Genomic DNA, 144,179 nt, shown 5'->3' on the forward strand with positions numbered 1-144,179 from the left:
GTTAAGACTGCAGGTGGAATTAAGGTTGCCAACCAGCTAACTCTAAAATATGGAGGTGTGGGGCGCCTGGGTGGCTCATTTGGTTAAGCGACTGCCTTCGGCTCAGGTCATGATCCTGGAGTCCCCGGATCGAGTCCCGCATCGGGCTCCCTGCTCGGCAGAGAGTCTGCTTCTCCCTCTGACCCTCCCCCCTCTCATGTGCTCTCTCTCTTTCTCATTCTCGCTCTCTCAAATGAATAAATAAATAAAATCTTTAAAAAATAAAATAAAATACGGAGGTGATTGGATTTTCCAGGTGGGCCCAGTGTGATCACCAGGGCACCTCCAAGCGGAAGAGGGGGCAGAGTGGTGGTCAGAGAGAGATCTGAAGATGGAGGATAAGGCCACCGGCCAAGGAATGCAGGAGGCATTAAGAAGCTGGAAAAGGGGGCGCCTGGGAGGCTCAGTCTGTTAAGCGTCTGCCTTTGGCTCAGGTCATGATATCCGGGGTCCTGGGATCAGCTCTGCACCTAAGACCTGCATCAGGCTCCCTGCTCACCAGGGAGTCTGCTTCTACCTCTCTCTCTCTGCCCCTCCCCACCTGCTCTCTCTCTTGCTCTCTCAAATAAATAAAACCTTAAAAAAAAAAAAAAACTGGTAAAGGCCAAGAAACAAATTGCCCTCTTGAACTTCCAGAAGAAACACAATCCTGCTTATATCTTGATTTTAGTCCAGTGAGATCTAATCCAGACTTCTGACTTGCAGAAGAGAGTACATTTGTGTTGTTTTCAGCCACTGAGTTTGTGGTGATTTGTTACAGCAGCAAATCTAGGAAACTCATACAGCAAGGCTTGGCACCTACCTCCTAGGAGTATTGTGAAAGTCAAAATGGATATATTAGAATATATTTTGAAACAACTTCTGGTTGTACTTTAAGCGCTGAACGCGTCCGCCATAAAATGGTAGAGTTAATAGGTGATTATTCTGTAAGTGTAGTGATAAGAGCAGGGTCTCTGAAGTATCATCTTCTTTCTGAATGGTCAACATTTGCAACATCTGCTCTGCTTGGTTTCAGTTAAAGAAACAAAAACAAAACTATACATGCCTATGCCCAGAATGCTGCTACAAGCTTAAGTTTCCATGAAATAACGCTCCTGCTGATTAGCCACAGGCACAGACTCCAACCGCTTTATATTCATGACAGCATTGCAGCAAAAGTCATAAAAACACCCAACTCTTTTTTTTCCCCCGCCCAATGTCCATAGTCATGAAAAGGACTTTTTATCTTGTTCCATGAGTGTATTAGTTTGCTAGGGCTACCCTAACGAAGTATCACAAACTGAGTGGCTTTAACAACAGAAACATATCATCTCATGGTTCTAGAGGCTAGAAGTTCAAAATAAGGGTGTCAGCAGGGTTCTTGCTAAGGACTGAGAGGGAGCTGTTCTGGGCCTCTCTCTTGGGCTTGTAGAATGCCATCTCCTCCCTGTCTCTTCACATCGTCTTCCCCATTATATTGGATTAGGAACCAACCCTAGATCAGTCTGGCTTCATCTTAATTAATTGCACCTGCAATGACCTTATTTCCAAATAAGGTCACATTCTGAAGTACCGGGGCTTAGGACTCCAACATCTTTTTTGGGGTGACACAATTCAGCCTATTAAGGATCAGCAAGCACAGACCAGTGAGTATAGAGGAAGAAATAGTGAGAACAGATCTGACCCCTTTTCTCTCCAGCAGTTGCCAAGGTGTGGATCCCAGTCAGGGGAGCTTCTGAACTGGGCAGTGATTGGAAATTAAATATTACCATAGATAACATATACAAGGTACTAGGCACTGTTTTAAGTCAGTCAATACATGTGAAGTGCTGCTTAGAGTAGGACTGGATAAATGTTAGCTATCAACTCATTTTAATCTCCAAAACAACCCCAAAGGTACAATTATCTCTGAGGCACAAGAGGCTATTTGCCTCAGGTCTCACAGCTAGTAAGTGGTAGAACTGGTATTAGAACCCAGGTGGCATGACTCAAGTCTGATTCTTAACCGCTATCCTGCTGTGTTAGATGTTGCCTGCAGTGGTAAACAGTGTGAAAAGCTAGACCAAGTTAAAAAGTTCCCATGTAGTCTTAATGTGACATTGATCTAGGTCAATGAAAAGTTCATTAGCTTAGGAAACTAGAAAAAAGACAAGTTGTAGAACCATACATGAAGTATGGTGCCATTTACGACCAACAAAGCAAAACAAAACCTACAAAATCCACACATACACACTTTATATGTGTGTAAGTCTATGTATGTTAAATACACAGGAAAAAAAAATTGGGGAGGTTACTATAATTATTAGTAACATTTAAAAAGGGTGGTGTGGTTGGAGTAGAAAAATTGTGCTTTCCCTGTATGCGGGTTGAACAAGAACATATCTGGATACACAGTGAGGAGCTATAGAAAACATCAGGCAGAAGTCTCCTTGCTTTTGCCTGGGTAGTCACTTCATCATTCGGTTTACTGGTGACCTTTACTCTGCAACCTTCATATGGTCACCCAGTACCTTGTGTTTTAGGTCTAACTACATAGAAAAGACTCAGTTGATTCCCAAATACCTATGGAAAGGACTCTGACAGTCCAGATTGGGTCAGGTGCCCATTCTGGCCAATCAACCAGAGGGACAGCCAGAAATTATGACACAAAAATAACAGAGGGGATCATCTCCACTTTACCCCTCGGAAAGATGAGGTTCAACTAACTTCTCCACAGTCACAAAACTTTTAAGGGAAGGTAGGAGCTGAGATTTTGAATGTAGATCTGCTGAACTTCAAAGCTCATGTACCATATATTATGTGCTTGGAGATATTTAGCTTGGAACAAACCTAGGTCAGACACGTGATAACTGTTCTTAAGCACCTGAAAGGGAGTGAGACCCATGTCTATAAAAGTTAGCACTAGGATTATTTAAGGAGACAGATTTTTCCCACAGCTGAGGGAGGTGGGGGGGGAACAAAGCACTCTGTGAAACTTTTCCAAACAGAATGGTTTATCTCAAGTTCCCTCTCACTGAGACATTCCAAGCTACTCTATATGGCCAAATGAACCACATGGTATGCTTATTATAAAGCTGAGAGTATAGGCCAACTTGAAGTTCATTTCAAAATGGCACATTTTGCACCATTCATACAAAGTATAAAAAAAAATTAAGGTAAACTTTTCGATAAATTTATAAATTTTTCAAAAGGAAATATACCATTAAGCACATATTTAAGTATTAAAAACCCCAAGTTAAATCCAACCATAATGTATTTCAAAAGCAAGGTTCAAATTTCACTGTAACCAGCATTTCATATTTGTTGAAATAAATGTCACTGAAACATCATTATACAGATATATTTATTTATAAATATTAGGAACACAGTTTATAAAAGAATAAAACTCCTCTCTAGAGCATAAGACAACAGAACAAAGATAGGTGCTATTATACAAACGGAATGAGTGAACATAAGACTGTGATTTTCAAGCACACTTATATTACACACAATTTTAAAACTATCGAAGCTTTGAAACTGTAGAATTGGTAGAGGATGTATTTAGGTATTAGTTCAGAGACTTATAAAACAATTTTAGGGGTGATATTTAATATGTGGGGAGAAGAAACTGTTTACTGTATATAACTATCATGTTTCAAGGGACATGACTTAACAGTAAAGTTTTTATTATATTTTATATTAGTTATATTTTATATTAGTTATTCTAGAAATACTACCTAAATTAGAATGACATTATATATTCCTTCTCTAATTCCATTCTAATAGTCTACAACTATATCAAATGAAATGAGGAAAGTTAAAGTTTTAACATTTTAGATAGCCAAGTTACAAAAGGAACTAAAGAAAGAAACTCAGATTTAAAGTTTCAAATACCCACTGCATTTGGCACCTTTTCTTTTTTACTACAAAGTATTTCCTCTTAGAAATGGGGCATTTAGTTAATTATTGTTTGTGGTGACCTCAGCTACAATAAAAAAGAAGCCAACAGAGACCACAGACTCACTAGCATTGATGGAAAGTGATAGTGAAGAGCCAAAGCACAAGAGACCACAGCAGCCCGGGTAACAAGAATTGGGTGGAAAAGCAAGCTAAATCTTCCATGTCTTCACCTTTCAAAAAAGTCACATTAAATTATTGACTTTCCTACTGATCCAAAATTAAGAAAAGGCAAAAAAAGTCAGTATTCTGTCTGCCGCATTACTTATATTTAATGACTAACAATTTAAGACTATTAAAAGTGAACAAGCCAACGTGATGATCAAACCTGTTTATATTTAAGGAACATAGTGAACTACTTGACAAAATTCATCTTTCTTAGGAACTCCCTCTGCTGCACAGAAGGCATTCCTGCTATAACGTGAACATCAGTAGAAGAGCTCACTGCCATGAATACTTAGGTACTTGCCCAACTCCTAAGAGACATACCAAGCTACAACAAGCAAACAAAAGCCCCCAGGAACAACAGAAGCCCCGTTCCTTATCATCACTTTATTTGTCCTGTGCTGTTCCAGCCTCTGAGTACATGGGGCATAGTGCTGCATTCGGACGGCATACAAAAGCATCGGTTTCACCTCCTAACTCTGTTAACTGCTCCAGTGATGACACGCATGGATAATGGTCTTTTAACATATCTGGCAATTTAGAAGTCTTCTCTTGAATACGTCGAGAACGTCTAACTGGTGTTAGAAACTTTAGCTCTTTAAATGTAGTATCTGTGTTGTCAAACTGGATCTTCTTTTTTACACTAAAAAGACACAAAATTATTCCCAGAGTTAAAAAACATTAACGTTTTTACTTTGTTCTTTTATGCCATTTATCATCCTCTAACTTGTAAGTTACAACCACGTGATTACCTGTCTTATAGAAAAACAGGTACTGAAAGCTCCTTGTGGTTAGGAACTTATTCTTTTCTCTATTTGTTGTCACAGTTTGTACACAGTAGATTCTTGAATATCTGTACAATTGGCTAATTGCTCAATTCCAAAACCTGCTATTATCAGTAACAGACAGACATGAAAGAAAAATGTTGTCAAAGTTTGCTTTTACAAAATGGCAATACTTAGGGTAAGAGCAAAGCAAATACACTAATTTTCTTTTAAGATTTTATTTATTTGAGAGAGATGGAGGTAGCGTCAGAGGTAGTGAGAGAGAGAGCATGAGTGGGAAGGAGAGGGAGAAGCAGGCTTCCCGCCGAGCAGGGAGCCCGACAAGGGGCTTGATCCGAGTGCCTGGGATCATGACCCAAGCCCAAGGCAGGTGCTTAACCGACTGAGCCACCCAGGCACCTCCAAATACAGTATTTAAAAGGTGAAGTGTCCAGGGGTACCTGGGTGGCTCAGTCGGTTAAGTGTCCAACTCTTGATTTCGGCTCAGGTCACGATACCAGGGTTGTCAGATCAAGCCCTGCGACAGAGCTCCACACTGAGTGTGGAGCCTGCTTAAGACCTCTCTTCCCCCCCAAGCCCCCTCTCCCCAACTTGTACATGCTCTCTCTCTCACCCACACACACGCAAAACGTGAAGTGTCTCAATGATACTGATTTGTTTTAAACCTTTCTAACTGGAAGCTAAAGATTTTTAGATACCATATTTATTATTTCTAAACATAAAAACAAATCACAGCACATTACATTTTGAAAGTTTACCTTTGTAGGTATGGTGTAGTAGACACATTATATTTAATTAAGCAACTGCCCCTGGTTTCTGTACTGGGGGTTTTAACATCACTGGTTGGATCTTTTGTTTTGTCATCTTCCTCTTTTTCACCATCTTGAAATACCACATTTCTAGGTTTCTTTTCCATTTCTGGTCTTCCTGACTCTAGATTAACACCTATAATATCTTCACTGTCGACTTCTTGGATGTATTCCTTAGTTGCACAAGCCTCAATATTTTCTCCTATAGAAATACATTTATAGATTAAGCTTTCGGTCAAAGTTAAAGAGCAAAATCAGAAGACATTAAAGTAATTCATAGTTGGTCAGATTTTCAAAATAGAAGAACCAAACTGCCATCTCCTACCTATTACTTTTCCTAAGCCAATACCGCTGACAACTATTAACAAATATTCACTGTCATCTATGGGTTGGGATTATAGATACAGATATAACAATGAAACCAGCCCTGTCCTTCAAGTTCACATTCCACGGAAGAGACGTGCTTGAAAATAATTAAAATGAGAAAAATTCTATATAGTTGAGGTAAGAACAAAGGGTTATGGGAACCCATAAAAATGGGAAAACTACCTTTGCTTGAGGGACAGGGAGAAATCTTCATAAATGACATTTAGGCTTGGGTCTTGAGAAACGAATACTTGACAAGACCAAGGAAGACAATCTTAGTTATGAAGCGTAAAAGGAAATGACCTATTAAGACAAAACTAACAGGCCAGCGTGCTGAGGATATAGGGTGAGGAGCAAGGTGGGAACGTGGGGAGGAGGGGATGATAGGTAGGAAGGGCTGGATTATAATGAATTTTACATGCAAGAAGTTTGGTAAAAAAAAAAAAACAAACAAAAAACCAACCTTCACTGGAGAAACAGAGATACGATCAGATTTGATCACTACGAAGGATGGTTTAGAATGGCAAGAATGAAAAAGAATGATCTGTGATGATAAGACAAACGAGGCTGCGATTGCCTCTAAGCAAGGTGGCAGAGAGGTAGGCATCAGTGAAAAGGAAGGGCCTGATTTACAAGTTATTTCTAAGTTAGGGCTTAACAAATGAACGCATGTGCACATCTGAATGAGTGTGCAGGTGTACTGAGGGCATCTCTTACCACATTTCTTGCTGAGGCATCTTCAATGACAGAGGAGTTTCTTTTTTCCCTTTTCTTTTTTGGGAGGAAGAGATGATGGTTTGCGGAAGCAATGAGGGAAGACGAGTTCAAAATAAAGCATGCTTGGTGGGAAATACTTGAGACATCTTGATAAACCCAGCAAGGTGAAAAGACCTCTAGATTTGACTACTAGGCAACTATTAGAGATTTGTACCAAGAGATGTTTCAGTTATAGGATATATCTGAATCTAGAAAATGTTTACATTTCATATACCTGACAGCTAATGAATCTCTTCCCTCCATCTACTATTCCTAGCAAAGAGAATTCTTGAATAAGCTTCTCTAGAGCATAGAACAGATGATAGAATTTAAGAGATAAAAATTTAGAGATCATCTAATTAAACTGCCTCATTTTTAACACAGGGAATTAAGGCCTAGAGAGGTAAGCTAACTTTCACAAACACTCAATGATAAATTTGGGTTTTGAACCAGAGATCCTAATTAAAAATTCTTACACTACATAAGGCCACTGAATCTCAGGGGTTATGCCCACAGACGTAAGAGGAGAAAAACATCCTACAAATTTAAAAAGTTTAAAAAGATAAAAGAAAAATAATTCAAGGAAATTTAATAAAATCACAATTCACTTGAAGAAAATTAAAAACTTACCATATTTCACTTTTTCTTGACTCTTCATTGTTAGAATATCTGCAATTGCATGTCGCATCTCTTCAATAGGCTTAATTTTTTTTAATGAAGAAAATACAAGTTTTATATTCTCAGACATTAACTAGGTTGTTCAAGTCAAAAATATTTAAAACAGTGACTATACTTCAAACTTCAAAACAAGGCAGTGGTTCTTAGATCATGTTTCTTTTCTCAGAATACTTATTTTGACACTCGAACTTTTGAAAATGACTCTCCGACTTATAGAATAAAAATGAAGAGAAGGGTAGAATTATCAGATTAAAATTTTTCTCCACAATTTTTCTTAAGCCTCTGGTAACTCTTAACTGCTTGTCTGATATAAACAAAATTAACGGACAAAAAGCAAGTTAACATTAATATCTACTAAAGAGCTGATAATATAAATTTAAAGTAAATTTAACATAAAGTTTACTCCTTTTCTCCTACATTCAAGTCCATGGTTATGTATTTATGTATTTTTTTCACATGCTATTAAATGCATCTTTGAACAACTAAAGATTGACCAGCCTAACATTTCACTCATTCAAATTCAACAGTTTTACTGACTGTCCATTATATGCCAGAACATGTAAGCACTTACTATGTTCCTTTGTACTACTATGATTGCTAATGCAACATATTCAAGATATTATATATAAGGGAAGTTCTGGCTCATATTCTTAGTTCTAGAACATATTCCTGAACTACTCACTCATCCTGCTTTCAATTTTCTTGGCTAATTTTAATCCTTGTTTTCCACTTTCTGCTCCTGAGGCACATCTCTCTCTCTTTACACCCTGCCTTCTATGTGAGTCCTTGGCTCTGGTTATGCATCCTAGCTATTCTGCCTGAAGCCACCTTAAGTAATGTCCCTTCTGGTTCATGTAGTAGGAACCTCACACCCTCTTCCAGGTGGGATTCTGTCAAATACAATTACCCTTCAGCAAAATGTTTTATACATAATAGTCTTTGAGAGAATATCTGCTGAATATTTGATTTAGGATTCAAGTGCAAGATCAAATAGCATCTGTTGGCTTTGCAGAGACTAAAGTGAGTAGACCTTTCTTAAAGAAAGGCTAAAGAAAGGAATTTTTAAAAACTCTCTCTGTAAGTAATCTCCAAAATGCATTTTTGAGAAACTTGGTCAAAAGGAAATGCATTTTAGAAACATTTGCCCATAAAAACAAAAAACCCAGCCAAACCGAAAAATCTAGAATACAATTTATTCTATACCCAGAGCCTCTTGCAGCAATAGACTACGAAGAGGGGAGAGGTGTGGTATCAAACCACTATGGCGCTAATATGTCAGCGAAACTAGTTTACTGCCATTTTCCATGTGTGGGCAGGACCAAACATATGGCATAAAAATGTGAGAACATTTAAGAAGTATTCTTCAAGTGAAAGACTTCTCTCACAAAGCCACAGAACCTACTAACATTTTAAAAGTTAGTTTAATTCCACTTGGCTTTATATTCATTACATAAATTTTAATATTAAAAATTCAATTTCCCAGATTTCTTAATTAGGAAATTAATGTGCAAAATGACATGTTGTGCTAAAATATTTCTCACAGCCAGTTTCATTAAATGTACATTACAGTGTATATCCATCTTCTAAGGTCTGATTATCACTAGTTCATAAGCAAGTTTTAGAAGGTTGAGAAACAGCTTTTATAATATGTGATCATTTTGGCCTTTAAATATTCATTACTACTACATATGTAACCATAATTTTATCAAGTTATGTTTGATGTACTCCAAAATAACTCTGAATCCTTTACAGTGTAGTAATAAGGATCAGTAAGTTTTAATCTTACCTGAGCCCCTGCCAAAATAGCTTTCTCATAGATTGTGATAATATTTTCAATAGGACTTGTGAGCGGTTCAATACGTGCAAGGCATATCCAATATTTAACAAGTTTTTTGGCATCTGGAATATTTTTAATCAGGTCATTCAGTATGACCAATATTTCTTCTTTTGGGCACCCCTAAAATAGCAAGAAGTAAAGTGAGTGATATCCTTTAGCCTCTAAACTATGAACAGTTAATTAATTGTACTATAATCAAGATTAATGATAACGAGAGAAAAAGTTGATAGAAAATTATTCATAAAAATATCCAGTGTTCTCTTCCTCACCCCAAACTTATTCTGAATGGCTAGCAAGAAGCCTATTAGTCATGAGTACAAAGCATGAAAACAATATACTAGTTGAGAAAAATAATAGTCAAAAATGACTAACACTGGGGTGCCTGGGTGGCTCAGTGGGTTAAGCGCCTGCCTTCGACTTGGGTCATGATCCCAGGGTCCTGGGATTGAGTCCCATGTCAGGTTCTCTGCCAGCGGAGAGTCTGCTTCTCCTCTCCCTCTCCTTCCCCGCCACCCCCGCTCATGCTCTCTCTCTCACTCAAATAAAATCTTTAAAAAAAAAAATAACTAACACTTTACTTGGTCTTGATGATTATCCTTTATATATTGTGAGATTCCATTTAATACTTGATTTAGAATTTTTGCAACTACCAAATGTTTATGAGGGGCAATAGCTTGCAGGTGTTTAAAAATGGTCTTTGTCAGGTCTTGATATTAAGGTTAAAATGAATCTGTAATGGTTGATTTAAGTAAGAGCTATATATAGTTAGAGGGTAGGGAAGAGAACTTCCACAGTATCAATGACAAACCCCAGCTGAGCAGAAATAAGAATATAATAGGGAAACTCCAATCCTAATTTTCACTGGTCTTCAAAAAGCTTAAAGACACTCATGAAGACCAGAGTAAGGTTTGAAATCATACTCTATATATTCATTCTTGCTATGGATCTTAGACACCATGGGTGACCAAATCAAAATTAAAAAATAGCCAGGGCACCTGGGTGGCTCAGATGGTTAAGCGTCTGCCTTCGGCTCAGGTCATGATCCCAGGGTCCTGGGATCGAGTCTCGCATCAGGCTCCCTGCTCCTTGGGAACCTGCTTCTCCCTCTGCTTCTCTCTCTCCCCCTCTGTCTCTCATGAATAAATAAATAAAATATTAAAAAAAAAGAATTAAAAAAAAATAGCCAGGAAATAAAGGAAACATTCTGGAGTTATTATACTCTGTAGGATTTTGGCCCAAATAGTGAAACTCTACAGTAAGTTTAAGACCATGATGATGTTGGTTTTGATTAATGGAATTTTGTTTGCAAATATTTTAGTTAACTTGAATTTAATCTGTGATAATGACTCACTAATTTATGTTGCTAGTCTTTGGTAAAATATGTAATGAGTAGAAAAAATAATATGTAAATATCCTGAAGGAATGTAAAAAATATCCACCCCCAGCCCATTCTATATTAACATCTTAGAGGAATACAATATTTATAAGTTAAAAAAAAAAATCAAGTTAAAAAACCTAATTATCCCTTTGATATATGTATATGTCCTCAATGAAAATGTGGTCCATTAAAGGCTAAAGAGAATCTCACAATTAACATTAAGTCTACATAACACCACTAACACGTTACATGGTCAAAAGAGTGACAAGGTAATTTAGTAAGAGAACTTTTATAAGATAATTTGCAAACTATAAACTATTACACAAATATAAGGACTGTACCTCATTAATCAGGTTTAGGCATTCCGAAAATGTCTTGTTTACTTTTTCAGTAAATAATCTTTGTTCATCTTCTTCTACCATGGTCGTCCAAAAGGACCCAACTGAGTTTTCGTTTTGCCCTTCAGGCTCAGGCTGGGTAACCAATGAGCTAGGAGGCCTTTTCAGCACTTTTCTCTTACCAGCTTTCCACTCACTCAGACGAGTTCTAGAGTTAGAAGCAGGACATAAGCATTACTGTGATACTGATGAGAGAATTCTGTCAAACAGAGAAGTTAAAAAATAACTCAGGTCTTTAAGTAGTTCCACATGTAGGCCACACGTAAGTTCACAAGTTTGAACAAAAAGAAATACTGAACATTATCAATGTTCGTTTCATGCTCAAACACCCCAAGAATGTGTTTTTAAATGGAGAGGTTATAAAATATTTCCCAATTGTATTAAGCTTTGTAACGCAGATTACATTACAACAACCTAATGAAACAGACTCAAGCACAGTAACTTAGGTCACACTGTTCCACCACATAAATTTGCTTCAGCTGGTCTGCTTACGACAGAGGAGATTCCACACCCACACAAATTCTAATATTCAAGGAGATTATAAGCCAAATTCACAAGTGGTACTCTATTGAAAACTAAGCCAAAAAAATGACATCTACTTACTTTCTCTCTTCTGCTGTTTCTTTGGGCTGAGCCAATCTATCAAGAGTTGCTTTTGCTATAGTGTGTCTGCGAGGGTCAATGCTGTTTGATTTCTGTATCAGTTTGGTGTTAGAAGACGAAGCAGGCCTGGCTACAATTTCAGAAGTCAGGCTTCTTGACAGTGTCTTCTTTCTCTCTACATCCTGAGAACTGGTTTTGGCACTAGATGAAACCGTGTTTGATTGCAGTAATTCTTTCTCCCGAGGCCCTTTCCGGATTGTAACATTGGCAGTGGCTTGCCTGATGCCCCGTTTCACAGCGTCCTGAGCACTGTCGCGGTGACTTCTGATAGGAGGCCGTACCAGCTGTCTGTCCTGAGATGCAGTGCTCCCAAATTTAGTGGTGGTCACCACGTTTGGGGCTCTATCACTTTTCACTGTTGCACTTCGAGTGTCTGTGGGTGGAGGCTCTGGGTCTTTAGGGACAGCAGCTGAAGGCTTCTTCGTTGTTGCAGAACTCTCATCTCTGACTGGTAGGGGTTTTCTAAATGAATTAATCTTAGACTGAACAATTTGGCCACGGTAAGACCCAAGCACAAGCTTCTTGGACATGTTAGCATTTTGTTTTGGTTTTTCTATGGATATTTGTTTCTTTTTGTTGTTGTTTTTAAGATGAAACACTTGGCTTAATGTCATGTGTTGACTTTGAGGGTCATCTTTAATTGGTACAGACTGTCCCATTTGATTATTATCCTCAAAATTATGTGTGTCAACTGCTATTGTTGAACTGGTTAATTCATTAGAAGGTCTTAAAGGAATACAATTTTTTCCCATTGTTATATGATTTTTGTTCCCAGGAGGTCTACTGACATTTTCTTTACCAGCCTAAAAGAATGATTTAAGACAAATCAGCATTTCAGAACAAACTTTAAGAGTTTAGGAAGGGAAAAGGGGGGGAGGGACAGTTTAGGAGGGCTATGTGCATATCTTACCATTTTTGTTTTAAGTTTCAGAACTTTTGTCTCTTCGTGGACTTGGCCCTCAGAGTTCATCACTTTCTGGTCTCTACTACTTTAAAAAATAAAAAATGAAAAAAAGTTTAACCATGTACTAAGGAAATTTTCTCTTTGGAGGGAGGAATGAGAGAATATTAACAGTCATCTGACTTTGTAATTTTAAATTGAGGCAAGAATGGAACTGAGATTTATTTGTCCTTTTTCTTTATTACAGAGTGACTTAATAGTGTAAACAAGATAGCTGAGAAATTTAAAGGTATTTTCTTAAAAGTCTTAACACCCTCCCTACACAAAATGTGTAAACACTTGATAATCCCATTCCAAGCCATTCTTCCTAGTCACTCAAACAAGTCCTCAAAACCTAAGCAACATTTTCTTTGGTTAGTTTTAAGTACTTAGTAACAGACTTACATTGAAAAAAACTTAAATACAGCCCCTCCTCAAATAAATGGTTTGGGGAAAACTGGACAGCCTCATGCAAAAGAATGAAACTGGACTAATTTCTTACACCATACACAAAAATAAACTCAAAATGCATTAAAGACCTAAATATAAGACCTGAAACCATAAAGCTCCTAAAAGGAAACAGAGGCAGTAAACTCCTGGACATCAGCCTTAGCCATATTTTGCTGGATGTGTCTCCTCAGGCAAGGGAAACAAAAGTAAAAATAACGAAGACTACATCAAATTAAAAAGCCTTTGCACAGCCAAGGAAACCGTCAACAAATGAAAAGGTGGGGCACCTGGGTGGCTCAGTCGGTTAAGCATCCCACTCTTGATTTTGGCTCAGGCCATGATTTGGGGGTCGTGGGATGAAGCCCCGCCTTGAGCCCTGCGTTGGGTGTGGAGCCTGCATAAGATTCTCTCCCCCGTCCCCTCACCCCCACACCTCCGCTCACACACTCTCTCTCTCAAGGGGGTAGGGTGGGGGGTGGGGAGGGAGGCAATCTACTAAGTGAGAGAAGTTATTTACAAAGGATATATCTGATAAGGGGTTAATTTCCAAAATTTATAAAGAACTCCTACAACTCAACATGAAGAAAACCCAATTAAAAAGTGGGCAGAGGATCTGTACAGACATTTTTCCAAAGACATACATGGTCAACAAACCCATGAAAAGATGCTCAACATCACTAATCATCAGGGAAACGCAAATCAAAACCACAATAAGATATCACCTCACAACAGTCAGAATGGCTATTTTTTTTTTTTTTAATTTTGAGAGAGAGAGAGCGCGTGCACATGCATAAGCACAGGGAGAGGATCTCAAGCAGACTCCATGCTGAGCACGGAGACGATGTAAGGCTTGATCTCATCACCCTGAGATCATGACCTGAGCTGAAATCAAGTTGGATGATTAACCGACTGAGCCACCCAGGCACCCCCAGAATGGCTAGTATTTAAGAAACAAAAAATAACAAATGTTGGCGAGGATACAGAGAAAAGGGAGCCCCTGTACACTGAAAATATAAATTGGTACAGCCAGTGGAAAACAGTATGGAGGTTCCTCAAAAAATTAAAAATAGGAATACCAGATGATCCAGTAATTTCACTCCTGGGTATTTACCTGAAGAAAATGAAAACACTAATTCAAAAAGATATATCCACCCCTATGTTTACTGCAGAATTATTTACAATAGCCAAGATATAGAAGTAACCTAAGTGTCCACTGATAAATGAATGAAGATGTGGTAATATATATATATATATATATACACACATATATATATATACACACACATATATATACACACACACACACACACAATGGAGTATTAGCCATAAAAAAGAACGAAATCTTGCCATTTGTGACAACATGGATGGACCTTGAGGGTATTCTGCCAAGTGAAATAAGACAGTTGGGGAAAGACAAACATATGATTTCACTTCTATGTGAAATCTAAAAAAAACAAAACTAAACTAAAGAAAAAAACAACAAATAAAAAAATAGAGACTCAAATACAGAGAATTGCAGGTTGCCTGAGAGGAAGGCAACGGGGGGGTGGATGAAATAGGTGGAGTTAAGAGGCACAAACTTCTAGTTATAAAATAAGTCAGCCATAGGGATGAAAAGTACAGCATAGAGAATATAGTCACTAATATTAGAGTAACTTGATATGGTGACAGAAAGTGACTATGCTTGCAATGATAAGCATTTAATGTGTACAAATGTCAAATCACTATGATGTATACCTAAAACTAATATAATATTATATGTCAACTGTACTTTGATTAAAAAGAATAAAAGAAAAAAATAGCTCTCCCAAAAGAAATCCAAAATTTTCCATACCCACTGACAGCCTGATTTATTACAAATGTGGACTTTAATTTTTAGGTGACAATGCATTTAGAATATATATTCAAAACAAATGCTTTCTCAAGAATTTGACCTACATTCCTTTGAACAAATATAGACTGGTTTGTACAGGCCATGAGATTCTTTTAACAAGTCATTATAACAATGTGCATTCCATTAAGAAAAGAAAAAACATGCTCAATTAGACCTGCCATTGATTCTAAGATCCCCAGTTCAGAGATGTTAGAATGTAAAAAGTGTGTATTTTAGCATGAACAAAACTTATCTCCATGACAATCTGGGTTACATTGCTTTTCACATCTGTTTGCTCAGTCTGTTTGGACAAGGGGCAGAACTCTGACAGCTTCTATTACACATTTTGGATGATGGCAGAGAAGAGTCAATATATGTCACTGAACAGAGCAATGTCTTCCCAGTTTAAGCTCCTGCATTCACTACCTGATGGCAAATACTCCTTTTGTTATTCACTGGTCTGTAGCCTGGTGTGGGGTGGGAGATGATGCTCAGGGTCCACCTGTCAGGTACTCCCAGTGTGGTACCTTAACTAATCAGACACCCTATTACTTCTGGACTTACAGTATACTGTGATGTTATCTCACTGAGAAAATGAGACGCAGTCTTAACAAGAATTAGCCCTTCTTTCCTCCACCGAAGACTGCCAGCCTATCTGCCTCTGTACCCACATATTCTGCTTTCCCTCCTGTCTACGGATGAACTGACACCATGCTGACCCAAGGTCAAACTCAATATTTGTGTTCTCCTGCTTGCCTACTCAGGATCTTTGTTCCTGTGATGATTTGCTCATTCTTCTCAATCATTAACTTGCCCCTCTACTACATCACTCCCATCAGCATATAAACACTATCTATTATATCTCATCTTAAAAGCCTTAAACTCCACATTCCCTTTCAGTTCCAGCCTCATTTCTCTTTGCTTTATAGCAAAACTCCTCAAAAGCATGTATCTATACACACTGTCCCCATGTTGTCACATTCCATTCTCTCCCCAGCCCACATCTATTGGGAGCGTGTCCTCGGCACTCTACAGCAGACTCCCAATGTCATCTGCTTCCATGTTTCTACAACTCATGGGTCAATTCCGTTTTCACCTTACTGAACCTTTATGCAGCACTTGACACAGGCGGCCACTCTTCTTTCAATACTTTCTTCACTTTGCTACCAATCACCAGCTCTTCTCCTTTTCCTCCTACCTCATGGTCTACTTCTATTAAGTCTGTCTCTCTTCTTCCTAAATTTTTGGGGGCGCCTGGGTGGCTCAGTCACTAAGCATCTGCCTTCGGCTCAGGTCATGATCCCAGGGTCCCGGGATTGAGCCCGCATAGGGCTCCCTGCTCAGTGGGGAGTCTGCTTCTCCCTCTGCCTCTCCCCCCTTCCAGCTTGTGCGCTCGCTCTCTCTCTCAAATAAATAAATAAAATCTTTTAAAAAAATAAATTTAAAATTTTTCTTCTGCATTTTTTTGTTTTATACTTCTCAGGGACTCCTTTTCTGTCTGTGCTAACAGAATCCTAGTACTTGGTCTTGATATTGCTGGCCTTTTTAACTGCTAACTAAAAAAATTTCAGGATAAGGAGAATCCACCTTATTCACCTGTCCAGTATGGAGAGTTATATTGAAATATGTTCTGTCCCATTCTGTCTTGTTATGATAAAATTGCCCTCACCAGAGTTATCTAAACATAGGATTCTTAAAATACCCACATTAGAGATTGTAAAATAGAATGATTTAATTTTGAAAAGCTGCAAATCTGATTGATCGTCTATTTAACAATTTGTTGCTCAAGTAACAATATTTAAGTTGACATCTGTTTTCTAAAAGGAATAAATATAGTACTTGTAAGATTTCTTGGTAAAGCCAGAAGAATCTTCCCATTGTGTTTAAGAGTACTATAAACTGCACAGCCCAGTTGAGTTCCTTATTTAAATAGTAGTTGAGAGTCATGCTCTTACTTGAATTAATATTCTCTTTACGCACTCTCTAGTAATCTTATCCCACCTCAAAGTTTTAAATAAACATCATCTACAAACTGATAATTTCCAAGTTTAAATCTCTGGTCCCAATCTCAATCCAGCCCTTCAGACACGTAACTATTCGGCATTTCCACTTGGATGTCCTGTTGGTACCTCAAACTTAGCATGGCCAGATCAAAGCTCCAGATTCCCCCATTCCTCCCTCAGTCTTCCCCATCTTGATATATGGTATCACTAGCCACTCAATTATTCAAATAAAAAAATCTAGGATCGTATTTCTGTTTTAAATGAAGAAATGCAGGATTTATAAATGAAAATTTAAAGCATTTAAAGTAACCTATTAATGTAAAGTTAAAAAGAATTTTTAAAATTTGGAAATAATGCCAAACTTACATAAAGTTGCAAAATTATAAATAGTTCAAAGAATATTCATATACTGTTTACCCAGATCTGCACAGTGTTAACCTTTTATTCCATTTGCGTTATTATTTGCACTGTTTCTGAACATGTGTCTGTTTGGAGTACATGCAACTTTTTCTACCTGAATCTTTCAAGTTAAGATACATACTTTATTACCTTTAAACCCTTAATGCTTCAGTGTTTATTTCCTAAAAATAGGGACTTTCTCTTACATAACCATAGTGGTTATCAAATCTATAAATTCAACTTAATATAACCTTTCATCTGTTTATATTCTAGTTGAAAACTGACCTAATAATGTCTTTACTAATATTTCACCCTCCACAGCAGGATATAGTATAAGAGTCAGGTATTGGATCGAGTGGTAGCTCTTAATCTGGAATATTCAGGGTCATCTTAAAGGCCATTATTCTTTCTTTCACGTCCCATCCATACCTAATCCATCACCAAGTCCTGTCATCTGTACCTCCTAAATATAAGCACCATATGACCACTTTCAACCATGAGGAAGGGTATGAAGAATTTACAAAACCAAAATATAGCAATAACTGTTTGGAGAAACTAAAGAAACCAGGAGAATAGAGTAACTCAAGAACCAGTGCTCTGTGCGTAAAGCCACTGAGAAATCGTGAAACAATATCTACCACTTATTGGGCTCTCTCTATATACCAGGCATAGCACAATGCATTCACTATCTTACTTGATCCCCAAGAAACACACGTTACTATCCCATTTAATATAAGTAAATGGACTCAGAGAAGCCACATAACTCCCCTGAGGTTACACAGTTGTAGTGGCAGACTTATGGACTCCAGTCCTTATCACTCTACAGCCAATGCTCTTAGAAGGCCAGAAAGAGCCTAAAGGATGTTACTAACAGTTATCTCTAGAGGGGGCATTTGATCTGCTTTATATACTTTCATGGGGCTTTGTTTCAGCCACAACCATGTACTATTTTTTAAATTTTAACAAAATAACACCAAGATATTCCTATGGAGGGTTGAGACTAAAACAAATGATCTCTAAACATTTGGGGAGAGCCACCTCCTGAAGAATAACCATTTACGCCCCCCCCACCACACACAGTAAAAACCTTACTAAATCAAGACTGACCTTTGTAGCACTGCATAAACCATAAGTCAGTATTTTGATATATACAAACACTTTGCTTTAAAATTAATTGTTTCATCTTAGAGTGTGAATTAATTTACACAGGAAGAAATACTGTGCTACCCAAGAAGGTATGGCTACTGAGCACTTGAAATGTGCCTAGTCCAAATTGATGTGTGAAAGTGTGAAATACATACCAAGATTTTGAAAACTCAGTACCTAAAAAGGATGTAAAATATCTCAATAACTTTTAAGAATTACATGTTGAAATTATAACATGGTATATATTCAATTAAATGTTACTACAATTCATCTTTTAAAAAGACTTTTCAGAGGGGCACCTGGGTGGCTCAGTTGGTTAAGCTCAGGTCATTATCTCAGGGTCCTGGGATTGAGCCCCACCACAGGCTCCAAGCTCGGCAGGGAGTTTGCTTGTCCCTCTCCCTCTGCCCATCCCATGCTCATGCTCTCTCTCAAATAAATATTTTTTAAAAAATATAAATAATTACCAAAAACTAATGATTGGACATAATAAAAAATATATATATAAAGACTTCTCAAATGTGGCTACTAGAAAAATTTTTTTTAAGATTTATTTATTTAAGAGAGAGAAAGAGCCAGCTGGGGGAAGGGCACAGGTAGAGGGAGACAAGCAGACTCCCCGTTGAGAGGGGAGCCAGAAGTGGGGATCAATCCCAGGACCCTGAGATCTGACCTGAGCCAAAATCAAGAATGGGATGCTTAACCCACTGAGCCACCCAGACACCCTGAAAATTTTAAATTACAGTACAATTGTGGCTCCCATTACATTTTTATTAGACAGCTCTAATTTTACAGATCTGAAACGAGAAAATTTGACCTCACCTGGGTATGTGATTTTCCTGTTTGTATGCAAAAAAAGTTTTTCTTTTTAACATATGTTCCTTGAGTTTTTGTCTTCTTTGTTCTAAACAACAAAAAAGCAACAAGTCAACATTTGTTACAACAATAACAGCAAATAAATATTCACTAAATGAACACCTTACTTTGAAAAATGTTCTACTAGAGATCACATCTTATATACAACAGAAAACTTCCCAGTTCAGTATTGCCTTTGAAAAATAATCCCATTTTTAAGAGATTGTTACCATAAAAGGTCCCCACAACCACTGCACAAGAATTACATTCTCTCGTTTGAAAGTGAAAAATCTGGAGAATGTCATTTTCAACATAGGGTTACTGAAAGCCAAGCTTTACAGAAACTAAATGGCAGAGTCGAGACACTAGACTCCAAGTTCTAATTTACCAGAGCTGGGTTGGGAAGGAGTTTCTTTCCTCTGTGTTCCCATGCACAGGACAAAGAACTAACATTATTTCTGAAGACCCAGCCAACCCTGGATTTACATAAAGTCGATTGTGTTAAATTTGAAGCATCAGATGAGACAACCCCGACTCTCCCAAAAACTTGCTCTCCCAAAAAACAAATAGTCAAGTCAAAAAATGGGCAGAAGACATGAACAGACACTTCTAGGAAGAAGACACACAAATGGCTAACAGACACATGAAAAAATGTTCATCATCATTAGCCATCAGGGAAATTCGAATCAAAACCACAGTGAGATACCACCTTACACCAGTTAGAATGGCAAAAATTGACAGGGCAAGAAACAACAAATGTTGGAGAGGTTGTGGAGAAAGGGGAACCCTCTTACACTGTTGGTGGGAATGCAAGTTGGTACAGCCACTTTGGAAAACAGTGTGGAGGTGCCTCAAAAAATTAAAAATAGAGCTACCCTATGAGCCAGCTATTGCACTACTAGGTATTTACCCCAAAGACACAGATGTAGTGAAAAGAAGGGCCTTATGCACCCCAATGTTCATAGCAGCAATGTCTGCAATAGCCAAACTGTGGAAAGAGCTGAGATGTCCTTCAACAGATGAATGGATCAAGAAGATGTGGTCCACATATAAAATGGAATATTACTCAGCCATCAGAAAGGATGAATCCCCAACTTTTACATCAACATGGATGGGACTGGAGGAGATTATGCTAAGTGAAATAAGTCAAGCAGAGAAAGTCAATTATCATATGGTTTCACTAATTTGTGGAACATAAGGAATACCACGGAGGACATTAGGAGAAGGAAGGGAAAAATGACGGGGGTGGAATCAGAGGGAGAGACGAACCATGAGAGACTATGGACTCTGAGAAACAAACTGAGGGTGTTAGAGGGGAGGGGCGTGAGGGGATGGGGTTAACCCAGTGATGGGTATTAAGGAGGGCATGTACTGCATGGAGCACTGGGTGTTATACGAAAACAATGAATCGTGGGTCACTACATCAAAAACTAATGATGTACTGTATGGTGACTAACATAACATAATAAAATTAAATTAAAAAAACAAACAAACTTGCTCTCCACTCAGAAGGCGGGAGCGCCCTGCGCAAGCGCAGTTGGCACTCCACCCAGGCGCGGCCCCGCCCCCCCCGGCAGGTCCCCAGTCCCCAACCCGGGGGGCAGGCAGGCGTGCCGCGCACCCTCCCTCGCCAAACGGACTCCTCCACCGCAGGCCCGTCTCCGCCACCAGTGGGTCACGCCCGGCCAGTAACGACCGCACATGAGGCGCTCCGCCCCGCACACTAGCACCACGAACCCGGCACCGCTCTGGTTGTCCATTTCGCAAATGCGGAGATTGCGGCTGTGAGAGGCCGAGCGATCTGCCCACGGTTCTCACACAACTGGTCATGCCCGAAGCTGGTCGGCGGACTCGAGGCCCCGGCTGCTGAGTCCGAACCACCCCCTCCCCACGGTCGCCCCGGTGCCCCGCTCCCGCCACCGCGGCCCTCACCTCTGAACGCGGGCTGAGCCCTCTGGCTCGGGGGCAGCTGCAGGTCCTGGGGCACGGCTGGGGTGCTCATGGCTGCTACCCGACGGGGATGCGCCTCGGCTCCCGCAGGCCCGCACCGCGCGAGCCGAGACCCCGGCACACACAACACGCCGCCGGCCGGGCTGTAGAAGGCGCGGCGTGAATTGAATGAGCCAATGGGCGCCGAGGGGCGGAGCCTGGGCTGCGGTTGCGGGGGTGGGTTGTCCGTCTGCCCCTTTCAGTTAGGGCTGCTCAGCTGAGTCCCCAGGCTGGCCAACTTGGTCAGCTGTTTCCGTGTTGAGCTTGCGCCTTGGGGTGGGGGTGGGGACCTGCCAAGTGCCTACTGTGTGGCAGATAGGACTAGTCTTTGGACGCTCACAGGGCGTGGAGGAAGGCCGACTAGAAAAGTGTCATTTGGCTGCGCTTGTTAAACCAGAGCGTGTTCGCTGAGGAGGCAGTAAGCACCCACCGACTGCTGTACCGAGAGCAGGTGTAGTTCCATTTCCCCAAAATGACTTCATGGCCATATGACAGCTAGGAAGAGGGACTGTAGGACTGCTGACAACACTGACTCCTCCTTTGGCAGTCCATCCTGTTTACGCCCACGCAATGACTTCCCTCCGGATTCGTGTTCCAGGCCCCCTGGAGGTTAATGTTTGCGCTGACCGGAATGCAGGAAGGTTTGTTCTGATCGTCCCCAAGGTGGCACACAGAAGAAGTCACTTTAGGTCACTAGTATTGCTGACGGACCCACAAAAGGTGCCACGTTAGCACTGTTTGAGCCGGGTTTTAAGCATGGAGACAGAGACAGAAAGATACAATTTTTGTATCTCAGGCACAGGTCTGAGAGCCTCCAGGGCTGGCTCTCAACGGTCAGTTCTCCTGTCTTTCTCTGCTAGTTTCCTAAACGCATCGTATGGTAGCATCTTGCTAATGAGGAAGTTAGTTTGGGATGTTCTGTTGTTTTTTTCTTGATGAAATGTCAAGTGTAACGTTGTGTAATTTTGCCTGCACTCGAGGCCAATTCTGGGAGAACTAAGAGCCAAACAGCACCGATCACCATCCCTAAGACAACATTGCTGTTTGCATATTACTGTTAATTTAATATTGTCGATTATCTACTACAGTTTCATCAGACAGGCTGGGTAACCACGGATTCCCATTAAGTGACAGAGAACAGTTTAACAAAATAGAATGTAAAAAAAAAGTGACTCAAGAACCTCCAAACCATTATGTTAGGTGAAAGACAGCCAGAAAAGGTCACACATATGGTATAATTCCATATGAAATATCCATAATAGATAAATCTACAGAGAAATGACACAGATTGGTGGTTGCCAGGGGCTATGGGGGGGGGAATGGAGAGAGACCACAGAGCTGTTCACTTTAAAAGGATTAATTTTATGTTATGTAAATTTCAGTATTTTTTTAAAATGGGCATCGTTACAAATAGTGATTCAAAGAAAACCATGGAGAGCTCAATAGGCTGAGATGGTGGATAGAAAATCCTGCAAAACTGCTAGGTTTTCTAGCATGGCAATTTCCCCCCCATCTCCGGACTCACCCCCCCTCCAAGAATGGTATCTTTTTAAAAGACACTTTTTAAAAATATCATCATCCCACAATTGTTGGAGGGAAGGCAGACTGTTCTCTAAAAGATCCAAAAGAAGACTTCCTTTCCGAACAGATCTTCGCCAACACAGCTGACCATTTAACTGCAGCCACCTGCAGTATAGCTGGTCCGCTTCTTGTGAAACAGGGAGAGCACCTGTGGGAGAATAGGTTGGGACTATCCAAAGAATAGAAGGAAGACAAAAACAGGGTCAGGACAGAAAGTCTGCGGAGGCAAGAAAGAGGTAATGGTCCAATGTTGGGCCCCGAAGAGGTCTCGTAAGATTGGGATTGAAAGCAACCGTTGGATTCAGAAGCTAGGAGGTTCCGGCAAAAACACTCTGCGGACAAGTACAAAATATTGCTGAGTGAAATTAAAGAAACCCTAAATAAATGGAGAGAGAAGAGATGCTTATGGATAAGAAGACCCTGTGTTGTTAAGATGTCCATTCTCTCCAAGTTGAACTATTCAATCCCATCCCAATCAAAATCCCAGGAGGCTTTTCTATAGAAATTGACAGATTCTAAAATTTAAATGGAAATGCAAAGGATCTAAAGAGGCAAAACAATTTTGAAACAGAACAAAGTTGGAGAACTAACACGACCTGATTTCAAGATGTATTATAAAGCCACAGTAATCAAGACAGTGTAGCTGGCATTGCTGTAAAAAAAAAAAAAAAAAAGAAATCAATGGAATATAGTAGAGATGCCAGAAATATACTCGGGCCTCTATGGTCACTTGATTTTCCACAGAGTTTCCAAGACAACTCAGTGGAGGAGAAGGATAATCTTTCCAACTAATGCAAGTACAGAGACAACTGGATGTCCACATAGAAAATGTTAACCATGACCCTTAACTCACCCCTTGTACAAACAAAATAAACCTCAAAATGGAATGTAGACCTAAATGTAAGAACCCAAACTATAGAACCTCTAGAAGAAAACATAGAAGAAAAATCTTAGTGACTTTGTCAGGCAAAAAGCTTTCTTAAAGAGGAGATAGCACGAACTATAAAACAGTACACTGGATTTCATCAAAATTATAACCTTTTGCTCTTCAAAAGTCATTTAGAAAACTAAAAAGCAAACTACCGAGCAGGAGAAAATACTTGCAAAGCATATTTAATAAAGGACTTTCACCCGAACATGTGAGCACTCTTACAACTCAATTTTTTCAATGTGCAAAAAAAGAAAAATTGCACTTCACCAAAGAAGATACAGGAAACCAAAAATAAGCACAAGGAAGATACCTAACATCCTTAGTCATCAGGAAAATGCAATTAAAATCACAATGAAATACCACTCATCATGTACTCACTAAAATGGCTAATATTTAAAAGACAATACTAAGCTTTGGCAAGGAACTGGAACTCTCATATACCACTGGTAGTAATACAAAATAATATAGCTATTTAAGAAAACAGTTTGGCAGGTTTTTTTTTTTCAGTTTGGCAGTTTCTTATAAAGTTAAACATGCACGTACTATATGACCCAGCAATTACTCTCTAGGTATTTACCCAAGAGAAATGAAAGCATGTACACAAATGTTTATAGCATCTTGACTCAACGTTAGCCCTAAGCAGAAAATAACGTAAATCTCCAACTGATGAGTGGATAAACAAATTGTGACATATTTGTACAATGGACCACTCCTCAGTAATAAGAAGGAACAAAATACTGAATAATGCCACACGGATAAAATGAAAAAACATAGTTTCTTCCTTTCTGTGCCGGGAAACACCCAGCTTCCCCTTACTGTGTTTCTTTCCAGTGTGTCTTCTTTACTTTTACACAGAGCACTTCACTTCTGACATCTCTGGTCACCAAAGGTGTGGAGGTTTTTTTCTCCACAACAAGCAATTCAATGTGACACCAGCTGAGTGTCCCACAATTGAACTCAATTCTAACACAACCTGGAGAGAATGTCAGCTACTACAGACTAAGGACTCAATCCCTCAATCCCCCAAAACTCCTTCCCTTCAACTTCAGGTGCCTGTGGAAACCGAGATTATCACTTATGCTTCTCACTGAATGCTTCCTTGGGTTTGAATAATTGGCTAGAGCAGCTCACAAAACTCAAGTATTTACATGTGTTTACCAGTTTTTAAAAAAGATAGCAGGATACAGGATACAGATGAACTGCCAGGTGAAGAGATGCATAGAGCAAGGTCTGTAAGGGTCCAGAGCGTTGGAGCTTCTGTCCTTGTGGAGTTGGGGTGTACTACTCTCCTGGTGTGGATGAGTTCACCCACCTGGGAGCTCTCTAAACCCCCAACTATTGGGATTTCATGGAGGCTTTCTCATGTAAGCATGATCAATTATTAACTCCATTTCCAGTTTCTCTCCCTTCTCTGGAGAAGTGGGGGACCAGATGAAACCTGAAAATTCCAAGCTTCTTATTAGGAATTTCTGGTGACCAGGCCCCATCCAGAAGCCCACCAAGAGTTGCCTCAATAAAACAAAAGATTCTCCTTGTGTGCTTATCACTTTGGAAATTACAAGGGGTTTGGGTGCTCCTATGCCAGGAACCAGGGGCAGAGACCAATAAATATTTTCTATGATCTCACCATGAGTGAGTCTCAAAAACATGGCATTACATTTCAGAAGCCAGAGACAAAGGACTACCTACCTTATGATTCCATTTACGTGAAATTCTAGAAAAGACATAGATTCCACATGAATGAAATCATACGGTATTTGTCTTTCCCTGTCTCACTGATCTCACTTAGCATAATGTCTTCTATGTCCATCTGTGTTGTCACGAAGGGAACGATCTCATCCTTTTCTCATGGCTGAGTAATACTCCATATATATATATATGGGGTAATAATATACAAATATTATATATATGATATATATATATATGCCACCTCTTCTTTATCCACTCATCTATTGGTGAATACTTTGGTTGCCTCCAACCTTGGCTGTTATAATTAATGCTGCAATAAACATAGAGGTGCATATATCTTTTTGAATTAGTGTTTTCATTTTCCATGGGCAAATACCCAGTAGTAGAATTACCAGATCATATGGTATTTCAATATTTAGTTTTTTGAGGAACCTCCGTAATGTTTTCCATAACAGCTATACCAATTTACATTCCCACCAACAGTGCACAGAGTTCCTTTGATATCTCATTGTGGTTTTGATTTGAATTTCCCTGGTAATTAGAGATGAGCATCTTTTCATGGGTCTCTTGGCCATTGGTATATCTTCTTTAGAAAATGTCTATTTAGGTCCTCTGTCCATTTTTTAATGGGATTGTTTGGGTTTTGGGTGGAAAGTTATATAAGTTCTTTATATAACCCTTTATCAGATATATCATTTGCAAATATCTTCTTTCATTCAATAGGTTGCCTTTTTGTGTTGTTTATGGTTTCCTTTGCCATGCAAAAGCATTTTATTTGGTGTAGTCCTAATAATTTATTTTTGCTTTTGTTTTTCCTACCTGAAGAAACATATCTAGAAAAATGTTGCTATGCCCAATATCAAAGATATTACTTCCTATGTTTTCTCCTAGGAGTTTTATTGTTTCAGGTCTCACATCTAGGCCTTTAATCCACTTTGATTTTATTTTTGTGTATGGTGTAAGAAAGTGGTCCAGTTTCATTCTTTTGCATATAGCTGTCCAGTTTTTCCCAACACCATTTATTGAAGAGACTGTCTTCCCCATTGTATATTCTTCCCTCCTTTGTCACAGATTAGTTGACCATTTAATCATGGGTTTATTTCTGGGCTCTCTATTCTGTGCCATTTGTCTATGTGTCTATTTTGTGCCAGTACCATACTGTTTTTGATTACAGCTTTGTAGTATATCTTGAAATCTGGGATTGTGATACCTCCAGCTTTGTTTCTCTTTCTCAAGATTGCTTTGACTATTTGAAGTCTTTGTGGTTCCATACAAATTTTAGTATTCTAGTTCTCTGAAAAATGCTATTGGTATTTTGATAGAGATTGCATTGCATCTGTATACTGCTTTGAGTAGAATGGATATTCCAACAAGATTAATTCCTCCAATCCATGAGCATGGAATGTTTTTCCATTTGTTTGCGCCATTCTCAATTTCTCTCATCAATGTTTTATAGTTTTCAGAGTGCAGGTCTTTCACCTCTTTGTTAAGTTTATTCCTAGGTATTTTATTCTGTTTGGTGCAATTCTAAATGGAATTTTTTTTTAAATTTCTCTTTCTGCTACTTCATTATTAGTATATAGAAATGCAACTGATTTCTGTGCATTAATTTTGTATCCTGCAACTTTACTGAATTCATTTATTCTAATAGTTTTGGGGTGGAGTCTTTACGGTTTTCATGTATAGTATCATGTCATCTGCAAATTGTTTTATTTTTTTAAAGATTTTATTTATTTATTTGACAGAGAGAGACACAGTGAGAGAGGGAACACAAGCAGGGGGAGTGGGAGAGGGAGAAGCAGGCTTCCTGCTGAGCAGGGAGCCCGATGCGGGGCTCGATCCCAGGACCCTGGGATCACGACCCAAGCCGAAGGCAGACGCTTAACAACTGAGCCACTCAGGCGCCCCTGCAAATTGTTTTTGATCCCCCAAACTACTCAAATAAAACTTTTATCTGAGAGTAGTTTGTTCTATTAGTCTCGTTGTATAGCTATCAAGATGAGCAATTTCTCACTTTTCACTTTTCATTATCTCTTCTCTTAGGAAAAGAAAATTAGCGATGTTGAGACTCCTTTCTTTTTGAATGAGGATGGCAGTGTTCCCTGGAGGCAAAAACACATCATGCTTGTTCAGCATCACTATTTATTAGGGAAATGCAAATGAAAACTACAGTGAGCTATCACCTCACACTGGTTAGATTGGCTATTATTATTATACTGACCCATGGGAATCCTGACAGCCCTGTCTTTTGGATTTCAACATCTTCCTGCTTTCAGTTTGATGCTGTGATGGTTAATTTTATATGTCAACTTGGCTGGGCCCCAGGATGCCCAGATATTTGGTCAAATATTATTCAGGGTGTTTCTGTGAGGGTGTTTTTGGGTGAGATTGACATTTAAATTGGTAGACTCTGTGTAAAGTAGATTGCCCTTCATAATGTGGGTGGGCCTCATCCAATCAGTTGAAGGCCTGAACAGAACAAAAGGCTGACTCTCCCCACTCCCTGCAAGAAAAACTCTGCAACAGGTGACTTTCAGACTCAAACTGGAACATCGACTCCTCTTAGTTCTTCAGATCAATGGCACTGATCGCCTTTGGATTTGAACTATAACCTTAGCTCTCCTGGATCTCCAGCCTGCTTGCCAATCCTGCAGATTTTGGACCTGCCAGCATCCATAACAGCACAAGCTAATTCTTTATTCCATCTTTTTCTCTGGAGAACTCTGACTAATACAGATGCCCTGTTCTCATTCTTGGATGAATTATCGGGCAGGTTATCCCTACTCCATTCTCATTTCTTGACGTGTCTGCAACACATGGCATTTCTACTTGCCCCAACCTGGAAAGAAAACCCTCATACACGTGTCTATCCTAGCAGCTGTCATATGTCAGCCTTCCTATTTGTTTACTGCAAACTGTGTGCCCCTCAAGGGCAAAAAGCATACTTTGTTTTCATGTCCACACTGCCCAACATTTTGATCATTGCAAAGTCCAGGAAAAACTGCACAATTCCAAATCAGACCAGGACAATTAGCTTACATGATGTACTTTTAATAGAAAAGATTTTTAAAAATTATAAATAATCTAAGGCTTAAAAATCAGGAAATGACAGTAAATGATCACATGTAATGATGGTATATTACCATGAATAAAATGTCAAATATGTTTAGTGCTTTGGGATATTTTCATGAAATAAAACAAAAAATACAAAAAACAAACAAACAAACCCAGAAAGGAAGGGTCAGAAGTAGACCAGAATACATACAGGATTTTAGAACACGATAAAGGTTGCAATTTAATTCAGTGGAGAAATGACGGTTTCTGTTCATTAGAAAGAATCTTACCTTTCTTATAGAACCTGTGCAGATCAGTGACTCTATGATTAGGGGAAATGCAGAGCCCTGGAAACAAAGGGAGATGTCCCTCCACCCTTCTGCCACATGGCAGGCATGCAGCTTTGGGACCTGAGAGACTGGGACCAAGGTGAGGTAGGTGGCCTCACGTGCAAGGCCTGACCATACTCTCCTTGCCCTAATCCTGGCCTGTTGATCTTGCCTTTATTTAAAATTAAGAATAAAATTTATTTTATTTATCATGGATTTTCTAAATTAATTTTGATTTTTTTAAAGATTTTATTTATTTATTTGACAAAGAGAGACACAGTGAGAGAGGGAACACAAGCAGGGGCAGTGGGAGAGGGAGAAGCAGGCTCCCCGCTGAGCAGGGAGCCCAATGTGGGGCTCGATCCCAGGACCCTGGGATCATGACCTGAGCCGAAGGCAGACGCTTAACAACTGAGCCACCCAGGCGCCCCTAATTTTGATTTTTTAAAAAACATACTGCTTTACTACAGCAAAATAAGTTTTCGGCAGCAAAGTAAACCGTCAACAACACAAAAAGGCAACCTACTGATTGGGAGAAGATATTTGCAAATGATACATCCAATAAGGGGTTAATATCCAAAATATGTGAAGAAAATATACAACTCAACCCCTCAAAAACAATCCAGTTGAAATGGGCAGAGGACCTAAAATAGACATCTTTCCAAAGAAGACATATGGATGGCCAACAGACACACGAAAAAATGCTCAACATTACTAACCATCAGGGAAATGCAAATTAAAACCACAATGAGATATCACTTTACACCTTTCAGAATGGCTAAATTCAAAAAGACTAGAAATAACAGGTGTTCATGAGGATGTGGAGAAAAAGGAACCCTTGTGCCCTTTGGTGGGAATGCAAACTCATGCAGCCACTATGGAAAACAGTATGGAGGTTCCTCAAAAAATTAAAAATAGAGCTACCCTATGACCCTATGACCCAGTAATTCCACTACTGGGTATTTACCCAAAGAAAGTGAAAACACTCATTCAAAAAGATATATGCACCTTTACGTTTATTGCAATATTAATTACAATAGCCAAGATATGGAGGCAACCCAAGTGTCCATTGATAGACAAATGGAAGAAGTGGTATATATATATATATATATATATATATATATATATATATATACACATATACACAAGGAGTATTACTCAGCCATAGAAAGGATGAGATCTTGCCATTTGTGACAACATGGATGGACATAGAAGGTATTATGCTAAGTGAGATACAGAGAAAGACAAGTACCATATGATTTCACTTATATGTGGAATCTAAAAAACAAAACAAATGAATAAACAAAAAGCAGAAAGAGACACATAAATACGGAGAACAGGCTGATGGTTGCCAGAGAGGTAAGGGATGGGGGGAGATGGGCAAAATGGGTGAAGGAGAATGGGAGATACAGGCTTCTAGTTATGGAATGAATAAGGCATGGGGAATATAAGGTACAGAATGGGGAATATAGTCAATTAAGAAAAAGGAACAAAAAAACCCCCCAAAGATATTGCTTTAACATATCATTCATATGGATCACTGAATTTTCTGATACCCCCTTAAGTTTTGTACCTGAGAAGAGTGCCTCCCTCCCCTTGCCTGAGTGCCAATCCTGCCTAGCTTGGGAGGAACCAGCAGCTTCTGGAGCATTGGAGAGGAGTTGAGCAGTGCCTGACACAGTGGTATTCAATAAATGTTTTTTGAATAATTGTTGAATGAGTGAGTAGGCTGAGAACCAAGAGACCTGTCTTGAAGTGACTCAGAAGAGATGTTCTCAACTTACTGACCTACTTGCCTATGGTCCCCTGGGAAAAACCACCTGTCAGTCCTTGTCATGTGAGATCTTAATAGGCTGCCTTGCATAGGCACTCCGAGATCTCACATATAAAGTGATTATAAGACACTTAAGGAAACATCGGCGTAGAGGAGAAGGAACAAGATGGATTAGAACAGGACGCCACTGCGGAGTGTGAACTCAGGGATGTCATAGAAGAAAACTTTATTAACAAATAATAGAGGAACACCTTTCTGAAGAAGACAGAAACTTGAGTCTTTAGATTGAAAAGCATCATCTCACAGGCAGGAAAATGAGGAGGGATACAGACCCAGAATCTTTGACCTGGTGGAATTTCTGAACCTCAAGGATAATGAGAAAATCTTCCAGGTTCCAGGCAGACAGAACAGATCACTTACAAAGGCTGAAGTAGTCCAGCGCTGGGCTTACCCTTCCGCTGCGTCTTTCGATCCATGGCTCTGCAAAATCACATACCTAATTAAATCCTTATCTTTCCTACTCTCCCACGCGGTTTTGCCCCTGAATGGGGCTGGAGTATTGCTTCTCTGGCTTTACTTTAATTGCCTGTTAGGGAACTTCATGTGCGTGGGCCGGGCAATCCTAGTATCCTTCCCGAGTGCGTTCATACCTCCTCACACCTCTCTCCCCTCTTCTAGTCTTGCTCCTCCTCTGAGAAACCAAACCAGTCCAGAGAATTGTTGCAGATTCCCAACACAAAAATCTGTCTGCCTCACTACCCAGCTCTCCTCTGATGATAGCAACATCTCTGACCCTCTCTTGTGCATTCTCTCTTATCTTCTCAAGGATGTCACTCAAGCAGGTCTCCCCTCTCTCTCTCATGGCTATCAGCACTCAAAAATACTATTATTTTTTTCCACCTGGAAAACGAACAAACAATCCAAACTCCCTCTCAACCTCACTTCCCCTTCCGGTTACCAACCCATTTCTTTGCTCTCCTTTGCAGCAAAGCCCTCAAAGGAGTTGTCTATGTTCCCTACCTACGATTCTTCTCTTCTCTTTCTTTTTTAAATTCTTTTTTAAAACCGCTCCATTAAGACTTGTTCTTCTGCCCCCTCCCCGCCCCCCATCGCACTCACTCTTGTCAAGGACGCCAGTAACTCTACTGAGCAATCCTCAGTCCCATGGACTTGACCCGTCAGCAGAATTGTACACAGGCTCTTTCCTTCTCCCTGATACACCATCTTTACTTGGCTTCCAGGACACCACCCTCTCCTGGTTGTCCTATCTCCCTAGCAGCTCCTTTGCTCTCTCCTTTTCTGTGCCTCTTCTTCTCCTGACCTGTGTTAATTTGGTCTACATTAATAATCCTATCCTTTTAGGTGGAGGCTGTCCAACTCCACATGGTGTTAGCCATTACTCCAGGCAAGATTTTCTTTTGACTGGGGCACCTCTGTCACTGGAGCACGTGACTCTTAATCTCAGGGTCCTGAGTTCAAGCCCCACCTTGGGCATGGAGCCTATTTAAAGAAACGTTTTTCTTTTGATTAAAAGGTACTGAGAAATAGCCTCATCAGTAAACAAATTAAAAAAAAGAATAAAATCACTGCCAAGCAGCAAATATAACAAAACTGATAATGTCTAATGTAGACAGAACTACTTGGTCTGGGGAAAAAGACCAATTTTCAGATGCATCCTTGTTAAATAAGTTCCCAGTCTGTAGCAAGCTGTCTAAAATGTGTGCACTCTTTAAAGCAGTAATTCTATTTTGGGAAGACACTCTAAGAAAATAATCCTAAAGCCCCAAAAATATACTAGTTGTAGAAGTACAAATATAGGTGCTCCATTTACAATGTAAAGATGTAAATAAAACGAAAGGGGCAGCTATAGAAGCCCAGCAGTTTCGATCGGCAACTATGGGCTGATTTGTGGGGACCAACACACAGGTCAATTATGGAATAGTCATATATTAAAATACGTTCTGGAGTAAATGCATGAGATTCGTGTTGACATAGAAAATGTTTAAATGAAAGTGATCTTGATGGGGAAGAAAGAGGGGCACAAAATAGTACTTTCATACTGATTGTGGCTGTCTAAAAAACAGTTCAGGCCATAAATATTTGAAAAGTTACAGTATAATTATCTACAACCTTTTATGAACGTGGCAACACGCTGGGCACTGACAAGGAAACGGCACAAATATGGAGGAGTAATGCACAATAAGGAAGTCCAGGCTGTGGTCTGGCCTTCCTCAAAGTCCCAGGAAAGCCCCGGGTCTGCGCGCGAGCTGGACCAAGGATGGGGTGTACGTTCCCGCCGGGCCACAGGCGGACCGACAGCCAGGGGGCGCCCCACGCACGACCCCAAGGTCCCGGGCGCCCTCCCCGCCCAGCCTCCGCCCCGCCCGCCGCCAGGGGGCGCCGCAGGCTGCCCAGCGCTCGGCTCGCCGCCCCCGAGCGCCGGCGCGGGCGAGCGGCGGAGGCCGGCCTGGCGGCGGCCATGGACCGCTTCGTGTGGACCAGCGGCCTCCTGGAGATCAACGAGACCCTGGTGATCCAGCAGCGCGGGGTGCGCATCTACGACGGCGAGGAGAAGGTAGGAGCGGCCTCCGGGACGACGCGCGGGCTGGCTGGCCTGCGGGGCCTCCCCGCCCGGGCGCCCGGTCCCCACCCCGCGGCGCTCGGGCGGCCGGGCTCAGGGAGCGGCGGGGACGGCCGACGTGCAGCCGGGTGCCTGCGCCTCCGGCCCCGGATCGGGGGTGGTGACGGCGGGGCGCGGCGGGCGGGTGCCGCGTTTGCCGGGCCCCCTGACCCGGGGTGCTTCCATGACCGGGGTGCGGCCGGAGCGCGTGGGGTCTGTCCCACCGAGCGGGCCGGAGTGCCCTGCAGGGGTTTCCGAGAAGCGTGTCCGGGTCTCACCGGGACGCCTTTCTCAAGGTTCTTCCCCCCCACCCTCCCCGCTTTTTTTTGGAAAGGAGTCTAGAGCGTTTGTTTGGTAAAGTGATGTGGTAGGCCGGGCCTTGTCATCCTTAGGAGATGCGCTTGTGTATGGAGAGAAGTGTTCCCAGCGTGAGCGTTCGGTGCAGACTTCGTCCAACTGTTACCGCGGGGAGAGCCGGTTCCGCCTTGGCTGGGGCTGCGCCCCGCGGGAAGATCCGTACTCCAGAGACGAATGCTGGGGGGGAAGGAAAGGCTGCTTTATTCAGGAAGCGGGCGGCCTGGGAAGACGGTGGACTAAGGTCCCAAGGACCATCCTCCCCGTCCAGGCGAAGCCGGAAGGGCTTAAAGGGGAAGGCGGGGCGGGGGGAGCGGAGGGGGAAGGGGTGGGGTTCGGTGCTTGAGAAGCAGGTGCCCTGGCGGTTAGTCCGAGGTGGACATGACCATGAACAGACTTGCTGGCATCAGCCGCAGCTGTTTTCCAATGCAGTCAGGCCTTATCTTCTGGGAAAGTCTGGTCCACCCCTCAAGGCCAGCGGTCTGCAAAAGTCTGGTCCACCCCTCAAGGCCAGCGGTCTGCAAGTCTCACGGGAAGTAGGTTAGCTCTGCTGCACACCAAGGGACTTCGGTCAGCCAGCGAGGCGTGCATAAGCTTGAGGCAAGTTAGCCCTTGAGACCGGTTGGAGGGCTGTTGCAAAACTCCTAACTCCTTCTGGATGAAATGTATAAGCTGGAATTAGAAAAATGTTAAAAACCTGTTTATTCACCAGCATTTTTATTTTCCAGAAGTTTCACTTGCTGTCTCTTCTTTTTTGTGGTTTTATTAATGTAACTTCCTTCTGTACTTTTGCGTTTGTTCCTTGACCCATAGCTTTTCCTGGTCGGTGCCTGCAGAAGCTTGAGACTTCCTTCCTCCTAGGTCATGGAGGGCAGGGGTTACACAGCTATCTAGGGAGCACAGTCGACATGGCATAGAACCCAGGTGTTCTGCCTCCCTGAGGGTATTTTCCGTGTACTGTGTTGCCTCCATTATCAAGTCAGTGTCTTTTCCTTAAAATAACTTGCTTGGATTTACTTGATTTCCTGCCTTAGCACTTTTATTAACTTGATCTCAAATTGAGTTTGCATCTTTTGGTTGGAGTGACAAGCTAAATGTTTTTTGCGCCAAGGTTACAACCTCTGGAACTATTTTAAATGGGGAGCATAGTCAAAATTCCCCTCCCTCAGCCCGTTTGATTATGCCTCTCTCTCAGAACTGAATGCTCACAATCATAGATTGGTGTTCAGAGACTCCACTAAAGACAGTCCCTGCAGGAAGTCACACTTTTGCAGGGCACCACACTCTGTTGTTCTGTGTAACTCCAATATACAATTTAGGAACATCTTGGCTGGCACATAATATAACTACGATTTATTTAAGACAATAAAAAGACAAAACCATGAGTACCTGTATATGAAAAACCATTGCTAGACCAGTGTATTCTAGTGTTTCCTTTTAAGTTTTTTGCTTCTTTTAGCGGACAAGTAGATAGAGTTATCAGAGGACCAATAACAAGGTTTTGGGAAAAATTTAGTTAAGACCCTTTAATCTACTGAGGAATTCTTAACTGTTCTAAAAGCTGAGGGTAGTGAGGAGGGATGTAGGTGTCCTGAAATTGAAGCAGTTTTAAGACAAGCCTGCTCACTGCTGCAGTCCCTGAGCTGCATCTGTCTAATGAGTCACTGGCTAGTTGTGTGGCTCAGCTGTGTGGCTGAGGGCTAGACTGATTCCTGGGGGAAAGTCCCACGTCCTGGCTTCCTCCATCTGCTGGAAGGCTTCCAGACCTCACATAGTCTGAAGACTCTAGGAAGCTCCATATCAGCCTCCAGATCTGGTCAAGTTCCCTTTCACTATCTTTCAGTGGCTTCCTTGGTCTAGGGCACTCCAGTCCAAGTCTACTTAGCCTCCATAGCTTTGATCCTAACACATTCCTGAGGCAAGCGTGCACATGGCTGTCTACTAGATCAGGTGGTCGCTCCTGGAGGGCAGAAAGTGTGCCTTACTCATCCTTGTATCTTTTGGCTCATCGTGGGTGTGAAATACATGAAAAAAAAAAAAAAGACCTGGATAATTAGAGCACCTACTATGTGCCGGGAGCTTTACACACAATCTCATTTAATCCTCTCCGTGGGCATATGAGGTGAGTATTTTATGGATGAGAAAATAACTCTTAGAAAGTGACTTGCCCGCAGAGAGTTAGTTAGCGGGAGAGACAGGAGTTAAATCTCTATTGATCAGACTCCCAAAGCCTGCATTTTGTTCGCTGGGCTGCGGTGCTTCACGAATATAGCAGTCACCGGTGTCAGACTCTTTATGTAATGTTTAGTATAGTGGATACGCCCAAAGATGAGGACACAGAGGCTCTTAGTTGGTAGTTGAGGAAACTGTGACCGTCTGAGGTCACATACTTAGTATTTGGTGGAGCCACAGTAGACTGCTTTTCCCACCGCCCAAGCACCCAAGCGGCTCTTGTGAATAAATGTGTCCCTGCTTGTTTCTACAGGCATAGTTCTCATGGGCCCATTATGACTGGATAGTATGTTGTTTTCCTAAGCAGCGTAGACACGTCATTTGTTTAAATTCACAGAAGCTTCTATAGCCTCAGCTAATTCAAAAATATAATGAAAGCAGGTTAGTAGTGTATAAAGTGGCAAGTTGGCAGCATTTACTGGGAGACTTGGAAAACGTTTATTTTCTTTCAGCTAGGTGTTTCGCTTTTAGGAATTTACCCCTGGGAAATAATCAGTGACGCATAAAAATATAATGAATGAGGATGCTTATCTCAGCATTGTTATATGTATTCTATATTATCACATATAGCGAAAATTGGAAGCAATAGGTTTTTGTTAATTAAATAGGACAAGTCTTAATCACATGAGGAATTGCTGATGACAGGCCACCAGTTGAAAAAAGCAAGTTATAAAACTATAAATATAATGGCTTCATTTTATTTTATTTAAAGATTATTCACACATGCACACACACATATATACACATACACATATGTATACGTGTGTGTATACACACATACACTCTGCCTGGTATGATTACGTAATTTCATTTTCTTTTTTAGACTTAAATTTTTTTTCCAGATTTTCAGCAGTGTATTACTTTTATAACAGAAAAATGTTAAATACTAAAAAAAAAAAACAGGGTAAGAGCTTATCCAGCAAATGCCTAAGTTCCATCAACCTTTAAGTAGTTAAAATTATTCTGGCTCTGAGTGGCAGGAGCAAACCAGCCTAAACTTGTCTATCAGGTTTAGCTCATAATCCCTTGGAATCCCTGAAGGGAAGTATTACACAACTTCTTCTCTTAGAGCGGCTGCGTTTTACGTTTGCACATTGTAATTGACATAGCAACGGAATACACTCTGCCTTCAGCTTTTAAATTCACATCCTTAATGCTTGAATTTCAGTAAGAGAAAGTACATTTTCTTAATCAGAACTGTTAGGCTGTAATGTAGCATCGTGTACTCTGAAGTTGATAAAATACTTGTTTTTGGAAAAGGGAAATCTTACTCATTCACAAAAAAGAGGTTTTTGAAATCTCTTAAACTGAATTATTTGGTTTTGCCCAAACATTTGAAGCCAGACTGAATTAAGTGCCAGGAGTATGTATGTTTTACTTCTGATTCAGTAGAAAACATGGAACTCATCAAGTCTTTTCTCTGAGGGGTTGAAGTACTTTTGTGGAATGATCTCTCACAGAGCGTATTTAAACTAGATGACTCAGTAGGTCTCTTACCATTAAAGCTTTTAACCATATTGATAATGACTAACATATTAGTAATAAAGTTATACCTTACTCTTAGAAAATAATTTTTAAAAATTCATGTTAAAAAGGGGTTGGTTATTTATTATACAAGGAGTTTTTTGACAGAAAAAGTGTTTGTGTATGTTTGATTTAACAAATAATATGCACATTTCAGACTACACGAAGTTAAATATGGTTGTAACAAATTTTTTATTTTTTTCATTAGACAAATTATAAAGTTGTTAAATATAGGTAAGCAAAAGAAGAAACTTGAAATAATCAGTAATCCTACTACCCATAAACAGTTAGTTTTGGCACATTCTCTGTTTGTGGCTGTGTGTGTGTGTGTGTAATCATGCTATGTGTACTACTTTGAAACCTACTTTTTTCTTTGTTAATATCATGAGTATCTTGTAATAAATGTCGATTTGCATATATAATTAAATTTATGATTATTTTTACTTAATGATATATAACAGTGTCCTAATCGGTTATTCACTTGACAGACATTTTTAACCACATTATTTTAAATTCAGAAGGATTATTTGTAATAAACTGGACCCTATGAAAATGCTTTCGAGTTTTTTTTTATTAAACAATTTTTTTTATTTGAATATAGTTGACACACAATGTTACATTAGTTCAGGGTGTACAACATACATAGTGATTTGACAGGTTTATACATTATGCCGTGTTTACCACAAGTGTAGCCACCATCTGTCCCAGTGCGATATCATTGGTTATATTCCTTTTATTCCCATGACATTCATTCCATAACCGGAAGCTTGTATCTCCCACTCCCCTTCACTCATTTTGCCCACACCCTCCCTCCCCCTCTGAGTTTGTCTTGTAAGGTGGCCTTAAAATGGGACCAGCCTTATAACTTTAGAAATAACTAATTACTCCTCAAAAGGATACAAGCAAGTCCTACCTTATGACAAATTCTACTTCCTAGTGGTTAGAGTTAATAGAGGCTTCCAGTATATTTCTTAATTTTAACAGAAATGAAGGGATTTGATATATTATCTCCTGGATTCCAACTCTAAAGCTTATTTATATACTTTTCAATGCATAATAGCAAAGGATGAGGATTAAGGATTTGGTCCTAAAGATATAGCTGGCATATCTTTTTGTGTGTGTGTGATTGTATTATAGTTTTTAAAAATATTTTTTACATTTATATTTTGAGTAGGTGACCCAATCCCATGACAAAAATCCAAAAATCACAAAAAGTATAAAGTTAAAAGTCTCCTTTCACCTTTGTCTCTTTGTCACTCAGTCCCCCTCAGAGGCCACCAGTGTATCATTCTAGAGAGCTGTGCGTATGTATCATGGATAGGTATTTGTATAAAGTAAATTGTGTTTCCTTTTTTAAAATGTAAATTTGTAATATGCTATGCATACAAAGTTCTGAATCTTGCTTTTTTTTTTCCACTTAATCTATGTGGAGAATTTACCATATTTCATCAATTCTAAATGCCCATTCCCCCCCCACACACACACACATTTTAACAACTGGAATCAGGATGCATTTCATAATCAATAGCATCTTAGATTTTTTCAAATGTAATATGTAGATGAAGAGTCTCCTCATTCTTTTTAACGACTGAGTAGCAGTTCGTTGTGTGAGTGTACATTTCTCGATGGACATTTAACTTGTTTAATATATTTTGCTTTTTGCAAACAGCAATGAATAACTTAATAGTGTATCATAATGCACATGTACAAATTCATCTGTAGGATAAATTCCTAAAAGTGAAATCACTGGATCAAAGGATATGTGTGTTTGTATTTTTGATAGATATTAATACATTGCCCTCCATGGAGGTTGTCCCTCCAGCAATGTGTGCAAATGCTTATTTCCCCCATACTTCACTGGCACAGTGTTATCAAGCTTTTCAGGACCTCTACCCATCTCCTGGATGAAGGGGTGTCCTCATGTTCTCTTAATTTACCTTTTTCTTGTTATCTGTGAGGTTGGGCACCTATTAATGTGTTTAAGAATCATTTGTAGTTCCTTTCATGTGAACTTTCTGTTAATAGTCTTTGCCCATTTCTCTAATCGATTACAAGCTATTTTTTTAAAATTGATTGGTAAGAGTACTTTATATTTTAAGGAAATTAACCCTTTGTCTCTGATGTGAGTTACAGTTATTTTTCCCAGTCTGCCATCTTTGTTCTTGGTGGTTTTTGCCATGAGGGATTTGTGTGCATGTGTGTGGAGTTCAGTTTATAAATCTTTGCCTCTAATGCTAATGGGCTTAGTGTTTTCCTTGAAAGACCTTCTCTACTCTTAGATTATTTAAAAAATTCTCTCGTGATTTCTTTCTATACTTTTATACTTTTCTGACTCTAATATTTGATCTAGACTTTATTTTGGTGTGGTGTATTAGGTATAAATCCAACATTATTACTATTATTATTATTATTCTCTACTGGGCAACCCAGTTGTCCTAGTGCCATTGATTGAATCTCTAGCCACACTTACTTTTGTATGTGTTTGTGTCTATTTTCTTATTATTTAAAAATTATTTTAAAAAATTATATGAGTGCTATACACAAATTCAATCTTATGGTAAAAAATTCAATCAATAGTGAAGTGGATAGTTTTAAAAGGGTGCCCATGCTTTCCTTCTTCCCATTTCCTCACATTTTTTCTGAGATAATCGTTGTTAACAGATCAGTGAGTATTCCATTTATATCTTTTCCTACTAATGTGTGTATGTGTATATGTATACACATGCATATATCTCACAATGTAGTTTAGGGGATATGGAGATTATCTCTTTCTTCTATTTGATTACCTTATATGTGATATGCTGTAAGTTGCTTTCTATCCCCCCTAACTCTGTCACAGAATTCTGTGAAAGTCCATGCAGCTCTACCTCATTCTTTTTAACCTCTGTATGGATTCCATGGTATGAATGTATCATACTAGACTTAACTACTACCCTGTTGTTACACATCTAGGTTGTTTGCGATTTTTTCCCAATTTTATTTATATATATACACACACACACATATATATAGCTTATGAAGTGTGTAGTATTGCTTCTCTTTAATTTATGGTAAGCCTAATTCTCTAATGTTTATATGATTAATTTACTATTGTATAATTTGTGAGGAGGAAAATTTGACCACATTGAGTGATACATTAATGTTTTGTGACGATCTTATCTTTGTAGATAAAATTTGATGCTGGGACCCTCCTTCTTAGTACACATCGACTAATTTGGAGAGATCAGAAAAATCATGTAAGATAAAGGGTTTTTTAAAAATCTGTTCTGGGTTTTATTTTTTTATTTTATTTTTTAAAATTTTATTTTATTATGTTATGTTAGTCACCATACAATACATCATTAGTTTTTGATGTAGTGATCCATGCTTCATTGTTTCCATATAACACCCAGTGCTCCATGCAGTACGTGCCCTCCTTAATACCCATCACCAGGCTAACCCATCCCCCCACCCCCCTCCCCTCTAACACCCTCAGTATGTTTCTCGGAGTCCATAGTCTCTCATGGTTCGTCTCTCCCTCCGATTTCCCCCCCTTCATTCTTCCCTTCCTTCTCCTGATGTCCTCCATGGTATTCCTTATGTTCCACAAATAAGTGAAACCATATGATAATTGACTTTCTCTGCTTGACATATTTCACTTAGCACAATCTCCTCCAGTCCCATCCATGGTGATGTAAAAGTTGGGTGTTCATCCTTTCTGATGGCTGAGTAATATTCCATTGTATATATGGACCACATCTTCTTTATCCATTCATCTGTTGAAGGGCATCTCAGCTCTTTCCACAGTTTGGCTGTTGCGGACATTGCTGCTATGAACATTGGGGTGTATATGGCCTTTCTTTTCACTACATCTGTGTCTTTGGGATAAATACCCAGAAGTGCAATTGCTGGGTCATAGGGTAGCTCTATTTTTACTTTTTGAGGCACCTCCACACTGTTTTCCAGTGACACTACAGATAAAGGGCTGGTATCCAAGATCTATAAAGAACTTCTCAACTCAACACCCCCAAAACAAATAAGAAAAAATGGGCAGAAGACATGAACAGACACTTCTCCAAAGAAGACATACAAATGGCTAACAGACACATGAAAAATGTTCTAGGTTTTAAATTACTGAAGTCTTTTTTCTTTCTTTCTTTCTTTCTTTCTTTCTTTCTTTCTTTCTTTCTTTCTTTCTTTCTTTCTTTCTTTCCTTCCTTCCTTCCTTCCTTCCTTCCTCCCTCCCTCCCTCCCTCCCTCCCTCCTTTCCTTTCCTTTCCTTTCCTTTCCTTTCCTTTCCTTTCCTTTCCTTTCCTTTCCTTCAAAACTAAAAAATGCAATAAATTTCCATTTTCACAGTGTTAAAAGAGTGTGTCCCATATGATCTCTCTGAATGGAGTGCAGATAGAGGAGTTAGGGGTTGTCCCTCATTCAGCTCCAGAGAAGTCTGTAGTTGCTGAATAGAGAAAGAATCATGGTCACTTCTCTTTTTAAACACCAGTCAGAACCTACCACATACCTGAATGTTCTGTATGTAATGGGAATATTTCTCCCAATTGTTGTCAGGGGTCCTCAGAACAACCTGTTCCTGAGACTCTGGGAAGATGGGTCTGCCAGGAAGTACATGCTTTTACCTAGATATTGAGAAGAATGGCTTCTAAGTCACTCAGCAAGAGGAGAAACCTCCCTGTTTTTTTATTTCTAGGAAGAGAGAACAAGTTATGTGTATAAAGCTATTTTAATTCCAAAGAGCTTTAATGTGAAATGTATGTGTGTATAAATTTCAGTGTTGCCAGTAAAATAACCACTCTCTGTTATTTTCATAATTGCTGCCCCCTCCACCATGAAATTTTAATTTAATTAATTAATTATTTTTTAAAGATTTTATTTATTTATTTGAGAGAGAGAATGAGATAGAGCATGAGAGGGGGGAGGGTCAGAGGGAGAAGCAGACTCTCCGCCGAGCAGGGAGCCCGATGCTGGACTCGATCCCGGGACTCCAGGATCATGACCTGAGCTGAAGGCAGTCGCCTAACCAACTGAGCCACCCAGGCGCCCGAAATTTTAATTTTACAGGCAAACTATCTACTGTACTGAGGCCCTTTGAAAGGCCACTAACTATTGTAAAATCTGACTCTTTTTGGCCCCCAAGAATCAGTCTTTGCTCCCTTATTGGTGATATTGCCCTTATTGGTAATGCATACCTTACAGCTGTTAATGGTGTCTAATTCTTTTAAAAGAAGTATATATTTAGGAAAAAGTCTTTTTTGGAAGGATAGGTGTCCTTAAAACATATGTTTATAAATTAATCTTAGCATCATTTTTTGATTATCATATAAAGAGGCTAATTTAGAAACCCTTAGACTTATTAAATGCCAGTCATTTATAATAACTTAAAGTTAAATGTGCTAATAAAGGGAACCTACATCAGTATTTACTGTTAAAAATGGTGAGTGAAGTGTAGAAAACTAAAAAGAAAAAAAAGATCACCTGTATAGCACACTCCTTAAAGTTGTTTTGATTTACCTGTTCTGGTTTTTTTTTTTTTTCCATATAAGGATGTCTTACATATAAAAAGTTTTCATATAAATACTGCTTTTAAAAAGATGTACCTACTGTAAAAACAAAAGTAGTTACAGCGGCTTTTAAACCTCTTACATTCTTCCATGTGGCAAAATGCCACCACAGTACTGTTTTCATCCCATTTTTCCTTTAGTTTATTTAAGGAATAAAATCATTTTACAATTTTTTATATTGTTTTTATTATTAAGTAAAGGTGCATGACACTCTTAAATACTATAAAACAAGGATTTCTGACAAGGAATCTGATGAATCATGTTTTGTATTGATTTCCTTCTAGGAGTGCTGCATGGCCATTCCTCTTTCCCATATTGTGTTCATTGAAGAACAGGCAGCTGGAATTGGGAAAAGGTGAGGTGTCTCTAGTGCAGTCTTTTTTCACAAAAATGTTCCAGTCAAGCTGTTACTATCAACTTAGTAGATTTATTATTGTGCCATGACTGCATATGTGGGAATGAATCTAATGATTGTGTTTTGGGGCTTTATAAAGAATAGTCGTTGGTCAGGAGCCCCCTAAGAAGATGTTTCCTACATTAAACTCATGGATAAATGGAAGTCATTTCTAAAGCACAAATCAAGTCCTAAGGTTTGCTATAATATCCTTGGATCAAAATAAATAAGTGTCGGCCAGCTTGTCATTGCATGTGTTTCCACAAACATTCGCTTTGACATGTCTTTGTATCTAGTACTTAAAATCAGGAGTGACTTACCTGAGAAAAATGACTGATTTTACTCCTATTTCTAGTTGATCATTAAGTTTCTTCACCTTGACCTTTTCGGATATCAGTGTTAAATATTTCACATTTATTCATGTATCTAATATATTTCATAATATTTATTGTCCAAATTGGGACATTTATAAAAGTAATAGGGGGTGCTATTTATTTTATTTCATTATTTTTTAAAGATTTACTTATTTATTTGAGATAGAGAGAGTGACCCTGCGTGCGCAGTGAGCACATTGTGGGGAGGGGCAGAGGGACTCTCTCAAGCAGACTCCCCACTGAGCACGGAGCCCAGTGAGGAGCCTGGATGCGGAGCTTGATCCCACGACCCATGAGATCATGACCTAAGCTGAAACCAAGAGTTTTATGTTTAACTGATTGAGCCGCCCAGGCGCCCTGGGGGTCCTGTTTATAATTGGACCACGGAAGCATAAAGTGGGACAGTTTTAGGCAAACCAGGACTTGTGATCACCCTGGTTTAAAGCCACACGTTAAAATGTTTCTTTTTAATCAGGTACATAAAATCCTGGCTTTTAAGTGAATGTAATTGAGGGCAACTTATGAACAAGTATTGCTGATAAGAATTTTTTTTTCCTTGTGGGCCCATTTTGAGCTTTAGTATAGCTACTTCAGTAGAGGTGAAACAAATATTGAACTTCACTGGAAATGCAATGCATGCCTTAATTATAAAGTTGTAGCTAGGATGCAAGATTGTATATTTGACATAAAAGAAACTGACGTTTTAAAAAGATTAATAAAAGCACAGACTTTTAGAGTAGGCTATTTCTCTAATTTCTATTTTTCCCCTTGTCACTTTTTTCCACCTTACTAAGTTTTTTTTTTTAATGAAGGTACAATTACATATAACATTGTATGAGTTCCAGGTGCACAACATAATGATTCGATATTTGTGTATATTGCTTTTCTTAAGTTCTACAAAGTAAAACTTGAAGGTGTTGCAGATCATTTGAATTTTCCTCTGCTGTGTTCCAAGGAAATTTAAACTGTATAACAAAAATTGTTTAAAATATTTACCTTCCCATTAGTGTCTTATTTTTAAACATCTCCAGTGAGGAAGAATTTAATAATACGTCAGGTTAACGTTTCTCAAATATTCTCTTTAGTTCTCAGCTCCCTTGCCCCAAGCAATTACCATATTTCATTGATTCAAAATTGTATATATAGTTTCACCTTTTAACATGTCTCATCCCAAGATGCATCTTTGATTGGGTGGTTTTTAAACTTGAAATATGGTAATTGAATGACCTGCGAAATGAATATATTTGAAAACTGGCCTAGATCTTTTTAGCTGACTTTGAGATTTTTAAACTTCATTTTGTCCTGTAATCTTTAATTCTTCATTGAGTTTCCTTTGACAAAATCTGATAGTGGGGCTCAGATTTTTCAGTTTTAAAGATTGTGTAATGCTCTGCTCAGTCACCTTAACCTAATTGCCGTATTTTGTTGCTCTACCTGACTGCTCATTTCAGACAGTCCTGTTACTGTGATTGCGTAGTTTATTTGCTCACCTGACTTAAGTTCACCACAAAGGAATAGGTTTGGAAGAGTCCTTACAAGTCTGGCCCTAGTTTACTAACCAAACCGTTTACTACACTGAGGAAGCCCCACACATGGTGTTTCAATTTAGTAGCGATATTTAGGCAATCAGATGGACCTAAACAAGATAGAATAATAAATAGGTGAATCTATAATGTGGTCGTGAAGAAAAAGCCCTAAGCTGCGTATCCAAAGTATTTTGACTGAGTTTTCTGGTTTTGCTCATTTATGGAAGGAGATTGTTTATTGAGCAGACTGGAGGGAAAGGCGTATAAAGCTGAACCAATACAATGGTATTTTTAGTAGCACAGAAGATAATGGTAGTCATCAAGATTATGGTAGTTTGTGCTCCTAGCACAGCGGCATTTTGAGATTTGTTTTTGCTGTTGGATTATCTTCTAGAGCGTGCTGTTGATTGAGTGGCATTTTCCAAAAATGATACCGTAGAATGTTAGTTTTGGATGGAGATGGAATAAAATGTCAGCTGGCCAGTTTTATACAGATAAGTTTTCACATTTTGTTTTCAAATGAGTAGGGTAGGATGCTTTGGCAGAAATTATAGACCCCCTGGTAACCTCTGGGGATGACTCTACATGGAAAACCCTAATCATAAACCAAAATAGTGAACTGTCCCAAATTTCGCAAACTTATTTTGAACTTACTTGTTTGAAACCACATTTTTAATTAATCTATAGAGCTAGTAACTTGAACTTCTTGGTTCAGAGCTTATAAGCTGTAAGTAGAGGTATTTTTGAAAGGTTCATTAATGCTGAATTAATACAAAGTTTAAAAGGATTCCTTTCAGGATGTCCTTTGTTTCTACATGAATTTTAAAAGTGAACTAAAATATATTAAAAATTATGAAAATAGAATTAGGCATTCTTAAAAGGTAATTAAATTCATTACATTTATTCTTTAGTGCCAAAATAGTGGTTCATCTTCACCCAGCTCCACCCAACAAAGAACCTGGTCCGTTCCAGAGTAGTAAGAACTCCTACATCAAACTCTCCTTCAAAGAACATGGCCAGATTGAGGTAGGTTTTTATATGCGTAAAAGTGGACTAGAAGCGTGTGCTTGTGTGTGTTTTTTGTTGTTGTTTGTTAATATGATGTAAATCAATATTGTTCAACATACCAGGTTTCACCATATTTTTACAATAAAATTTTTATATCTTAAGCCTTATCAGTAGAAAATACAAAGTTTAGGTTTTGGTGGGAACGGGAAACAGGAGGGTGTGGTCCCAAGGAAAAAGCAGAAGCTGTAAAAATGCTAAGTCATGCCATTAGGCTACTAGTAAAGTTTTCAGTAGCTTGGTTAAAGAGGCAGAGGATAATGCAGTGAAATGTTAAACCATCTCAGTATCTGGTAGCTCACACCAGCCTTAAGTCAGGAAGTCTTTCTTGACTCCACACAAATCTCATCACTCAAGTACTTACTCCATGGTATGATAGTTTACATGTTCCAAGTAGTAAGTCACTGTGTAAGTATTCTTCAGACATTTACAAGTGTGTGTTTATCTCATTGATACCCTAAATTATTTATGTGTTTTTTCTATGGCACTTCACTCAGCACTCCTCACATGGTAGGCACTAAGAAAAGATAAGCGACTAACTGAAATCATTCTCACTGTAGTTAAACAATATAGTTGATTTTTTTGTGAGTGTAGGGATGTTTTGGCCCTAATTTCTGGCTTCACATTTTAACTAGACAAATTATTCTCTGCTTCCTTCATGGATAATGGTTGTATATTTTTCTTGGCATTATATCTGTTTCGCTATAGATTGAAAACAATCCACATATGTGAGATTGTTTAAAGTAGGTCTATTTATTCATTGTCACTCATCTCTTTGTTGAGAATAGCTCACTTTATATAGAAGGTCAGTTTCTTTCTTTTTTTTCTTTTCCTTTGTGCTTTATGAAGCTGATCCAAGAAAAGAACTTCCTTTCATTTCTTTTGATGTTTCTGAGAGTTCTAGGCTTGTTGCAAATGACTGAACAGGCCTTTCAACTAGAGAAATGTTAATGATTTGTATGAGGATACTATAACCTGACTGACTCATTTAAAGTGTATGTATATGTACAACAGTTTTACAGGCGTTTATCCGAGGAAATGACACAGAGAAGATGGGAGAATATGCCAGTTTCCCAGTCATTACAAACAAATAGAGGACCCCAGGTATTGTTGAAACTGTTTCTGAATCCAGTATTTTTTGCTAGAACTTGCTAGAACAAAATAATGATATTCTGATTAAACATTTATTTTCACAGAACCTAATTTAGTGCTCTGCAGACAGTAGACACTTAGCAAAAATAAATAACTACTTAACAGAGTGATTCTTGGGGTGGTAGAAGTTCCATTCCATTCACTACATTCTGTTCTTCATAATCAGTTTGGCATCTGAGAGAACAGACAATGCCTCTGGGTGATGTTTTTCAGGCCAGTCTAAAGTAACCACCAACCGTGCACAGATACTCAAATGTGTGAAAAATGCAGTTTGTATAATAATAGTCAAATACCAAAATTTTAACTATAATTTCTTGCATATTTGAGACCCTCTTAAATATCTGATACGTATATAGCTTGCCAAAGAACAAACATGAATTTGATTTATATCTAAAATACAGAGTAAAATATGCCACTTATTGTATGTTTAGTTTTTTTAATAATGATTTGAAGATCGTTATGTATGACAAGAAACTGACAAATGTTTTGAAAGGAAACTAGATGTAATCATGTGCTGGTTTTCTTTGGTTCTTTGTGGGTCCCTTCCCACCATTGAAAACATGTTGTGGTGGGTTGCAAAATAGTGTGTCCTTCCTATTTTGTATGTTTTATTTTCTACTTTTGTTTTTCAGCCAGGAAGAATAAGGGCTGTAGGAATTGTAGGCATTGAAAGGAAATTGGAAGAAAAAAGGAAAGAAACGGACAAAAACATTTCTGAGGTAACTCATACATAAAGTTCCGGTCAGCTGTCTTTCTTGGCCATTTGTGTTTATTCTTTTGGATGTAGCTGTGACTAATTCCATTCTGTGTTTTGGAATATACTTAGTTTGCCCGAAGCCACAGTCTCTTATTCCAGGCCTTCTTCAGGTTGGCATAATTTAGCCAAAACATGTTTTAAAAACGTTTTCCAAAAAGAAATGAAAATGAAACTCAAATTTGTTTTCTGTGATGTTCACAACATTGTGGGTTGCTGTATGTAAATTTTAAAGCCTAGATGGAATTAATTGGAGAATACTAATGAATTCCAGGTCCTCTGTATAATTATTTGGAGGTTTGGTTAACTTAGTTGAGGGAAGAATGCTATTCTGAGGCTGTTAACCTGGCCAGACACCACACAGTTTTATGCCACTGATGCTCAGGGACCAGACACGGACACAGTAAGAAAGGTGCAGACCAGCCCATCCCTTCCACCAGGAGAACAACCCTGAGCATGTGCTTCGCAGTGTGTCTGCAACTTCATCATATCTGAGGAAATGCAAGTGAAAGGGAAAGAAGTCTAGTTAAGAAAAGCAGTTAGTCATGTTAGATTCTGCAGTCAGCTACTACATTGGAACATGTCATTAGTCTTCCTGTGTTTATATAAAAATGGTCTTGGATTTTTTATGAAATGACTATGAAGTAATTCTTTAGTTTTTAATACTAGTTTATAAGTAAAATTCCATTGACTAGTGCTGTTCATAGAATTTCAAAGATGTATATCAATCGAATAAAGTCTAAGCTGCAAATAGTTATGGGATACCTGTATTAATCCAGATTTTCCAGAGAAACAATCAGTAGGAGACCTATAGATACCAATACACAAATGTAGTTATCAATATATCCCCTCTCTATATATACACACACAATGCCATTTAATATAAGGAATTGACTCGTGATTGTGGGGACTGAAAAGTCCCACTATCTGCCACCTGCAAGCTGGTGACCCAGGAAAGCTGGTGATAGAAATCCTAAACTAAGTCCGAAGGCCTGAGAACCAGGAGCGCTGATGGTTTAGGTCCAGTCCAAGGGCAGGGTAAGACTGCTGTCTTGGCTTAACCAGTCAGGCAGAGAAAGCGTGAGTTCTCCCTTCCTCCAGCCTTTTGTTCTGGCCCTCCGAGGATTGGATGATGCCCACCTGCAGTGAGGAGGGCAGTTCTGCTTCTGGCTACCAATTCAAACGCTAACCTCACATGGAAATACCCTCACAGACCCATCAATCATGTTTGATCAAGAACCTGGGCACCTCATGATCTAGCCAAGTCCACGTATAAAATTAATCACCGTATTACCAAGTATGGGCCCACTAGATTGAAAATATAGATCATTGAGAAACCAAGGTCATTTGACCTATTAAGTGCCCAGGGTCTAGGTTTTGCTGATCTCATATTTATGGTAAAGTTTTATACGTTCCTCAGCTCTAAGTATTTCCTGCAAAATGGCAGTTGGATCTAGAGGCCTGATCAGACTCGTGTTTGATCTCTTTGCTGAGACTAGCGGTGATGCTGTATTTTTTCCTAAGGAGGCACATCCTGTCTTTGTTGATGATGGCAGCAGCTGTTCATGTTCATTGCATAGATCTGCTGGTTCACTGGTGGTTACAAATGGTGATATTCTAGGATTTATTTTTTATTAGTTGGAATACCTTTTGAAGAGATGCTTCCCTTCATCTACTATTTGACTACTCAGTGATACAGGTCATACAGCGAAGGCAGAATAAGTGCCTTTTTCTTTATCATCAGGATAATTAATTGGTTCCCTGTCATCCTTCAGTGGCAACTCATTTGAGGTTTTTTACATATGAGTATGAATTCACAATCTTAACCTATTTGATGGGTTTCAATCAGTTGCAATTATTATCGTTTAAAGCTCACATTGTCCCATCTTTGGCCCATGGGAGCCTCTTCAAGTTGGCTCCTAAGTGCTTTTGATGTGACCTGGTGGATTTTGATAGCTTCCTTGCTATTTACTATGACAAAAGTTCCAGGACCAGCTTGTACATTTCCTGCCCCAGATCTGGAATCAGCCATTACCTGAGAAGTCCCTGTTTTTCCTAGATGCCCAAAGGCTTTTTCCCCTCCTCTTTTTCATAAAGCCCAGTAATTTTACTAGAATGTGTTGGTTGATGTGTTAGTCATTCTGGGTTGTTATTCTCAGGTACGCAATATGCTCTTAGTATTTGGTTCTAAAAATTGCTTTTAATTTCAGGGAATTTTTTCAATTTTATGTTTTAATAATTGCTTTATTTTTTTCCCTCTGAAACCATTAGCTGTGTGTTGAAGCTCTACTGCCTAGCTTTACCCTTGGCGACTTTCCTTTTTTTTTTTTTTTTTTTTTTTAGATTTCATTTATTTGTCAGAGAGAGAGAGCGCGCACAAGCAGGGGGAGCGGCAGGCAGAGGGAGAGGGAGAAGCAGGCTCCCTGTTGAGCAAGGAGCCCGACTCAGGACTCGATCCCAGGACCCTGGGATCATGACCTGAGCCGAAGGCAGACGCTTTACTGACTGAGCCACCCAGGCGTCCCCCCCTTTGCGACTTTCAAACCCTTTTTATCTCTTTAATTTCTTTTTTATTAGGAAATCTTCCTCTTTCTAGCCTGTTTCTCTTAAGGCACTATCTGTTGTGTTTATTCATTCTTGTGTTCTAATATAGTCTTTATTTCTGAAATGATTTTTTCAAAAATTCTTTCCTGAATCATGTCACTTCATTTCTGATTTATTTTGTCCATTCATGGCTTGTGTCATTTTATTAACATCTTTTAGCTCTTGTTGAAAGAAAAGGTTAAATTTTGATCTGATCTGTGAACATGTCTTTCCAGCTTGCTTTTGTTATCTGTAACGTTACTTTACTCCTTATTTTCTTTTTTCTCATAATAACTTTGTGTGGCATTTGACCTTGATACTTTGCCGTTGCTATTTTTCATATGGAATTAGTTTTCCTGAACTTTGAGAGGAAGGCCTAGTGTAGGGTAGCTTGTCTTACTCCACAGAACTCACTCTTCCGCTGTGTTCATGCAGCGTTAAAAAAGGTGGTGGCTTGCTTTCTGATTTCCTGGCCCTATATTCCCTTCCCCTGTTTTTATCTGGACCTTTTTTTTGCCCTTCCTCTATTCTTATTCTTCTCTTGCTCAGTTTTTGAGTTCTCTGTTTGCGGTTTCTCCCTGGTGTGGGATCCCCTGCTGGAAGCAAAACCTGGAGGGCCAGCCCTTCCTGAGGACCCCTCATACCCACCCATTACTGAAGTGGGCAGAACCCATTACTGAAGTGAGCAAAACCCTCCCAGTTTTAGTTCCTGTCCTCGTATTGGCTAGACTCTCTTTCCAGTGACTACCTATGGGCTCCTTTGGGGTTCTCTTGTCGAATCCATCACTTGCCCTGTTGCTTCCCTTTTCTTTCTCCTGCCTAGATGCTGAGAGCATGCAGATCTTGTGGCTCTTGGTGGTTTGTCCTTACCTGCTTGTAGCTTGAGGTTTTTTTATAGCTGTCTTGTCACTTAGTTCTATAGTATATGCTGCCTGTGGATTTTTGGTTTTGAGATCTAGTTGCCCTCTTTTTATGTTGGGATTTGGAGAGATTCAGAAACTTTGCCATCGCCACCATCTTCCCAGAATCTTTAAATTCACAAAGTTCCAGCATTTTGGCATTACAGGGGTTCTTACTCTCCAGAGAAGTAATCATCTAGTGACTGGATTTGGAAGCAGGGTTATGAGAACTCAGGTCTCCTGATGTGCTGACAAGTGTGGTCCTCCTACGTCGTGGCCACTCTCTGTGCCATTTGGAAGGTACTATCACTGTCCTCTTTCGGCAACATTTGTTGTCATCTTTTTGTGTGACACCTTTAGAGATGGCATGGAGCAGTGAACTAATTTTGAATTATTAATATTTTTTCTGAGTGGTGCCATACTAATTTGGTGTTCCAAATCATGTTTTTCTTAATTTATGAAATGCTGTTCAGTTTCAATCTAATTTTCATGGAGTTGCATAGCTCCGAGGGTTTAACACAGTCATCGTGCTGTCTCACACAGGTCAGTGATTTATTCAGCAGGTGGTCCTTGCTCTCTACTCTGTGGAAGTCCTGCATCAGGTAGATGTTTTAGATACGACAGTGCACCAGACAGGCAGGCAGACAGGCATTCCCTACAGTGGGAGAGATGCCGTGTTAGAGAAAACAGTGGCTGCAGCAGGAACACATTACATGGCCTCTAACTTCTCTGGGGGTCAGGGAGGCCTTGTTAGCACTTGTAATGGAAGTCAAGGCCTGGAAGTTTAGCAGGCACTGGCAGATGACTAGTAGGGTTAAGAGGACCCAGGTAGAGGGAACAGTATGTAGAGAATCAAGAAAACTGAAACGGGGTGCCTGGGTGGCTCAGTTTAGTGTCTGACTCTTGATTTTGGCTCAGGTCATGATCTCAGGGTCTGGGATTGAGCCCTGCATCAGGCTCAGGTTGAGCATGGAGTCTGCCTAGGATTCTCTCTCTCCCTCTCCCTCCGCCCGCCCGCCCCCCCACGTGTACATGCACACACTCTCTTAAAAAAACAACATACACAAACAGAAAATTCAGGAATATATTAATAGTTACTGAAGCTAATAACCAAAATAATGACTGAAAGCAAGAAATAATGCTATAAATCAACTCACAAGCATACTTTTAAAGCAGTTGCCTTTTTTTCTTTTAAATTAGAGTGGAAATTTGACTGTGGATATGGTAGAGGGGTAGATGGTTCTGTAAAGTGGCAGGTAAAATAATAGAATGGGCAAAGGCATCTCTTTTGCATTTGTACATATGTTGCTTTAATTTTATTATAGGTAGTTTCTCTATTTTTTAGATAATTGGCTAATTCTAAATTTTAGAATAATAACGTAGATAGAAGTGAGGAAGCTTTTGTGTTTTATGATTACTTAAAATATAGGTATTTCTTCTAAGACACTAGAATATTTGTATTTATTTTTTACGGACCGTAAGCTATAGGGCTAATTTATGTATTCTGTATTCAGTGTGGACTCACTATTACTTTTAGCATATTTTTTATATGAAAATGTAACACAGTAAATAAAGGGATTTACCATAAAATTTTAAAAAGTGTTGTCTTACTAGTTTTCTTTACACAGGCAAGAGAAATCTATCAATATTTTGTATATCCGAAGTAAGAATCTAAGTGTGTAAAGTGTTTGTGTGTTTTATTTTTGAAAACTAGGTTGGTGTGTGATTTGCCTTCCATTTAAACGTTAGAATTGACTTAGTTTCAGAGCTGGTGCCCAGAGTTTCCCACAAAAGGTTTCCTGCATCTGCTGACTGTTGCTGATAAGAGTCCAGTGTTTAAGCCTTTTGTTTATCTGAGGAAATTCCTGTTAGGTGTGTGCACATTCCCCTTTGTTTTCAGTATTAGCCTTAGTAAGTCTGGCCATAAGAATCTTACACAACACTCTATTCTTTCAGCAAAATCCTTTTGCACATGGGGGATACTTTTCTGCGTGTAAGTAAGATGGGCATGAGCTAATCAGAATCTGTTGACCACTACTCTGTATGAACCAAAAGATTTTTCATTTAATGATAAGCTGCTTAATTGGTTTAAAAAATAACATCCGTGCACATCATTTGGAAGATGTTCTTCACTGCAAGTACTGTTTTGGCAGTATGAAATAAATTTATTGTAAATATGTCTGATTAAGTTTGAAGAAGACTTTGAAGTGGATATTTGATGAGTTTTATTTAAGTATGTTTTGGTGGTATTTGAATGTTTTTCTTTCTGATATCCACTGTATCCAAAGCTACAAGTATAATCTGTTCAGTATTTAGAGGCTGAGGTTTTCAGTTTCAGTTAAATCACACCTGCTATTACAGCCAAAACTGTTGTGCCCAAGGAAGTATTCCGGCAGCTGTGCATTGCCATTTTCCACCAGGAAAGCTTTACACAGCCTTTGATTCTTGACCTCCCATCAGGAAATGGTTTTGGGAAAAACCAGTGACAAATTTTCTTGCTAGTGTGAAAGAACAGTAAATAATATTTTCTGAACAATTTACTACTTATGTCACCTTTTGTTTAATCAGACAGACATCAATGATAACTGTTTTCTCTTTGAAAATGTAAAAAGTCATTTTTCACCGTTTGTTTTGGAAAATTTATGGTTGCTTAGCTAAACTGAATTCTTAGAATAAGATAGGTTTATTACTTATGTAAATATTTACATAGATTGATATTTGTAAGAAATTTTCAAAAATTTTTGTATAAGGGAAGAAAATAGAGAAACTAAGCTTCTTTGCTTTAAAACATTTTAATTCTTTAGATAGATTCCACCAAAAACTCATCTCTCATTTCAGGCCTTTGAAGACCTCAGCAAGCTAATGATCAAGGTATGTGTAATTTACACCTATTGAATTCCTCCCAGTTATGATATGAGTTTTGTTAGCAGACACTTTAGGGACATGATTTCTTTCAGTCTTTTACTGTTCTCTTGACAGGCTAAGGAAATGGTGGAGTTATCAAAATCAATTGCTAATAAGATTAAAGACAAGCAAGGTGACATCACAGAAGATGAGGTAAATAGGTTGCCTTTTTAAGGCATTAGAAACGAGATTAGACAAATAATGCAGTGATGTTTTGGTGGATTAGGAGTTTCTTTCTTAATGTAGTGATTTCTGTTAGGGCTTGTGGATAGATGAGAGTATTAAAGAAAAAGTCAACCAGTAGGATTAGAAGATACTTGAATACCTTCTTTGGGAGTGTGGAAAAGAGAGATACTGAAATGTGTAAGGAGTGGTTGTTTTATACATACCCATATGTTTGATACTTGTTTCATTAAATTTGTCTACACTCTGGTCACAGCCATGTTCCTTTCTAAGTTTTTGGCTTTATCATTTGGTTGGCCTTAAATACAGCATAGTTGCTACCTAAACCTCTTCTCACACCGAACTTGTGAGGTCAGTGGAGTATGAAATATCAAGATAAGGAAGAATTAATTAGCTTTATGCGGGGAACTACTAGAAATCCACTTTCTTAGAGTTTATGCTATAGAAACAAGGTAGAAGAAATGGGTGGATATAGAAATAATTGAGTAGAATTGAGTTTATGATAGAAAGATTTCAAATGTTGGGGTGGAGAGACTAATGCTGTTTATTTGTCCTTTTGTGCATTTTCTCCTCTGATTATAGACCATCAGGTTTAAGTCCTATTTGCTGAGCATGGGCATCGCTAACCCAGTTACCAGGGAAACCTGTGGCTCTGGCACACAGTACCACATGCAGCTGGCCAGACAGCTGGCTGGAATACTGCAGGCGCCGCTAGAGGTAAAAGCAAAACCTAAGTGGTCTCTCGGTTTTGTTAAATAATTGCCAAGTCTTCAGAAATCTTAATGTGAGTTTAACTCCTTTCACAGTGTGGCTACTATTCAACCAACATGTTATTTTTTTCTTTCAGGAATATTAAATCATTTTGGTGTACTTATTAGTGGATTTGTTGGCAAAATCTAGATTGTTTTCAATTTCCATTTCAGATATCTGTAACTCCTTAAATCTATTTGATAGGAAGTTTTTCTTATCTCTTGTTTTCAAAAGGAAATACATGATCTCTAGATGTTTATATATATTCCTATATATCGAATCTTAATATAAGTGTACTGTTAATCATTTCGTAATACAGATTTATCTTTTGACATTACTCAGGCAATCAAAACTTCATTTATTAAAAAAACTTCTATTAAGAAGTATTTCCATCATGACAAAATAGAATAGTATAATGAATCCCTCCGTGCCTATATCCAGGTTCGTGTGTAAGCAGCCTTCACTCAAAATTACTTTAAGGCAATCCCAGACATCACATTACTTTGTAAATTTTTCAGTATGTAATTACAATGATAAAGATGCCTCTAAATGTAATTATAATCCCATTTCACACAGGAAAAGTTAAAAATAGTTTTTTAGTATTATCAAATATATTGTTAGTAGTCACATTTTCTCTTACAGTTGCTTTGTTCAAATCAGGATACCTTGCAATTGGTTGATTTGTCTCAAAGTTTTTTGTGTTTTTTTTTAATTCCATAGGTTTCCCCTTCTCCTATCTCTTTTTTCTCTCCCATACAACTTATTTATTGAAGAAACTAGTGGTTTATTATAGAGTGTCTCAGAGTCTGGATTTTATTGATTTGTGTTTTAACATACTTCCCTGCTCCATGTATTCCATGGAAGTTATATATATTCCAGACTGGAAGTTATATCTAGAAGTTCTTCTTTTCCTTTTTTCTGATGCACGTTTCATAGAGGGTGCTGTGCATTTCCATCAGGAGGTACATAATGTCTGTCTTTTTGGTGATGTAGCAGCAGCTACTAACAGTCAGTATCTAGATCTGTTATTCATTTGGGGTTACAATGGTGATATTCCTATTTAATTCCATGATTTATTCATTTATTAGTTGTAATAACTTAAAACATTTAAATACACTTTTTGAAACATGGTGTAGAGGCCCTCATCTCATTTAAGTAAATGTTAAAACAGTAATGATGTTAAAGTCCAAATACTGAATTTGAAATGCTTCATGTATCTGACTAGGTTTTCCTCTGTATAAATTTAGTTTTTAAAGACTTCTTAGGAAGTTTTATGATTCCTGATTTCACTCTGCTTATGATCTCTGTTAAGAAATGCCAACTGGTGCTCATTATAACATAATACTTTTTAAATTCCATATTTTAACAGGAACGAGGGGGAATAATGTCACTCACGGAGGTGTACTGTTTAGTAAACCGAGCTCGAGGAATGGAAGTAAGAATAGAACATTTAGATATTCTTTTAACTAAATATAGACTTTCTTAATATAATACACATTCCCCAAAGTGAGTACAATTTGAGGAAGGGTTGAGAATATCAAAACTATTTGAGAAGCAGTGTGGTGTAGTAAAAGAATACTGCCTTGGGATCTAGGAGGTAGACTCTGACCCTTGTTTTGCCAGTGATGTGCTGAGTGATGTTGAGGAACTTACTTAGCCTCACTGACGCTCGGTTTTCCTACCTTCAAAACAAGGATTCGGATTGACCGATACCTTCTGGCTTTAATATTCTGTGTCTGTACTGTGATTAATGAGCTTGGGTATGATCCTTTTCTCTGTGATTGTCAACTGTTTTGGATTCCCTGGGCTGGATACAGATGGTCTGTAGAGAAGCGGGGGGAAAGCTGCCCTCCTCCTCTGGCTCTGAGTCAGCAGTGGCTGTTTTTCGACCCTCATTGTCCCTTCACGCCCACGTGTCCTTGGCCCCCCGAGTTCTGTCCGTGCACTCAAGCCCTTCAGTCAGACACAGTTCTGTGGCGTCAGTCGTCCCCTCTGTGCGAACAGTGGATGCGCATGTCTGTTCCGCGCCCCCCGCAGAGCCGGGAGTTGAGGCTCCGCTCTGTTTTTATTTGAACTGTCGTCGTGGCTGCCGTCAGGGAGTGCTTACCGTCTGCGCTCTGCACACATTACCCCATTTCTCCTCGCGGTACCTCAGCGACGTAGCTGCTTTCCCTCTCCCCACCCAGGGCATGGTGTGAGGATGAGGAAGCTGAGGCTCGCAAAGGTTCAGTTATCTAACCAAGGCTGCGCCCGGAAACAGTGGTCTGACAGGCGTTTGGGCCCAGGCTGGGCTGGTTCTGGAGCCATTCTGTGTGACTCAAAGTTGTACTCGTCAGCCGCCACACGGGCTGGTTCTTTAAGGTTGCGTGGTCTGGAAGGGTGGCCACTAGCTAGCTACATGTGACAACTTTGACCTTGCAATACAGTTAATCCAAACTGAGGTTTGCTAGAAGTGTAAATTACACACCAGATTTGGAAGACTTCATAAAGGGGCGCCTGGGTGGCTCAGTAGGTTAAGCGACTGCCTTTGGCTCAGGTCATGATCCTGGAGTCCCGGGATCGAGTCCTGTCAGCGGGGAGTCTGCTTCTTCCCTCTGGCCCTCCCCCGTCTCATGCTCTCTCTCTCATTCTCTCTGTCTCTCTCTTTCTCTCAAATAAATGGATAAAATCTTTTAAAAAAAAAAAAAGAAGACTTCGTACAGAATATGAAAATTAAATATCGTTAATAATTTTTATATTGATTTTATGTTGATGTTTTAGATCTATTGGGTTAAATAAAATACATGTATTAAAATTAATTTCACCTATTCCTTTTTATTTTATTAATATGACTACTGGAAATTTAAAATTACACATATGGCTTGCATTGTCTTCTGTTGGATAGCACTGCTTTGTTTCTTTGTTATTTTTTTGCCTTATAGTGATGAAGCCACCTAAAATCCCTGATAAATGATAATTTTTACATTTTTATTTAAAACAATTTTTTGAAATAGACTCCATGCCCAACATGGAGCTTGAACTCATGACCCTGAGATCAAGTCACAGATAAATGATAATTGTTAAATTTCCTCTTCTGTTCTAGTGATCATCATAATTATATAGCATCACTCTATTAATTTGCAGTGTAAACTGGATTTTTTTTCCTATTAGTTGCTCTCACCAGAAGATTTAGTGAATGCGTGCAAGATGCTGGAAGCGCTAAAATTACCTATCAGGTAAAAGAACCTCTGTGGGAAGCTTGCCAACTAGAGCCACTGTTCCATACAGAGTAGACAGGAAGGGCCTGCCGGGCCTGCTGTCTGCGTGGTGAGCCAACCTATTGCCCCTCTTGGAATTAAACGAACAGAATTCACTTGTCATCTGGCTTCCCGCCTTATCAGGGCTGGTAGTGCAAGTCTTGTTGATTTGGGGGCAGTGACAGAAGAATGTCGGCTCTTCCTAGGAGGTCAGAATAAGCAGCCCCTCTGCTAGACATCTTGTTAGTTTCTGGAGAGTTCAAAAGTACAGATCTTCAGCTGTGAATTATATTTTCCTCTCCTCAGGTTAAAAAAAAAAGTGCCAGACATATTTTCTTGAGCATGTGGTATATTATAGTTCATACTTTGATTAACTATTTATTCACCAGCTTTTTAGTTATGCTGTAGTTGCTTGTGGTTGTTATGTGTTAAATATTGCCCTGATATCCAGACATAAGAGAAAGCACAGGATCTTTGCACCTCCTTAGTGGTTGAAGATCCTAGATATTCACAGCTTTGTTCTCCCATCTGTCATTTTTAGGCTCCGAGTTTTTGACAGTGGCGTCATGGTAATTGAGCTTCAGAGCCACAAGGAAGAGGAAATGGTGGCCTCAGCCTTGGAGACAGTATGTGAACCCCGTTTCCTCCTCATCAGTCTGCCCACCAAAACCTGAATGCTTAGCAACTTGAGAAACAGGATTTCCTTTTGAATTTAACTTTACTAAAAAGTAATGTTTGTAGACCCCATTAAAAACACCTATTATTAACAGTGAATAAATACTAATCAAAATTACACTTTTCAAACTTTTGAAACTTATCAAGGAGAATTGGAATTCGTGAGGTGCTGTCTTTTTGTTTGAAGCTCAGTCCTGCGGACAGGTTTTTCACTGTGTTAATTGGAATGTTACCTGTGATGGAACTTTTTCTTTGAGTAAGAAAGTACTTACCTACGTAAGCAGTATTATGAAACATCACAAGTTGTTTTACCAAATAATTGCTTCAAAAAATATGAAAAGCAACTGTAGTTTAGATGGATTTTACTGGACAAACTACTGCTATTACTCATTAGGAGACTGGAAATATTACTGCCTTCATAGCCTCTGTGGTGAACCTGTTTAATTTCAATAGCTCATATTTATTACACTTATTTTAAACTAGATGAAAACCTCAAGACTATCGGTATTTCTACCATATATTTTAAGCTAAACCTAATATAAGGTTCCTTTACTGGAGCATGAAGTATGCACTCAGAATTTGTTAATATGTTCCTTTTCAGAATCTCAAAGAGTGCTTCTTAGGGTTCAGTATAGTGCCTTTGTTACATTCTAGAGGGCTTCATGATATTTTAGGCTCTACTACGTTTTTCTCGATCCTTCAGCATTTGTAGAATTAAACATTAGTGAAGAAGATTTAGTTCTATAGTAAATATTCTTTGGATTTTAGTAAGAAATTCAGTAAATTACTTCCTGAGCACGCTGGTAGACGCCCTCCCTAGGTTAGTACCTAGGTGGCCTGAATTATCACATTTTTTCCCTGCTGTGTTTCTGTTAGGTTTCAGAAAAGGGATCCCTGACATCAGAAGAGTTTGCTAAGCTGGTAGGAATGTCTGTCCTCCTGGCTAAGGAAAGGTAAGTGAGGTCCTTGCTCTTCATTACAACTGTATTTGTGCTTCCGAATGGACAAATGATTGTGGTGTTTCCCCTTGATTCCTAGGTTGCTTCTGGCAGAGAAGATGGGTCATCTTTGCCGAGATGATTCAGTGGAAGGCTTGCGGTTTTACCCAAATTTATTTATGACACAGAGCTAAGGGTTTTGTATTTCAAATACTTCTTGTTCGTGTACTTGTATCATGTAGACATTGTAGGACATCGAGCTCAGAGTAAACCCTGATAAACTGAGAATTTCTGGAACTTTATACTATAATATAAAACCCTTTTAATTGCTCCCTAAATATTATGGTCCAGGAAGTTTACTTGGGATAAATAGAGGAAAATACAGAAAATTGAATGCCACTATGAATTTGAAATCATGCTACCCTCAGAGTTTAACTTGAAATATGGTGGATTTTAACTTGATACTCAAACCTGACCTTTTTTTTTTTTAAAGACGGGAGTATAGTTAATGGGGAGGAAAGAAGTTGCATGTTTGGACAGGTTAGATCATTTTTCTGGTGTGACTAAAACTCATTGAATTATAAACAAAGTTTTTCTCTGCATCTGATATGCCCGTTTTTGGGGGCAGGGTGGTAGTTCATGAAACCAGTCATACCTACAATGTAGCTTAAGAACTGACAGCGTTGGGACAGAACATCAGACTGCAGAACACCATATGAGGCTCCTTTCCTAAGGGCTTTTCTTTAGAAGCAGTCATAAGCATGTCTTCAACAGATACCTTAAAAAAGGAGAAAACTGTATTTAACTTATGTATATATAATCTGACTCGTTCTTTTTTTCAAGTGATGATTTCACGGCTGGCATTTAAAGAATGCAACTATCTCATTTTGTTTAAAAAATGCTGTGGATTTTGAAACTGAATTAACGAGCTGTGTAGACACGCCCAGAGATATGATTACAAATTTGGAAAGTAGACGGCTGAGGAATTCCCTAGGATTGTGTGGGTGGGTGGAGGGGCCGGGAGAACCTTTAAGTAACTTAACAGAAACCTTGGTGCTCTTTGACCTCGAAAGCCAGGGACAGGAACAAAGAAGGTAGACAAGTAATTGGTCTCCTTTTCCTTCCCTTAAGGAGTTTCAACAAGGAACTTTAAAAAATCTTTCATCTTCCAGCAATATTTTTTTTTCTTTACCCCATACATTAGAAGTTGCGTAGAGAAACTATCTCACTGAAGAGTATTCCCGAGATGACAAAAACTGGCTAATATTGAATGTAGGTTGCTTGAGCTCTAAAGTGGACTGCCGGACTTCGTAAGTTACTGCTGCCCAGCGTGCCGTGTGTCGGTATTACCTCAAACTCAGGGATCCCCCCCAGGGACAGAAGGAGACTCCCCTTCTAAGACTGTGTTGAAAATGGAAAGCAGTGATGGTTTTCCGCCAAGCCTCCAGAAGGGATAGTGTCTGTATTGAGCTAACTGTTGTGACCAGCAGGAGGGGATGCCCTGGCTCACGCGCTGGGATCCCAAAGACGTTGGTTGTCACTGGGTGTGGTGGAGGCCACCGCCGGAGGCCACAACAGATGCCCTGTGGGGCAGTTGCATAGTCCCTGCATCCTCCAGCATCATGGGAACGTCTTGGCTGAGGCCTCCTGCCTGTCTTCGTTTTCCAAACCTGTCCCTGATTCCACAGTGTGATGACACAGCCCCTCCTTTCCTCATTGCTCAGCCGCAGGTTTGTTTTGGGGGAATTCAGTGTCTGGCTGCCTGTGTCTCGTGGGCCATTGTGCAAACTTGTTTGTATAGCACTCCTGTTTCTGGGTTGTGCTCACACCGCTCTGGCAAACATGTACACGCATGTTCGTATGCACACGCACACACACACATACGGTATTCTCATCCGGCTAAGGCTTTTAAAAAATTACAAAGGTAAATAATAATCTGTTTCAGCAGTTGGAATGAGTTGCAACTAAGATTGAGCTACTGGATCTAGCTCTTACGATTTGGATTCATTACAGCCAACTCCCACAGTTCAACATATTTATTTACATTAGTGTGACAACACATTAAAAAAAAAATGGAGCAATCTAAATTGTATAAAGTGAACTAAAGAGAAAGAAAAGTGACATATGAATATATTTTGCAAATGTTACATTAATTTAAAAAAAAGTATGATTTTACTGTTTTACTTTTAAAGTGGGCATTCTTCACTGTTTCCAGACCTCTGTATATTTTTTATCCCCCCCTTTTTTTTGCCAAATAAGGTGTTACAGAGGTTATGTTTAAATACAACCAATCAGGCCCTAAATGCAAAAAAAAAATTCATCTTGGTGCTCATCACTGGTATAATTATTTTTGCTTTATTAACTTTGCTCTTAGGAGCAAAAATTTGTTTGTAGCTTTACGGTAATGGAATTTTTCTAGTCATTGTCAAAAATTTTTTTACATTGTACAAGTAAAGATTGTTTTCAGGGTTGAATGATTGGAATTAATGTATATAGAGTAAAATTCCTGGAAAACTTTTAAATGATTTTCTTAACTTAGTGTTCTTTTTAAAATACTCTTTGGAAAATATATGAAAGTGATAAACCTTTAATGAGAATAAGCCAGTATGTTAAGAATTGTTTCCTTATTTATGACCTCAAGATCTTACTGTTTTAGTTTTTTTAAAAGAAAACAATGGGAAATGGCTCATGAACTGTTTGGGTTTTTTGTTTGTTTGTTTTAATTCTTGATGTGAATTCCATTGTTGACTGACCTTGTGTATTCATATGAATGTACTATCTCTTGTTCCCTTTAACCAGACTAGCCTGAGCAGACATGGATTTGCCATGTCTTCATTCTCATGCTCTGCCCAGCAATCTCAGCGTTTTCATTTTGGTATGGGAGAGTCACAACTCATAAGCTGGTTAGATTTTTACACGTGCCTCGGAATTAAATCAAGCACGCTCAAAATGATCCCTGAAAATTTCTGAAATTGCTAATGAAGTTCTCTGTGTAGTCTTAAAATTAGAATCCCTGTAGAGTGATACACGGATATGAATATATTATGAATATAGTAAGTTTACTATATACAATATACAGTAAAAACTACATAGCGTCAGTAGACTTTTATAACACCAATAATTAAACTATCTAAATGCGTGTCCTTTTTTTTGTTGTTTTTGTTTTTTGGCCACTAGGTATGCTTGAATTTATGTAAATTTCTTGCTCATCCCACCCCTTATGATAGATCTCGTGTAAACTCCACAAGGGGAGAAATTTTTATCTGGTTTGTTTGTGGATATATCCTCAGAGCCTAGAACAGGGCCTGGCACACAGTAAGCATTCAATAAATATTAACTGAATGAATGAACTCTGATGTATATACCTATTTATAACCTGGCTCCATTTATCCTACTTTTTCTCCCATTCAATTCAATAAAAAAAATTTTTTTTAAATACATATTGACTGCGTGAGGAACTATGTGGGCCACTGGTGGTGATGGGCAAAATGAATAAGATACATCCCCTGCCTTTAAGATGGTGGCCTAGTTGGGCAAATAGACATGTGAACAGTGTTCCCTGAAGATGGAATGAGGTGCTTGTCACGGAAGCGGCACAGGTACTGTGCTGGGCAAGGCAGGAGGGAGGATCCTTTGGTTCCGATGAAGGGATCTGGAAAGGCCGTGTGGGAGAAGAAGAGCCTCATACACGAGGCTCACAAGGACCAACAAATCGTCAGCAGGTGGAAGGCACTGGGTTAGGGGAGTAACATGAGGCATGCCCCTTCCTATTCCTGGGGCATATTTCCTTGGACTGTGCGGACTTGCCTTTCTTTACTTTTCCGCATTCACTTACCACCTCCAGCCCAATAATCAGAATCGTACTTTGCTCATTCCCACCCGCTTTAGAAAAATCTGTTTCCAGTACACGGCTCCGTAATAGTTATGCCCCATTTGCATGACTATATTTTGTCTTGATACCGTAAGAAATGAGGAATTGGGTTTCTTAAGTTCAAGAGCTGTTATATAACTGTGAAGCTTTTAAATCTCTTCTGGCCTAGGTCAATGATTGTACATGGTAGATTCCTAGTTAAGTATTAACTGAATACTTGAGCAATTTTTGGATTATAATGTGTCATGAATTGACTCACAAACCTAAATCTGTGTCCTTTACCATCTGCTCAAGAGGCTTCTCAACCAGACTTGTCAGGGCTCAGCCTGTCTGAGATACTCTGTCTTATTCAAATTCCATGACATGGGGCATATCCATGATGTGGGAGGCACTCCAGAAAAGTCAGGTTAACACACATGTAAGATCTTGTTATTACAGTGTGAAAATTGGGTCATTCGTGTTCTTCTTTGAGTCCTGGTAATCATGAGTCAGTTAAAGCTTTTCTCTCAGAGCATGATCTAAGGAAATAAAGGATCTCTCCAAAGGATACTATCAAGATAGTGAATATGTTTACAATTTGCCCAAGATTACTAGACCAGTCACTGACCCAGAAAGAATTAAAGCTACCTTGACAGCAGCTTGTTTTAGTTAATCCCAAGACCATGGAAGCTTTTTTCCCTTCATGTTTACTCTGCCTTTAGGAAAGATTATGTCTTAAATGTGCAATAAAGACAAAAATACAGTTTGGCAAGAATTCTAATTAAGGCAAAAATGTCCAAGCACATTGATCCAGCCTCTTGTACCTGGATTTAGGTCCTCCCAAGTCCCAGAGGTGGATTTCCAGGGAGAGCATGTCTGAAAGGTTAATGCGGAGCAAGTTGCTTTCTCTGTGTTTCACTTAATCACCACAAAACTTTGGTTCAACTATTATATGCCTTTTACAGTGGAGGAAAGAAGCGATTATTTGCCAAGGTTACTGAAGTGGGGCTAGAATTAATCTTAGCTTTCTCTAACCCCAAAGCCCCACTCTTTACATTGAGCTTTTGCTTTCAAAACTGCCAAGGACTGTGGCATATATTTGAAAAGAAATCTCAACTTGGGCTGATGAATGGACATTGGAGTAGATAATTCTGTCATGAAAGCCTTGGGTGGATTTAATTAGTACTGCTAGTATTAATTATTGGACAAGATAAGTACTTAGCAAATTTGGTACCTCTGACAACCTCTGATAACCGTCAAGTAATTGTGCTACCTTTTAGAAGATTAAGTGATAGATTCAAAAACCAGCAAATACTATATTTTTAAGTTTTAAAAATTGAGGTAAAATTTACAGTGAAATGCACAGATCTTAAGTTGGAGGCGTTTTAACAAAGGCATAATAAATCCATGTAACTCAGCACCCCAGCCAATAGAACATATCTGCCATCCCCCAAAGTTCCCTGAAGCCTCTTTCCAGTCACCTGCTCCTAGAGGCCACCACTATTCTGATTTCTATTACCACACATTGGTGTCGTCTGTTAAACGGTATATTTTGTGTAAAAGAAAAGCAAATGGTAAACTGTATTCACAAGACTACTGAAAAAGCACGGCTGTGAAGGTGGAACGCTATCCTTCCAGCATTCTTTTAAAAAGACAACTTCAACACTTGGGAATTAAGTTTTTTAGGTGTCATTTTTTAATTTAACCAGCTCTGGCTGCGGAGAAAGAAAAACCGAAAACGAAGACGCACTTTACCTGAACTGTTCTCTTTTGAGAATCTTCAAGGACATTTGGGAAACCCAAGTTTACAGCCCACCAGTTAGGCCACTCAGATGAGTTACTTTTGTGGTCCCCCAGAAGAAATGACTCCGGGGGAGAAGTGATTGGATCGGAACGTGGGGAGACTGCGGCTCGCCCTGAGCCCGAGTCCGGCCCGTGGGCCGTGGGGGTGTGTGCGTCGGGGCTCTGCCGGGTTCCCCGAGGCCCCGAGGGCCGCGAGCGCAGGGGAGGATGCGCTGCCCAGAGCGGGCGGGGCTGACTTCGCCCGCCGGCCGGGCCCCCGCCCTCCGGGGCCGCCTTCCCCGCGCCGTCGGGGGCGGGCCCGGGCGGGGCCGCGGAGCCGAGCGCCGCCCGCCTGGGCGAGCAGTCCCGGGACGCGGGATGCTCGGCGCGTTGTCTCGCGGCCCCTGAGACCTCCCGGCCGCCTGCCTCGCCGCTTCGCCGCCTCGCCCGCCCCGGCTCCGGCCCCTGCGCCCGCCAGTCCCGAGAGGTAGGAAGAGCCAGCCTGCCGCGCCCTCCCCCCGCCCCCTCGGGCACTGCTGTGCGGCGGGGGTCCCCGGCGGCTCCGCGGGGTCGCACGGAGCCCCCCGGCCCCTGCCGGCCCCACCCTCCCCGCAGGGCTGAGAGCGCAGGTTGCGCGGCAGCCTCTCCCTCGCCGTCGGGGGCTCAGCCTTCGCCCCCAGGGGAAACGCTTTTAGAAAGCGTGGGTTTGCGCGTCTCGGTGTCTCGGCTCCGCAGGTGTTGCCGAGAGACAGGCTGCCCGCAGACTGGTGTTGAGCCGGAATGGCTGGGACCCTCGAAGGATAGCGGCTTGGAGTACTCCGCGGTTCAGAACAAGTTTGCCTCTTTCCGAAGAGAAATCCTTTCAGGGGTACAAACTCTGAGATTTAAGCCTTTCTAAAACGGTCCTCATTTTAAGAGAGCGTTGTGCTGAGGACAAGGGCAGGGCTAGATTTCCAGGCATGAACTTGACTTGCGGGCCTTTGGGAAGTTGTAGAAGCGGGGAGCGTACAGCCTCCTAGAGAAGCTGCATCCAATCCGTGGGACCAGGGCAGAGCCCACAGCACTGAATGTATAAATAAAGCCTGTTTACACGAGCTGCTTTGGAACTAGGGATTTCCTGCTAATAAATATTAGTAGTGGATAGGTACACACGAGGGTGTGTTTGTCAGAAGAGTCAAAATCACTTTGCTTCCTTTTGTTTTCTCTTTTATTTGATAAATCATCGGTCCCAATAGACTGTAGCTTAATTCCTTTTCTTTTTCTGCAGCAATGAAGACACGGTAGGGATTTATGTCGGCCGGTTTCAGAAAAAACGTGGGATCTGAGCTTGGCGTGATGCCATTAGCCACTGAGAATATTCGCTACTTCTTACCTTCTAGCTGGTGCATTTGGATTTTTTCTGCAAATGTTTTTGTGTGCGAATGCTATATAGAAGTATTTTTAGGGGCACCTGGGTGGCTCAGTCCGTTAAGCGGCTGCCTTCGGCTCAGGTCATGATCCTGGGGTCTTGGGATCGAGCCCCACATCCAGCTCCTTGCTCAGCGGGGAGCCTGTTTCTCCCTCTCCATCGGCCTGCCACTCTGCCTACTTGTGCTCTCTCTCTCTCTGTCAAATGAATAAATAAAATCTTAAAAAGAAGAATTTTTAAATGTGCATAAAAGAGACCTAAGTTTTTATTTTCTCAAAACGATTCTCAAGCCAAACATTCTAAGTAGCCCATCCTGGTATTGGGAACAACATGTTGGAAGAAAATAAGCAAACAAGGTGAAAAGAAAGAGGGAGAGGAAGGGAGGAAGGAAGGAAGGGATCGTCTTTTTTTTTTTTTTTTCCCCAAATATAGTGCTTTTTACCCAGCATTCCATTGCATTGTGGGTTGCTCTGTTCAGGTCTTCAAATCAGTGATTGCGCTAGTAAAAATTAAGCATATATTTTCAAAAGCTTAAGAATATTAAAAAAAAGTCCATATTATGATTTTTAGGTAGGCTGGTTTATATTTCCACTCAGTTCTAAATAGTGATTATCACACTATTCTGTGTTTTACTGGTCATTTCCATAAGAAGAAAAATGTGTTATAATCACAAAATCGGTTGTGATTAGGAGCTTCTTTAAAAGATGGTTATCATGGAAAAGCAAGCAATTTGGGAGGAGCAAGTTCAACTTTTGGGAGCTAGGGAATGCTTACTTCTCCTTACTGTGGTTACTGAGATCAGAAACTCAAAAGGAAGCGTTTTATTGCCCTAAGTGCCCACCCTTGCCTGGGAGATGCGGTAACGCTCATCTGCTGTGTTTGGCCACATTTCCCAGTCCAAGTTCAAGGAAAAGATTGGATCAGATCTATGCTTAATCCCAGCAAAATGGAATTTTCTTTTTTTGTTGGGGAGCAGAGGGGAGGGACCCCCAATCATCTGCCTAATTACACTTCAAATCTCTGCTTCCCTTTGAGGAAATAGTGTTTCCTTTGTTCAACCAACTCCCATTGAAAGAAAGCTAATGGAGACACATCCGTTTTCTTTCCATTGAATTTTTTATTATTTCAAAAGTCCTTTTAATTCCATTAATTTTTGTCTTTTCTGAAGAGATGTAAGATACATATTTGGAATATAGTATCTTATTAAAATATATTAACTGGAAATGGGGGAATGTAAACACTAAGAAAATATATAGTTGGTTATGTTTAGTAGCCCATCACTTACTAGACTCTAGTATGAAAAAATTGGCAACTACCTTGACTCTTATTCTACAATCTAATAGTCTATTCAGATAAAAGTAAGTGTCTCCTCCTACAGATCATTCTGAGGCTCAGGCCAACAAGGTCTTTCCTGCCCTCTTAGGTGGTTTGGGAAGTTTGCTGCACGAAATCATTGATCTCCCGATCCATACTGACTGCAACAAGTATTGGAAAACTGACAGAAGATGATAATTGCTATTTATCTGTTTTCTCTTTAGAGTGCCCTAAACAAGGGAAGTCTGGGTCACGTGGAGTTCACATTTAATTGTGATACTCTGGGTATCTTTTTGAAAGGTTTGCTAGTTTTGATATAGCTTCTAGGCATTAAGAAATGAAGAGATCCAGATAACATACCACTTGTGCAAGAAAGGCAGTGGTTGTTACGTCCATTGGTAGAAGCGAGCCTGGTCTGTACAGCACAATGCAAAATGAAAATTTGGTAAAATTTTAGCAAATTGGTGTGAAATGTCAAGCAGATACACAGGTGAAAATGTGTTATCCAGACTGGCTCTTAGCTTTGATGAAATTCAGCAAATAACAAACTCCCCACTTAAGCGTGTGTTATAAAGATAAGAGGCTTGGTGTTTTGCAAAGATAACCTTGGTGTTGAGCACACCTGAATTTTCTTAACAGGTGCACTATAATGTAACAAAAGGGACATTTACAATTACAAATTACTTCCCCGGGGAAAATTAGAGTGTTCCCTATTTTCTTTTCAGTGGCACTTAAAAAGTTTGACTTCTTAGAATGGTTTTGCCGTAGCATGATTACTATTTTATAAATCACATTGAACAGAGGCATCATTTTTTTGAGATTCTAATTTCAGGTGTTTTTGGAAAAAAAAAAATTCACAGTTTGGATGTGAGAAAGGACATGAGGAGACCAAAGACCTGGGATTTTGCTGATCAGAATGAAACAAATGTTGAAAGACTTTTCAAATCTATTGTTGGTGGTGCTCTGTGACTATGGTGAGTATTGTGAGTATATTTCATGCTGTTAGTATCAAGGACGAAACATAAATGTGAGGTTTATATAAATGCATGGATGTTGATGACCCTGCAGGAAGGAGGTGGGGAGGCTCTACAGTGCAGTACCTTTTAAACTGAAATCCTTGCAACCCTGGGTTCTCTTAAGGTTCTGTATATATTGATTTAAATTTCCCTTTAAATATATTAAGTCTTTTAAAAAAAGAATAAAAAACAAGTCACTTTCATTTAAGCAAATTGGAGACAAACGTTACGTTCTCTTTGACTGATTTCCTAGTAACTCAGTATTATACATTTAAACTCCACTCACACACACATGAAAATTTTTTTTTTTATTTTTTTTTTTATTGGGATTCTCTGTAAGATTTCACTCTCCTGGAAAGTTTTGCTCTTAGAATATCTTTGGAGCCAGTCCAAATCTCAATGCTTGCCAGTTGTATGCCTTAGACAAGGTTCTTGTTGACATTGCAGGATTGTTGTGATGATAAAAGAAGAAAGCTGAGACACCTTGACTATCTGAGCAAATACTAGATGCTCACTGTTAATTTTATTCATTCAATTTGTTTCAACTAAAAATCGAGTTTCTTATTCAGAGAGATTTATGCAACTGCTGAACCAACAGATTGGACAATATAAAACTCGCTACTTTTCTTTTGATGATTGCCAGATATTTCAAAGACTTCTAAGCAGCTGATTGTATAAAAGTGGAAATTGTTTTCAAATGGTTGAAGAAATGTGATCCAAGGCATAGAGGATCCTGGCTCGTGTGGTATTAGTGGCGCGTCCACTTAAACGAACCAGAGTGGGCGCTGTTCATTTTGTCCGGTGAATCTCCTTCCTCAGCCTTTTCTTTTTAAGACGTTTATTCAAACAAGGAGATGCTTGATTTGCTGAAAATCAATCTGGGATTCAATGATCTTAATGTCATTTATCCCTATTTAAAAACAGATCACTCTGCGTATAACAGCCTCGGACAAAAAAATTATAAAAGGGTCCTTTGTTTCGTGATGATAAAGACATCAGAATTTGCCCTTTACACAAAGTCTGCAAGGATGTTTGTCGTAGTGGAAAGCAAATATCTTATTGGAGTATAAGAATAAAAGTTCAATGAGCATAAAATAGAGCATAGAGGTTGAGTGTACATGCTGCTAATGGAAAAGGAAGTGTTTTCCAAGAGCTGGGTTCCCCCCCTTCTCCATTTGCTATTGATCAAAATATACCATCAGCAGTTGTTGTTTTAAGCAACATGCTTATATTGAGATACCAGTTACTTTAAATATACTAAAGGCAAGGGGAGAAGGGAATTGAAAGAGTAGAGAGACCTATACTGTAGTGGCCAGAATGGGGTACACCCAAATTGCAGTTTTCTAAATGAGGATGTATTCTTGTCTATAAAAACAGGAGTTTTGTAGTAAAGTAGCAAGTTCTGTCTTCAGTCTACACCTGGAACTCATCAGTTGCATCTTTTTTTCTCTACTCCTGTCTGGGCATGTGTGTCTTTTTCATTGATTGGCTGCCCATCAAATCAGAGTCTGATCTGCCCCCCTGACATTCCCTCTATCATCGAGGATAGGCTTTGTCAGCTAAGTGGTGTGTGGTCTCCATCTTAAAGTGCATCAAAAGCCATCCTGCCCCCATGAGATTCAAATTCATCTGACCTTTGTTCTCAGTCTAACTCCTTCCTTGGGCTGCGGTGAATGTTAGAGTCCCTTTGGTCACCTGTTTACAAAAAGGTGCCCAGTGGGCTCTGAACCAGGCACAGGCTCCCACCGAATCAGCTACCTTCCTCAACCTTGACCTGTCTCCCTCCAAAAGGGACTGTCTCTCAGCTTCTGTTTTGACTAAAGGAAAATAAAAGAAAAAGAACTTTATTCTATTATGGTTTACAAGCAAGTGGTGATCAAGCATTCAGGTCTATCCAAGTTTTATATATTTTATTTCATCTCATCTTCAATAAGAAATGGGTCAAGTGCTGAGCTATTTAAAAACAAAACCAAACCTCTATGTGCCAATATATCCATCTATATTTAAAGATGATCAGCCCAAATAACACACTGAGGCCCTTTGGACATATATATGATATGGTATGATATGTGTATATTACATAAGATAATCATAGTAAGAACAATACTTACACATGTTATTTTTTAAGCCAAAAGAGCCCTGCAGTGTCTTAAATCTAGAAAGTTTCTTATCCTAGCCATGGCCAGCTGATTGTTGCACTGCCAAATTCTGTCTCCTTTGATATGTATTTGGATAGGGTTCAAAACAGAAACAAGGATTCTTGTGTGTGTGTGTTTTTTCCACTCTTTACTTCAGCTGCTCTGATGGGTCTCTTTTAAAAAGATATGATTGATCTTAACTGAGTGATACTTGTGGGCTTCTAGTCATCTATCACATCTAGGCTAGTCGTGGTTACTGTGATGTCATTAAAACTGCCAAGGACAAGCCTGGCTATGTCATAAACATTCACTCTGTCCCTTGGGTGACCCGTGCAGAATAAAGTGTCAACATATCTTATTCATCTAAAAATTTCTGCTTTGTACAAACCAACGGCACTGGTTCCATTTCTGGTGAAAATGCTTAAGTACTTGTCTTGAATATCAGAAAATGATAACTTTGAAGTATACTTAGGGTCTTCCATTTTAAGTAATCAAGAGCAGTTTGTTTGGCATCATTTAAATCAAGTTTTCTCACTTCACTGTGCATCCATTTCCCCCAAATATCTAAACACCAGAATATGATATTTTATTTTATTTATTTTATTTTTTTAAAGATTTTATTTATTTATTTGAGAGAAAGAATGAGAGAGACAGCACATGAGAGGGGGGAGGGTCGGAGGGAGAAGCAGGCTCCTCGCTGAGCAGGGAGCCCAATGCGGGACTCGAGGATCATGACCTGAGCCGAAGGCAGTCGCTTAACCCACTGAGCCACCCAGGCGCCCCCAGAATATGATTTTTTAAAAGATTTTATTTATTTGAGATAGAGAGTGAGAGAGAGAGCATGAGCAGTGGGGCAGAGGGAGAGGGAGTAGCAGGATCCCCACTGAGCAGGGAGCCCGATGTGAGACTCAATCCCAGGACCTAAGCTGAAGGTAGACGCTTAACCAGCTGAGCCACCCGTGCGCCCCCGAATTTGTTTTTTTTTTTTTTAAAGATTTTATTTATTTGACACAGAGAGAGAGAGCACAAGCAGAGGGAGAGGGAGAAGCAGGCTCCCCGCTAAGCAGAGAGCTCCAGGCAATGAGGGGCCCAGAGCCAAAGGCAGACCCAGCCACCCAGGTGCCCCCAGAATATGATTTATTAAAAAACAAACAAAAAAAAACCAACAAAAAAAACCTCACCTGAGTGAATTTGAAGATCTAATTGGCTTTTTAAAGCAATTCATGAATCGGGCAGCATCCCATCTAGCAAGCAGAGATGGCCTGAGGAGTTGCACAAAATGAAGGTTTTTAGGGGAAGGAGGACGGGGCAAGAAGTTACTAGCAAAAGAACAGAAAGGACTGTTTCAGGTCAGGATTCTGTGTGTGTGTGTGTGTGTGTTGGGGGTGTGTGTGTTGGGGGTGTGGGGCCAGCAGGTTTTTTGTCATGGAGGTAACCTCACTAGTGCAGATCAGGAAATTTCAGATTGATTGTGGCAAGGCCACATTCCTGGGTTAGGTTGAAACTAATTAAGTCTCGGTTTGCTGTCCTGGGGGGCAAATGTCCCCCTTCTGGGGCTTGTTTTCTTTTTAACAGATTAAAATGAGAAAAGTGAGGTGTCGGATTTACATCTTGAGAATTGTCAATTGTTATTCTTGCTTTATAGATTGTTCACTGCAGATGTGTTACATTGTTGAATGTGGTGCATTCAGGGTATTTATCAGAAAATGTTGTTTTAAACATAACCACAAAAGCCAAAGATGAAGGCCCAGAGCCACTTTAGAATGGGAACAGCGCAGGGCCCAGCTCCCAGGATCGGCACTCAGCATCATTCTACCTCCTCTTTGGCTGAGTTCAAACTCCTCTTATGTATAAAATGCTGTTTTCAGGGCACCTGGGTGGCTCAGTCAGTTAAGCGTCTGCCTTCAGCTCAGGTCGTAATCCCAGGGTCCTGGGATCGAGTGCTGCGTTGGGCTCCCTGCTCAGCGGGGAGTCTGCTTCTCTGTCTCCCTCTGCCACCCTCCCCCCCAGCTCGTGTGCTCTCTCTCTCTGTGCTCTCTCTTTCAAATAAATAAATAAAATCTTAAAAAAAAAAATGCTGTTTTCTTTGATGTCACCGATAGTGCTGCTCAGAGATCTCTTTGTAAAACCAACTCTGACCCTTTGATTTCAGTTCTTGGAGAAGCTGAACATCTCCTCTTGGGAAAGCCAGGCCATGTAGCGCTAAGCAACAACACAGTGTCTGTGGATTTCCAGGATTTCAGTGGTGCTAATGGGACGCTGAGGAATGTATCTATCCTGTTGTTGGAGGCCAACACCAATCAGACTGTGACCACCAAATACCTCCTGACCAACCAGTCGCAGGGCACGCTCGAGTTTGAATGCTTCTACTTCAGGGAGGCGGGAGACTATTGGTTCACGATGACTCGGGAAGCGGCAGACAACAGCACTCCAGTGGGCCGGCGGGAGCAAAGTGCCTTTCTCAAGGTGGAATGGCCCATCTTTCACATCGCCTTGAATAGGACGTCCCAGGCGGCAGAAGGCACCTTCCAGGTGGGCCTTTTTACCAATCAGCCACTGTGCTCCTTCCCGGTGGACCAGCCTGACATCTCGGTGGACGTGGTCTTTACCAACAGTCTGCCCGCGGCGAGAACAGGTCCAGGTCAGCCGTTGGAGATCAGAACCAGCAAGAGGACAGAACTCTCTCAAGGGCAGTGGGTTGAGTTTGGCTGTGCCCCTGTGGGGCCCGAAGCCTACGTCACAGTGGTGCTGAAGCTACTTGGCCGAGACTCGGTCATTACCTCCACAGGACCCATTGACCTGGCCCAGAAATTTGGATACAAACTGGTGATGGCTCCGGAACTCACGTGTGAGTCCGGAGTGGAGGTCATGGTGCTGCCTCCACCATGCATCTTCGTCCAAGGGGTGATCACAGTCTTCAAGGAGGCCCCCAGACGCGCTGGGGAAAGGACCATTCAGCTGGCTGAAAACAGCCTGACCTTGGGAGAGAGGAGAACCGTATTCAACTGCACTTTGTTTGACATGGGGAGGAATAAATACTGCTTTGACTTTGGCATTTCAAGCAGAAGCCATTTTTCCGCAAAGGAGAGGGAGTGCATGCTAATTCAGAGAAACATAGGTTGGTATTGAGATTTAAAAATTTTTTAAATCAAACTGATGCCTTCATGCAATCAAAATTATTCTTTTGAATTTAGGCGAACTTAATTTTCTGTGAACTGTACCATCATTTTTATGGTTCACTCCTCATAATGTCCCAAATGGCATTGTCATTCTTATCTGAAAAATGAGGAGTAATGGGAAGCGGGCCCAGCTCCTGGCTCACTTCCCTGGGTCTCAGTTTCCCTGTTAGTAAAACAGGGATAATAAGAGTATCTACCTCTGAGAGTTGTGAGAATTGAATGAAATACGTGTGCACAGTTCTCAGCATAGTGCCTGGCATAGAGGAAGCACCAATAAACCTTAGCTTTTATTGCATTTTATCTTAGAAAGTTATATTATTAGCAGAATTCAAAGCTAAATCTCAGATTGTATTAGGTTAACTTCCAGCTTCTTCTCACTGAGCATGTCTCTTTCCTGTTAACATCCTTCATTGCAGGAATGAATTTCTTTAGAAGTGAGATTTCAAAGCAAGATTTCTAAAAACTTCAATTTCTAAATTCTTTGAGTAATGCCCTACCTAATCACAAAGAAGTGGGGTTATTACAATTCCATCCATGCCCCGGGCTCCTTGTTGCATTTCTTTTCCTTTTCCTGGGTGCAAGCCTGGTCTTGGCAAGAAATTCATCTGGCAGAGATTGTCTCGTTTGCTTATATCTTCATCCCTGCTAAGCCCCAGGCCCCCTGAGGGCCCAAGCCTCTGACTGTCTTTGGAACCCCAAGTGTTTCTTGCTTCAGATTCACCCACTTCCTCACCGTAGAAGTCCATTTTGTTTGACTCTCTCCGCACCACCTCGTCACTTCCCTGCTTGCACTTACCTCTCCACCCAGCCTAGATTCCATGGCCCATCCCTACCATCTCTCCTACCAATAGCCTAAACTCCTCTGCCCTCTTTTCCTTCTGATGCACGAATCCAGCCATCTGCTGGCCGCCCACTGCATGCAAGCTGCACGAGAAGGTCACATCCAGGTGGACAGGAGCACCGTGAGTGGGTTATGGCTCCCCCCTCCACTGGACCCACCATGCTACCCTGACCAGCTCTGCTCCTGTTCTCTGGGACAGCTCCCCCCAGACCTCAACCCCTGCCCCCTGGCTGACTCTCAGAGCTGCGTTTGTCTCCTGCCATGCAGGGCAGCAGGCAGCCATCAGGAACGAGCTCCCTCAACCTCCCACCAAAATGTCTGGAGGCCTGCAGCCATTGGTCTCCTTTGTTGTCACCATGGAAGAAATGTCACTCCTCCAGTGCAAGGTCAGCCTTCCCCTCCTCTGTGGATCCCAGTCTCTCTGCTCCTATCAGGAATCCTCCTAATCATTAGCCCCTCTCTCCCCGCTCTCTCTAACGGTCCTTTTACTGGCTCATCCCCATCAGCTTTGAAATACCTAAAAATACCTTGATTCTGTGACATCCCCCTGAACCCTCACCTCGGTTACCCCCCACTCCCCTGGCCGTTCCTTCGTGGTCTCCCTTACCTGCCAGTTCTACCACCTGGTCTCATCTGTTAACTGCTGGACTTCCTCATCTTGTACTAGATCCTCCTTTTTCCCTCTTCACGCACCTGCTAGGTGATGACCATCCCGAGACCGACGACTGCACACTGGCATCTCTCTCCGGCATCTAAGTGCTGCCGCATAGCTGCCCCCCTCACGTGTCCCTCGGGCATCTCAGAGGGATTAGACTCATCATCTTGCCCCCTCCACCTGCCCCTCAGTACAGGCCTTCGCCACCATTTCATTGTTCAAACCAGAAGCCCAGGGGTCTTCCTCTTCTTCACCTCCTATAAATAATAAATCACCAAGTCCTATGCGTTTTGGCTCCTCGGTGTCTGACTCTTGGTTTAAACCTCCATCATCCCTTAGCTAACCTATGGCAGCAGATTCCTCATTGATTCCAGGCCCTGCCACCGTCCACTTCATTCCCTCACTGCAGGCAGAGGGATTATTTAAAATTCAGGCCAGCTGAGGCTCTTCCCTGCTTAACACCTGTCAGTCACCTCGCTGGACATGAAGATGAGAATCCACAGGACCCCCGATGGCCAGGCTGCCCAACCCACAGTCACAGTCTCTTGAGCTGGAATCTCCACCTACCTTTGCCTGGTTGACATTAACCTGTCCCCAAAGTCTCCACTTGGGTTCCTCTTCCTTGACCCCAAACTAGCTAAATTCCCTTGCTGGAAGCTGGTGTACCATCCCGCATTCCTTTGTCGCGGCGTCGATCATCTCTGTCATGCCTCATGCTGAGTCTTTCTCCCCATACCCCCCTCATGCCCACCATCCCCCTGCCAGGGGGAGCTCATTTGGTGTGAAAAGCCAACTTGTGATATTTATTTGGCCCACTTAGTATGCCTGGCGCATTAATAAGAACCCAATACATGTTTTATTAGAGTGAAAATTGAGTGCAAATGTGGCCAGTCCAGGTATTAGTAAGAAAAATTGTATTAAACTAATTTAATCATTCAAGATAGATTTGCCTTTTCAAAAGAAATTACTTGTTAGAAAAAAATCTAATTTGAATTTAGTGGAAACAAACCTAGGGAAATAAAGATATTGGGGCCATTCGATTAAACACATTGGGAGCAGGAGGTATACTTTGTGTTTCTCCCAGCTATTGGAGTTTCCACAGATTCTTCTACTTGTCTAAAGACTTGAGTCCCCCCGCCCCCCCCCCCCACACACAGCAGCAGGGACAAGACACGAGAGAGAGGCAGAACAAAGGAGTGGTTCTTTGTGTTTCCAGGCTGAGGATGATAAGGGGTTCCCTAGGGGCTGCAGCAACTAGACACAACTGAGCGTCAGGGCTGGAAGCAGTGCTTGGAGGGGCTAATGCTCTAGGAGACCCCAGGAGTGTGACCACCCACCAGTGGCTCTCACTCTAGCTAACCAAGACATTTATGCTAGCGAGGGGGACCTCAGTGCTGCCCTGTGTTTGAGTATAAACATTTCTGAATCTAGTTCTCTTTTCTTCATTTTCCACTTAAATTGACAGGTGACTTTTTTTTGGCAAATGGTATCATTCAGGGACCCCAGTGAACCCCCCATGACCTGTGTGAGCCACCGCCTCCACTGGTTTCTTATTAGTTCCTTTTGAAAATGGAGTAATGTGTTTGGTATGTTTGTCTCTTTTTCCAAATATGTCTTCAGACCTTAAGATAGTGTGTAAATAACAATTTACAGAAAATATATGGGGGAGCCTGGGTGGCTCAGTCGTTAAGTGTCTGCCTTCGGCTCAGGTCACGATCCAGGGTCATGGGATCGAGTCCCGTGTCGGGCTCCCTGCTCAGCTGAGAGTCTGCTTCTCCCTCTCCCGCTGCCCCTGCTTGTGTTCCCGCTCTTGCTGTCTGTCTCTCTCTCTGTGTCAAATAAATAAATAAAATCTTTTAAAATATATATATATATATAATAGATGTTGCCACAAATGCTTATTTATGATCTTCTCCATTTATCCTACTTAGTGTGAATATTTATATTTTTCTCTGCGGAAATGTTAATGTATTTGGTAATGGGATGCTGCCTGAGATCCTGCCAGGGGAGTGTTAGTAATATATGACACAGCACTTAACACCTTACAAAAAGAAATTGAGAATTCCTAAATTCTGAACACCTCTGCCCAAGGGTTTCAGACAAAATAAATTTAGGGCAAAACTTGGTAATTTTTTTAAAGATTTTATTTATTTGTCAGGGAGAGAGAGAGAGAGAGCACAAGCAGGGGGAACGGCAGGCAGAGGGAGAAGCAGGCTCCTCGCTGAGCAGGGAACCCGATGTGGGGCTCGATCCCAGGACTCCAGGATCATGACCTGAGCCGCAGGCAGACACTTAACGGACTGAGCCACCCAGGCACCCCCAAACTTGATAATTAATGATAGAGAGTGTGAAGTCATAGTCACATAGTTGTTTTTTTTAACTTAGTTTTTTTCACAAATGAAAATTATATATATTTAATATATAGTTTCCTTGATAATGGAAGTTTTTAGACTATCTTATTTCTGTAATTAGATGGTCTTGTTTTTCCTTCATAATGACTGACTAGAGATTTTTACCAAGAACAGGAGAACTGTCAACCCTGTCAGTTCCTTTCTATCTGCAGGTTGTGTATTATCTTTAATTCTCTGCCAGAATCTTTTTTTTTTTAAGATTTTATTTATTTATTTGACACAGAGAGAGAGAGCACACAAGCGGGGGGGGGGAGTGGCAGGCAGAGAAGGGGGGAAGCAGGCTCCCCGCTGAGCAGGGAGCCCGATGTGGGACTCGATCCCAGGACCCTGGGATCATGACCTGAGCCAAAGGCAAATGCTTAACTGACTGAGCCACCCAGGTGCCCCTCTGCCAGAATCTTTTTTACACCACTTGTCCACTTTGTGAGTTAGTTTAACTCAAACTAGAAAATATAATTTTAAAAATTCATATAAGCAGACCCTTAGATGTTTTAATACTCTACAGTTCTCTGAAAGTGAATGAAACAGTAAACCCTTCCAAGAGTAAACTCTTCCTTTGGGATTCCTTAGGAATATCCTTTCAGGATATGTGACATAATGCATGTGATCATCTGACATAATAAAGCTAATGTTTATATAGTGATTACTTTGTACCAGGCACTGTTCTAAGTGATTTACAAATATTAATCTGTTTAATATTCATAACAACCTTTTGGGTTAGGTTTATTTTGTCACTTTTATAGGTGAGGAAATGGGGGCACAAAATTAAGTAATTTGCCCAAGGTCAATGATGATTAAGTGGCTTAACCACTACTGGTGGTTGATTGGCTTTTTCCATTATTCTGTATTGCCTCCCATACAATCAACTGTCAATTCATGTATTAGACAATATAAAGCTTTTAGATTGAAAAAAGTTATATTTCCTGCTCATCACACTGGCTTATCTCGTGCTCTAGTTTCTTGAGCAAGATGTCTTCCAGGTGTGAATATTTCAGGGGCAGTATTCTTTCAGATAGTCTTGAGGGGTGGAAACAAATCTCCCTTTTCCTATTCCAGAGAAATTTTGCTCATTCAGAATTAATATCCTCTATAATAGTCTAAAAGGCATTTATCCTGGCTAAACAGGTTTGTTATGTAGTATGAGTGCATGTATGGACATTTAACCAGGACAAAACAAAACAGCTTTCATTCATGAAGTAAGAGTATTTTAAATATTGGTCATCTTGCTCTTTATTTCTAAATAATGAACTACAGTTATCTAATAACTTTCCATTTGCCTAGTATTTCCCTCAAAGTTATTGGTAGAAATCTTAAGGGAACAGATAGAATTACTCAAGGTATTTTTAAAAATTTGCCTTACTAAATTTGTTAATTGCTTTGAATGATTTCCTTTGTTTCCTGTTTGATTAATTTGGTTTAGAAATAAAAGGACGTAAGATGTAGCTTAAGTGATTATTTTTTATTATTGATTGTCCTACAAGCCCTGATTTTACTTCCAAGGGAAAAAGACACAACATTTCAAAATGTAATTTTTGACATTAAGATTCATGCTTTCATTAAAACTTTGGTTTTTTTCTGGCCACTGCTAATGGAATTTTTGCTTTTAGTCTGACAAATAACTTTATATATTATATTTATGTAAAGTAAATAAGAGATGGGGCGCCTGGGTGGCTCAGTCGGTTAAGCGTCTACCTTCAGCTCAGGTCATGATCCCAGGGTCTTGGGATCGAGCCCCGCATCGGACTCCCTGTTTGGCGGGAAGCCTGCTTCTCCCTCTCCCACTCCCCCTGCTTGTGTTCCCTCTCTCGCTGTGTCCCTCTCTGTCAAATAAATAAATAAATAAAATCTTTTTTTAAAAAAAATAAGAGTTAAGAAAGAATAACAAAAAGATTTTTAGCATTTGCAATTCTACCTTTTGTGGTCTTAAATATGAACATAAGGATAAACTATGTATTGACTTAATTTTCAATTTAGATTTCTCGGTAGTGGAATTCTCAGTAGGTTTTCAAAAATCAATCACTAAACTTTAACTCAGAGAGACTTTCATATGAGAGTCCCGAAGCTTTGCAGGCATGGGGGACTTAGTGTCTGAATAGCTCTGAAGCTTAAGGACAAAGCTGGCTCATTGTTCTTCCGTCTGAGGAGCTGCAGTGTGATCTGAAGACACAGAACCAATATTGTGTTCAGTTGGACCTCTGGATGGAACATAATTACCACACCTCAGTTGATGTTGGTCCAGGATAGTGGTTTGTAATGCTCCCACTCTTATGAAAATCCCAGAGACTTTTAATTGCCGTAAAGAACTCATATTCCATGACTCACTCCAAAGATTGCACCACTTGGATTACCTGAGAATGTATTTGCCCTATGTGTTCTCATTATGTTTTTGTTGTGCTTTCTGTACCTTTGACTGCATCGAGTTTTTGTCCATAGAGGATAAAGACTTTTATACAGAAGGTGTTTTGGTGCCTAGGATTGGCATGACCTGGCTCTTGAGGTTGGATGGGTACTTTAGAGAAGGGTCTTAGGATAATTTTTTATAGGGAACTGTTTAATTATTCTATCTGGCAGTGATTATATACATGCTTGGAAGAGATGTTTGCATGTGTCAGTCAGTAATAACTGTTCTGGGAGTATTTTGTATGTATTTTGAAGTTGTGATGTTAGGTGCATCCCTATTTAGTGTTGTTAAGCTCCTTGCTAAATTGACTCTTTTATCATCATATAATGTCCTTCTTTATCCCTGGTAGTATTTCTTGTTTTGCAGTTTACCTTGTCTGATATTAATATAGCTACTCTAGTTTTCTTTTAATTAATGTTCACAGGTGTAACTTCTCCCATCTGTTTACTTTTAGCCTATTTGTATATTTATATTTAAAGCAAGTTTTTTTATTAAAATTTTTTTTTAATTGAGTATAGTTGACACACAATGTTACATTAGTTTCCGGTGTACAACAGAGAGATTTAACTTCTCTATGTATTATGCTATGCTCACAAGTGTACCTACAGTCTGTCACCATACAATGCTATTACAATATCATTGACTATATTCTTCTCTATGCTGTGCCTTTTATTCCTGTGACTTATTCAGGTCATAACTGGAAGTCTGTATCTCCCACTTCCCTTCATCCATTTTTCCCATCCCACCACCCCCTTCCTTCTGGCAACCATCAGCTTGTTCTTTGTATTTATATGTCTGATTTTGCTTTTTGTTTGTTTATTCATTGGGTTTTTTTTTTTTTTAGATTCCACAAATGAGTAAAATCATATGGTATTTGTCTTTCTCAGTCTGATTTATTTCACTCATCCTAATGCCCTATAGGTCTATCCATGTTGTTGCAAATGGCAAGATCTCATCCTTTTTTGTAGCTGAGTAATATTCCATTGTGTGTGTGTGTGTGTGTGTGTGTGTGTGTGTGTGTGTGTACGTACCCACCCCACATCTCCCCACATCTTCTTTATCTATTCAAACTATCAGTGGACACTTGGGTTACTTCCATATCTTGGGTGTTGTAAATAATGCTGCAGTAAACATTGGAGTGCATATATCTTTTTGAATTAGTGTTAAGTTTCTTTTAAAATAACATATAATTGAGTCATGCTTTTTTACCCAATCTCACAATCTGCCTTTTAATTGGTGTGTTTAGATTATTTATATTTAGTGTAATCATTATATGGTTGGATTAAGATCTATCATCTTGGTAGTTTTATGTCTGTTCCATCTGTTCTTTGTTTCTTTTCCCTCTTATTTCTGCCTTCTTTTTTATTAATTGAATATTAATTCAATTTTAAGGTATAAACATTTATACCTTAAATATTTTTTAGTGGTTTATACTTTAAAATATTTTTTAGTGGTTGTCCTAGAGTTTACAGTATATATCTTTAATTTTTCTCGATCTACCTTTGAATAATATTTTGCTTCACATGTAGTATAAGGACCTTATTAACCGTACACTTCCAATCATTACTCCCATTCTTTATGTGATTGTTTTCATAAATTTTACTTTCTATATGCTATGAACACATAATACTATTTTTCTTTAGCAATTATATTTTAGAGCATTTAAAAAATGAGTTTTGTCTTTACCTTTATAAATGCTATTTTCAGCACTTTTCAATTCTTTGTACAGATCCAAGTTTTTTCCTGATATCATATTCCTCTGCCTGAAGAATTTTCTTTTAACATTTCTTCTAGTGAAGGTCTGCTGGTAATTAATTTTATTCATTTTCATTTGTCTAAAAAGTCTATTTCTCCTTAAATTTTGGAAATATTTTCACTAGATGTAGAATTCTGGGTTGGGCATTCTTTCATTACTTTAGAGGTATTAGTCCATTATCCTTGGCTTGCATGACAAGTAGCCTGCTGTATTTCTCATCTTTATTCTTTTGTATGCAATGTGTTTCCACCTTCGCTCCTGCCACAGCCTTCAAAGTTTTCTGTTTTTGGCTTTTAACAATTTCAATATAGTGTGTCTAATTTTTTGTTTGTTTGCTTATTTATTTATTTTTTGTATTTATCCTGCCTGTTGTTTTCTGAGCATCTTGATGTAGCTTAGTATCTTTCATTAATTTTGGAGAATTCTTGGTCATTATTTGATTCTCTTTTTCTCTTCTGGGATTCTAATAACATAAATGACAGACTATTTGATATTGCCCCCAGCTCTTGGGTATTCTATTCTGTTTTATTCACTCTTTCTTTTTGATCTTTGTATCTCAGTCTGAGTGATTTCTACTGAGCTATATTCAAATTTACCCTTTATTTCCTAAGCTGTGTTGAGTCCACTGATGAGTGTTCTTCTAGAAGGCATTCTTCATCTTTGTTACCATGTTTTTCATTTCTAGCATTCCATTTACCTCTTCTCAGTTTACAACTCTAAGGAAATTTTTCATCTGTTCATCTTGTTCACCTTTTCCACTAAATTCTTTAAGATTAATCATAGCTATTGTAACTTCTCTGTCTGATAGTTCCGATATCTAGGTCACATTAGAGTCTGGTTCTCTTGATTACTTTATCTCTTGATAGTTTTTTTCCCCCCTGCTTCTTTGTGTGTCTCATAATTTTTGGTTGAATGTTGGACATCTTATTTAGAACTGTAGACATCAGTAAACAGTATTTATGTGGGGAAATGGGTATACCCTATTTTTGCTAGGCCTTTAGTGGGGGGATTGGGTCGATGTACTAAGGAATTAAGCTATGTTTGGGTTTGTGCTATTGCTATGGCCATCGTCAGGACATGGCAGAGTTCAGAATTTTCTAATGTTACTTTGCAGTTAGGGTAGGAGATGGCTTGCCAGAGGGTTTTCCTCCATGCTTCTGTTGCACCCTCAGCTTTAGGCTTGAGCCTGCACAGGTTTTCACCTGTCACTCTTGCCCCTGCCCTAGCAGTAGGTTGTTATTACCTGATACTTGGAAATTGCTAGCATGCTGCTGGGTAGGGGTTGGGTGATGGGAGCTGGAGAGCTTTTTCTTGTTACAGTTCAGCCTTAGTCTTAGACAAATGCTGTGCCCCCCTGAGTCTCAGGGATGGGGCCTTCTTGATGATCTTGCCCCTCTCCAGTGATAGAATCTCTCTAATAGTCTGGCCCCAGTATATTTTCTGCTCCTCTCCAGGGGTGAAGGATTTCCTTCTTTTCCCATTCCCAAGCAGCACGGATTTCAGTTGGTGCCCTTTGAGTGACAAGGCTTCTGCTTTGTCCCCAGTGGTTGAGGCTTTTGTTGGTAGAGCAGATGGGGAGAAGGATCCAGGTGAGGTTTGTGTCTTTCCCACAGTGCCATGCCTTCCATTCTCAGGCCTCCACCACAAGGGAGGCTTTCTCTGGTCCTGCACCTACCCTTAGTCCTTCTTGTGAGCGTTTGGTGGGATCCATGAAGAAGAGCCCACAAGTGGGTACAAATTCTCATTGGGTTTGTGGCTCCCAGGGATTCTATATTCTCATGCTAGCCCACACTAGGTTTCTGGCAGTTCATTACATTTTTAGATGACTTCTCACCAGCTTGTATGAGGTCTGGTGTCTATCCCAGGAAGCAGTGTTTGCATCCTGTCTTTCCTTAGAGGAGTCTGTCTTTCCTTATATTTCAGGCCATTTGGTTGCCCTGTGACCTTTGCTCTCTGATGGGTTCCAAAAAGTTTAACATTTTGTAAATTATACAGCTTTCCTTTGTTTTAAGGATTGTTAAACACTCTTTCCAGCTTTCCACATCTTTGGGAATGTTTTTATTTACTGACTTTGAGGCCTGAGATTTGAGTTTGCTGCTTCATTTGGGTGCAGTTAAATTCTGATTCTCAAATGAACTAGCATTAAAAGCATGGCTAATGTCCTTGCAGAAACTTGGGGACTGTGGCAGCCGTGGAGCCAATGTAGTACCACGTGTGGGGATGGTGTCAGAGAGCGACGCCGCGTGTGCCTGACTTCCTTCCCCTCCAGACCTGGCTGCCCTGGAATGTCCTCGGAGACCTCCCTGTGTTCCCTGGAGGAGTGTGCTGGTAGGTATCCTTCTTTCTTCGGGAGTCTTTCCCCAGAGGGACTGTTGAACCTAAGCCTGCCTGAAAATCACCAACCTGAATTCAGAGGTGGACTCATAGACCACTCTGTTATTGCTGCTGGCTTTACTAAGGCTGTGTTCATTAGTGTGTCTCTGACTGGGAATAGCTTATCAGTGAGATGACAGGGGATTGAACACTGTGGAAGATAGGGAAATGACAAGCAAATTATCTAAATTAAAGATTCAGACATATGAAATCATTTTTAAAAATACAAAAACAGGAGGGATGATCATTTCTTCCTAAGATATTTTTGATTTTCTTTTGTTTTCTTATTTATCCTTCCTTTACTTCTCCCCACAAAAATTGCAGAAGAATATCTTATCATGTCAGAGAAGCCTGAGGGGATCACGTAGACCATTATTTGTCAAAATGGGGCACGTTACCCTATCTTATCCCCTGAATGGCCCTATGTTTATTCTTTACTACCCCTACCTAGGAGGAGAAGGTGGGGAGATTTCTTGTCATCATCTAGACACTGGCCTTTCCTTCATCCTTTCAACATCTGGAAGGCACTTAGTAGGTGCTCCATGGTATTTGATGTAAATGGTTTGTAGATGTGATGCTGACATGGCTTAGTTATGTTTGCTTCAGCTTATGGAGTTGAATTCCATTCATTTGCTACGGTTACAGTAATAAGAATCCTTGCTCTTCCCACGTACCATCTCATCTACTGACCTATCGCCAATCCCCAATTTAATTTGCCGGCCTATGCTGTGGTCCTGACCCTTAGATAAAGTACTCTCCGCAGTCCTGACTTCTTCTACTCTCCAATTCCAGGTTAGAAAACCATCCCTCATTCCTTGTCCCTTAGGACCTAGAGGATATAGATGGTTTTTTGTGTTTGGATCTCAGAGCATTTTTAGCCAAAACCACCTGGCAACAACACCTTGGCCAGTGTCCCCACCTGTGACCTTAGAAATTCCTTCTTGCTATCTCATTTTTCCAGCCAGTGCTGTAGGTCTCGTTCCCTTTATTCCAGCATCCTGAGGGTGTTCTTCTGTGTTTCCTCAGACTTAGGCTCTTCTGCTAGCCCTCAGTCTGCCCTCTTCTTTCATAATCCCTTGGCCACACTCTGAATCTATTCTTTCTCTAGTTATATCTCATATGATTTTCTAAGGCTCTCTTCTCTGTCTACTCTTTCTTTATAAATCCCCTTCACTTTCAAGCTCCTTTCTTGGGTATAACTATCTTCAAATATACCTATTCCTCTTAATTCTGGGATGGCATGTTGTGTTAAGATATTCCATCTAGAGTTCCATAGTGACTGAAAGAATGAATGAATGAACTCAAATAAATTTAAAGTCAATTGTCACTGGGTTCTACTGCTCCTTTAGAAGTAACAACAATATCAACCATTTATTGACCATCTGCTATGTGCCAGCACTTTAAATACATTATCTCACTTATTTGGGACTCTGTAGCATAGAGAGGGTAACTGACCTGCCCAAGATCGAAAAGCTAGAAAGCAGAGAACTAAATCTGACCCATACTAAGCTACCTATCTTGAATACCTTGCCTTTCTACACAGGCCAGTCTAGCTTTCTGGAAGCATCAAGAACCTGGAATTAGTAATCATGTTTAAAAAGATTTTTCTTTACTTATTTGACACACAGAGAGAGAGAGAGAGAGAGAGAGCACAAGCAGGGGGAGCAGCAGGCGGAGGGAGAGGGAGAAGTAGATTCTCTGCTGAGCAGGGAGCCAGATGCGTGGCTCAATCCCAGGACCCTGGGATCATGACCTGAGCTGAAGGCAGATGCTTAACTGACTGAGCCACCCAAGCACCCCATGGAATTAGTAATAATTTTTGAGGATATGTGAAATTATTTCATATTCTTATGTTTTAATTCTTTAATATTGGGTGGGAACTAGAAATTTATATATTATAAAATAGCAAAAAGGGTAAGTGCTATAGGCACCCATACTTCTACTATAAGTGGTCCTTAGATAAATGCTTATGTGGATAAAAATGATCATTTCCTCCAAGTGTTCTTCTTCCTATTGAGCCTATTTCATACTCCTTGGAATTGTAAAGATCCGTTCGCAGGCTGCTTAACATCAAGAAATCTCCTTCACTTCAGGTGAAAGAGGCAGTAGATGAGGCAGAGAGGGCTGAGGTCAGCAGCTCTTGGGCTTTTCTCCAGCCATGGTTTTGAAGGGAACCAGCCACAGTCAGAGATAATAGCTAATTAAAGAGATCCATGAGGTGAGGTACAATTGCGTTGCTGCTCCCCACGGACATAAATGGCCGCTGCACATGAAAGAAGTGATGAATCAGTAAACAAGTCTTTCACCATGCAACTGTGTTCACTTGGTTGAGACTTGAGAGTTTTGTTTGGCTTTGAAAGGATGTTTTTGCATCAAGTTCTATGTTAGTTTGACCATCTTGTTCAAACATGAGAGTGGGAGGATCTGTTGCCATTGTGCCCACATTCCATCTGGTGGGATATTGATCATTTTGCTATTACCTTTTTAAATGAATTAACCTAACATTTATCGGACACCAACTATGTGTAAGTTACTGTGACTGGGGTTAGGAATATGTAGATAAGACATGTTCCCGTCTGGAAGGTGCTTATGGTATAGTAGCTCAGCAGACACATAAATAGGCGTTATAATCAGTACAGTGTAGAGTCTGCAGTGAGGAAGGTATCCACAGCTTGCTATGGAAACTTGCAAGGTGAAAATTCATGCTGGGAACACCTCCTTTCTTGGAGGTGGTGATATTTGAGCTAAAGTTTGAGAGCTGAGTAAGTGCCACCCAGGTGAGCTAAGTGAGAAAGGGAATTTTAGCAAAGGGAGCAATGGATGAAAGCATGGAAGAAGATGGCGCATTAAGAGACCCAGAGAATGGAAATTAGTTTATTGTATCTAAAGCATAATGTGCCAGGAGGGAGTGGTAAAAATGAACCTGAACAGGTGGGCAGGAGTCAGATCCTGAGGGGCCTTGAAGGTTTGGCCTGTATTTCAGAGGGATCTCTCTCAGCTGTAGTGTGCAGAAAAAATCAGAAGGGGTAGGACTGACAGCAGCAAAGCCTGTTAAGAGTTTTTCAGTAACCCAGGTGAAAAATGAAATGATGGCAGTGAGAATGTAGAGGAGAGAAGGACTCAAAGACTTTGATATGGTGAGCAATGAAGAGGGAACCATCAAGGGTGAAAACCAGGATTCCAGTACTGGCAACTGCCTGGACACTGGTGCCATTTCCTTGAGACTGGACATATTGGATGAGGCACAGATTCTAGGGGAAAGATGATGAGTCTTGGGCATGTGGAGGTGAAGATGTTGATAGGACATAAGTGGAGAGAGCAGAGCTGATGGATCTCTAGGTTGAGATCTAGATCGCCTTGCTCCAAAATTCATGTTTTTCTCTCCGAAGTGAGTACTATCATTGAAACCAAGAAGAGAAAAAGTTGCAGAAAGTGTTGGGCAGTAGCCTATATGGCAGAGGTAAAGGCATATCAGGACGAAACTTCCTTGAATTTAGCTCTTAGATGATTAATGACATTGGCAGAAGCCGTTTCACTGGTATCCTGGAGGCAGGTTGCAGGAGTCAGAGGTGATGATGTGGAAGCAGTAAGGCAGCAAATGTAGCCTCCTCTTTCTGTTAGCCTGGCTGAGAAGACCAGGAACAAGATATGAGACTTCTAGAAAGTTCTTTTTAAAGAAGAGCTTGAGTATGTTTCTGTGGAGCTGCATAGGGGAGAAGCTGGAGATAATTGGTAGAGAGGGTTGATCCCCCGGGAGAAGGGTGACCTAGAGAGCACTTGGTGGACTCGCCTTTATAGGAAGACATTTCTCCCACTAATTCCATAGTCAAAGAAGTGTATAGAAGTGCGGCTGCTCCTAAGTTTATGGGGGAGAAGACAGCAGAAGAAGCTGGAGGAGGGGTATACTTGCCTGATAGCTTCTATTTTTTTCTGATCCAGTGGAATTCTGAGGAAGAGGTTAGTAGGGTGCTTGGGGAAAGTGGTGAAACTTGTAGGGGATAGAAGAGCGAGTTGCTTAGGGACCCGTGGAAAGATTTACAGGCAGTCAAGGTTGGGGGCTGTCAGTATACAGAGGTGATAACCTGCGTGGGTGTATTATTTTCTCCACCAGTGCTCAGGGCCTGGGTGCAGCAGCTGATAATTCACATGTCTTGGTTTGTGCAGGGATGGACTTTTGCTGTAGAGCGGGGAAAGTGGTATGTCTCAGTACTAGAGGTCAGAGAGTTGAGGTTATTGGCAGGAGAATGGTTTATGTGATGGATCATGAGTGTAGGGAGAGAAGTGAGGCCAGGAGTTGGCTGGCAGATGGGGAGAAAATGAAGGGGTTGGGGAATCCAAAGTTGCAGTGAGGTTGAAAAACTAGCGAAATAATGATGAGTAAGTGAGAGGGGAGGATACAGCTCAAAAGTGAGCTATGAAGTTCAAGATTTCTGAAGAGGAGCAGCTGCAGACAATGGGAAGGTATGATATGCTGGATGGACAGTGACGTTGCCCAGATAGGCCGCTTTAGGGGATGGTGAGGAAGACTGAGACCCGGATGCTAGTGACTGAGGGCCGCCATGAGGTTGGAAATGACCGTGTTGAGGGGGGTGGGGGGAGGGTGGTCTGGGTAGATGGCACGGGTATCAAAAGAGTAGAAGACACCTTAGATATCACCCTTAGCAACATATTTATGGATATGTTTCCTCAGGCAAGGGAAACAAAAGAAAAAATAAACAGTTGGACTACACCCAAATAAAAAGTTTTTGCATAGCAGAGGAAACTGTCAACAACACAAAAGGGCGACCTACCGAATGGAAGAAGGTACTTGCAAATAATATGTGCAATAAGGGGTTAATACCCCGAAAATATAAAGAACTTTTACAACTCAACACCAAACAAGCAATCCAATTAAAAATGGACAAAGGATATGAATAGACATTTTTATCCGGAGAAGACATACAGATGGCCAACAGGCCTGTGCAAAGATGTTCAGCGTCACTAATCATCAGGGAAATGCAAATAAAAACCACCCAGAGATCTCACCTCACAGTAGTCAGAAGGTCTAGTATGAAAAAGACAAGAAATTATAAGCGCTGGTGAGGACGTAGAGAAAAGAGAACCTTTGTGCACTGTTGGTGGGAATGTAAATTGGTGCAACCACTGCAGAAAACAGTATGGAAGTTCTTCAAAAAATTAAAAATGGAAATACCATATGGTCTAGTAATCTGCTACTGGGTATTTGCCCCCCCAAAATGAAAACACTAATCCTAAAAGATATATGCACCCTTATGCTTATTGCAGCATCATTTACAATAGCCAAGATACAGAAGCAACCCAAGTGCCCATCAATAGATGAATGGATAAAGAAGAGGTGGTGTAAATATACAATGGAATATTACTCAGCCATAGAAAGGATGAGATCTTGCCATTTGTAACAACATAGATGGGACCTAGAGGGTATTATGCTAAGTGAAGTAAGTCAGACAGAGAAAGACAAATACCATATGATTTCATTTATTTGTGGAATCTAAAAAAAACCCTAACAAAAAACAGACTCTTAAACACAGAGAACAAACTGGTGGTTGCCTCAAGGAGATGGGTGGGGTGGATGGGCAAAATAAAGGAGATTAAGAGGTATAAACTTAGAGTTATAAAATAAGTAAGTCACAGAGATGCAATAGGGAATATATAGAGTAGAAACAGCATAGGGAATATATGTGTGTGTGTGTGTATACACACACACACAAATATATATATATATATATATATATATATATTTGTTAAAAGAGTACAAATTTTCTATGGAGGTGAAAGAGTTAGTTGAAAATGGCAATCAGAAATGAGGAGAGTGAGGAACACTCCCTGCTGGTGGTCCTGTTTGCTTATAAACAAAGTATGTGTCACAGCTTCCACCCACGACAGTGGGCAGTGTGAGGATGGGTCAGGGACATGACACACAGAACTGGTGCTGGTAAGACTGTGCAGAAAAAAGGTACAGGACAGGTGACTGGAAGGGCTTGAGGACGGGACAGTGACGAGGAGAAAAGAGAGGTTGAGGGTGGTAGCATTAGCTGGTCTCAGGTTCCCAGGTATTTCAGTGGCAGTGCAGGCTGAGGCCCCAGGTGACGTCGGAGGCTTGGTGAAACAATTTGATGACCCCAGGACAAACAGGTTGGAGAGAGCGGGGAAGAAAAAGACAAACCAACGTCCCTTGGAAGGAAGCAAGGGGAGTGGACAGCTGGAAGCCGAAGAGTGAGAAGCAGAGGCTTCATTCAACCCCTCAGGAAAGACAGTTCCTGGATATTAGAAGGGAAATGTGAGTTGCGTTACATTGCCTAAAGACTGATTTTGACCAACTAATTTCTCAAGATACAGAATGTAGGTACAACCTACCCGAATTATTTGGCATGGCAGGTTTTATACTTGGTAAGAATTTCCCGATGTGCATCTCAAAGGTATACTTAACTACAGATATCCCGTGTTTACCTTATCTTAAGCAAAAACCTTGATTTTGCCTTGAGCCTTTGCTTATGCTGCTGTTTTGTGGAACATCTGAGGCCCGTGTCAGCAGGAGCTGGCGAGCCCACGAGCCACCCTGGTTGTGGCTCACCTCCTTTCTGCGGGCCCCGCGCTTCGGTCTGGCTGAAGCTGCCAGCAGGGACGCGTGTGTAAGGCCAGAAATCCTAGTCCTCGCTTATTCTTTCTCGAACTGCTAGAGAATCAGAGCCAGCCACTCCGAACCTTAAAACCACGCAGAGAAACCATATAGAGCACCCATCCTTGTTCTTCCTTTTCTCGTAGCTTTCCAGCCATCCAGTGCGTCTCCTCTTCAGCCCCAGGGTCCGGGGAAGTCCAACAACATCGTGACCGTCACTGGGATTTCCCTGTGCTTGTTCATCATCGTCGCCACCGTCCTCATCACGCTGTGGAGGAAGTTCGGCCGCGCCCCCAAATGCAGCGCGCCGGCTCGACACAACTCCCTCCACTCCCCCGGCTTCCGGAAGAACTCGGACGAGGAGAACATCTGCGAGCTGAGCGAGCAGCGCGGGAGCTTCTCGGATGGGGGCGACGGGCCCGCGGGGGGGCCCGGGGACGCGGGCATCCCCCTGACGTACAGGCGCAGCGGGCCGGTGTCCCTGGAGGACGACGCCTCGGGCAGTGAGAGCGTGCAGTCCAACGCCCAGAAGATCATCCCCCCGCTGTTCAGCTACCGCCTCGCCCAGCAGCAGCTGAAGGAGATGAAGAAGAAGGGCCTGACGGAAACCACGAAGGTGTACCACGTGTCTCAGAGTCCCCTGACGGACACGGCCATCGACGCGGCCGCCGTCCCCGCCCGAGACTTGGAGAGCCCCGAGGAAGCTGCAGCCAACAAGTTCCGGATCAAATCCCCGTTCCTGGAGCAGCCTGCGGTGGGTGCCGCGGCCAGGCCCCCCTGCAGGCTGGACCTCCCCGTCTGTCACGCCAGTTGTGCCGTCAGCCCCAGCCAGACGGTGATCCGCAAGTCGGCCATGAGGCACGTGGGCGGCAGAGGGGCGCCGCCGGAGAGGAGCCACCCCAGGGGCTCCCACTTCAGGAGGACAGCGAGCTTTCACGAAGCCAAGCAGGCCCGGCCGTTCCGAGAGAGGAGCATGTCCACCCTGACTCCACGGCAGGCGCCGGCCTACAGTTCCAGGGCGCGGACCTGGGACCACGCGGAAGACCGATTTCGGCCTCAGAGTCGAGGCGCTGCCGCGTTTCCTGAGAAACCGGACCATTCCCAAGGGGCAGGTGCGACCAAGGGTCCATTAAGCCCTCCCCCTAAATCCCACACCCTGGGGCAGCCCGCGAGGAAACCAGACCTCGGGGATTGCCAGGCAGGATTCGTGGCAGGAGGTGAGAGAGCCGAGCCTCCCAGAGCTCGGAGGGGCCCGTCCCCCAGTCACAGGAGTGTCTCAAGGAAGCAGCCTTCCCCCACGGCCCCCAAAGATAGCTACCAGAGGGTCAGCCCTCTGAGCCCTTCTCCGTGTAGAAAAGACAAGTGTCAGAGCTTCCCAGCCCACCCTGAGTTCGCTTTCTATGACAATACGTCCTTCGGCCTCACTGAGGCAGAGCAGAGGATGCTGGACCTTCCCGGCTATTTTGGGTCAAATGAAGAGGATGAAACCACAAGTACACTCAGTGTGGAGAAGCTGGTCATCTAGACCCAGATCAGCCTGAGACTTCACACAGCTGGGGTCCTTCGCCCAGCTCCTCGTATCAGCTGCTCACAGTGTTTTGTGGACTGAATTATGTAGCTATTTGTACATTAGGACTGGGTGGGGAAGAGGTAACTCAAGTGTGTGTATGTGTTTTAATTCATAAGGAACAAGTTACTTACCCTGAACTTTTCCCTCTGTTATCCTAGTTCTCTTGGCTTATTACTAATAAGTACAATAATAAAATTTAAACAAGAGTGAAGTAGGGCTTGGTGTCTCATGTGGATGTGAGAGAGGGCCAATGTGACTTTAAGTATGAAGTGCTTTGAACACTTCCTTGGCAACATGGAGTAAATTTGGGAGTCTCCACAATAATATGGGCAAGAACAAAGTTAACTTGTGAACACAGCTCTGAATTATTTAAGTTATAAATACTTAAGAATTTAACTGCTACAGGGGCGGTATTGAATGGCTTTCCTGTTTAGCTAAAAGGCTGATGCCACAAGATATTCCAGAAGAACTTTCATGCCAGAGTTGGGTGATATCTTAATGTTTTTCTGTGCAACACAAAGTCATGTGAGTTAATTCAGCTTTGGAGAAATAATATAAGAAACTGTTCAGGTAGTGAGTCCAGTGAAGACCTGTCCATATACTCATTGTTTGCAGCAAAAAGTATACATTTTAGCAAGGAAAGTATTATCTCCTGAGAGAATCAACTAGAACATGGGCAGTGGATGCTGGCAAGGACACTGCCTGGCCTTAGGAAGCTGACTATGTGTTCCTGGATCAAACTGGCAACCAGGACCCTAGAGGGTGTCATTCTGAAACCGGTGTGTGTATGTTTCTAAAGATGACTTTATCATGTTACTCAGACAGTATGTGAATTAATCTCAGGTATATGGAAAGCAGGGAGACTAGACTGTGATTTTATAGCTAAGTTCATTGGAAGAATGAAGTAAGGAGGGAATAGAGAAAATAAGTCTTTTAGAAACAAATCTTTGGCTTTCTGGTTCAATCTGCCTACCACATTTTCCAGGTGAAGAATTTGACCCTCAGGGAGGGGAATTAACTCCTGCAGGGTTGGATGAACATGGACTCATATTTTTATTCTAATGACCATTCCCTTTGTACAATGTCATCACAGCAGGGACTTCAGGAGAAAGCTGGCCCTTTTAGCAAGAAGAGGGCACAGAAAGATGCTTTCAATTTTTTCCCAAGGAAGGAAGCTTTCTGCTGCTTGATGTTAGGACTGGTCTTGCAACTTGCTTTGTTTAGAAGTGAGGGCTAAACAAGAACCTAGAGGTTGGGCTCTTTCTTTGAAGTCTGTCATCAGGTACCATGTGGGTACTCTTCAATCTGATGTACTTCCTTTCAGCCCTTGAACCTAATGCCTTATCTGCATAGGCTTGAGTAGCTGCACTTTCCTTCTTGTTCACCATGACCTCTCTAGCTGCCACACCCACCTTGCCTTTTACATTGTTTTCCTTCTTCCTTTTAGAATTTGTCAGGATGTGAGCCTGCTGGTGAGGTTTCAGGGACCACCGGAGAGAGTGGAATTAGGTGGGACCAAAAAATCATAAATGCAAATACTATACCTTTTAAAGTTTCTCTTATATTGTTGCATTGCCACTTCATTCGTGCGTGCCATTGTTCAAAATTAAAACATACTTCCTTCTGGAAATGCTTTAATAAGAACTATCTACCTTTCAGGAACAGGAGGAGTAAATTATTCAGTGGTATCTGACAGCTGTTATGTGCTGATGCAAAGAAGAGGAAACCAGACTTCTTAATCTACATTTCCTTGGTTTACAATATTAGAAAGCTTTGTTCTCTTTCCAAGTTCACAGGCTTGCATGCCAACTTTTGAGGACAGAGGATACATGCTCACTTGTTCCACACTTCACAGTGAATTTCCCTACAGTGTCAGACTAAGACCAAAACAGCCACAAGGAAGGAGAAAATTGGAGAAAAACACTATGAATGGAAAGACTTTCTGTTAAATCGTGTTCTTTCCCAGTATATCATGCATCTAAATTAATACAACAGTGAATATCAGCGTATAACCTATTCACCATCTACCTAGCACAGTTTTCCGTGGCTCTAATCAAGAGTCAATCTCTACAATTCAAAGTTAAGCTAATTTGGCCCTTGTCTCTGAGAAAGAGAAAAGTAGATGTTTCAGCATATTCCTTGGTGGATAAGTGATAAACTTCATTAGGAAAAATCTCCTACAGAGAAATGTGTTCCAAATGAAAGAACAAGATAAAACCACAGAAAAAGACCTTAACGAAATGGATATAAGTAATTACCTGATAAAGAGTTCAAAGTAATAGTCATAAAGATGCTATCTGAAAATGGGACAAACGTGGATGAACACAGTGTTTGTGAAAATACCAAACAGACTTCTGGGAAGGTAGTGGAGTAGGAGGATCCTGAGTTCACCTCACCCCACGGACATACCTAGATAACAGCGACATCAGTGCAACTAACCCAGAAAACAACCTCAAAGACTGGCAGAACAGACTTTCCACAATTAATCATAGAGAGGAGACTACATTGAAAAGAGGGGCTGAGAGGTGGAGATGTGGTAGGGAACCAAACTCCCGGCAAGACCACAAATGGGAGGAACATGACAAGCAGGAAGAAGGGAGAGGAGCAGACCCCACAACAGGCAACCCAGACACGGTGGACCTGCACTGGGAAGATGAAGCCCCATTACATTTGGCTGGGCTTAACTTCATGACCTTTTAAATCAGCAGGGCTTAACACCCATTTCTTTAAAAATCAGTAGGCTTAGCTCTTTGAGAGCCAGAGGGCAAGAGGAAACTGAGTCCCTGCTCTTGAAGAACCAGAATAACAATCCCACTGAGATAAGCATAGAAGCAGCAGTTTGAAATTATCTGGGGTATAGCTGTGTGCTGGAAAGCAGGGATCTTTAGGCAACTTCTCCCAGAACAAAGGTCTAGTAGACAACCATTTCTCTCCCTTGCACCCCAGCATAGATACCTGGATACCTGCAAACACCATTATGAGCCCTCCACCTACCTTGCTAACACCACATGCCCCATCTCCACATTCTCCTGAGGATCTCCCTCCTCCAACCTGCTGCACTCAGCAAAAGTCCCTCCAAAGCTCCCGTGCCTCATCTCATCCTGCAAACAGCTCTGGCAGGAGTTGGTGCCACTCCAAAGTGCCACTTCTGCCCTGGGGAATGCATTCAGTCCCAGCAGTCAAACCTTATAACTGGCAGTGCAGAGAGAGTGTCCTACTGATCAGTGTGTCTGCAGCCCCAGCAGATGGACAGGGGACAGGCATCTGGTCTGACTACTGACACTGTCCAACTACAAAAGCATAGTAACCCCAAACTGGCTCCTTAACAGTGCAGGGACCAAACCCTGCCTACAACAGGCAAGATGGGCCACCGCAGAGGACTGGATTGAAGGCAAACCAGGCTCAGCCACAATAATAAGGTGCACACAACCCATACAGGAAACACCAGAATTGCCTGGTTCTGGGGAGCAGGGGACATTGCACTACAGGGCACCATAGGACCTCTTTTTCATAAGGTTACTACTTTTCAGATAAGGAGACATAACTGACTTTTCTAATACATAGACACAAACACAGAGAGTTAGAAAAATGAGACAGAGGAATATGTCCCAAATGAAAGAAAAGGACAAAACCACAACAAAAGAGCTAAATAAAAGATAAGCAACATGCCTGATACAGAATACAAAGTAATGGTCATAAATATACTTAACTGGATTTGAAAAAAAGAGTGGAGGACCTCAGGGATACACTCAAAAAAGAAATAGAAAATATTAAAAAGAACCAGTCAGAGATGAAGAACTGAATAACTGAAATGGAAAAAATACATTAGAGGGACTCATTAGCAGATTAGAGGAGGCAGAAGAATGGATTAGCGAGCTGGAAGACAGAGTAATGGAAAACAACCAAACTGAACAGGAAGAGGTAAAAAGAATAAGAAAAAAGAGAATAGGTTAAGGGAATTCAGTGGCATCATCAAGCATAATAATATTTGCATTATAGGAATCTCAGAAGGACAAGAGAGAGAAAAGGGGGCAGAAAATTTATTTGAAAAAATAATAGCCGAAAGTTTCCCAAATCTGGGGAAGGAAATAGACATCCAGATCCAGGAGAAACAAAGAGCCCCCAACAAAATCAACCCAAGGAGGGTCATACCAAGGAGGTTAAGACCATACCAATATAGTAATTAAAATTACAAAAAGTAGTCATAAAGACAAAATTTTAAAAGCAGCAAGAGAAAAGAATATAGTTACACATACAAGGGAAACCCCATAAGGCTATCAGCTGATTTTTCAGCAGAAACTCTTCAGGTCAAAAGGAAGTAGCATGATATATTCAAAGTGCTGAAATGACTAAACCTGCAATCAAGAATATTATATACACCAAGGCTATCATTCAGAATAGGAGACATCTTGAGTTTCCTAGACAAACAAAAGTGAAAGGAGTTCATCACCACTAAACCAGACTTACAAGAAACATTAAAGGGAATTCTTTGAGTGAAAAGAGAAGGAGATTATTAAGAGTAAGAAAATTATGAAAGGAAAACATTTCACAGGCAAACATAATAAAAGTAGTAGATTAACACTTATAAAGCCAGTACAGAGGTTAAAGCACAAAAGCAGTAAAATATATCTATAAAAATCAGTCAAGGAACTCACAAAATAAAAGGATATAAACTATGATATCATATACATAAAATGTTGGTGAGGACTGAGAAAATAGTTTTTCTAGAAAGAGTTCAAATTTCAGTGACCATCAACCTAATATAGACTGCTATATGCATAAAATATTACATGCGAACCTAATGATAGCCACAAATCAAAAACCTATAATAAGGGTACCTGGGTGGCTCAGTCATTTAAGTGTCCAACTCTTGATTTCAGCTTAGGTCATATTCTCAGGGTTGTGAGATTGAGCCCCCCCATCAGGCTCCATGTGGAGCCTGCTTAAGGTTCTCTCTCTCCCTCTGCCTCTCCACACCCCCATCCCTCTCTAAAAGGAAAAATAAACCTATAATAGATATACAGACAATAAAAAGGAATCCAAGCATATCACTAAATAAGCCATCAAACCACAAGGGAAGAGAGAAAGAGATGTCAACAAATTGGACTACCTAGAAAAAGGACTAAATTCCTAGAAACATATAACCTCCCAAAACTGAAGTAGGAAAAAATAGGAAATTTGAACAGATTGATTACTAGCAATAAAATTCAATCGGTAATCAAAAACTCCAAACAAACAGAAGCCCAGGACCAGATGGATTCACAGGTGAATTCTACCAAACATTTAAAGAAGAGTTTATCTCTATTCTTCTCAATCTATTCCAAAAAATAGAGGAAGGAAGCATCCAAATTCATTCTCCAAGGCTGCTATTACCCTGATACCAAAACTAGATAAAGACACTACAAGAAAAGAGAGCTGTAGGCCAATAGCTCTGATAAACTCAGATGCAAAAAGCCTCAACACAATATTAGTAAATCAAACCCAACAATACATTAAAAAAATCACTCACCATAATCAAGTGGGATTTATTCCAGGGAGGTAAGGATACTTCAATATTCACAAATCCATCAATGTGATACATCACCTTAATAAGAGAAAGGATAATCTCATGATCATCTCAATAGATGCAGAAAAAGCCTTAGACAAAGCACAACATCCATTCATAATAAAACTCTCAAAAATAGGTTTAGAGGGAACATACATCAACATAGTAAAGGCCATATATGAAAAATCTGCAACTAACATCATACTTAATGGTGAAAAACTGAGAGTTTTTACTCTAAGAACAGGAAAAAAATAAGGATGTCCACTCTTACCACATTTATTCAAAATAGTATTGGAAGTCCTAGCCACAGTGATCAGACAAGACAAAGAAATACAAGTCATCCAAATTGTCAAGGCAGAAGTAAAACTTTCACTATTTGCAGGTGCCACACTACTATATACAGAAAATGCTTATGACCTCACCAAAAAATTACTAGAACTGATAAATGAATTCAGTAACATTGCAGGATACAAAATTAATATACAGAAGTCCGTTTCACTTCTATACGCTAATAATGAAGTAGCAGAAAGAGAAATTAAGAACAGTCCCATTTACAATTGCACCAAAAATGAAAAAATACCTAGGACTAAACTTATCCAAAAGGTGAAAGACCTGTACTCTGAAAACTATAAAACACTGATAAGAGAATTTGAAGATGGCACAAATGGAAAGATACAATGTTATGCTCATGAATTGGAAGAATTAATCTTGTACAAATATCCATACTACCCAAAGCAATCAACAGATTAAATGCAATTCCTATCAAAATACCAATAGCATTTTTCACTGAATTGGAGCAAATAATCCTAAAATTTGTATGGAACCATAAAATACTCTGAATAGCCAAAGAAATCTTAAGAAAGAAGAATCAAGCTGGAGTTATCACAATCCCAGATTTCAAAATATACTACAAAGCTGTAGTAATGAAAACAGTATGGTATGGACACAAAAATGGACAGATAGATCAATGGAACAAAATAAAGAGTTAAAAAATAAACCTACACTTGTATGGTCACTTAATCTACAATAAAGGAGGCATGAATATCCAATGGGAAAAAGGCAGTTTTTTTTTTTCAACAAATGTTGATGGAAAAACTGGACAGCTACATGCGAAAGAATAGAAGTGGACCACTTTCTTACACTCTGTACACAAATAAAATCACAATGGACTAAAGACCTAATGTGAGACCTGAAACCATAAAATTCTTAGAAGACAACATAGGAGGTAATTTCCTTGACACTGGCTGGAGAAACATTTTACTCGATACATCTCCTCTGGCAAGGGAAACAAAAGCAACATTAAACTATTAGGAGTATACCAAAACAAAAGTTTTGCACAGTGAAGGAAACCATCAACAAAACAAAAAGGCAACCTACTGGATGAGAGAAGATATTCGCAAATGATATCTGATAAGGGGTTAATATCCAAAATGTATAAAGAATTTATACAAATCAACACTCACCCCCCCAATAATCCAATTAAAAATGGGCAAAGGACTTGAGTAGACATTTTTCCAAAGAAGACATACAGATTGTCAACAGACACATGAAAAGATGCTCTTCATCACTAATCATGAGGGAAATGCAAATGGAAACCACAATGAGATATCACTTTACACCTATCAGAATGTCTAAAGTCAAGAAGACAAGAAATAACAAGTGTAGGTGAGGATGTGGAGAAAAAGAAAGCCTCAGGCACTGCTGGTCATAATGCAAACTGGTGAAGCCACTGAGGAAAACAGTCTGGAGGTCCCTCAAAAAATTAAAAATAGAATTAGCATATGATCCAGATTATGGGGTATTTACCCAAAGAAAACACAAACACTAATTTGAAAAGATACATACATCCTGATGTTTATTGTAGCATTATTTACAATATCCAAGATAAGGAAACAACCCAAGTATCCATCAATAGATGAATGACTAAAGAATAAGTGGTGTGTTTTAGATAGATGATGATAGATAGATAGATAGATAGATAGATAGATAGATAGATAGATATAGATGATATATAGATACACACACACAAGGGAATATTATTTAGCCATTAAAAATGAATTCTTGCATTTGCAACAATATGGATGAATCGGGAGATTATAATGCTAAGTGAAATGAGTCTGTCAAAGAAAGACAAATACCATGTGGAATTTAAGAAAAAACAAATGAACAAATAAAGAGAAAGAGACAAACAAACAAAACACCAGACTCTCAAACACAGAGAAAAAACTGTGTTTGGTGGTTGCCAAAGAAGTGGGTGGGGATATTGGTGAAATAATAAAGGGGATTAAGAGTACACTTATCTTGAAGAGCATTGAGCAATGTACAGAATTGTTGAATCATCACATTGTACACCTGAAAGTAATATAACACTGTAAGTTAATTATACTTGATTTTTTTTAAAGGAAGATACCAGACAATTCACAGAGCCAAAGAGTACAATAACTGACCTGAAAAATGCACTAGAGGGGTTCAACGGTGGACTAATGAAGTAGAACAATTCAGTGACTGGAAGACATGTCAGTAGAACTCACCCAAACAGAACAGCAAAAAGAAAAAAAGAATTTTAAAAAGAGAATATCACTTAAAGGGACTGTGGGACAACATTAAGCAGAAGAACATTTACAATATAGGATCTCATAGAGAGAAGGGTGGGGCAGAGGAGCAGAAAATTTACTTGAAGAAATAATGGCTGAAACATTTCCTAACTTGTGGAAGGAAACAGACCCTCCACATCCAGGATGTACAAAATTCCAAATAAGATGAACCCAAAGAGATCCACACCAAGGCACATTATAATTAAAATGTCAGAAGTTAAATAATTTTTTTAATACCAAGAGAATGACAACTTATTATGTATAAGGGAACCCCTTTAAGATAACGAGCTGATGTTTCATCAGAAGCTTTTCAGGTCAGAATGGAGTGGCACAATACACAAAGTGCTAAAAGGAAAAAAATTTACAACCAAGAATACTTTACCAGGCAAGGTTATTGTTCAGAATTGAATATGAGATAAAGAGTTTTCCAGTCAAGTAAAAGCAAAAATTCCTCACCACTAAACTGGTCTTACAAAAGATGTTAAAGGGTCTTCTTTAGCAGAAAAGAAAATGCACTATCTAGTAACAAGAAAATATATGCAAGTAAAAATCTCACTAGTAAAGGCAAAAATATAGTAAGGTTAATGGATTAACCAATTTTAAAGCCAATATAAAAATTAAAAGACAAAAGCAGTAAAATTAATTGTAACTACAATAATTAGTTAAGGGATACACAAAATAAAAAGATGTAAAATATGACATCAAAAACATAAACTAGGGGGAGTGAAAAGGTAGAGTTTTCAGAATGTGTTCAAATTTATTTACTACCAACTTGAAATAGATTGATATAGGGTGCCTGGGTGGCTCAGTTGGCTAAACGACTGCCTTCGGCTCAGGTCATGATCCTGGGGTCTTGGCATCGAGTCCCACAGCGGACTCCTCCAGCTCTGTGGGGAGCCTGCTTCTCCCTCTCCCTCTGCCTGCCTCTCGCCCTGCTTGTGGTCTCTCTCTCAATTTGTCAAATAAATAAATAAAATCTTAAAAAAAAAAGAAATAGACTGATTGTATACAGAGACTGTTAGATATGATCCTCATGGTAACCATAAAGCAAAACCTACTGCATACATTCAGAAGGTAATGAGAAAGGAATCAAAACATAACACTAAAGAAATTCATCGTCTCACAGGGAAGAGAGCAAAAGAAAGGAACAGAGAGGAATGACAAAAACAGCTAGAAAACAATTAGCAATGGCAATAAGTACATACCTATTAATAATCACTTTAAATACATAGACTAAATTTTCCAATTAAAAGACATGGAATGGCTAAATGGATAAGCAAAACAAGACTCAACTATATGTTTCCTGGAAGAGACCCATTTCAGATCTCAGAACATACACAGAGTAAAAGTGAAAGGATGGAAAAAGACTTTTCAAGCAAATAGAAATTTAAAAAAGCTGGAATAGCTATACTAATATCAGACAAAATAAAATTTAAAACAAAGACTGTAATAAAAGACAAAGAAGAACATTACATAGCTAAAGGTCTCAATCCAATAAGAGGATGTAATATTTGTAAGTATTTACTCACCCAAAATAGGAGCACCTAAATAAATAAAGCAAGTATCAACAGACCTAAAAGGAGAAATTGACAGTAATGCAATAATTGTAAGGGACTTTAAAATCCCACTTACATCAATGCATACATCATTCAGACAGGAAATCAATAAGGAAACTTCAACCTTAAATGACCCATTAGACCAGATTGACTTAATAGATAGATTATTTCATCAAAAAGCATCAGAATACACACTCATCTAAAGAGTATCATCACATGGTACATTCTCCAGGATAGATCAGACTTACCTAAAGCAAGTCTCAATAAATTTAAGAAGATTGAAATTATATCAAACATCTTTTCTGACCACAATGATATGAAATGATATTAATTACAAGAAGAAAACTGGAAAAATCACAAAGATGTGGAGATTAAACACCATGCTAATGAACAGCCAATGAATCAATAAAGTGATCAAAGAGAAGATCAAAAAATACAAAAAGACAAATGAAAATGGAAACAAAGCAACCCAAAGCCTTTGCAGGAAAACCAATTCTAAGGGGGAAGTTCATAGTGATACAGGCCTACCTCAAGACACAAGAAAAAAAATCTCAAATAAATAACCTAAATTCACACCTAAAGGAACGAGAGAAAAAAGAACAAAGGCCAAATTAGCAGAAGTAAGGAAATAATAAAGATCAGAGCCAAATAAATGCAATAGAGACTAAAAAAGTAATAGAAAAGATCAATAAAGACATTGGGGAGGGTATGTGCTATGGTGAGTGCTGTGAATTGTGTAAGACTGTTGAATCACAGACCCGTACCTCTGAAACTAATAATACATTATATGTTAAAAAAAAAAAAAAAGAAGAAGATAGCAGGAGCAGAAGAATGAAGGGGGGGAAATTGGAGAGGGAGATGAACCATGAGAGACTCTGGACTCTGAGAAACAAACTGAGGGTTCTAGAGGGGAGGGGGATGGGGGATGGGTTAGCCTGGTGATGGGTATTAAAGAGGGCACGTTCTGCATGGAGCACTGGGTGTTATGCACAAACAATGAATCATGGAACACTACATCACAAACTAATGATGTAATGTATGGTGATTAACATAACATAATAAAAAAAAACTAAGAGCTGGTTCTTTAAAAGGAAAAACAAAATTGACAAACCTTTAGATAGACTCAACAAGAAACAAAGAAGGCTCAAATAAATCAGAAATGAAAGAGAAGTTACAATTGATACCACAGAAAAACAACAGATAATGAGAGACTACTTAAACAATTATATGCCAACAAACTGGACAACTTAGAAGAAATGAATAAATACCTAGAAACATAGAATCTTTCAAGATGTAATCATGAAGAAATAGAAAATCTGAATAGACTAATTGCTAGTAAAGAGACTGAATCAGTAATCAAAAACCTCCCAACAAACAAAAGCTCAGGACTAGATAGCTTCACTGATGAATACTACCAAATATTCAAAAAAGATTTAATACCTATCCTCAAAATTTTCCAAAAAATTGAAGAGGAGGAAATGCTTCTATACTTATTTTATGAGGCCAGCATTACCTTGATACGAAATCAGGCCTCTTACTAGTCACAGCAGATTGAAGCCTGCCACTCAGCAAGTTCCACACGTGTGCTTAGATCCCCTAGTCAGCCTTGCTCCTGTGTCATTCTTAAGAACAGCCTGACAACTGAGAATCACCCAACATTTGAGAAAAGCCTACAGTATGATGGAAAAAAGATAAAGAGAGAAAAACCAACCCCAGAGGAAACATACAATTCAGGGAAGATAAGAAGAGTCAAATAAAAACCGTACAAAATTAATTATTTGTCAATGATATTCTCTCTATGAAACAAAAACATGATGCCATAAAAAGGAAGAATCAGAAAATGGGACAAATGGAGTGCCTGGCTGGCTCAGTCAGTAGAGCATGTGACTCTTGATTGATCTTGGGGTTGTGAGTTCAAGCCCCACATTGGGTGTAGAGATAACTTAAAAATAAAATCTTAAAAAAAAAGAAAATTGAACCCTTGGAAATGAAATATCTAAGAGGAGATGGTAAGATAAATTAAAGGAAATCTCCCAAAATCTGGAGCAAAAATATGTAAAATATGAGAGTATAAACACACAGAAGATTGATCCAGAGGGGATCCAATAAGAGACTAGTAGTAATTACAGAAAGAACAGAGAAACTGAGGGGGAAAAGATGCCAAAGAAATAATACACTGAGGGACACCTGGGGTGGCTCAGTCAGTTAAGCATCTGCCTTCGGCTCAGGTCATGATCCCAGGGTCCTGAGATCGAGTCCCACATCGGGCTCCTTGCTCAGCGGGGAGTCTGCTTCTCCCTCTGCCTGCCGCTCCCCCTGCTTGTTCTCTTTCTCTCTCTCTGACAAATAAATAAATAAAATCTTAAAAAAAAGAAATAATACAATGAAAATTTCCACAACTAAATATGTGAGCTTTCAATCAAAGAGGGCCTCCTGAGTTTTGATTAGGGGGAGTGGAAAAGGCCACACCTCATTTGGAAGTTTTAGAACAAGTTATAGAGGGGATCCAAAGAGTTCTCCTGGGGTGGGGCAACAGCAACTCCTATAAGAAACAGGAATCCTACTGGCATTAGATTTCTCAGTAGCTCCACTAGAAACTGTGGTGTAACAGCCTCAACATTCAGGGGGAAAATGATTTTCAACTTGAGAAACCTATACCCAGTCAAATTAGTTGTGAGGACCAAATAAAGACTTTGTTACACATGCAAAGACTCAGAAAGCTTACTGGCCATCTACCTTTTCTTGAGAAGTTATTTGAACTTGTAGTCCAGTAGAACAGCCAAGTAACAGGAGGAAGACACGGGACCAGGAAATGGCAGATGTAACCAAGATGGTGTTCCATATTTGAACAAGAGTAGGGCTATAGGAAAGAAAGGAATTTCATAGAACATAGAGTTGGAGGATTCCAAGGAATCAAATGGGCAAGATGGCACAGATTTTCTTTGAATAAGGAAGCACTAGGAAAAGAAAAAGAAGAAAACTAACCATGATTTCGAGCACTTGAGCAGTACAGGGTTGTGACACTGAGTACAGACAAGGAATCACTTCTTGGCTCTGCTGTGAAGAAAAGTTTTCATAAATATAATTGTGTTAATGTCATTTATTGCTCACTCTCTATTAGACTCTGACTCTACCCTAAGGACAAACTATAGAAAACAATATGGTTACAGAATGGAATATAAATGTTCTCAGTCACAGAAATCTAAGTCAGAGCACAGCTTTATAAGAAGTTTGGAGGTAGAAGTGGAGGGGGTGAGTGCCTAGTGGGCTCAGTTGGAAGAGCATGAGACTTTTGTTCTTAGAGTTGTGAGTTCAAGCCCCAACTTAATTAAGTAAATTAATTTAAAAAAACAAAGGAAGTGGAGGTGGGGGGTAGGAGTCACTGGAGCTCAAATATCATCCTCTCACAAAAATCCTCTACAGCACAGGAGATGTTGTCTCTATTTAAGAGAACGAAAAGCAAAATTTAAGGAAGTTAAAGTCGCAAAAGGAAACAATAGAACTAAAAATAGTGATGTAACGTGTGTGTGTGTGTGTGGGTGTGTGTGCGCGCACGTGCGCGCACATGTGTGGGGTGGGTAGTGATGTTAAGTGAGCTGTGTCTTTACCTGTCATGGCAAGAGAGTTGATAAGTAATGTCAGGAAAGAGTGGCTCAGTCATATCTGCACGGCTGGAGAGCATCAGCAGGAGAATGAAAAGCCAGGAAGAGAAAAGAGGTAGTACTTACAAAGTAGGACTGAGGCTGAAAGTAAAAAAAGCAAGGAACTTCTTGCTTTAAATCCTCCTGTACCATTTTCCCCTCCCCACTTTAACTCTAACAAAACAAAAACCAAGCGTAACAATCCTACCTTCCAGCGTCGTGGTGAGGGTCAGGGGTAAGCTATTGCTAATGCCTGGAAATTTAATTCGTGAGCCATCTTGTGTCTGTTGTTAGCAGAATTAGCTCCTGGTGTTGGTGCTGGACCTCCGCCCTCCTCACCCTGGGTTGTGGGGGGGTTTTTTTTCTCTTCCTTGGGGAACCTGGATGGTTTCTTCCTCCAGCTGTCCTGTGTCTCCTGGCCCCAGCTGTGGGACTTGGCTCTCACTGCCCACCCACTGCCGGTGCTGCTGACCCAGATGGTACAGTTACTGCTGTTGTCGGTCGCTCCCTCGAGGGCTGCCAAAACCCATCAAGCAGCATTATTCTTAATTATTCTTAATTGATTGACATCAATTTATTTTATAAGTTCAAATGTGTGCACTTAAAATTTAATATTTAGGTCATAATCCTATAATTACTCAATTAAAAATATAGTTCAAAATATACAAAACCTTTTATCAGTCTTTGGTGTTTCTGGGCGTCACACCACAGAACTGCTCATCATATATGCTCACGATAGAAGATTTGAAAAATAGATACAATTGTCCCATTCCTCTTCATCAGCTTGGGGTACAGAAAGAAATCCCATTTTGTTAAAATTAGGTATATCTGAGCCCTCATACCACTTCTGAAGAGAGGAGTCTCTTTTTCCTCCAGGAGTCCCTTGGCCTGCAATTCCTCCCCAACCCCAGGGATGCTTACACCTCCTCTTCCTGAGGTGTCACTCCGGCCAGAAATCTGGAAGTCATCCTAGACTTCTCCTTCCTCTTCATTCTTCAGATCTATTCAGTATTAAGTCCTTCGGGAAATTAAGTACCCTTCCCGGATCACAGAGCTTCTCGTGGGTGGGCTTTAGGAGTCAAAAATCTAGTGTTTAGGAGGCTTATGTTAAAGCACGCTGCTCTTAGGTAGGATCGTGCTTATTGGGGTGGTGTGGGTGGGGGCTCCGTGGAGGATATGGATAGACTAAAGCCTCTCCCAGTGCCCCTCCACTTCCCCTCCCAAGAACCTTCTCTCAGCATCATTGCTGTCTACAGCTACTAAGTGCCAAAGGCAGGAATCACTTCCTCCGTGAGTTTTCATTCAAACTGTTATCTTTTTTCTTATTTGGTTGTTTTTTTTTTCAAAATTTTATTGATAAAATATTCAATTCAGAAGAGTTGAAAGAATGTACAGTAGCACTCTTCTATCCACCACTAGACTTCAACAAATGTTAACATTTGCCATAACTGTTTTATTTATCTGTTAGGTTGAACCATATGAAATTGTAAATAGAAAATGGTTGAATAGAAACATTTTCCTATAATTTAATCTTGTCTGTGCGCGTGCGTGTGTGTGTTGCCAAACAATTTGAAACTATGTTGCAGATATATATATACCTTCAAAATGTATCTTCCAAAAATGACACTCTTCTACAAAACCCATATTATTATCACCCCTAAGAAAACAATTCCCTAAAGTTATTTAATATCCAGTCCATATTCAGATTTCTCCAGTTGTTCCAAAGTGCCTATTTCTGATTCAGAATCCAATCCAGATTCACAGGTTACATTTGATTATGCTTTCTTTTACACTAGATTGTCTCTCCACATACTTTTGAAAAATGACATTGCCTTGGGCACCTGGGTAGCTCAGTCAGTTGAGCGTCTGACTCTTCTTGATTTCGGCTCACGTCATGATCTCAAGGTCTTGATCCCTCAGCGTGGAGCCTGCTTAAGATTCTCTCTCTCCCTCCCCCTCTGCCCCTCTCCACCACTTGCACACATTCTTTCTCCCCCCGCCAAAAAAATATAAAAAAATTAAAATGACATTGCCCTTTTAAATTGAGTCTCTTGTCTTGTCCCATGCAGATTTGTCTGACTGCTTCCTGGTGGTGGTAACTTGTTCCTCTATTCCCTGTATTTCTTGTAACCTGGAAGTGATGTCTAAAGACTTGATTAGATTCAGTTGAAGACTCACAGGAGTCTGTATTTTGTGTTGCATCACATCAGAAGGCACAAGTATTCTATTACTAATGATGCTAAGTTTGAACACTTGATTAAGGTGGCAATGGCCAAATCTCTCCATTTTAAGTATGTATGGGGAAACAACTTTCCAAGGTCTCTCACTTTTCTGCACAACTTGTAAGCAAGGCCATGATTGCGTTCCCGCACAAGTTCCCTCCCCCGCCTAACTCTCTTTTCAAGGAAGTTTGGAAGGCAGCTATGAATAGCACGCAGCCTTGGAAGGTACAGATCATTTCTCCCTTTGCAGGCAAGGGCAGGCATGCTTACTGTCTAGTATAAAAAATTAGGGTTCCCTAAGCTCAGGGTTATTTTATTGTTACACAGTTTACAACAGGTGTCATCTGGTCCTCTTTTGCTTTGCCCTGTGGATTTAGGGAAACCAGCACAAAAATGGTGATTATTTTGGGGAATGATTCCTTACTAAGGCCTCCAAAATTGGCAGGCTAATTTGTTCACAAGTAGGGTTTTCCCAGATCCTTCACAGTTCTTGATGTTTCCCTTTGCAATTAGTAAGTAATCTGTGGGTGATACACTGGCACTGTGTCAACATCTTTTTCCCCCAAAACATTTTACCTAATGGTTTTAGATTCCCTTTGTAATCTTTGCCTAAATCAACCAGTTTGTTGGAGGTAGCAAAATAGTGATTTTCTGTTTCTATTATTTTTTCCACATTTATTAATTGTGTTTTTGGTAGAGTTTTCCCTCATCCACTGAGAATTAACTACAGTTCCTTACAAAAAGTAGGATAAATAAATAATATTTTCCCCTTTAATTATAAAATTTTAAAGAAAGTCATTAGGATAATAATTTTTGTATCTATGAACTCATGGAGCTTAAAAAAATTTAGTAGTTTATAATCAGTTACTATGATGTCCAAATTGTTTGAATCTGTCCCGTGGGAGCCTCTTCATACTGGATCCTGTGTCATTTTGGCACATCCCTGTTAGTCTTTCTAATTTAGAGTTTCCTTGTTTTTTGGCATATTAAGATATTCTGGGTTAAACTTGTGTTTCTCTGCCCAGGGCTGAAATCAGCCATTTCTTTAAAAAGTTTTGGTTCCTTTTGGTGGGAAATAGTATTTAAGAAAACACGGTCAAGGGTCCCCTTGCGTCTGACCCTTTCAAAGGATAACACTGAGAAATATATTTTTAAAAATCATGAGGTCATAATGCTATTTTGATTCAGATTTTTAAAAAATGTGGTAAAATACCTATAATATAAAATTTACCACCTTAACCATTTTTAACTGTGCAGTTCACTAGTGTTAAGTATATTCACATTATTGTGCAATCAATCTCCAGAATTTTTTCATCTTGTAAAACTGAAACTCTGTACCTGTAAATAACTCCTTGTTCCTCCTTTTCCCCTCCCCCCCAGGCCCTGGCAACTACCATTCAATTTTCTTTCTTTATGAATTTACCTACTCTTGTGCCTCATATAAGTGGAATCATACAGTATTTGTCTTTAACTGGCTTATTTTACTTAACATAATGTCTTCAAGGTTCATCCATGTTGCAGCATGTGTCAAAATTTCCTTTCTTTTTAAGGCTGAATAATATTCCATTATAGGTATATACCACATTTTGTTTATCCATTCATCTGTTGATGGACATTTAAATTGCTTGACTATTGTGAATAATACTGCTGTGAACATGAGTGTGCAAATATCTCTTCAAAACCCTGCTTTTGATTTCTTTGAGTATATACCCAGAGTGGAATTGCAGGATTATATGATAATTCTATGTTTAATTTTGGGGGGAACGACCATGCTGTTTTTCATAGTGGTTACACTAATTTACCTGTCTACCAACAGTGTGCACAAGGGTTCCAATTTCTTTACATCTTCACCAACACTTGTTATTTTCTTTCTTTTTTTAAACAGTACCCATCCTAATGGTGGTGAGGTGATACCTCAATGTAGTTTTGATTTGCATTTCCCTAATGATCAGTGATACTGAACATCTTTTCACATGCTTATTGGACATTCATATATATTCTTTGGAAAAATGTCTATCCAAGAACTTTGCCCATTTTTAAATAAGGCTATTTTGCTTTATTGTTGTTGAGTTGTAGAAGTTCTTTATATATTCTGGATATTAATCCCTTATCAGATATATCATTTGTAAATATTTTCTTCCATTCTATAAGTTACCTTTTGACCTGTTGATTATGTCCTTTGATGAATAGATCAATTTAGATTTTAACATTATTACATTTTAAAACTCCTATCATATGATATTTGTACACCATTTTTCTTACACTAAACCTCTTGGTTCCTAAAAATATCAAAATATTTATTTGCTTTATTCATAATATACACAAAATCATCTAGCAAAGTTTATAATTGTGACTCAAAGTAAAAGTACAGGATGAAGTTTAAGATATCTTCAAAATTCCTTTTGCCCTTAGAATATACTGCAATAAGGTATATAAATAGAGCATTGTGTTCAAAAATTCATTCAAAATTCTTATCTCTGTGTGGTTGTCTTACGAATTTGACACATCGTTTGGTTGATTTGTTTTGGTCTTTTTTTTTTAATTTTTAAAAATATTTTATTTTTATTTATTTAAGAGGAAGCGAGAGCGAGAGGGCACGAGCAGGGGGAGGGGCAGAGGGAGACGCGGGCTCCCTGCTCAATGCGGGGCTAGATCCCAGGACCCTGGGATCATGACCTGAGCCAAAGGCAGACGCTTACACAACTGAGCCACCCAGGCGCCCCTGTGTCAGTCTGCTTTTAATTTTCTGATTCTCTTGTTTCTTTTTTAAATATATAAAACATTTATATGGATCACAAATAAAACTATAAAAATATATACTGAGAAAAGTCACACTTCCATCCCTATCCCTTCTAACCCGTTCCTCACACCCCTACCTGAAAGGTTTCTGATTTGTCCTTCCAGGGTTTCTTTATGCAAAAATAAGATCTATGTTTATATAGATCTTGACCCAACAGGTCAAAAGGTGGGATTTTTTATTTATTTATTTGATAGAGAGAGAGACAGTGAGAGAGGGAACACGAGCAGGGGGAGTGGGAGAGGGAGAAGCAGGCTTCCCGCGGAGCAGGGAGCCCGATGCACACAAGCAGGGGGAGTGGCAGAGGGAGAAGCAGGCTTCCCGCCGAGCAGGGAGCCCGATGCAGGGCTCGATCCCAGCACCCTGGGATCATGACCTGAGCCGAAGGCAGATGCTTAATGACTGAGCCACCCAGGCGCCCCTATGCATGTATATTTTTTATTTCCCTCATTCTTTACCCAGAATGTGAAGGTTTTGATATATTGAAGCACTTCATTTTCAATGTCTGAGTCTTAAACTGTCTGCTTTTAAAATCTGCATATAAGGCTCATAGTAACCAACCCCATATAATCTTAAGAAATTTCTGATTCTAGGAGCCCCGGGGTGGCTGAGTCTGTTAAGCAACTGACACTTGATTTCGGATCAGGTCATGATCTTAGGTTCATGATGTCAGGGTGGTGAGCTTGAGCCCCGCATCAGGCCCTGCGCTCAGCAGGGAGTCTGCTAGAGATTCTCTCTCCCTCTCCCTCTGCACCCCCTTCTCAAATAACTAAATAAATCTTAAAGAGAAATTGCTGATTCTAAATGATAAATATTGGATACATATTTTAAATAGAAGTGGCATTGAATTCATGAGAATTTATTAATATTTTGCCTTTGTCATTTCCTATTCTCCCTCCTGGCTAGCCATAAATATGCAACTGCCTGGGAGAATTTACAAGCCTGTATTCCCACAGCACTTTGCTCATAAACCAGTTTTGCATTCATCTCATTGTTTTATAGTTATTTATACGTTTTTGTTCCCAATAGAGTGTGAGAGCTAAGAGCAGGGATCATATCCCATTCCCCTTTGTATCTCAAGCAGCATGTTGCAGGGGAAAGTTCAGTGTCTCTGGAATCTTGGTACTGTCACCTCCCAGCTGTGTGAACTTCTGCATGGTACCCCAGTGCTGCGGGCTTCAGTTTTCTCATCCATAAAGCAAGAATAATCTCTTCTGACAGACTGTTGGTAACATTAAGTGAGATGATGTGAATGAAGGGCCCAGTGTGTGACCCAACTGTCCTCCAAGCTCTCAATGCCACTTGGCCACCATTTTTTGTCCCTAGATTCAAATTTCATTTCTATGGACACCAGCTCTTTTGATACATTTTACATTTTTATTTCTTTATAATCTGTGTCCCAACCAGTTGAAACCTTCCAGGATACCCCTGTGCTCTCTCTTCTGAAAATAGGTGTTCTTGCTCCCTAATTCATAGCAAAATTGGAGTTAATGGGGGAGGTGAGTTGGAACACCCCATTTCACAACACAAGGGAGCAATAGCCTCACAGACAGTCCCACAAAGTGAATGGTGTCCTTTGGAGTTGTGCAACTTTGCAGCCCTACCTCCTCACCTCCAACCTACAAAACTCTCTGTTTCTAGACCCTTCTTTGTCTATGTTGCCTCTGTTCCTTCTACCCGTGTTAAGCACCTCATCTCTGCCCCAGAGAAGCGGACTTCTTGAAGGACCTATCCACTCCAGTTCCTACTCTTTCATCAACTCTTTCTTTCTTTCCTTCCCATTCACTCTTTAATTTGTTGCCGGTCGGTGTTAACTCTCATGAGATTGAAACCAATTGCAATAAAAATCACTCTTCTGACAAGGTCTTTGCACTTTTTCCCAAAACCATTTTAACCACTCTATTCTACACTGCATCCACACCTCTCCCAGACCCAACTCTGGACCTCCTTACCTGTTTTACTTTTCTGCATAGTACTTATACAACCTATTAAAATTTCACATATTGTTTTTGTTCATTGCCTGTGTCCTTCACTAGAAATAAGACTAGACGCAGGGATTTTTATTTTCTATTTACTCATCTCAGTGCCTTGAATAGCATGTGTACCTAATGGGTGCTTAGTGCCTATTCACCGATTTGAACAAATACATGACTTTCTTGTTTCTAAATTCATTGTCTCCTTTTCAGGTGGTGTCCCACTTGACCCCTTGGAGACATTTGACACTTGCTTCCCTGTGCTTCCATGACCACATGCTCTCCTGGGTGGCCTCCCATTTTCGGACCACTTCTTATTTCCCTTCATCAGCTTCTTTTCTTCTTCTTACTCTTAAATATTGGTCCTCCTGGTATTGTCCTTGTTACTTTACATTTTTCACTTTCCACACTTTTCCAGACAGCCTTACCCACACTCAGGGCTTCAACAACCAACCAGAAGATGAAAATTCTCAAACATGTATTTCCAGCTCTTGGCTGTGCTCCTACCTCCAGAATGGTCATCCCAAACTGGATGCCAACAGCCATTTTTCTCCCCAAACTGCTCCATCACCCAGCTGACTCCTCTTCTCAGGTCAGAAATGTAGGAACGACTGAACTCTTTTCTTTAACCAGCTTCCTGCATCCAGAAGGTCATCAAAAACTATATCAGTGTTATCCCTGCTTATCCTAGCCCTATTTCACTGCCTTATAATTTCTTGCTTGTATCATTTCATTAATTTTCTAAAATTCCCCAACCTCTGTCTTGCCCTTTTTAAAATGCAAATCTGACCATGATACTCCCCTTAGGAAGTCCTCTTTAGTGACTTCCAGCTGTCTGCAGAAATCATCCAAACTTCTTAGCGTGGTACAGAAGACACTTCAAGATCTGGCACAGATTTCCTACATTGACACAAATATCCTATACATTGTGTGCAGTTCCTTAAAGAAGCCACAACTCTCATTTCCTAGACTTTGCAATGCTATTCTTGATACACAGATGCCCTTCTATGCTTTGTCCATCTGGTGAACTCCTACATAGGTCCTCCCTGATATTCCCAGGCAGAGATTCCCAGGAACTTCCTCTGTGCCCCCCACCCCCTTGAGCTCTGATAACATAGCGGGATTTGTTTCTCATATGTTTGTCTTCCTCAAGAAAATCAGCTTTGTTACCTGAGAGCCCAGGGTAGTGGCTGGCACACAGATTCTGCTCAAATTTATTAAATTGAACAAAAAGAATACTCATCATCATCTCACATTTAACATGATATTCTTAATGTCGTATGTTCCCAAAACGCTCTCTGGATGGTCCAGAGTTGGGCCCTTGTTACTCAATGAAGAAAGGCGGAAGCTATCCATGTGCGCCACAGAGAACAACCTATCCGCCAGGAGCCTTAGTTTACTCTTGGCTCTGGGGGAACTTTGCAGAGCATTTAACTGGTCGGGCTTCAGTTTCCTCAGCTCTAAAATGATGAGAGGAACCACTTAAATTCAAACAAAAGATGCGAATGGGATGAAAGTAACAGCCGCAGCTCTGCTATGACAACCAAGCTTTACCATTGCAAACCCAGCTCTGTGTATTTTGTGTTTTTGTGTTGCAATTACAGTTCTGTGCATTCATTTTATGTCTACCAGAGTCACAGGTGGTCATTTTATTATTTATTTATTTATTTATTTTAAAGATTTTTATTTATTCATTTGAGACACAGAGATACAGAGAGAGAAAGAGAGAGCATGAACGGGGGGCAGGCAGAGGGAGAGGGAGAAGCAGACTCCCAGCTGAGCCAGGAGCCCAACTCAGGGCTCGATCCCAGGACCCTGGGATCATGACCTGAGCCCAAGGCAGACACGTAACCGACAGAGCCACCCAGGCGCCGCACAGGTGGTCATTTTAGATTGCAAACCCCATAAGGAAGAAAAGCCTTATAATCCTCTGCATATGGTTGAACAGAGTATCTGGGGCTTCATGTACACTGGCTGAGGCAACTTGGACAGAGTTCAGAACAACTTTAGAGCAGGCTTGGAAATGGCAAGATTAGGAACAGATTTGCTGTGATTGTACTTATAAGTAATGAGGAAAAAATGTTTTGCTTCTGATGAATGCGAAGGCAGCAGTTTATCTAAAGAAATAAGAAAGGAAAGTGATGGCATGATTTGCTAAATCCAAATCCTTTTAGTAAAATCGGGGCTGAAAAATGGAAAAACCTGCCTGGTTGCCTTTGTGATGTTTGGTTATGATTGGAGTAGGCACTCCATAAATACCTGCTAAAGGAATGTTGAATGACTCCAGTTACTCCACTGGATAGAGCCTTAATTAGCTCCTAGGAGCACCTAGCCATATCCCTGAATAGTGTCTTGTTGCAGACAACTGCAAGACATGTGTGGTGTTAGCATCGTTGTTAGCGCAGGAGGAGAAAGGCCAATCCTGACTAAACCTCTTGGGGGGTTCTGGGAAGATGGCGGATTAGGAGTGTTACTGGTGGGAGAGTCTGCATTATGTGAATGGAGGTCTCGGTCCTTGGATTCCCCATGAAAAGATCTACATGGGGATCCATGCTCAAATAAAGACAGCCAGAAGGAAAGTAGCAAGCACAAAGCAGTTTATTAAAGCGGAAGTATACTCTCAAGATGGGAGAGTGGGCAGGTTCCACCCAGGTGGCATAGGCCCTAGGTCGTTTGGGGATTGGATATTTGTTGTGTCTCTCTGGGCTGGGAGGAGCTGTGACCACACAGTGGGGTGGTCTGTAGGGCTGCTTCCAATCACTGGGGGGACTCCCCCTACAGGGTGGAGGGGGAGTTTTTGACCCTACAAGGTTTGTATCAGAACTGTCATGGCAGGGGCACCTGGGTGGCTCAGTCGGTTAAGCGTCTGCCTTTGGCTCAGGTCATGGTCCCAGGGTCCTGGGATTGAGCCCCATGTCAGGCTTCCTGCTCAGTGGGGAGCCTGCTTCTCCCTCTCCCTCTGCTGCTCCGCCTGCTTGTGCCCTCTCTCTGTCAAATAAATAAAATTTAAAAAAAAAAAAAAAGAACTGTCATGGCAGCCATTCTCTATAGGGTGGGGCTGTACTCACAATGCAAATGTATTATAATGAGTCTAGGGGTTACCCTAGAGGTGGAAGAGGAGAGTGCATGCTCCACACCTGAGGTTCTTGATCTGTCAGCTCCAAGATCTTGGAAAGCCACAAGGTCAGGATGTTGTGTCCACTGGCTTCTAATGTGTAGCTTATTTATCACTGTCCTTGTCTCCAGGTCCTGTCTCTAGTATTCCCCTTCAAGGTTTTGGGACTCTACCCTGGGGCATTACTTCCACTGCTCAGGTCTAGCTTCTACCTAACAGGAGGATCCTGAGTTCACCTTGTCCCATGGACACAGTGAGATAATAGCCACATCAGAGCAACTAATTCTGAAAACGACCTGAAGACTGGCAGAACAGACTTTCCACAGTTCATCATAGAGAGGAGGCCACATATGAAAAGTGTAGGTGGGAGGGGTACCTGCGTGGCTCAGTTGGTTAAACTGCCTTCGGCCCAGGTCATGATGCTCTGGTCCTGGCAGTGAGTCCCACATCAGCGAGAAGCCTGCTTCTCCCTCTGCCTGCCGCTCCCCCTGCTTATGCGCTCTCTCTGTCTCTCTGACAAATAAATGAAATCTTTAAAAAAAAAAATGAAAAGTGTAGGTGGGGGTGGAGATGTGGTCGGGACCAAAACTCCTGGTAAGACTAACCACAAACAGGAGGGACCCCACAAGCACAGAGACAGGAGAGGAGCAGACCCCACACCAGGTACTCAGACAATGGGGGCACCGGCCCTGGGAAGATGAGTCTCCATAATATTTGGTTTTGAAAACCAGTGGGGCTTCTCGAGTTTTTACAACTGGTGGGGCTTAACTCCAGGCACTGAATGATTTCAAATACTACATATAGAATATAGTGAGAGTAGTAGAGCAAAAAACTGCATAGACTACGGTAAATAAAAAGACTAAGTACCAGTTAATGTACACCCCTTTTGGCTAGGTATACCAATTAAAAAAAAACACAACAAAAAAAACCAAAGCTGAGGTCTGGTTGCCTGAGGATTGACTTTGGCCTTAAAAAGCTTAAATTAGAATCCTTTTAATAGAGCCTCTACAATCCAGTTATTCACAGTTCCTAACACTCCCTATTACCTTGCTTCACTCATTTACATAACCCGTGAGACCCCTGAAGGCAGGAATCCTGGGCTTAGAGGAAGCAGAAACCAGAGGAAGACATCCTTCAGGCACCAAACTGGCCTAGATGTGAATTTAGTCTTCAAAATTGGTTTCACCAAGCTTTCAGAACCGATGGGTCTTGTTTCCTTATCTGGTTTATCTGAAGAGCTTTGTTGATGGCTGTAACTTGTGGAAACTTAGAAAAGAAGGGCTAGCTATGAGTAATTTCCCAGAGAATCTTATAGATATGCATCTTTCCAGTCAGGAACTGTTTACTGTGTGAACTCTGTAGTAGCCGAGGTGCATAGGTGTAAGGCAACTCGCTGAATTTGCATGACCGTGGGAAGCTCCCAGAGTAAGGACCTGCTCAAGGTTATACACCACGGCTCCCGCTGAGGAAGAATCACTGTTGGCCAGTCCTTTCCACTGGTCCCTGAGGCAGCACATGACTTCCTATCACACTGGACGCTGACAAGAAGGATAGTAACTTCATCATCTAGAAATCATCAGTCTCAAGAAAGGTCTGCAGCAAGATTTTAATAAAATAAAAATAGCTAACATTTAATGAGTGCCTACTATGTGCTGGCATTGTTTAGGTGCTTATGTGTATTGAATTAATTCATTTCATTCTTGTGCTCGCTTCGGCAGCACATATACTAAAATTCATTTCATTCTTACGTCAACTCTAGAACATATTATTCTCAGTTTACAGATGAAGAAAGTGAGGTACAAAGAAGTTGAGTAACTTGTTTGCTGAAGGGCACAGTTGGTGAGCGTCTGAGTCAGGATTTGAACCCAGAGACAGTCAGGCTCCAAAGTTCATATATACACAATAAACTGCACTGTCGCTGTTTGCCTTTTATTTAAGGTGGGGTGAGGGTGGTGGGAGATAGCAAATAAAGCACTAGCTGGCTTTCAAAATCCAATGAAATATTCATGGTATAAAGATAAGAATGTGATTTCTTTTTAAGATTTTAAGATTTATTTATTTGAGGGGGCAGGGGAGGGAAGAGAAGCAGACACCCCGCTGAGTGTAGAGCCTGACCCGGGGCTCGATCTCACGATCCTGAGATCATGACCTGAGCTGAAATCAAGAGCCAGACGCTCAACCGACTGAGCCACTCAGATACCCTAAGAATATGATGTTAATGACATTTTGATTGACATTCAATTCTTTATTGCTATGGCACCCTGTGATACAAATGTATAATTTCTTTAGAGTGTTCTAGAAAAATAAAGCATTTTTGAAGCTAATGAGATAGAGTCAAGTTTTCTTGTTTTCCTAAATCTATTTCCATGTATATTAGGAAAACTAGGGAAAAACACAGGATGAGCAGTTCTCGGTAGTCGAAGGGCCACAATTCTCCTTCCGTGAAGTCATCATCTGTTTCTACTCTACCACTGCAGAGTCCAGATGTTCCTGTCCTTCTAGCACAATCCACACAGTAAATGTTTTCCAACTGGAACTTCTTGTTCAAGCAGATTAAGGCAGAGCAATGTTTTATGTAGGTTGGACTTTGGCTGTTTTGAGCCATTTGTTATTAAAAGACAGTCCTTCTGTTGCTTTTGTGTTGTGTTCTCAATCAGTAACTTGTCACCCTTATTCATTAGATTAAACTTTGGTTTTTGCATGTCGGAAAAAAGATGTAAATTTCCAGTCTGGGATTTTATAGGAAAAATTCCTTCCAAAATACGAGGGGTAGCAGGAACTTGCTATGGGTACCTTGCTTACAGTTGTAAAAAGTAACAGTATGACAAGGTTGTTTGCTTGACTTAACTTTTTAAAACTCAGTTGGTTCCGAGGATTCATGAGTTGATATTCATAAATAATGATTGTTTGAAAGTTAGATGAGTCAAAAGAGGAAATTCATTAAGGAGTAATTTTAAATTAATTTCCATATATTTAAAATCTAGTTTAAGACTAAAGGAAACTTTTGAAGAAGAAAAAGGATGTCCAGATCCCTAATACCACTTTTCATTTTTGAATGTTCCTTTCCAGCCTATGACATTGGTGAGTAATTACTAGATACATATAATGCAGGATGCACTTATAGTGCTAGCATAACCTATCCAAAGTCCTATTACTTGGTTTAAGATTAATGAACCAATATGACATAGCTCAAGTGAAAGAAGAGGATTTTTTTCCATTTAAAAACAATTTTAAAATACAAAATTTGCTTTTAGGGAATTTGACTGTTTTCTAGAGTTTGAGAGGGTGTGGTGACTATAAAAATCGACAGCTGGAGGGGAAGAATGAAGGGGGGGAAATCGGAGGGGAAGATGAACCATGAGAGACGATGGACTCTGAGAAACAAACTGAGGGTTCTAGAGGGGAGGGAGTTGGGGGGATGGGTTACCTGGTGATGGGTATTAAAGAGGGCACATTCTGCACAGAGCACTGGGTGTTATGCACAAACAATGAATCACGGAACACTACATCAAAAACATTTATTGTTTTTGTAATCACTTAAGTAATGGTATAATGTATGGTGATTAACATAACATAATAATAAAAAATTTTTTAAAAAAATCAACAGCTGTTTGTTGACCTTCTGTAGAAGTTATACAGCCTTGGCAAAGCAGAATGTTGGAAAGCATGAAAGAAGTCAATCTGGTAAGAAATAGCAACAGCAGGACTGGAGAATGATTGCATTTTGGATGGGTTAGAAGCCATGCTGAGGCAGTATCTCCAGAGCTGTCAGTGATGGGCCAATGGCAGGAGATGAGAGTGGAGGACAAGAGGGAGGGACTAGATCCAGTTGGAATGAACCAGGCCCTGAAATTAACGTGTGGAATTACACATCTATGAGAAGTAGCTGTGAGGCCATATACTATTCATACTTACGGTGTTCTAGGATGTTAAAGAAATAACTTGCCAATGTTTATACCAGAAATAGGGACCATTGTATTTCCAAACACTTGAGCTAAATGGGTGTGATTTGGACATTAAAAGGTTAAGTCCAAGGAGACTAGTCTGCTTTGCATTTGCTGTGAGCGCACCAGCGCATGTAATCCCAACTAGTGTTTGTTGAGAATTTGCTATATGTGACATACTGGTGAAGGCACTCGACATGTATTACGTAATTTAATCTTTACACCAATTTTGTGAGTTATGTGTCTCCAGACAAGGACACCGAGACCCAAGGGGGTTAAAGAGCTCGTCCAAGGTCACATTGAGAAAATGATGGAGTCAAAATCATACCCCTGGCTCACATTCTTAGCCACTGTGTTATACCTGCCTCCCTGATGTGTGACTTCCGGAGTGGTGTCTAACGAGGCTTACCCCCAGAAGGGCTCACAGCTAATTTATTCACAATATTCCCTCCTAACAGACTCACAGTGAAAAGTAGTATGGTGGATGATCAGGTTCATTCACTGAGATGTCCTTTTTGCCCTAACTTTATGTGGAGGTACAGTTTGACTTCCACCTGCTCAGTTCTTAGGCTTTGTCCCCTGGTTCCCTGGGATAATCCAGCCACCAGGACCAGCACAAACATTAGCTTTTCCTTTGGATTTGTTTTCTACTCCTTTCTGGTCCTCTAACTAGTTGCCTTAGTTTTATCCCTATGTAGCTTTTAAAAATATGCTTTTGCAGGGGTGCCTGGGTGGTGCAGTCGGTTAATGTCTGACTCTTGGTTTCAGCTCAGGTTGTGATGTCATGGTCGTGATCTCATGGTTGTGAGATCGTACTCCCCACCCGCCCCCCGCCCCCGTTGAGCCATCCGTGGGGCTCCACGCTCAGTGTGCAATCTGCTTGAGATTCTCTCTCCCCCTCAATCTGCCCCTCCCACTCGTGCACACACTCTCTCTCTCTTTCTCTATCTAAAATAAATAAATATCGTTGAACACTACGTCAAAAACTTATGATGTTCTATATGCTGGCTAATTGAACATGATAATAAAAAAAGTATTGGAATAATGCTCTTAGAAAGCAAATTAAATAAATAAATATTTAAAAAATATGCCTTTTGCATATTTAGATTTTTTTTAGCATATTTGGTTTTTTGTTTGTTTGTTTGTTTTGCAGTAGCATTTTTAGATAGTCTATGCTGGGAAAAGCGACTCTGAGTGTTAACTTCTCAGTATTTCCCTTCAATTATTTGAGATGTTCTCTAACATTACAGTGTAAAAGTTTGGACTCATCAAGACCTCATATATCCAATTCATCCAACAGCAAAAGGGATTGAGGCTAGTATGGAATGATGGTTGTTACTGCTTTGGAGAAGCATAGAGCAGTGCTTCATAATCTTCTGGGGAATTAGTTTAAAATGCAAATCCCCATCCCTAGCCTCCTTGAGAATGAGATTCAACGGGTCTAGGGTAGAACCCAGGAATGCACACTTAAAACAATCACTCCCAAGTGCTTCGGATACAAATGAACAGCTGACCTACTTTGAAAAATACATAACTATCAGAAGGTTGGGAAAAGCTTATTAACATGGAGAGAAGGCTTTTTATTTACCTTTTCTCCTTAGTCTCATTTCTTTTATCTGTCCTGGCAATACCTTTTAATGACTCACAGAAAATCAGCCCACACCAAAAAAAAAAAAAAAGATAAATTTAAGATTTCAAAAATGGTGCTTGGAAATTTATTTAAATTTTGCTCAGTTTTTCACATGGTAATTCATTTGGTGGACGCCATGAGCTCAAATTTTACTTCCAAAATATGTCTCACATATGCCCGTATTTCTCCATCTATAGCCTAAGGCCATGTCCATCTCCCCTGAACTTTACTGCTAGAACTCCATTTTCTTCTCCCTCTATACTTCCATCTCCTCCACAGAGAACAAGGGACCATATTACTTCGTTTCCTAAAATCATTGGTTGCATGCACTTAAGATAAAATCTAGCATGCTTAAAAGCAGCCTATTAAACCCTGCATGATCTGATCACAGCCATCCTCCCCAGCTTCATATCCGACCGCTATTTCCTTCAAACATTATGCTCCAGCCACATGCCCTTCAGTCAGATCCTCAAGTACATCAAATATTTGCCTCCTTGAGGCCTTTGCGTGTGCTGTTCCTTTGACCTACCATGCTCATTTCTCCACTCTTTATTCTAGAACTACAGTTACATTTCACTTGCTTTGTATATAGGTTAATTCTAAGGTTGAAAGCCAAGTGATAACATGTAAGGAATGAATATGTATATATGTCATTACAAAAATAAATGGTAAGATGGGACCTATTTTAAAAATTCCATTCTTAAGTATTTACCCAAGAGAAATAAAAACATATGTCCTCAAAAACACTTATACTTAAAAATTCATAAGGCTTCATTTATTAGAACTCCAAACTAGAATTCCAAATTCCATCAACAGAAGAATGGATAAACAAATTGTGCTATATTTGGGCAACGGACTACTACTCAACAATAAAAACAAATGAACCACAAATACATGCAACAACGGGGACCTGCAAAACATTATAGTGAACTAAAGACGCCAGATACAGGAGTATATATTGTATGATTCCATTCATGTGAAGTTCAAGGGCAGGCAAAGGCATCTGTAGCAATAGAAATCAGAACATCTGCTGCCTCTGTGTATGTATGTGTGGTGAAAGGAAGAGAGACAGGCTTGAAAGGGCACAAGGGAGCGTCTGGGGTGATGAAAATGCTCTACATCTTGCTTTGAGTAATGGAGTCATATGGGTATATATACATGTGTCAACACTTACTAAACTATACACTGAAGATCTATGCATTTTTTTGTACATGAAATATACCTCCATGAAATAATGTTATTTTTCAAAGATTTATTTATTTATTTTAGGGGGAGGGGCAAAGGGAGAGGGAGAGAGAATCTCAAGCAGACTCCCTGCTGAGCGTGGAGCCCTACATGGGGCTCCATCTCACGACCCTGAGACCATGACTTGAGCTGAAACCAAAAGTAGGATGCTTAACTGACTGTACCACCCAGGCACCCCAAGAATGTTATAATCTTATATTTTTGTAGCTTGGGGGTTCAAAGGAGACATTTTCAATAATCAAGTCCAATGTGTCATTTTATTTTCTTTCTAGCTTCCTTCACTTCTGAATCGTACTCAAAGCTCATATGTGTTTTTTTTTAAAGATTTTATTTATTTATTTGAGAGAGAGAGAGAATGAGAGATAGAGAGCACGAGAGGGAAGAGGGTCAGAGGGAGACGCAGACTCCCCGCTGAGCAGGGAGCCCGATGCGGGACTTGATCCCGGGACTCCAGGATCACAACCCGAGCTGAAGGCAGTCGCTTAACCAACTGAGCCACCCAGGTGCCCTCAAAGCTCATATATGTTAATAATGTAAGAGGTTATGTCTCCCTCTGGCTCTACAGACTCTTATTTTACAAGCCATGTTAAGATCCCCGATATTTCATTCCTAAACCAACATCTGATTAGAAGTAGCTGAAAAGTACTCAGGCCGGCACCTTGGTAACTGTGAGTAGGCTGACACCTTGACAGTAAAGGAGAAAAAGAAAAACTAAAAGTATAACCTAGGAACATAAATCAGATGATACTTTCCCCTAGCCATAGGGCATCACATTGTACAATAGGGTTCATCCAGAAATATTAAATTATATGCAGTATACTCTATTTTAAATGCAAGGATGGGTAAATACATGAACATTCTTTTTTTTAAGATTCTGTTTATTTATATGATAGGTTAAACATTTAGATTTGTTGCCACTGGCTGTCAGAAACCAGTACGGTCTTGAGCATGGAAAGGGCATGATTTCCCTGAGTACAGATAGGCTTCAGTAAGTTCATTTATGACTTTTAGCCTATGGCCTTTGACTTTTTTTTTCTTCCTTTTTGCTTGGGGATGACAGAAAAGTATCAGTGGATAAGGCTGCGTTCTTTTGTCCCAAACTAAATGTCTAGCATCAGCAGTTACAATGTGCTGCTAACAAAGGCCAAGGGTATCTAACTGGCTCCCAGCACTTAACTCCAAACTTTCAGTCACAGCCACATCCATGTCTACTTAAGGGTTCCTAACCGGCTCTCACTTCAGCTTGAGGAGCAATACAGAAAAGGCAATGTAGAGAAGCTGTGCACAGGGTGGGAAATAATGGGCTTCAGAGTCTGACAGAGCTGGATTTGAGTTCTTGGTTCAGCAAGTTAGTTTCCCTGAACCTCAGTTTCCCAATCTGTAAAATAGGAACCATAATGGTGCCCACTCTGAGTTTTTGAGAACATTAAATGAGATAATGAATATAATACCCCTAGGATGGCTTTACAACAAAGTCTAGAATGTTGTGAACTCTATAGGATAACTACTCCACTTTCTGCAATAAACAAATTACAAGGAATAAAAGAGAGAGGTGGGAAACCTATCAACTAAAAGAGACTGAAGAGATCTAGCAACCAAATGAAATGTATGGCCCTTGTTTGGATTCTGATTGAAACAAACTAAATTTTAGAAACATTTAAGGTAATGATGGAAATTGGATATTATTATTATTTTTTAAAGATCTTATTTATTTGAGAGAAAGAGTGTGAGTTAGAGAGAGCAAGAGCATGGAGAGGGACAGAGGGAGAGGGAGAAGCAGACTCCCTGCTGAGCAGGGAGCCCGACATGGGGCTCGATCCTACGACCCTGAGATCATGACCTGAGCTGAAGGCAAACGCTTAACTGACTGAGCCACCCAGGTGTCCCAGAAATTGGATATTATTAAGGTATCATTAAGGTATAATATTATTTTTTTAAAGGTTTATTTATTTATTTTAGAGAGAGAGTGAGAGAGCACAAGTGGGGGAGGGGCGGAGGGAGAGGGAAAACTAGACTTCCTGCTGAGTGTGGACCCTGACTTGGGACTCAATCCTAGGACCCTGAGATCATGACCAGAGCCGAAGTCAGACACTTAACCAACTGAGCCACCCAGGTGCCCTAAATACATGAACACTCTATAGAGGACAGTTTAAATAATATTTTTATTTTGGTGTTCAGAGGGATAAATCCTTCAGATATGTGGATTAATCCAGCCAGGGATTAAAGCCACCCCATGGTAGAACCAGGACTGGTGGCAAAGGAGCCGCCTTTGAATAGAGGACTACTATGAATGGAGTGAGTGGAGCTCTAAGCAACTGAAAAGGGGTCATGTAATCCCAACAAGCACTGACTTAACACCATTACCACCAACATGTAATTTCATTACTGCTGAGTAATTCTGAAAGCATGTGCTTTCCTTGGGGCAAATGGTTTTGAGCGCTCCATCGGGTAAGGCCCATGGAAAGGTCTGGCTAGTTTTCATTCTAAACGGGCTTCTGGTGATTTTTCTGGGTGATTTCTACTCCACAGAGATTTGATTGCAGAAACTTTATAAAACAAACTCAACTTCCTATAACACTTAGAAAATGTACCACATGGGGCAAAGAATTAAAAACCACTTGTTTGGAGCTGTCTCAGTCAGTGGAGCATGCAACTCTTGGTCTTGGGGTTGTAATTTTGAGGCCCATGTTGGGTGTAGAGATTACTTAAAATAAAATCTTTAAAAGGAATAAACAAACAAACAAAAACACTTTTTTGTTGCATTGAAGGAGAACCTTGATGAGTGGAACTTTGAAATGAGAGAAAAAGGTGGGTAAATAAAGAGGATGAACATTTCTGATTGTTAACAACTAAAGAAAACCTGGCTGAACTTGGAAATAATCATGAAAAGGGGATCTCTCTAGTTTGAGGCATTGTATCGTTGAGCTCAGAATCATGCTTGAATTAGATGCCCTGTATCTGCAGGGATGAAGGGCCCACAGGAAAATTAGAACAGGGAGGCGGATACTGTTGGAAAAAGAGAGCATGGAATGTCCGTAGTGGTCAAGAGAAATGTGTCTGTGGGTGTGTGGGAGGGTCTCAAGGGAAATGAACTCTGCCAAGCTGATTTATTTTTTAACTGCCAAAGCATTCCTGGGACATTCTCCCTAGATGCTAGGATTAGAGAGGTGGTGAGTTTCAACAATAGGCTTATCCATTACAAGTACAAGAATTTTTTTTTCAGATGTATTTTTAATTCTGAAAAGACAATGATGACATTAAGGAAATTTTGAAACAAAATGGCCCCTCATAATTCCACTTCTCTTTAACTGGGAAAAAAAAAACAACCTCTTTATGTTTTATGTGTTCTTCTAGACTAATATCTCTTTCTTAGTAATTCTTTTAGGCCAGTAAGTTTCCTCTTGGCATATCTATTAAAGCAGCTTCTGACCCGTAACAAGCTAAGAACAATTCTCAAGTGCTGTATTATTCTGCCTTAAATTGGAAACTTGAACTGCAGAGATAGATGACCTGCAATTATCATTTCATGACTGTTTTCAAGATTCTTCCTGTCAACAACTACTGGTCAATGGTCATTTGGTCTGCAGAAGGAAAGGAAGGCAACCTTGTGGGTAAGAAGCATACGAAAGCAACTCTATAGTTCTCTAGAATGGACTTGGGGGTCAGCCATTTTTATTTCCTGTTTAGTAAAGGAAAATGGGGCCCAGGATAGTTCTCTAGAATGGACTTGGGGGTCAGCCATCTTTAGTTCCTGTTTAGTAAGGAAAATGGGGCCCAGGAAGGTCATAGAACTAATAAAGGTGAGAGTGGACTTTGGACTAAGCTCTTAAAAAATAAAACTTCTAATTTTAAATAACTTCAGATTTATAGAAAAATTTAAAAATAGTACATAGAGTTCAAGTATACCCTTCATCCAGCTTCCCTTGATGTTAACACAATTATACAACCATAGTTCAATCATCGAAACCAGAAAATTAGCATTGTTACACTACTATTAATTAAACTACAAACCTTATTTGAATTTCATCTGTTTTCCCACTAGTGTCCTTCTTTAAAAATTATTTTATTCAAATTCAATTTAGTTAACATATTATGTATTGTTAATTTCGGGGGGTAGCATTTAGTGAATTATCAGTTGCATATAACACCCAGTGCTCATTATATCAAGTGCCCTCCTTAATGCCCATCACCCAGTTACCCCATCCCTCTACCCACCTCTCCTCCAGCAACCCTCAGTTTGTTTTCTAGAGCTAAGAGTCTCTTATGGTTTGCCTCCCTCTCTGTTTTTACTTTATTGTATTTTTCCTTCCCTTCCCCTATGTTCATCTGTTTTGTTTCTTAAATTCCACACATGAGTGAAATCATATGATATTTGTCTTTCTCTGGATGACTTAAGTTCACTTAGCGTAATACCTTCTAGTTCCATCCATGTCGTTGCAAATGACAAGATTTCATTCTTTTTGGTGGCTGAGTAATATTCCACTGTATATATACCATATCTTCTTTATCCATTCATCTGTTGATGGACATGTGGGCTCTTTCCATATTTTGGCTATTGCGGACATTGCTGCTATAAACTTTGGGGTGCATGTGCCCCTTTGAATCATTATTTTTGTATCCTTTGGATAAATACCTAATAGTGCAATTGCTGGGTTGCAGGGTAGCTCTATTTTTAACTTTTTGAGGAACTCCATTCTGTGTTCCAGAGTGGCTGCACCGGTTTGCATTCCCAACAACAGTGTAAGAGGGTTCCCCTTTCTCCCCATCCTCACCATCTGTTATTTCCTGACTTGCTAATTTTAGCCATTCTGACTGGTGTGAGGTGGTATGTCATTGTGGTTTTGATTTGTGTTTCCCTGATGCTGAGTGATGTTGAGCACCTTTTCATGTGTCCATTAGCCATCTGTATGTCTTCTGCTAGTGTCTTTTTGTCTGTCATTCTGGAATCTAATCCTGAATCTCACACTGCATTTAATGGTTATGGCTCTTTAGTTTCTTCCAATCTGGGAGAGTTTCTTGGACTTTGTCTTCCATGACCTTGACCTTTTTGGAGAATACCGGTCAAGTATTTTGTAGAATGTCCTTCATTTGGGGTTTGTCTGATGTTTTCTCACAATTAGAGCGAGGTTATATATTTTTGGTGACAACACCACAGAGGTAAAGTGGTGCCCTTCTCGTGTATCTTTTCAGAAAGCACATGATGTTTCTATGTTTTATTACTGGTGATGTTAACCTTGGTCACTTGATTGAGATGGTGTCTCCACTGTCAGTTTTCTTCACTGTCAACTTACTATTTTTCCATTTATATGTGATAAATAACCTTGAGGAGATACATTGAGACTATGCTGAAATCTTGTTTTTCCTCAAACTTACCCTCACAGATTTTAGTTTCTATCGGGGGATAGATCTTGCCTGCAACAAATATTATTGTGATGTTCACCTAGTAGTAATTTTGTAATGTATTTATATTGATATGTATGGACTTGTGGGTATTTATTTTATTTTGTAGGTTATAACCCAATACTGTCATTATTTTGTTGTCCCAATTTTTCCACCTTTGACCATTGGAAACTCCTTTAGGTTAGCTCCTGCATTCTTTGTCATGCCTTGTCATCATGGGGTGGTGTTGTTTTCAGTCTTTATTTTTGGACACAAGGTTTTCCCGGCTTCATTAGATTTCTCCTACCCCAGTCCTAGAACCAACCACTCCTCCAAGGACACTTATGAACCAAGACCTTTTGATATAAACCTCTTATGTTACATCTTAAACAACGTGACTTGAACCCTTTGTAAATATTCCCAGAAATATACTGTAATGGTAAGTGGAGTGTGTCCTTGCTGAGCTCGTTCTAGTCATCTGGCATTGGCTGCGGTGACTCCCAATCTTCTTTGGTCCACTCTACTCGTATCATTGGGATGAGGTGGCAGGAAGATGAGAAGATACAGAAGTGAATTTGAGTGTAGATAAGGGTACAGCCATAGGCAGAGATGATATGGATAGAGATGAAGGGTTGCATGGGGAGGCTGGGAGAATCCCTGATGAGATTCACTATACACATGGGACTCACTCTACACATTGAAATTCTTTCTGCTGTACCGCTGTGAAAATTAAAAATCACAGAAGTTTCATTAGCAAGTCAGAATTTTTGAAGTTTAATTGTTCTCTGGCCCTTGATCCACTGTGCCCTGAGGGCAGGAGCTCTTGGTGACTTCAGCCCTCTTCCCTTTCTCTCCCCCTCTAGGTGGCTCCAGAGCTGTCTGAGCTGATTTATGGGGTCATGGCAGGTCCGCTTCTCAGAGTCACATGCTCAGTGGGTACGTACGTATGATTATACTCTGTGTTATGGAGGGGTACAATGAAACACATGGATGTTAAATGAAACCAAAGCTGAGTTTACAGTGGAAATTAAAAGACTGAAAACAAAAATATACAATTCCAGATTTCTAATCTTTTGCATAAAATAATAGAACTGAGGGGCCCCTGGGTGGCTCAGTCAGTTAAGCATCCAACTCTTGATCTCAGCTCAGGTTTTGATCTCAGGGTCGTGAGTTTAAGCCCCACATTGGGCTCCACGCTGGGCATGGAGCCTACTTAAAAAAAAAAAAAAATAGAACCGAAAAAACGACTTAGAAAATGATTCTAAGTAGGTGAATATGTATTGTGATTTAAATACCTGCAGTAAGGCTCATATTCTACCCCAGGATTGAAGGACACTTGAGGGTAATAACAATCATAGTTTCTTGGGGTTTGTTATGAGTGTAAGGTTGCTTTTCTGCTGTATGAATAGTCATTTCATATCTTTTGTTTTTTTATTTTTCTACAAATGACACTATATGTTTTCTATGTACTTGTCCATGTGTGTGCTTGAATGTGTACGGTGCGTGCTTGTGGTGTGTGTGTGTGTGTGTGTGTGTGTGTGTGTGTGTGAGAGAGAGAGAGAGAGAGAGAGAGATGTGACATACTAGTTTGTTACTTTTACAGGAAATTTAATACATGTCAGCGCAAATCTGAGACTGACTCACTTGGCAGGAAGATAGGTTCACACGCCAGAGCAAACAGAACGCAGTGAGATCTCAAGGAGAGGGAAAGGGTGGGGAGGCAGTTTACAATTTAAGATATGAGTAAATGTGCTTTATTAAATTTATTTTCCGTTTCTCACAATCATGCTGAATTTTTATCCTGACCTCCACAGCACTCGTTTTAAACCATCTAGGAAGCTTCTTCTGCCCACCCTGATCCTTGCAATCATCTAGCTAGAAGGTCCAACTTATTCTGCCGCCTCCACATCTTACACATTTTTTCTCCTCCTTTCTATGCCCATACACACCCACTTGATTCAGGCCTTCACCAAGTTTTGCCTAGACTATTACTTTATTCTTCTCTTCATCTTTGATTGTCTCTTAATTATTCATCCCTTAAAACACATCCCAGGCATCTCTTCTGACTCAATACGAACGATTTGTTTCTTGATGCCACCACTGAAGCTCATGTTAACCCATTCAATAGTTCGGCCCCAGATGTATTCTCATTGGTAGTTTATACACTTATCTGCCCTATTTGACTGAGGTTGTGAGCTCCCCAAGGACTGGGATGATGTCCTCCTTATTTGTATATCCTCAATGCCTAGCAGTGTTGGGCATACTAGGTGCTTGGTAAATGCTTGGTCAAGGAATGAAAAAGATGAACAAATGGATGGGTGAGTAAATAAAGGAGTCTACTCAGTTGACTGATAAACTGTTATTAACTAGTAAACTCTTCATTGTCAAATCCCAGCAAATGTTTCCCCCTGGGGCTGATAATTCGTTATATGGAAGATCATATCCTCTAATGTGACATCTTATAAGTGATAGTTTCTCTTCTACAAATAATTTCTTGATATCAGGGGTTATTTTTCCTTTTGAAGTGTTAATTACTATGCCTTGTATCTCCATCTAGTGAGGCAAATTGGTAATACAGCAATTAAAATGTCTTATGAATATAAGAACCACACTTGTGAAAAATCATTTATGGAAAATTATCCTTCATTCTCCAGGTTCAAAAACCTCCCATTGTGACTACTTTGTACTTTTCAGAGTTCAGCAAGTTTTTCTTGCCCAAATGACCTATTTCTAAATATCTGAACAGGTCAATGCCACTGGAAAATAATGTGGATATATGAAAAACATTTACAATTAGCCTTTCAACATTTTTAAATCAAAGAGCCACTGATATTTATTAACATGGAATGTTATTTAGATATTTCATAGAATAACTTTTTTTAAATTATGCAAGCAATACCAGTATAAGTTAATTTAACTAATATTTATTGTGTGTTTTTTAGTAATCAAGATATGCTTCAAGGTAAATATTATTTCATAATGATTATAAAGCTTAAAATGAAACATAACAAAATAATATATTGTTTAAGTAAATCTCTGTCACCTATCTATCTAGACTATAAAGAAAAGCAAGGGAGTTATGAACATAATGGTCGGATAGGTGGTCACCTCTATGGAAAGGCAAGAGGGATGGATCAGGGAGGCTGATCTAGTAGCTTCCCCAGGATGAGAAATGCTTTCATTCTATGTGAAGTCTTGGGTTTATGGATGTTTATTTTATTGTTATACTCCTAGCTTAGATGAATATATTCTTTGATCTTGAAATCCTACTTTTGAGAAATCTCCTACAGAAACAAAGCACCAGTATATAAGGATATGCATTAAAAAGGGAAACAGGGGTGGGGGGGATGGGTTAGCCTGGTGATGGGTATTGAGGAGGGCACATTCTGCGTGGAGCACTGGGTGTTATGCACAAACAATGAATCATGGAACAGTACACCAAAACAAATTATGTAATATATGGTGATTAACATAACAATAAAAAATTAAAAAAAGAAAGGGAAACAGAAGAAAAAAATAAAATAAAGAAATGAATACAGTTGCTACATAAGCTCCATGTACACTCTACTTCTGTACTCTTATTTAAGTGTGATACCTACTGGTTTTTCATAAAGGCAAAATTTAATGAATATTAAGAATATTATCATATGATATGCTTCAATAAAAATATTTATGTTTTAATATTTTAACTTTAAGCAATATTATAACTTAAACATTGATGTAAATAGATACATTTATATTGATAAAAGAACAATGAAGATGATAGAGTGATAAGTCTGGGAGCATAAAAAAGAGGTAAGTGAATTACAATGCTTTCATATGGGGATTCAAAAAACTTAAAGTTTCAAATCATCTTTGCTGTATTTTATAGAAATACGAGGGGGGAAAAGATGGCAGAGGAGTAGGGGACCCTATCTCAACTGGTCCCCAAAATTGAGCTGGATATCTAGCAGACCACTGTGAGCACCCATGAAACCAGCCTGAGATGTAAGAAGATCTGGATCTCTACAAACAGAATATCGCAGGCGGTTGGTTTCGAGGTACAAGCGGGGAGCCGTGATTCTGCGGGCAGATATTGGAGGATAAACGGCAGTGGGAGGATGCCCGGCCGTGGGGATCCTACACCGCCGGTGAGCGACACCCTCGCATGCTGGGGACAAGGCACAGACGCGCAGACCGGTAGCTGTTGGGAAAGGCCTTTAGGGCAGCTCCCGGGGTGGAAACCCAGAGCGGTGGGGTCACGTGTGCAAACTGGGGGCGGCTGGCGGTTTTAGAAGCCCAAAGGGCAGAGACGTGCCCCGACCTGGAGGCAGGACTGGGGGTGCTGCGGAGGGGCACACAACCCAGGACTGTAGTTTATAGAAGCACAGACAGAAACGGAGACGGTGTGGCCTGGAGAGCTCACTGAAGAACAGACTGCGATCTCTCTGCTCTGAGGCAGAGGGTTGGAAATGGTCTCTTCTGCTCTGACTCGTGGAAGAGACGCAGAAGAGACTTGGGAAGAGGCCAGGGAAAGCTGCCAGAGAACAAAAGCCCCCCAAACTGATTCCTGCTGAGCCCATCCCCCGCCACAGGGGGGCAGGGCAACTCCGCCCAAACAGGGTTGCCTGAGTAACAGTGCGGCAGCCCCCTCCCCCAGAAGACAGGCTGGGAAAACAAGAGGCCAGCAACCCTAAGGTCCCTAGAAAACAGGTGCATCTTGCCTGGGTTCTGGTCAATAATTTGGACTCTATACATTCCCTCAACCACCCATCAACAGAATGACTAGGAGGAGGAGCCCCCAAAATAGAAAAGACTCAGAGATTATGATTTATGCTGCAGATTTACAAATGGATGCAGATATAATCAAGATGTCTGAGATGGAATTCAGGCTAGCAATTGTGAAGACAGTGGCTAGAATGGAGAAATCAATTAATGGCAACATAGAGTCTCTAAGGGCAGAAATGAAAGCTGAATTGGCAGAACTTAAAAATGCTGTCAATGAGATCCAATCCAATCTAGATAATCCAACAGCTAAGGTAAGTGAGGCAGAAGAATGAATAAGCGACCTGGAAGACAATACAATAGATAAAAAGGGAAAAGAGGAGGCCTGGGAAAAACAACTCAGAAGCCATGAAAATAGAATCAAAGAAATAAGTGACACCATGAAGCGTTCCAATGTCAGAATAATTGGAATCCCGGAGGAAGTGGAGAGAAAGAGAAGACTAGAAGATGTATTTGAGCAAATCATAGCTGAGAACTTCCCTAATCTGGGGAATGAAACAAACATTCGCATCCTAGAGGCAGACAAGACCCCTCCCAGATCAAGGAAAACAGGCCAACACCCCAGCATGTAATAGTAAAACTCGCAAATCTTAGAGCCAAGGAAACCATCTTAAGGGCAGTTAGGGGGAAGAGATTCCTTACGTACAGAGGGAGGAACATCAGAATAACTTCAGACCTATCCACAGAGACCTGGCAAGCCAGAAAGGCCTGGCAAGACATATTCAGGGTAACTAAATGAGAAGAACATGCAGCCAAGAATACTTTATCTGGCAAGGCTGTCATTTAGAATGGATGGAGAGATGCAGAGCTTCCAAGACCAGCAGAAACTGAAAGAATATGTGACCACTAAGCCAGTCCTGCAAGAAATATTAAGGGGGGTTCTATGAAAGGAGAAAGATCCCAAGAGTGATATACAACAGAAATTTATAGGGACAATCTATAAAAACAACGTCTTCACAGGCAACATGATGAGAATAAATTCATATCTTTCAATAATCACTCTCAATGTGAATGTCCTAAATGCTCCCATAAAACAGCACAGGGTTGCAGATTGGATAAAAAGATAGGACCCATCCATATGCCATCTACAAGAGACTCATTTTGAACCTAAAGATATATCCAGACTGAAAGTGAAGGGATGGAGATCCATCTTCCATGCCAGTGGACCTCAAAAGAAAGCTTGGGTAGCAATTCTTATATCAGACAAATTAGATTTTAAACTAAAGTCTGTAATTAGAGACACAGAAGGACACTATATCATTCTTAAAGGGTCTATCCAACAAGAAGATCTAACAATTGTAAATATCTATGCCCCCAACATGGGAGCAGCCATCTACATAAGCCAACTGTTAACCAAAATAAAGAGTCATATTGATAACAATACGTTAATTGTAGGAGACCCCAATACTCCACTTTCAGCAATGGACAGATGATCTAAGCAGAAAATCAACAAGGAAACAAGAGCTTTGAATGATACACTGGACCAGATGGACCTCATAGATATATATAGAACATTCCACCCTAAAACAACAGAGTACTCATTCTTCTGGAGCGCACATGGAACTTTCTCCAGAATAGACCACATACTGGGTCACAAATCAGGTCTCAACTGATACCAAAAGATTGAGATTATTCCCTGCATATTCTCAGACCACAATGCTTTAAAACTGGAACTCAATCACAAGAAAAAATTTGGCAGAAATTCAAACTCTTGGAAGCTAAAGACCATTCTGCTCAAGAATGTTTGGGTCAACCAGAAAATCAAAGAAGAACTTAAACAATTCATGGAAATCAATGAAAATGAAAACATATCAGTCCAAAACCTATGGGATACTGCAAAGGCGGTCCTAGGGAGAAATACATAGCCATCCAAGCCTCACTCCAAAAAATAGAAAAATCCCAAATTCACCAACTAACTCTACACCTTAAAGAACTAGAGAAAAAGCAACAAACGATGCCTAAGCCACACATTAGAAGAGAAATAATTAAAATTAGAGCAGAGATCAATGAATTAGAAACCAGAAACACAGTAGATCAGATCAGCAAAACTAGAAGTTGGTTCTTTGAAAGAATTAATAAAATCGATAAACCACTGACCAGACTTATCCAAAAGAAAAGAGAAAGGACCCAAATTAATAAAATTATGAATGAAAGGGGAGAGATCATGACTAACACCAGGGAAATAGAAACAATTCTTAGAAATTATTATCAACAACTATATGCCAATAAACTGAGCGATCTGGATGAAATGGATGCCTTCCTGGAAACCTATAAGCTGCCAAGACTGAAACAGGAAGAAATTGACAACCTGAATAGGCCAATAACCAGTAACGAGATTGAAGCAGTGATCAAAAACCTCCCCAAAAACAAGAGCCCAGGGCCTGATGGATTCCCTGGGGAATTCTACCAAACTTTCATAAAGAAATAATACCTATTCTACTGAAGCTGTTTCAAAAAATAGAAACAGAAGGGAAACTTCCAAACTCATTCTATGAGGCCAGCATTACCTTAATTCCCAAACCAGGCAAAGACCCCACCAAAAAGGAGAATTTCAGACCGATATCCCTGATGAATATGGATTCCAAAATCCTCAACAAAATCGTAGCTAATAGGATCCAACAATACATTAAAAGGATCATCTACCACGACCAAGTGGGATTTACCCCCGGGATGCAAGCGTGGTTCAACATTTGCAAATCAATGAATGTGATAGAACACATTAATAAGAGGAGAGAGAAGAACCATATGGTCCTCTCAATTGATGCAGAAAAAGCATTTGACAAAATACAACATCCTTTCCTGATTAAAACTCTTCAGAGTATAGGGATAGAGGGAACATTCCTCAAGTTCATAAAATCCATCTATGAAAAACCCACAACGAATATCATCCTCAATGGGGAAAAGCTGAGAGCCTTTCCCTTAAGATCAGGAACACGTCAAGGATGCCCACTCTCTCCACTATTGTTCAACATAGTACTAGAAGTCCTAGCAACAGCAATCAGACAACAAAAAGAAATAAAAAGTATTCAAATTGGCGAAGAAGAAGTCAAACTCTCTCTTTTCGCAGATGACATGATACTTCATGTGGAAAACCCAAAAGACTCCACCCCCAAATTACTAGAACTCATACAGCAATTCAGTAATGTGGCAGGATACAAAATCAATGCACAGAAATCAGTTGCTTTCTTATACACTAACAACGCAACTGTAGAAAGAGAAATTAGAGAAATGATTCCATTTACAATAGCACCAAAAAGTGTAAGATAACTTGGAATACACCTAACCAAAGAGGTAAAGGATCTATACTCTAAGAACTACAGAACACTCATGAAAGACATTGAAGAAGACACAAAAAGATGGAAAAATATTCCATGCTCATGGATAGGAAGAATAAACATTGTTAAAATGTCTATGCTGTCCAGAGCAATCTATACCTTCAATCCATCCCTATCAAAATTCCAATGACATTTTTCAAAGAGCTGGAACAAATAATCCTAAAAAAAAGGGGGTGCTTTTTGTAGAAAACAATAAGCTGGTTCTAAAATTAATATGGAAATGCAAAGCACTAAGAATAGCCAAACCAGTCTCAGAAAACAAAAGACCTAGAAGATTATACTATTTAAGACTTCTTATAGAGAAGGTTTAGGCATAACAGACAAAGAAGTCAATGGTGCAGAATAGAGTCCAGAAAGAGACCCATACATTTATAGCAGATTATTTTTGACAATGGTCCTAAGGTAATTCAATGGGGAAAAATGTCTTTTCAACAAATGCTATTTAAAATGGATAAACATATGCAAAAGGAAAAAAATGAAACTGGAAGCATACCTTACCCTGTACAAAAAAATAAATTTGAGATGAATCATGTATCTAAGCCAATGTTTCACAACCTTTTTTCATGATTACCTCCTCCCCTAAGAGGCTTTTAAGACATATTTGCCCCCTAATCACCCCTCCTCAGTGGCCAAAATGAAAAAGAATGGACTGTTTTAGTTTAGATTCCCACAGAAGTAGGCCTTGGAACAAGGATTCAAAACACCAGTTGGGGAGTGGAAAAGAGAGAGAAGGAAGGCAAAGCAGGGCAGGGCAACAGATAAAGGATCTATTATCAGGCAAGTTGTCACTGTTGCCAGTTGGGGCTTAACCCCCGTGGGGAGGTCCTGGAACAAGTGTAGAAGGAAAAGGACCACCAGTCACAATAATATTGGGTGTCTTCTTATCACAGTAATTGTGGGTATAGAGCCAGATTTACTTTCTTTTGGAAAAATTAATATGATTTTTGCATCTCCGTGTTGTGGAACAAATGCATGTTTTTAAATGTGTCATCTACTTATTTATTTATTAAGATTTTATTCATTTATTTATTTGGGAGAGAGTGAGTGGGAGGGAGGGGGAGAATCTGAAGTTGACGCCATGCTGAGTGCAGAGCCTGATGCAGGGCTTGATTTCACAAGTATGAGATCATGACCTGAGCTGAAACCAAGAGTCAGATGCTCAACTGACTGTGCCACCCAGGCACCCCTAAATTTATCATCTATTTAATCTTACAACTCTATGTTTCATTCATCCCCTTTGACAAAAAAAGAAACTGAGGTACGGAAAAGCTGATATTCATTTAGCGAATTGGCTCAGAAGCAGGAGCCAGGGATAGAGAATCTTCTGGTATTATGAGGAATAATCTGGATGTAAGTGATTTAAATACACTTCAGTGGCCTAAACACAAAAGAGAATATATCGACTTGTGTAACTGAAAAGTCTGGATAAGGACTGGCTTTAGATAGCAGTGTTGTCAACCTTGTCAGGATCTTCAATTTATTAACCTTTCCACCCACCCCTTTTTATTAACCTTTCCACCCACCCACCATCAGCAACTTCTTGTCCTTATTTCCTCCCTCTGTGGTAGATTTCAAGGTTTATCACTTACCAGATATCCCAAATACCTCTGTCATTCCTTTTTCATCCTTCCCACCTGGCAAAATCCCAACTCTGCTTCTTCCAGATCTGCCAACTGCGAAGTGGTTCAGGTCAAGTTGATAAAAGCACGCCCATAAGGATACTGGTGCTACCATAAACTCATGGTTACCACTAGTGACCTGCTCCAACACCAAGTGAAAATCATTTATTCATTCACTATTTCATTTACTACATTGATGTTGATTACCTTCAATGTGCTAGGCACTGTGCTTAGCCCCTGTGAACCCACTACAAAGCTTCCTGCCTCTGCAGGTCACATTATCTCCTCAGTCAACCCCTCCTCCTTCCTACTCAAGGCCATTTCAAATATTTTCCACTTTCCCCCAGTTTTTGTTCCCCTAATAGATGGGTTGGAGCCCCCATTTCACAGAAGAACCATAAGCCATCAGATGGGAGCTTTTCATCAACAAACCTTCAATGAGTTTCACATCCCACCCCATCTTTCCCCTTTCCTTCCTTTTATTGTGAAAGAGGTGTCCCTCTGGGAGACCTTCCTTGTCCCTTCCTTTCTCCGTCACACTGTGTTGTGACTTTTGGCTTGGTTCTCTGTCTTGCCCACTCACTGCCCTGCCCCCAGCATCTGGAGCTGCACACGTAACTGGCACTTATTGACTATCTGGGAGAGTTAATAAACCACAGGAGGGCTCTCTGGAAGGAGGCCTGGCCCAGCACGCTTTGGGGCGGGGCCAATGTCAGGAGCCCTGCTTTATGGGCGCCCTCCTCCAGCTTCCTGGTGGAGGTTTTCACAGACTTCACCTGAGGGTGCTGAATTCTACCACCATCGCTTCGGCGAGACAAGAGTTAGGCACATAGCCCCCCAGATCAGGGTCAAGCAGGCTTTCTGGATGCCTGAGGGTCCTTTCAGCCTGCACCTTCTGGGGCCTTTTCCCATTGCTTCGTCAAAACTGGAGCACTCTGGGGCTCTTGCACTTCTCGGCTTCAGATGGTTCTCCGAAGCCTGCCCAGGAACTGGACCCCCAGGGTGTGGAACCCCTCTGCGCTGGAACTCCAGGGATATAGTAAAATAAGGTAGAATAATATTGACTACTGTTTGTTGAACCCCACTGGGTCCTGGCTGTTGGGACTTGGGTGAGCCGGGAATCTAAGGCCCAGCTTTCATCTGTCTGTTAATGCAGATCAAGCAGTCGTGGTAAGACAGGGAACGAACATGAAAGGTGCTTTAGACACTGCCAGAGTTGAGGGCTTGGCCTGTGGCCTTGCTGCAGTTGCTGCAGGGGCTTGGGGAACAGCCTCCTCCCTCCCTGAGAGAAGTCCGACCTAGTCAGAAGAACACTGAGACCTCACTCAGCCTCGGAACCCCCCAAATTCACACCCCCCAATTGAGGGGTAAGTATCCCAAACTCCCCTTGCAGCACCCATGTCCAGAATGTGGAGGATCTGTATTAGGACGCAGTCCTGCTGGGACTTGCTTCCGGAAAAGCTAATCTCCCATGAATCTCCCTGGTGCCGGGTGAGGCCAGCAGGAAAGGTGTGTAGGAACTCTATGGTTAAGGTCAGAGACAAGGCTACATACCCTACAGACTTCAGGACCATATTTCCTGAGGCTGAGGTGACACCTGCAGCAGATGGGACCTGGGGTGGGGGGTAGACTGTGTACCAAGGTAGAAAATCAGAGGCCACTGACTTCGTTTTCCATTTGATAGATTCTGCACTTACGGAGGGCCTGCCGTGCATCAGATGTTGTATGAAAGAGGATGTGTTTCAGTGTTTGTCTCCCCTGGGGGTGGATGGAAATGAGATATTTTTTAAAAGTTTTTATTGACAAACCATAGGAGACTCTAAACTCTAGAAAACAAAGTGAGGGTTGCTAGAAGGGAGGTGGGGGGGTGGGGTAACTGGGTGATGGGCGTTAAGGAAGGCACTTGATGGAATGAGCATTGAGTGTTATATGCAGATGATGAATCACTAAACTCTATGTCTGAAACTAATACACTATATGTTAATTGAGTTTAAATAAAATTTGAAAAATAAAAATAAAAAGCTTTTACTGAGCTAGAACTCACATACCCTATGACTCACCCTTTTAAAGTATGCAGTTCAATGGATTTTAGTATATTTACAGAGTTGCACGATCATCATCACAATCTAATTTTGGGTTTCTTCACTCCAAAAAGAAACCCCATACCTGTTATTCTTCTCCCCACCTGACACCCAAGACCTGGGCAACCTCTAATCTACTTTCCATCTCTATGGGTATGCCTATTCTGGGCATTTCATATAAATGGAATCCTACAACCTGTGGTCTTTTATGCCTGGTTTCCTTCACGTAGCATGTTATCTTCAAAGTTCATCCAACTTGTAGCACATGTCAGTACTTCATTCCTTTCTATTGTTGAATAATATTACATTGTATGGAAATCCCACATTTTAAATAATCATCAGTTGATCAACATTTGGGTTGTTTCTACTTTTGGGCCATTATGATTTCGCTATGAACATTCACATACAAGTCTTTGTGTGGATCTATGTTTTCATTTCTTTTGGGTATATACCTAGCAATTGCTGGGTCATGTGGTAACTCTCTGTTTAACCTTTTGAGGGACTGCCAAACTGTTTTCCAAAGTGGCTGCACCATTTTACATCCCCACCAGCAATGTATGGGAGTTTCAGTTTCTCCTATCATTGTCAACCTAGATATCATCTGTTTCCCTTTGTTATAACCATTCTACTGTGTGAGGTGTTATCTCATTGTGGGAAAGGGTGTTTTTAACAGTTGTTTTCCCAATATACAAATATTATAGGGAGAACTCTGAATAATTTGAAAAAATTACTTTTTTTTTTTAAATTACTTCTAATATATTTGTGTTTTTCCAGGCTTGGCTATACATATTGTTAACAGTATTTACACAATACTTACATTTTAAGTAAAGGTTAAAAAAAACTTAACATTTAATCATAAACATTATGTTTATGTAAACTTTTCCTACACATTACTTAAAAGAACTGATATTCTCTGAGGTAGATATAACATATTAACCATTCTATTTTTCTTTGACATTAAGGTAGTTCTCAATATTTTGATATTATGGGAATTGCTCTAAATTTTTCTGCATAATTGTTTTTGCTTAAAAACTGTCTTATTCCAAAAAGCATCAAGCTTTTCCTGAATTTCAGGAAAACCTGAGGTACTACCATGGCTGCTGCTTTTTTTTCCCCCTACAGTCTCCTTAGGCGAGTTATCCACTCAAGTGGTTAGTTGTCAGTGCTGACTGCTCTGAGCTTGACGCTTTAATTGCTTGTTAAACATCCCCAGCCTTGGTTTTCTACAAGTACCCCAAACCTAAAACCTTCAAAACTGAACCCGTTATCTTTCTCTGCCACCAACCTATTCTTCCTTATTTCCAGTATCAAGACGGAGCACCTAGGGAATAAACAAGGGAGGCATTTCCCCTTCATCTTCCACATAAATAGTCATTACAAGTTTTACAGATTTTTGTCTATTTCTCAAGTCTGTGTCTCCTCTCAATTCTTACTACCACCCGAGGTTTTTCAACCCTAAGTGTCTCTCACCTAAGCTGTGTAGTAGCCTACTGTTAGATCTCTAATCCTTCAGTGTTGTCCCTCCTAAATTCTTTCCCTCACTATTGCTAGACAACCTACCTAAAACAAAATGATCATGAAATGCCCCTGCTTAAAATCCTTCAGCTGACCCCTTATTACCTATTAAAGTCTGTACCTCTTTTTTTATTTAAATTCTAGTTAACAGTGTTATATTAGTTCCAGGTATGCAATGTAGTAATTTAACACTTCCATACAATACCCAGTATTCATCACAACAAGTGCCCTCCTTAATCACCTATTTCACCCATTCCCCCACCCACTCTCCCTCTGGTAGCCATATTTGTTCTCTTTGCCTGCCTCTCTCTCTCTTTCTCTCTCTCTCCCCCCCTCCCTCTCCTTTTCCCTTTTGCTCATTTGTTTCTTAAATTCCAGATACGAGTGAAATCATATGGTATTTGTCTTTTTTTAATTTTTTTATTGTTATGTTAATCACCATACATTACATCATTAGTTTTTCATGTAGTGTTCCATGATTCATTGTTTGTGCATAACACCCAGTGTTCCACGCAGAACGTGCCCTCTTTAATACCCATCACCAGGGTAACCCATCCCCCAACACCCCTCCCCCCTAGAACCCTCAGTTTGTTTTTCAGAGTCCATCGTCTCTCATGGTTCATCTCCCCCTCCGATTCTTCCCTTCCTGCTATCTTCTATTTTTTCTTCTTAACATATATTGCATTATTTGTTTCAGAAGTACAGATCTGTGATTCAACAGTCTTGCACAATTCACAGCGCTCACCATAGCACATACCCTCCCCAATGTCTATCACCCAGCCACCCCATCCCTCCCACCCCCCCCACTCCAGCAAACCTCAGTTTGTTTCCTGAGATTAAGAATTCCTCATATCAGTGAGGTCATATGATACATGTCTTTCTCTGATTGACTTATTTCACTCAGCGTAACACCCTCCAGTTCTATCCATGTCATTGCACATGGCAAGATCTCATTCCTTTTGATGGCTGCATAATATTCCATTGTGTATATATACCACCTCTTCTGTATCCATTCATTTGTCGATGGACATCTTGGCTCTTTCCACAGTTTGGCTATTGTGGACATTGCTGCTATAAACATTGGGGTGCATGTACCCCTTCGGATCCCTACATTTGTATCTTTGTGGTAAATACCCTGTAGTGCAGTTGCTGGATCGTATGGTAGCTCTATTTTCAACTGTTTGAGGAACCTCCATAATGTTTTCCAGAGTGGTTGCACCAGCTTGAATTCCCACCAACAGTGTAGGAGGGTTCCTCTTTCTCTGCATCCCTGCCAACATCTGTCGTTTCCTGACTTGTTAATTTTAGCCATTCTGACGGGTGTGAGGTGGTATCTCATTGAGGTTTTGATTTGGATTTCCCTGATGCCGAGC

At 40.3% G+C, this 144,179-nt stretch overlaps 3 protein-coding genes across 8 annotated transcripts; 2 read left to right on the forward strand and 1 right to left on the reverse strand.

The window, feature by feature from the left end:
- Window positions 1-3,344: 3,344 nt before the first annotated feature.
- On the reverse strand, window positions 3,345-21,931 carry CKAP2 (cytoskeleton associated protein 2). Of its 2 annotated transcripts, none has more exons than XM_025875156.2 (9): window positions 21,388-21,931; window positions 19,423-19,504; window positions 12,700-12,775; window positions 11,730-12,592; window positions 11,070-11,274; window positions 9,300-9,470; window positions 7,466-7,535; window positions 5,663-5,915; window positions 3,345-4,762 (listed from the first exon to the last, which is right to left on the reverse strand). In XM_025875156.2, the coding sequence occupies exons 1-9, from the start codon at window positions 21,455-21,457 to the stop codon at window positions 4,507-4,509; spliced, it is 2,046 nt and encodes a 681-aa protein (XP_025730941.1). In that variant the 5' UTR covers window positions 21,458-21,931; the 3' UTR covers window positions 3,345-4,506. The 2 variants fall into 2 exon arrangements, with proteins under 2 accessions (XP_025730941.1, XP_025730940.1); XM_025875155.2 differs by having other exon boundaries at window positions 12,700-12,778.
- An 11,289-nt stretch (window positions 21,932-33,220) lies between these two features.
- On the forward strand, window positions 33,221-63,960 carry VPS36 (vacuolar protein sorting 36 homolog). 3 transcript variants are annotated; one of them, XM_025874983.2, is made up of 14 exons: window positions 33,221-33,377; window positions 40,700-40,768; window positions 43,372-43,442; window positions 46,293-46,407; window positions 47,461-47,550; window positions 48,231-48,317; window positions 54,673-54,705; window positions 54,814-54,891; window positions 55,504-55,638; window positions 57,041-57,106; window positions 58,822-58,886; window positions 59,449-59,533; window positions 60,459-60,535; window positions 60,621-63,960. In XM_025874983.2, the coding sequence occupies exons 1-14, from the start codon at window positions 33,282-33,284 to the stop codon at window positions 60,712-60,714; spliced, it is 1,161 nt and encodes a 386-aa protein (XP_025730768.1). In that variant the 5' UTR covers window positions 33,221-33,281; the 3' UTR covers window positions 60,715-63,960. The 3 variants fall into 3 exon arrangements, with proteins under 3 accessions (XP_025730768.1, XP_025730769.1, XP_073750728.1); XM_025874984.2 differs by lacking the exon at window positions 57,041-57,106; XM_073894627.1 differs by lacking the exon at window positions 54,814-54,891.
- A 2,557-nt stretch (window positions 63,961-66,517) lies between these two features.
- THSD1 (thrombospondin type 1 domain containing 1) lies at window positions 66,518-94,050 on the forward strand. 3 transcript variants are annotated; one of them, XM_025874593.2, is made up of 5 exons: window positions 66,518-66,639; window positions 69,707-69,848; window positions 74,181-75,146; window positions 85,441-85,599; window positions 92,428-94,050. In XM_025874593.2, exons 2-5 carry the CDS (start codon window positions 69,791-69,793, stop codon window positions 93,804-93,806), a joined length of 2,562 nt encoding a protein of 853 aa, XP_025730378.1. In that variant the 5' UTR covers window positions 66,518-66,639; window positions 69,707-69,790; the 3' UTR covers window positions 93,807-94,050. The 3 variants fall into 3 exon arrangements, with proteins under 3 accessions (XP_025730378.1, XP_073750730.1, XP_073750729.1); XM_073894628.1 differs by having other exon boundaries at window positions 66,531-66,639; window positions 69,735-69,848; XM_073894629.1 differs by lacking the exon at window positions 85,441-85,599.
- Window positions 94,051-144,179: the final 50,129 nt, after the last annotated feature.

This window comes from Callorhinus ursinus, unplaced genomic scaffold (genome assembly GCF_003265705.2).
Source record: "Callorhinus ursinus isolate GAN/ISIS: 27379988/994484 unplaced genomic scaffold, GSC_fseal_2.0 scaffold7, whole genome shotgun sequence".
Taxonomy (NCBI): domain Eukaryota; kingdom Metazoa; phylum Chordata; class Mammalia; order Carnivora; family Otariidae; genus Callorhinus; species Callorhinus ursinus.

Bases quoted from the DNA above. Each gene is read 5' to 3' on its own strand.
- CKAP2 (XM_025875155.2), bottom strand. From the start codon at position 21,457: ATGAGCACCCCAGCCGTGCCCCAGGACCTGCAGCTGCCCCCGAGCCAG. The intron at 19,505-21,387 runs GTGAGGGCCGCG...TTTGTTGTTTAG, and splicing joins GGCTCAGCCCGCGTTCAGAG to AACAAAGAAGACAAAAACTC. The intron at 12,779-19,422 runs GTGAGGTCAAAT...TATTTTTTAAAG, and splicing joins CAGGAAAATCACATACCCAG to TAGTAGAGACCAGAAAGTGA.
- VPS36 (XM_025874983.2), top strand. From the start codon at position 33,282: ATGGACCGCTTCGTGTGGACCAGCGGCCTCCTGGAGATCAACGAGACC. The intron at 46,408-47,460 runs GTAGGTTTTTAT...TATGTACAACAG, and splicing joins AAGAACATGGCCAGATTGAG to TTTTACAGGCGTTTATCCGA. The intron at 60,536-60,620 runs GTAAGTGAGGTC...CTTGATTCCTAG, and splicing joins GTCCTCCTGGCTAAGGAAAG to GTTGCTTCTGGCAGAGAAGA.
- THSD1 (XM_025874593.2), top strand. From the start codon at position 69,791: ATGAAACAAATGTTGAAAGACTTTTCAAATCTATTGTTGGTGGTGCTC. The intron at 69,849-74,180 runs GTGAGTATTGTG...CTTTGATTTCAG, and splicing joins GGTGGTGCTCTGTGACTATG to TTCTTGGAGAAGCTGAACAT. The intron at 85,600-92,427 runs GTAGGTATCCTT...CTTTTCTCGTAG, and splicing joins TTCCCTGGAGGAGTGTGCTG to CTTTCCAGCCATCCAGTGCG.